The following is a 144,179-nucleotide window of genomic DNA, read 5'->3' on the forward strand; positions in this document are numbered from 1 at the left end:
TGCACCCCATTATTTCTATCTCTACTTTGCACATTCTTCCACTGCAAATCTACCATTCCAGTGTTTTACTTGCTATATTGTATTTACTTCGCCACCATGGCCTTCTTTTTGCATTTACCTCCCTTATCTCACCTCCTTTGCTCACATTGTATATATACTTATTATTCTACTGTATTATTGACTGTATGTTTGTTTTACTCCATGTGTACCTCTGTGTTGTTGTATGTGTCATACTGCTTTGCTTTATCTTGGCCAGGTCACAATTGTAAATGAGAACTTGTTCTCAACTTGCCTACCTGGTTAAATAAAGGTGAAATATATATATATTTTTTTTAAATCGATACAGGGACGTAATCCCCCATCCCTCATTCCAACAACAAAAAACCCGCTCCTGCAGGTGAAGTGGACGGCCAAATAAAACCAGCCGCCAGCTAATTTAACTGTTCATGGCTGCAGTCTCTGGACCTGAGAGAGAATACAGCCCTCCACTTGGAGGAGTGGTGCCGGGCAGAAGGTTGATGGCACAATCGTAGGACCTGTAAGGGGGCAGTTCGCTGGCCCTTCGTTTGCTGAAGACATGACCCAGATCCCAGTAATCCAGAGGTACGCGGGAAAGATCAGGCTTGTCATCCCCAGCCAGGGGAACAGGAGAATCGGAAGCCTCCTGACGAGCAGGGCCGGAAAGGTGTGGAGAGAGCTGCTGGCAGTTGGAGTGGCATGAAGGATTCCATCCGAGAACTCTTCCCAAGGGCCAATCCATTTCAGGATTATGGATAGAAAGCCACGGATGTCCAAGAACCAGGGGAAGCTCAGGAGAGTCCACCAAATGTTACTGGATAAACTCCACATGATAATCCAGAACTCGTAGCTGAATAGGCATGGTGAGTTGCTTCACCTTCCCAGACCCTAGGGGTTGACCATCCAGCGCAGTGACCAACAATAGAATGTCCATCTTAGTGAGAGGCAGCCCCTGTTGGCAAGCTAATATGCAATCCAGAAAACAGCCGCGGTATCCCCAGAGTCTATGAAAGTAGGAATGTCCAACTGCCCAAGTCAATGGTGTAATCAGCTACGCTCTGGCGGCCCTGCTGAAGCGCAATGAGTCTTTGAACAGCGTTCCTGCCACTGATGGAGTGATCAAAAACCCTATTCATCTCCTGGGTGAAGCTTTGCCAATTAAAACAAATGTCTGATTGTTGCTCCCATATGGCTGTGGCCCAGGCCAGAGCTTGTCCTGAGAGCAAGGAGATGACGTATGACACTATGCTTGGGGGGAAACGTTGATGCCTGCAGCTCAAAGGCCAGCGAGCATTGGAGCAGGAACCCACGGCACCTCCCAGGATACCTCTCATAGCTCTCCGGTGCCGTGAGATGAGGCTCCCGCAGGGAGGAAGACACTGAGCTGGTATGGAGTGGAGGATTAGGAACAGCCACAGGTGCAGCAGCCGTTGCTCCCACCTGTTCTGTCTGCAGAGTGGACACGAGTTCTTAAATCATCCGACAATGTCTGCAGCCACGCTTCATGGCGACCAATCACAGTTCCATGGTGGGTGACAGCCGACCGTAAATGTTGGAGTTTGGAATGTTCCTCGGACAACTGCGAAATCTCTGCTGGGTCCATTGTAAGCTTAGGTCTACTGTAACAATAATGCTAGTATGAACTCGAACCCAGGCGCCGAGAAACAGCAAGCAGAGTAAGGGTAAATCCAGAACTTTTACAACCTCACATGAGCATACTAATAATACATGAGACCTAAGCAAAGATACAGGCCAACCGAGGAATCTAAATAACAATGCAACCAGGTGAACAGAGAAGGTAATAAAACCCGGGTGAATCCAATAACTAAAATCAGGGTAACCTGGAAATTAGAAAACAGGGTAAGGGTGCCCTCCAGCGGTAACCTAAGGAAACAACCATCAAATAACACAGAAACTGTGACACATACAAGCCAGATAATTATATGTGTTACAGCTGGATGAGTCAACAGACGTGGTGGGCCTGGCACAGTTCCTGGTATATGTCCGTTACGTTTATGGGGGGTCAATTAAGGAAGACATCCTATTCTGCAAACCATTGGAAACCAAGACAACACAAGGGAATATTTTTTAAAGTACTGGATAGCTTGGTGACATCAAATGGACTTTGGGGGTCAAGATGTGTTGGTATGTATACTGATGGTGCAAAAGCCATGACAGGGAGACATAGTGGAGTGGTAACACATGTGCAAGCAGTGGCTCCCGGCACCACTTGGGTACACTGCAGCATCCACCGAGAGGCACTTGCTGCCAAAGGAATGCCTGACAGCTTGAACGATGTTTTGGACACTACAGTGAAAATGGTTAACTTTGTTCTAGCAAGGCCCCTGAACTCCCGTGTATTTTCTGCATTATGCAATGGTAAGGGTAGCGGCCATGTAAAGCTTTTACAACATACAGAAGTGCGTTTTTATCAAGGGGCAAAGTATTGACACATTTTTTTAAATTGAGAGACGAGCTTAAAGTTTTCTTTACTGACCATTATTTTCACTTGTCTGACCGCTTGCATGATGACGAGTTTCTATCTGGGTGATGGGTGATGTTATTTTTCTCCTGAACGATCTGAATCTAGGACTACAGGGAATCTCCACAACTATATTCAATGTGTGGGACAAAATTGAGGCTATGATTAAGAAGTTGGAGCTCCTCTCTGTCTGCATTAACAAGGACAACACACAGGTCTTTCCATCGTATGATTTTGTTGTGTGCAAACGAACTCAAGCTTACGGACAATGTCAAATATGATATTGCGAAGCACCTGAGTGAGCTGGGAGTGCAATTACGCAGATACATTCCCGAAATGGACGACACAAGCAACTGGATTCGTTATCCCTTTCATGCCCTGCCTCCACTCCACTTATCTGAACAAGAGAGCCTCATCGAAATTGCAACAAGCGTTTCTGTGAAAATTGAATTTAATTCAGAAGCCCCTGCCAGATTTCTGGATAGGGCTGCGCTCAGAGTTTCTTGACTTGGCAAATCGCGCTGTTAAGACACGGATACATTTTGCAACCACGTACCTATGTGAGAGTGGATTCTCAGCCCTCAACAGCATGAAAATTAAAAACAGGCAGAGACAATTCTCACTGAATTGAGACTCTCTCCAATACAACCGAACATTGCAGAGTTATGTACATCCTTTCAAGCACACCCTTCTCATTAACCCGGGGTGAATTATTCACCATTTTTTATGAACAAATAAGATTTTATATGTAAGATGGCTAAATAAAGAGCAAAATGATTGATTATTATTATATTATTACTTGTGCCTTGGTGCTATAAGAGCTCTTTGTCACTTCCCACGAGCCAGATGGTGACAAAAACTCACTCATTCTTATGTTTAATAAATGTATCGTATAGTGTGTTTGTGGCAGGCTTACAATGATGGCAAAAAAACAATATTTCAGAGTGTGCTGACACTGGTGCTAGAGGGGGTACGCAGCTGGAGGTTGAGTGTTTGAAGGGGTACGGGACGATAAACAGTTTGGGAACCACTGATTTAAAACATACAGTCAAAACAGGAAAACAATAGCAGTACTTTGGTTGTTTATTAGTTTATTAATCATGCAGTACTTTTTGCAGGTTCTTAAAAAAACAAGGAATAATGTCAAACAAAAAAAAAACTATGATTAGGTATATTGCTATTAAACAAATATTCATTTATATGAAATTCTATTGATAGAGGGGAACATTTTATTGATAAAAAATCCTTCATTTGATAGAAAATGATTCTACATCGTGGACCAGAGTACTATAACAGAGCAGAGACTAAGGGGGACAGTTAATACATGAGGAACCGCAGTAGGCTGCATCCCTTTAATAAACTCTGAGCAGATTTCCAGGCTATGTTGGGTTCACTCTTCTTCTCTGGTGCCATGGAGAACATGTCTGCCTGCTGTACTACACCCAACAGACAGAGACCTTCAAACTATTTAGGTATGTGTTAGAGGCACCCTTGTTGCTGTTTCATTTAGCTCGTGATTACCCCGTAATAAGTGTCCTCACACAGCATCAAAAGTTATGGTCATTGGTTATGGTAAGCATATAAACTCACTTGACGAACATTACATTTAGCTGACTGGTTTACGGGGTTTTCCAGACAATCCTTTTTAGTGGAGCCCACTGAAAATCTTGTGTGAACCATACAAATACTGTACACACACACACACACACACACATGCACACACACACATCTAATTCAGATCAAAACATCTAAATCAGATCATTGACGTCGTAAAATGTGTTTAAAACCTTCGTCACTGCTCCTCCTGCTGAACAGTGACTCCTTTGACATATCTGTCTCTGAGTTCTTAGAAAACCACATTCCCATGGTCTCAGCTGAGCGGGTGAACAAAAATCAACTCCCTTCAACTCAACCCCCCCAGCAAATTACTAAGCCAATCAGTGGAGAGGATTCTGGTGCAAAAGGGCCACTGCGCAGTGTGCATCACGCAGGTAGTTGTTACACAAAACCACCTGCGTTACATAAAGCCATTTGAGTTTGAGAAACAGTGCTCTGTACCTGTATATGCAAACCTTTGTCATATGGAGAAGCAGGGGATATGAAATGTTCCCCACACCCTGAACCATCAAAGGCAGTGACAGCGTCACCATCTGTGGGTAGAACAGAACCAGGTGACTGGAGTCATAAGAGAGTGTTGGTCACAGATCTGGGACATCTCAGGGCACGCCAGGCAGTGTGCATGGGACAGTGTGCACGAGACATCTGTGCTGGAATGAGCACAAACCAACTGAGTACAAACCAACTGATTTAACCCCTTTTCCCCAAAAAATATTACATCACAATCAATTTTTTTATTTGATTACATTTTTACAATGTAATGATCCGTCCCTATTTGAGAGGATGGACAGACAAGCAATTGGACAGAACTAGAAGCTATACACCAGCAGTATATGTCCCAGAGTAGGATGGAATCAGAAAGCCATAACAACGGTCCTATCTGTATGTATGTATGTATGTATGTGTGTGTGTGTGTGTGTGTGTGTGTGTGTGTGTGTGTGTGTGTGTGTGTGTGTGTGTGTGTGTGTGTGTGTGTGTGTGTGTGTGTGTGTCATGCTTAATGTGTAATTCTCCGGCCCCATGCGGACCACTGTGAAATTACACTGATATTGTATGAGTGGTCTGTACATTGCTTGTCATCTCCGGCATAAATTGGATCTTATGAAACGGCCTCACATGGAACATTGCTCCAATTAAGTGACGCACAGTGGAGGTTTGCTGAATTGTGTAACTCAGAGTTCGTGATTGTTTTTACGATTACATACTGAATATGTATTCATTTGTTATTTGATCAGCTTCAATGTTGCAGATAGATTTGGAGTTCTATCAAACTAATTTTTTTTGATCATTTTATTACATACAGTACCAGTCAGAAGTTTGGACACACCTACTCATTCAAGGGATTTTCTTCATTTTAACTATTTTCTACATTGCAGAATAATAGTGAAGACAGAACTACGAAATAACACATAACACATGGAATCATGTAGTAACCCAAAAAGTGTTAAACAAATCAAAATATATTTTCAATTTTAGATTCTTCAAAGTAGCCAGACTTTGCCTTGATGACAGCTTTGCACACTCTTGGCATTGTCTCAACCAGCTTCACCTGTAATGCATTTCCAACAGTCTTGAAGGAGCTCCCACATATGGTGAGCACTTGTTGGCTGCTTTTCCTTCCCTCTGCAGTCCAACTCATCCCAAACCATCTCAATTGGGATGAAGTCGGGTGATTGTGCAGCACCACATCATTGATGCAGCACCACATCACTCTCCTTCTTGGTCAAATAGGCCTTACACCGCCTGGAGGTGTGTTGGGTCATTGTCCTGTTGAAAAACAACCGATAGTCCAACTAAGCGCAAACCAGATGGGATGGCGTTTCGCTGCAGAATGCGGTGGTATCCACACTGTTTAAGTGTGCCTTGAATTCTAAATAAATCACAGACAGTGTCACCAGCAAAGCACCCCCACACCATCACACCTCCTCCTCCATGCTTCACGGTGGGAACCGCACATGTGGAGATCATCCGTTCACCTACTCTGCGTCTCACAAAGACACAACGGTTAGAACCAAAAATCCCAAATTTGGACTCATCAGTCCAAAGGAGATATTTCCACCAGTCTAATGTCCATTGCTCATGTTTCTTCGCCCAAGAAAGTCTCTTCTTATTATTGGTGTCCTTTAATATTGGTTTCTTTGCAGCAATTCGACCATGAAGGCCTGATTCACATAGTCTCCTCTGAACAGTTGATGTTGAGATGTGTCTGTTACTTGAACTCTGTGAAGCATTTATTTGGGCTGTAATTTCTGAGGCTGGTAACTCTAATGAACTTATCCTCTGCAGCAGAGGTAACTCTGGGTCTTCCTTTCCTGTGGAGGTCTTCATGTGAGCCTCATCATAGCTCGAGATGGTTTTGTGACTGCGCTTAAAGGAACTTTCAAAGTACTTGAAATGTTCCTGATTGACTGACCTTCATGTCTTAAAGTAATGATGGACTGTCGTTTCTCTTTGCTTATTTGAGCTGTTCTTAATATGGACTTGTTATTTTACCAAATATGGGTATCTTCCGTATACCTACCTTGTCACAACACAACTGATTGCATGAAATGTATGAAGAAGGAAAGAAATTCCACAAATAAACTTTTAATAAGACATACCTGTTAACTGAAATGCATTCCAGGTGACTACCTCATGAAGCTGGTTGAGAGAATGCCAAGAGTATGCAAAGCTGTCATGAAGGCAAAGGGTGGCTACTTTGATTTGTTTAACACTTTTTGGGGTTACTACATGATTCCATATGTGTTATTTCATAGTTTTGATGTCTTCACTGTTATTCTACAATGTAGAAAATAGTACAAATAAAGAAAAACCCTGGTATGAGTAGGTGTGTCCAAAATTTTGACTGGTATTGTACAGTGGTTGCTCAACTAACAGTTTTGAGATTATGCTGCGGGATTTAGAGGTAATTTGTGGTTTAATACGGTACCCTGCATCACTGCTTTATTGCTCCAGACCAGCCCAAGTGGGAGTTAGAGCACTGATTATGCTTTTAGGTCCAAAGGCACTAATGTGTCTCTAACTGACAATGAATGGGCAACATAAACCAAATAAAAACTGATAATTGTGCACAACTTCAAAATTGAATTTCAATGAACTGAATGATGAAGATGAAGAAGGTGATTGAATTTAGAACAATAGTGTAAGAATTGCTTTTCCTCTGTCCTGCACGTGCACACCCAGAAAAGACACTGATTTGTTTTGTTTCTACTCATCAGTATTACTTACTAAAACTGTTGATCCACTAAGGTTTTTAATTCTAAGAATTGACTGAACATAAGCAAATGATGCCTGCTAAATAATCAAGTTGATGGTGCAGTCATATAGCCTCGGCACCTACATAAAGCTGAGTGACTCACTCATTCATGGCTTTGAATGGCTTTGAATCAAAATAAATATGTACCAACATTCTTTCTGATAGCATGACAATAGACTCTTACCAAGAACAAACAGCCGTGATTGGGAGTCCCATAGGGCGGCGCACAATTGTCCCAACGTCGTCCGGGTTTGACCAGAATAGGCCGTTATATAATGGTGCTGTGCAACGTGACCGGTCAGGTAGCACCATAGAAAGAAGCTGGCTTGATGTCCATTTAGTCTGTTCTCTTTGGTTGCAACGTCATTTTTTTTTTAAACAGCCCGTTTTTGAATGGTAACTGTGTTAAGGGTGGAGTTTGGGGCGGGGTGAGGAGTACTGGAAAGGTGTGAATTTCAGGTTACAGTAGGACAGAAGTATACAGCAGATCGCCTGTAACGTGTGTGCTGGGAGTCGGGAAGCAAGTTCAGGGAGTGAATCATTTAATCCGTAATGGGTCAGCGGTCAAACGACCTCCACTCATCACTGTAAAACGCTCCCTGAAACACTTCAGCGAGCAGGCCTTTCTAATCGACCTGGCCGGGGTGTCCTGGAAGGATATTGATCTCATCCCATCAGTAGAGGATGCCTGGATATTTTTTTAAAATGCCTTCCTAACAATCTTAAATAAACATGCCCCATTCAAGAAAATTAGAACCAGGAACAGATATAGCCCTTGGTTCTCCCCAGACCTGACTGCCCTTAACCAACACAAAAACATCCTATGGCGTTCTGCATTAGCATCGAACAGCCCCCGTGATATGCAGCTGTTCAGGGAAGCTAGAAACCGTTATACACAGGCAGTTAGAAAAGCCAAGGCTAGCTTTTTCAAGCAGAAATTTGCTTCCTGCAACACTAACTCTAAAAAGTTCTGGGACACTGTAAAGTCCATGGAGAATAAGAACACCTCCTCCCAGCTGCCCACTGCACTGAAGATAGGAAACACTGTCGCCACTGATAAATCCACCATAATTGAGAATTTCAATAAGCATTTTTCTACGGCTGGCCATGCTTTCCACCTGGCAACTCCTACCCCGGTCAACAGCACTGCACCCCCAACAGCAACTCGCCCAAGCCTTCCCCATTTCTCCTTCTCCCAAATCCATTCAGCTGAAGTTCTGAAAGAGCTGAAAAATCTGGACCCCTACAAATCAGCCGGGCTAGACAATCTGGACCCTTTCTTTCTAAAATTATCTGCCGAAATTGTTGCCACCCCTATTACTAGCCTGTTCAACCTCTCTTTCATGTCATCTGAGATTCCCAAAGATTGGAAAGCAGCTGCGGTCATCCCCCTCTTCAAAGGGGGGGACACTCTTGACCCAAACTGCTACAGACCTATATCTATCCTACCATGCCTTTCTAAGGTCTTGAAAGCCAAGTCAACAAACAGATTACCGACCATTTCGAATCTCACCATACCTTCTCTGCTATGCAATCTGGTTTCAGAGCTGGTCATGGGTGCACCTCAGCCACGCTCAAGGTCCTAAACGATATCTTAACCGCCATCGATAAGAAACATTACTGTGCAGCCGTATTCATTGATCTGGCCAAGGCTTTCGACTCTGTCAACCACCGCATCCTCATCGGCAGACTCGACAGCCTTGGTTTCTCAAATGATTGCCTCGCCTGGTTCACCAACTACTTCTCTGATAGAGTTCAGTGTGTCAAATCGGAGGGTCTGCTGTCCGGACCTCTGGCAGTCTCTATGGGGGTGCCACAGGGTTCAATTCTTGGACCGACTCTTTTCTCTGTATACATCAATGAGGTCGCTCTTGCTGCTGGTGAGTCTCTGATCCACCTCTACGCAGACGACACCATTCTGTATACTTCCGGCCCTTCTTTGGACACTGTGTTAACAACCCTCCAGGCAAGCTTCAATGCCATACAACTCTCCTTCCGTGGCCTCCAATTGCTCTTAAATACAAGTAAAACTAAATGCATGCTCTTCAACCGATCGCTACCTGCACCTACCCGCCTGTCCAACATCACTACTCTGGACGGCTCTGACTTAGAATACGTGGACAACTACAAATACTTAGGTGTCTGGTTAGACTGTAAACTCTCCTTCCAGACCCATATCAAACATCTCCAATCCAAAGTTAAATCTAGAATTGGCTTCCTATTTCGCAACAAAGCATCCTTCACTCATGCTGCCAAACATACCCTTGTAAAATTGACCATCCTACCAATCCTCGACTTTGGCGATGTCATTTACAAAATAGCCTCCAATACCCTACTCAACAAATTGGATGCAGTCTATCACAGTGCAATCCGTTTTGTCACCAAAGCCCCATATACTACCCACCATTGCGACCTGTACGCTCTCGTTGGCTGGCCCTCGCTTCATACTCGTCGCCAAACCCACTGGCTCCATGTCATCTACAAGACCCTGCTAGGTAAAGTCCCCCTTATCTCAGCTCGCTGGTCACCATAGCATCTCCCACCTGTAGCACACGCTCCAGCAGGTATATCTCTCTAGTCACCCCCAAAACCAATTCTTTCTTTGGCCGCCTCTCCTTCCAGTTCTCTGCTGCCAATGACTGGAACGAACTACAAAAATCTCTTAAATTGGAAACACTTATCTCCCTCACTAGCTTTAAGCACCAACTGTCAGAGCATCTTACAGATTACTGCACCTGTACATAGCCCACCTATAATTTAGCCCAAACAACTACCTCTTTCCCAACTGTATTTAATTAATTTATTTATTTTGCTCCTTTGCACCCCATTATTTTTATTTCTACTTTGCACATTCTTCCATTGCAAAACTACCATTCCAGTGTTTTACTTGCTATATTGTATTTACTTTGCCACCATGGCCTTTTTTGCCTTTACCTCCCTTCTCACCTAATTTGCTCACATTGTATATAGACTTGTTTTTTTTTACTGTATTATTGACTGTATGTTTGTTTTACTCCATGTGTAACTCTGTGTCGTTGTATGTGTCGAACTGCTTTGCTTTATCTTGGCCAGGTCGCAATTGTAAATGAGAACTTGTTCTCAACTTGCTTACCTGGTTAAATAAAGGTGAAATAAATAAAAAATAAATGAACCAAACATAATACAAAACAAGCAACACAAACCACTCAGAGCCATGAAACTAAAACAGAAACAATAACGCCTGGGGAAGGAACCAAAGGGAGTGACATATATAAGGCAGGTAATCAGGGAGGTGATGGAGTCCAGGTGAGTGTCATTAGGCGCTGATGCGCGAGCCGATGGTGACAGGTGCGCAATAATAAGCAGCCTGGTGACCTAGAGGCCGGAGAGGGAGGCCGATAGTCCTCACTTTGATTATGCTGTAACAACATACTGTAGCACCATAACCAGGATCTCTATTTATTTAAGTGAGCAGATTAGGGCTTTCAGAAGGAACAGAAAATCTACTGGAAACATTTAAAAAATACTGGTAGACTTGGGGATTTTGGTCATGGACAGTGCTATTCGCAAACACTATAGTGGGGTGGCAGGTAGCCTAGTGGTTAGAGCGTTGGACTAGTAACCGAAAGGTTGCAAGATCGAATCCCAGAGCTGAGAAGGTGAACATCTGTTGTTCTGCCCCTGAACAAGGCAGTTAACCCACTGTTCCTAGGCTGTCATTGAAAATAGGAATTTGTTCTAAACTGACATGCCTAGTTAAATAAAGGATTTTTTTTGTGTTATGCGGAACACATTTTATTGTGTTACAAAGTGGGATTTAAATAAAACATGTATAACTAAAATGTAGTAATTGCATAAGGATTCAGAGCCTTTGTTTAGGCAAGCCTAAATTAGTTCAGGAGTAAAACATGGCTTATTAACAAATCACATAATTAGTTACATGGACCCACACGTATAACATCTGTAAGGGCCCTCAGTCAATTATTGAATTTCAAGCACAGATTCAACTACAAAGACCAGGGAGCTTTTCTAAAGCCTCATAAAGCAGGGCAGTGCTTGGTAGATGGGTAACAATAACGAATATATCTTTAAGCATGGTCAAGTTAATACTTATTCTGTGTACAAAACATTGACACCTGCTCTTTCCATTACATGACCAGGTGAATCCAGGTGAAAGCTATGATCTCTTATTAATGTCACTTGTTACATCCACGTCAATCCATGTAGATGAAGGGGAGGAGACAGGTTAAAGAAGGATTTTTAAGCTTAGAGACAATTGAGATATGGATTTTGTGCCATTGAGAGGGTGAATTGGCAAGACAAAGGATTTGAGTGCCTTTTGAACAGGGTATGAAAGTAGGTGCCAGATGGACCGGTTTGGGCGTGTCAAGAATTGCAACACTGCTGGGTATTTCATGCTCTACAGTTTCCCGTGTGTATCAAGAATGGTCCACCACCCAAAGGACATCCTTCCAACTTGACCCAACTGTGGGAAGCATTGGAGTCAACATGGGCCAACATCCCTGTGAAACGCTTAACACTTTGAAGAGTCCATGCCCCGCTGAATTGAAGATGTTCTGAGGGCAAAAGGGGGGTGCAACTCAATATTAAAATCAAATAAATGTATTTTTTCACATGCGCCGAATACAACAGGTACAGTGAAATGCTTACTTACAAGCACTTAACCAACAATGCAGTTTTGAGAAAAATACCACAGAATATATATATATAAGTAAGAAATAATTAAAGAGCAGCAGTAAAATAACAATAGCGAGGCTACATACAGGGGGTACCGGAACAGAGTCAATGTGCGGGGGCACCAGTTAGTCAAGGTAATTAAGGTAATATGTACATGTAGGTTGTGAAGAGTTATTAAAGTGACTATGCATAGATAATAACAGAGAGTAGCAGCAGCGTTGATCACGTTGAGGGAGCGTTTGTTGTCCTTGTCAGTGATCAGGCCTACCACTGTTGTGTCATCGGCAAACTTAATGATGGTGTTGGAGTTTTGCGTGGTCATGCAGTCATGAGTGAACAGGGAGTACAGGAGGGGACTTAGCACGCACCCCTGAGGGGCCCCTGTGTTGTGGTTCAGCGTGGCGGATGTGTTGTTACCTACCCTTACCACCTGCGGGCGGCCTGTCAAGAAGTCCACAATCCAGTTGCAGAGGGAGGTGTTTAGTACCAGCTTAGCTTAGTGATGAGCTTTGAGGGCACTATGGTGTTGAATACTGTAGTATGTAGCTGTAGTCAATGAATAGCATTATCAAATAGATGTTCCTTTTGTCCAGATGTGAAAGGGCAGTGTGGACTGCAATAGAGATTGTGTCATCTGTGGATATGTTGGGGCGGTATCCTTATTGGAGAGGGTCTGGGGTTTCTGGGATAATGGTGTTGACCAGCCATGACCAGCCTTTCAAAGCACTTCATGGCTACAGACGTGAGTGCTACCGGTCGGTAGTCATTTAGGCAGCTTACCTTAGTGTTCTTGGGCACAGGGACTATAGTGGTCTGCTTGAAACATGTTGGTATTACAGACTCAGACAAGGAGAGGTTATAAATGTCAGTGAAGACACTTGCCAGTTGGTCGGAGTAAACGTCCTGGTAGTCCGTCTGGCTCTGCGGCCTTGTGAATGTTGACCTGTTTAAAGGTCTTACTCATATCGGCTGCGGAGAGCGTGATCACACAGTCTTCCAGAACAGCTGATGCTCTCAAGCATGTTTCAGTTTTATTTGCATTTAAGTGAGCATAGAAGTAGGTTAGCTCGTCTGGTAGGCTTGTGTCACTGGGCAGCTTTCGGCTGTGCTTCCCTTTGAAGTCTGTAATAGTTTGCAAGCCCTGTCACATCCGACGAGCGTCGGAGCCGGTGTAGTACAATTCGATCTTAGTCCTGTATTGATGCTTTTCCTGCTTGATGGTTCGTCAGAGAGGATAGCGGGATTTCTTATAAGCTTCCGGGTTAGATTCCCGCTCCTTGAAAGCGGCAGCTCTACCCTTTAGCTCAGTGCGGATGTTGCCTGTAATCCATGGCTTCTGGTTGGGGTATGTACGCACAGTCATTGTGGGGATGACATTATCGATGCACTTATTGATGAAGCCAGTGACTGATGTAGTGTACTCCTCAATGCCTTCGGGAGAATCCCTGAACATATTCCAGTCTGTGCTTGCAAAACAGTCCTGTTTTGCTAGCACAGACTGGACAATCTTTTAGCATCTGCTTCATCTGACCACTTTTTTATTGGCCGAGTCAATGGTGCTTCCTGCTTTAATTTTTGCTTGTAAGCAGGAATCAAGAAGATATAATTATGTGTTATCTGAGCACTTTTTTATTGGCCAAGTCACTGGTGCTTCCTGCTTTAATTGTTGCTTATATCTGCTTCATCTGTTCCTAATGCTTTCTAAACTCAGTGCACTGTAATTTACGTGAAGCTCGCCTGTTCCCCTTTTGCTTGATTGTTTAGTTTGACCACATAGAGAGTACTATTAGAAACCAAAACCATCATGCCACCCCAGCATTGGGCAGCACAAGGAGCTCCATTACTGTGGGAAGCATTGGAGTCAACATGGGCTAGCATCTCTGTAGAATCCATGCCCCAACAAATTGAGGATGTTCTGAGGGCAAAAGGGGGTGCAACTCAATATTAGAAAGATGTTCCTAATATTTTGTACACTCGGTGTATTCCTATAAATACATATGGCTGCCGTATAAGTAAGTAACTGTCCAGTGTTCCCAGATTTCAATAAAATATGAACTATATTTAATTACAATGTGTGAGTATACAATATTACAATATTCACAATATTAATAGCAAGCATTTCTGAAACGCAGCTTGAGATACAATTTTGAGTTGGGGTTTTTAAAGTGTTTTTGTTTCTCCAATTTATGCTTTGGCTACAAACACCAGTACAGGATGAGTCAACAACGTTATTTGGGTATGAACTTTTAAAAGTGAGAATTTCACTGGTCAGTTATTTTAATATATGGCTTTGTATCTACCTGGTTGAATGCATGTTATGTATCAAAATGGTAACACGTATGTGCATGTTACAGAACAGGACAGAACATGAGTATACAAGGCATGTTCAGAACTTGTTGCTCATCCACTCTGCTTGTGGCACAAAGGTATGTACTATATGGCATTCAAAGTCATCAGTCAGAACCAGTACATACACACAACACACACGGCAGACAGACTGTGGAGGAGAGAGAGAGCAAGAGAGCGAGAGAGGAGCAGATTTCTGGTGGGATGACATTTCCCTCGATAATCTGTTGACCTTTTATGATAATATTTCATGTGATCAAACACTCCTCTCTCCTCCAGGGTGACTTAAAGATAGATGAAAGCCTGGGTGGAAGACACATGGACAGGAGAAGTAGCTATAAGTGTTGTTCCAGCCAGTCCCTCAGACTCTGTGTTCTGATTGGATACAGGAACTTATGCTGTTATGAAAGAGTAACACATCTTTAAGTGGATATCTATTCTCTAAACCAATCTGGTGAATATAGAATGGTGCGAACAATATGTCTAAGACAGTTATTGTAAGACACAAGTTGAAGTTTAGGTAATTACACACGTGATAATTAAACAACAGTCTAAAGTGGATGTAATCTAATAATAACCTATTAGAGAACTGTCAGGGGATGGTATGAATATTGCGATGGAGAGATGGAGAACAGAAGAAAAGAAGGAAGCGAAAAGAAGACGAGACGATGTCGTCAGTTTTTTTGGGTCATGTAGCATCCAATCACTCGTCAGGTCACCTCAGCTTAGAATCTGTATCCCGGATTGCCATGGCGACGCGGTTGCTATGAGATCAATCCATCTTTAGATCACACAGTGGCTTGCGGATGCCTCTCTTCTCCTCTCCTCTCAAAACGGATTCAGTTACATACAGTTAAAACTCGACCTCCTAGCTTTTACACTCTGACTTGTCACTGAAACAGAATTAAATCACTTATCACATGTACAGTATATATATATATATATATATTTCTAAAGGAAGAATAATCTATAGCCTTAATGGTAATGCTCATGCAGGAAAGAGAAAGAAGGAATGACTGATTGATTCTCCATAAGCATTTATCTTAATGAAGCATCATTTTAGAGTGTGTTAAATCTAACATGGACTGTTATAGATCTCCTAACCACTGTTTCTCCCCTCATCCTCTGGTTCATAATGAGTGAGGTCAGTGACTAACTGCAATATAGAATAGGGCCTACGCTCCACAGTTTCCAGGTAAAAACAATTGGTAGGACTTGACAACAGTATCAGTCATACCAAAATAAACAGTGTCAGACTGCGATGCGTAGCTAGTAATGATTAGCAGTCATCTACTACACAACCAAGACCTGTCTGTCTGGCCATCTGCAAGTGCCCATTGAGAATAGCATTCCACCCAACAGACTGTCCCCCTCCCCCGTTTCCTTCCCTCTTTTCCCCCTTCCCTGCGTATCCCAGGGATACTCCTGCGAATCATGGTGTCCCCGTATGATGCTTGGCCCAGTACCTTTGACGTGGGGTGGTGTAAGAGCCCTGGCTAGCTGTCAACATACAGTACACTCAACTACCTACAGTTGAAGTCTGAAGTTTACATACACCTTAGCCAAATACATTTAAACTCAATTTTTCACAATTTCTGACATTTACTCAGAGTAAAAATTCCCTGTCTTTGGTCAGTCAGTCACCACTTTATTTTAAGAATGTGAAATGTCAGAATAATAGTAGAGAGAATGATTTATTTCAGCTTTTATTTATTCCATCACATTCCCAGTAGGTCAGAAGTTTACATACACTCAATTGGTATTTGGTAGCATTTCCTTTAAATTGTTTAATTTGGGTCAAACATTTTGGGTAGTCTTCCGCAAGCTACCCACAATAAGTTGGGTGAATTTTGGCCCATTCCTCCTGACAGAGCTGGTGTAACTGAGTCAGGTTTGTAAGGCCTCCTTGCTCGCACACGCTTTTTCAGTTCTGCCCACAAATTTTCTATAGGATTGAGGTCAGGGCTTTGTGATGGCCACTCCAATAGCTTGACTTTGTTGTCCTTTGCCACAACTTTGGAAGTATGCTTGGGGTCATTGTTCATTTGGAAGACCCATTTGCGACCAAGCTTTAACTTCCTGACTGATGTCTTAAGATGTTGCTTCAATATATACACATAATTGTCCTCCTCATGATGCCATCCATTTTGTGAAGTGCACCAGTCCCTCCTGCAGCAACCCCCACAACATGATGCTGCCACCCCCTTGCTTCACGGTTGGGATGGTGTTCTTTGGCTTGCAAGCCTCCCCCTTTTCCTCCAAACATAATGATGGTCATTATGGCCAAACAGTTATATTTCTGTTTCATCAGACCAGAGGACATTTCTCCAAAAGGTACTAACTTTGTCCCCATGTGCAGTTGCAAACCGTAGTCTGGCTATTTTATGGCGGTATTTGAGCAGTGGCTTCTTCCTTGCTGAGCGGCCTTTCAGGTTATGTCGATATAGGACTCGTTATACTGTGGATATAGATACGTTTGTACCTGTTTCCTCCAGCATCTTCACAAGGTCCTTTGCTGTTGTTCTGGGATTGATTTGCACTTTTCGCACCAAAGTACGTTCATCTCTAGGAGACAGAACACGTCTCCTTCCTGAGCGGTATGACGGCTGCGTGGTCCCATGGTGTTTATACTTGCGTACTATTGTTTGTACAGATGAATGTGGTACTTTCAGGCGTTTGGAAATTGCTCCCAAGGATGAACCATACTGGTGGAGGTCTACAATTTTCTTTCTGAGGTCTTGGCTGATTTGTTTTGATTTTACCATGATGTCAAGCAAAGAGGCACTGAGTTTGAAGGTAGGCCTTGATAAACATCCACAGGTACACCTCCAATTGACTCAAATGTTGTCAATTAGCCTATCAGAACTTTCTAAAGCCATGACAATTTTTTGCAATATTCTAAGCTGTTTAAAGGCACAGTCAGAGAGAGAGAGTCCCCACAAGGTCAAATGCTATTTCTAGGTGGGGTATGCTCAAGGTTAGATTTAATGTTAGGGTTAGAATTTGGGTTAGGAACTAGGGTTACTTTTAGGGTTAGGAACTGGTGTTAGGTTTAGGGTTGAGGTTATGGGGTTAGGGTAAATAAGATTTTGAATGGGACTGAATTGTGTGTGTCCACAAGGCTAGTTCTAAAAAAGTGTGTGTGTGTGTGTGTGTGTGTGTGTGTGTGTGTGTGTGTGTGTGTGTGTGTGTGTGTGTGTGTGTGTGTGTGTGTGTGTGTGTGTGTGTGTGTGTGTGTGTGTGTGTGTGTGTGTGTGTGTGTGTGGGATGGAGGTGGGGTTGAGAGAGTTTGATTGTCAAGGCTTTGTGCTAAGCGTGGCCCTGGCCTCGAGATAGTCTCATGTTACATGAATGTTAGAGCCTCTGGCCTCATACGACCGACCCTATGTTGTACTAGGAGATATAAATCACAGCCACAGTTGTTGGCAGAGTCTACAATACAATACAATACAATTCAATATAAAGTTATTGTCCACTTGACACAATTGAAAATTGGTCTTCACACAACGGGAATTGGACACACAATGGGAATTTAACACACATACATGTTTAAGAAGACCTCAGGGTTAGGGTCATGGGTCAATGGTCAGGGTCAGACACAGAAAGTGCCTCTGGTCCTGGTTATAAACCAAACTCTGGAGGGAAATGGGGAGCACACAAACTGTTTTGACTTTTTCAGTAAAGTGACTGAAGTCTACGTAACATAATGCAGCCTGTACCATCACAGCTGAATCTGAAGAGGGTTGTTGTCAGAGGTTGGATAGTGAGTGGAATACGGAGGCATAGGATCCAGGTCTTCAAGACATTATGCAGGAACTCTGAGTCTCTGGTCGGCTTTTCCCTTTAGAGTTTAAGCCACAGGGAATTGATAAAGCGTCACAACAGAATCAATCTGTGGATATGACAAAATCAATCTGAAAGTTACAGTCTCTGTTCCAATAGCACACCATGGATCCTAAACTTCTCCTGTCTGGTGTTAATGACATTCAGTGCCTTCAAAAAGTATACATACCCCTTAATTTATTCCACATTTTGTTGTGTTACAGCTTGAACTAAAAAACAAAATCAATATTTTTTTCTCACCCCTCTACACACCCCTTCATTTTATTTTATTTATTTTATTTAACCTTTATTTAGCTAGGCAAATCAGTTCAGAACAAATTCTTATTTGCAATGATGACCTACCTAATGACAAAATGTTCTTAGAAATGTTAGCAAATCTATTGAAAATCAAATAAATAAATATCTCATATACATAAGTATTCACACCCCTTGTCAATACATGTTAGAATCCTGTTTGGCAGCGACTACAGCTGTGAGTCTTTCTGGGAAAGTCTCTAAGAATATAGCACACCCGGATTGTACAATATTTGTACATTATTCTTTTTAAATGTTTCACTGTGAGCCTGGCAAAATGTTAATTGATCCATTATTCCCCTTATACATCAAAGACATTCATTATGGAAGATCTGTCAAGTTCATTGTCTGCTCAAACAGCTTAACAATGAAGCAGGTGTTTCTGTTTATTTCAATGTTCTGATGGTATTTCATAAAACGTTTATTTTGTTGATTCGTCATTATAGTGCAGAATTTAATTTTAATTCAACTAAAAATTCAATTAATCTTACAATATGTTACAAATGTTTTTGATATGTTTATGCTGAAACTGAGATTTTAGAAAATTCTACCAATATTTCACATTCGTCATAAGGAGTAGACAAAGATGCAGCGTGGTATGTTTCCATCCTTTATTATGGAATAGAAAACTTCTAAGAAAAAAACAACAAAGATAACAAACGAAACGTGACGCTATAATAATGCTCACAGGCAACTATACAAGGACAAGATCCCACAAAGCACAATGGGGAAATGGCTACCTAAATATGATCCCCAGACAACGATAAACAGCTGACTCTGATTGGGAACCATACCAGGCCAACATAGATATACAATTCCCCTAGATAAACCACCCTTAATCACACCTCGACCTAACCAACATAGAGAATAAACAGATCTCTATGGTCAGGGCGTGACACAATAGTGTGATCATCTTGATCAATTGGATGGTAAAAACTGTGATAAAATGCCTTACTTACGTAATACGTAGGCTCATAGGGACCATAGGCAATCAATCAACTCCTCTCCATCGCTCCCTGTTCTGGGCTGTCTTCTCAATCTCGTTCCAACCCAATGCTGGATCTTTTGGTGTCTGAAATAAATTGTCATTGTATCAAATTGATAATTAGTTCATCACCATGCTGGAAATATCATGTATTTGTCAATGCACCTTAGAGATGTTGCACTTGGCATTTACAAATACTCATCAGTCTACGTGTAATTCTTCTTACTGAAATGTACAAATGCTCTATCCAAGCAGACACACACCGGATTCTTCGAATCAACTTATCATAGTCTTTAATCAAGGCTTTGAGTAATATATTCAGGTGTGTTACAGCTTGGTTGGAACAAAAGCCTGGACCCACACACACACACACACACTGGCAGAGTAAGATTGCCCACTCCTGTTTCTGCCAGTCAGAGTGTGGTCTTGGCTACCTGTGGTTTTCCAGTGTGGTCTGAATGTACCTTTGGCCCTTATACAGTACAGCTGCAGGGGCAGCAAGACACACACTTACCTGTCCCTCAGACTCTCACACAGAGAGGGTGTTGTTGTTGTTCCCATTTGACTCTGGTGGACAATAGCATAGTCCCTGGGTGTGGCTGTGGGTGTGTGTTATAAAAACATTATCTGAAGATGGCAATTCCTCACTACAGGAACAATAAGTACTGAGGAGAGAGCCTCATTCTGGTCCATGATCATTTTTTTGCAGTGTGTAAAATAATTAAAAATAATTATTGTAACAAGCAAACAAATTTTGGCAGGTAAAATGTATTGGAACTCACATTTCACAATCTGACATAAGGGTAGGCAACCTTTCATGCTTTACATTAGAAATGTGCTATTTTTCATGGTTTTTCATCCGTTTGGACCCCATTGAGCTTTTTTAGGAGCGAAATTAACGGCTCATTTTGGTGAGCGGAGCCAAACATACCTGGAATGCCCATCACCCATTAACCCAGTCAGCTCTGATAAGTAAACATTTTCGAGTAAACATTTTGTGTGTGTGTGTGTGTGCATGTGTGTTCTGCTACTGAGGGTGACAGCGGCAGAGTGTCCTGGTGTAACTCTGTCATATCCTGACAGACAGCGGTCCCAGCGTCCCTGTTGATTGGATTACGGCTGAGGATACCAACACAGCTTTATCCACTTCACAAACACACACACACAAAATGCACCTCCTGTCCTGCCTTATCAGTTCAACTCAGATCACTGCGTCTCCCCTCCTCTCACCTCGCCTCACCTCAGACGAACTCTCAGCACTCAAGTTTTAAACATACCCCCCACCCCCCTGGCTCCCACTCCAGCACAAAATATAGCTCTTGGAACAAATCTTTAAGACAGTTCCTGGGCAAGAGTTCAGCAAGAAAATATACACTATTCACAGAAGACCTCTCTGCTCCTAGAAGACACGAGTTCGTGGAAGTCACCTCTTCTCTTGTTAAGAAGCGAGAGATTTCCTAACAAAAAACAACATAGTCGCTAATAACTGTACTTGGTCAAAGTTGTATGCCTTATTACTTTGCAATTACAATGTACAAAGTCAACATCCAATGGGTATTACAGAGCAGTTTTAGACAACGAGCCTGTTCTAATACTATAGACATACTTCGCCCTTCCTTTCTTGGATAGTTAGAGAACACACTTAGATAGCCAAGATGCCACGACATCCATTACCCAGTCAGCTCTGATCAGTAAACATTTACAAGTAATCACTTACAAGACCGTGAGGAGGAAAAGACGCCTTCTATTATTTTCAAGAACTAGACTAGAACATTGTCGAGCTGTCTTTTTTTAAATTTTCAGAGCCAAGTATCACTCTTGGTCTGTAGGGAAAAGGGAGGTGTGAACTGAAAGTCTAGCCTGTCACCGGCCGATTTCTATTATTATGACTAGAGTGAACTCTGAGTGAGTTCAAACCAAGTTCATAGAGCACCATCGCAACACTTAACAGCAGATTCATAAACCAAAGAACTGTGCTTCGCCTCTCAGAGACCCCAACCCCATGGACCCCAACCCCATGGACTCTCTGCTTTCCATCTATTGTCCTTTCTCTGTGTGGCCTTCACAATGGCCTCATTCGCGGCGCATTAATAGCAATGTAACCCTCCCTTCAGGACAGAACAAAACATCCCCAAATATCTGTTCCTGGTAAAAAACCTGTCAGGAGTAACTACACCCACTTTAACATACTGAATTGATACCGTAGCTCACCAAAAATGTTTGTTTCTGTTTAACCATGCTGAAAAAAACCCATCATAGACCAGCATAGGCTTTCTCTGTTTTGGACACTAGTTTCTTTTGCTGGTGTCGTCACTGTGTTTTTGCAGGTGACCAGCCTTTACTGTGTTTTGGACACTGGTCACCAGCATACAAACATATGCTCGCCACCAGCAAAACAGGACAATACATTACATACAGCCTTACTTTAAAGGCCTAGTTTTTCGCTAATACGGTGGCCACATCTGGCCTGCAAGCCACATTAAAATAAGAAATCATTTAGAGTGCTTATGTTTGTCCAATTTTATGTACAAGTGTGTATTATACGCATGTGTGAATTGAAAATGTGTTTTTTTGCGCATCCCTTCTCTCCTTGAGGCACCCTCGGAGAGTGAGGTCACGGCCAGGGTCAGCCATTATCAACAGCGACCCAGGAGCAATTAGGGTTAAGTGCCTTGCTCAAGGGCACGTCAACAGATTTTTTTACCTTGTCGGCTCAGGGATTTCAGTTACTGGCCCAACACTCTAACTGCCAGGGTACCTTCCACTGGCTTGCAAAGTTATGTTTAATTCCTATAGGAATCCAGCCAGAGTGGGGATATCCAACAACTGGAACTTTTATTCACCCACATTCTGCATTCAGAATGACTGCCGGGGTCATAGACTTCCTAAACCATCTCAACTGTAACAACCATTTCAGTAACAGGTGTAATAAGTCCAACTAACAGATTGGATTAGTTTATCAAAATGTATGGTATTTATCTTTGTGCATGATAAGATTAATGAATCAATCAATGCACATGCAAAAACAAACAAAACAGACGTTGATACAAACAATTGTAAATCAAACAGCAATAGAGCATGCTGGGAAATATTATGGGTGTAGTTTTGCCAGACCATCTTGACAAGCTAGGTCTAGCATACCAAGCATCACCAGCATACCAGCATGAGCTAGTCACCAGCATCACTAGCTTGAACAGATGGTCGGCCAGCCTAACCAGCTAGACCAGCTTGAAATTTAGGTTGGTCTATACTGGGGGTTTCAGCAGGAAATGCATTTCTTTGTTAAAGGCATAGTTCATTGAAATAGGCTACTGAAGTCTCAGTCTGAATAACCCTTTGAAGCCTATTTCCGAATTTACAGCCTCTTTTATTCAATACGGAGACAAAGGAGACAGAAGCTATGATAAAGGTGTGACTGACTTTAGAGGCTTCAGCAGACATCTTGTGTAATGGTTATCTACATGTAGACTGGACCAAAAGCCAGTCTCGAGGTTGCTGTCCTGTTGTGGCCTCGGACAGGGTGAGAGAGGGACGTTGGCTCGGCTCGAATCCACCCACTCTGTTGAAGCTCATATTAAGTCGATGCTGCCGCTCACTCTCTCTCATTCACTCCACCTCGCTCCCTCTTTCTTTTCATTGTTTTCTTCCGGGTCAATTAAAAGTGTGTTTCATGAAGTGGAGGCTACAAATATAACCCCTCAGCTGAGAGACACACAGGACCTTGCTCCTGCACCAGTAAGGATGGTTATTATTAAAGCAAGAGCACCACAGGTAGCAAATCCTAAACTAGATATGCCCCTTAATTAAGCCACTCATTTACACTCTCCCTCTCCTTATATCTTTCTATTGCTCTACCACTCCACCTCCCACTTCCTCTCCGAGTAGATCCATTCACGCCCCTGTCAGTGTCATAACTGTTCCCCTCTCGAAGACGTGCATGTTGATTAAGGCAGCCCTCCACACCTCTCAGATTCAGAGGGGTTGGGTTAAATGTGGAAGACACATTTCAGTTGAATGTATTCAGTTGTTCAACTGACTAGGCGTACGCCTTTCCCTCACTTGATCTCCTTCTTATTCTTTCCTTTTCCATCCCTCTCTTCCTCCCCCCCTTTCCTTCCTTCTGTGTGCCCATCTCTCACCCTCCCTGCTCCATGCCACACCACTCCAGTCAGTGTGCTGACGACAGAGAGAGCTGCTTTGGTGGTGGATGACTTAGTGAATGGATCGCATGGTCCCATGATGACTGAGGGAACAGACAGGAAGTAAGTCAGGGAAAACAAACACATCGCTCTCTAAGAAGCAGCACAGCTGAAGACAGAGAATTAAACAAGAGGGAGTCATATCACAGCCGTTCCAGACCTTCAGGGCAGTGTGAGTCCGTTTCCTGATTCTCAGTAGCTCCTTCCTTGGTAGCTGGCCCCCTCCATCCCCCTTCCCTATCCCATTCATCCACAGGCTGCTGGAGAGGGGTGCTGAGTCATGGAGATGCGGGGGAGTAACACACACACACACACACCACACACACAGCAATTGCAACGAAAGTAATGCTCATTGTCGAATGCTCTTCCTAAAATACACTGCTCAAAAAAATAAAGGGAACACTAAAATAACACATCCTAGATCTGAATGAATGAAATATTCTTATTAAATACTTTTTTCTTTACATAGTTGAATGTGCTGACAACAAAATCACACAAAAATTATCAATGGAAATCAAATTTATCAACCCATGGAGGTCTGGATTTGGAGTCACACTCAAAATTAAAGTGGAAAACCACACTACAGGCTGATCCAACTTTGATGTAATGTCCTTAAAACAAGTCAAAATGAGGCTCAGTAGTGTGTGTGGCCTCCACATGCCTGTATGACCTCCCTACAACGCCTGGGCATGCTCCTGATGAGGTGGCGGATGGTCTCCTGAGGGATCTCCTCCCAGACCTGGACTAAAGCATCCGCCAACTCCTGGACAGTCTGTGGTTCAACGTGGCGTTGGTGGATGGAGCGAGACATGATGTCCCAGATGTGCTCAATTGGATTCAGGTCTGGGGAACGGGCGGGCTAGTCCATAGCATCAATGCCTTCCTCTTGCAGGAACTGCTGACACACTCCAGCCACATGAGGTCTAGCATTGTCTTGCATTAGGAGGAACCCAGGGCCAACCGCACCAGCATATGGTCTCACAAGGGGTCTGAGGATCTCATGTCGGTGCCTAATGGCAGTCAGGCTACCTCTGGCGAGCACATGGAGGGCTGTGCGCCTCCCCCAAAGAAATGCCACCCCACACCATGACTGACCCACCGCCAAACCGATCATGCTGGAGGATGTTGCAGGCAGCAGAACGTTCTCCACTGCGTCTCCAGACTGTCACATCTGTCACATGTGCCCAGTGTGAACCTGAATCTGTGAAGTGCACAGGGCGCCAGTGGCGAATTTGCCAATCTTGGTGTTCTCTGGCAAATGCCAAATGTCCTGCACAGTGTTGGGCTGTACGCACAACCCCCACCTGTGGACGTCGGGCCCTCATACCACTCTCATGGAGTCTGTTTCTGACCGTTTGAGCAGACACATGCACATTTGTGGCCTGCTGGAGGTCATATTGCAGGGCTCTGGCGGTGCTCCTCCTGCTCCTCCTTGCACAAAGGCGGAGGTAGCGGTCCTGTTGCTGGGTTGTTGCCCTCCTACGACCTCCTCCACGTCTCCTGATGTACTGGCCTGTCTCCTGATGTACTGGCCTGTCTCCTGGTAGCGCCTCCATGCTCTGGACACTAAGCTGACAGACACAGCAAACTTTCTTGCCACAGCTCGCACTGATGGTCCATCCTGGATGAGCTGCACTACCTAGCCACTTGTGTGGGTTGTAGACTCCGTCTCATGCTACCACTAGAGTGAAAGCACCGCCAGCATTCAAAAGTGACCAAAACATCAGCCAGGAAGCATAAGAACTGAGAAGTGGTCTGTGGTCCCCACCTGCAGAACCACTCCTTTATTGGGGGTGTCTTGCTAATTTCCTATAATTTCCACCTGTTGTCTATTCCATTTGCACAACAGCATGTGAAATTTATTGTCAATCAGTGTTGCTTCCTAAGTGGACAGTTTGATTTCACAGAAGTGTGATTGACTTGGAGTTACGTTGTGTTGTTTAAGTGTTCCCTTTATTCTTTTGAGCAGTGTATTATTGAACGCAATCACAATGGAGTCGACGCTTAAAAGTTCCAAGTCATGTTTCCATGGCAATAGGAGCTGACACCATCCCGTCGTGACAAAATGTCTTTATATACAGAGACCTGGGATAGCACCGCAGCCGTAAGATCTAACACAGGAGGTGGAGGGAGGTATACAGGAGGACAGGCACATAACTAGTACATGATCCTTTTTGAAAATCTCTGGTATCCTAAACAAAACGCTACAGCTGTCGGCAAAAACATTCAGCATCTTAAACGACCTCGTCTGAGAGACAGAGATGAAGAAAGATAGAGAGAGCGAGGGAGAAAGAGGGAGGGTACCTACAGGGGGAGAGAGCGAGAGAGGATAGAGGGAGGGTAACCACAGGGGGGAGAGAGAGAGAACCATTAGACAACCAGTTTATTTAGTTATTTTCAACATCTCAGATTCCCCAGAGAACATATGTTTTGGGATAAATGGGAAGCAATGTGTCGATGATAAAGCAAATGATTTGTTCATAATAAACACCTCCAATAAGGGTCAAAACGGGGACACTATTCACTTACGTAAATGAATGATTATGACACAGATGAATAGTTCTCAGAAGTTGACCACCGATTCCTTTTTCCCTGCTAACCTAAAATGATTTGTTCGCCTATGCCTAATGTTGTTCTTACTGGGAGTGATCCACACTGTCTATAGAGGACGGCTCTACGGACATACACGCACGAGTCATCACCTCCACAATACAGAGGCCAGAAAACAAAAATGACTGTGTCAATCACAACCATTATCATCCTGATAATAATCATGGGTTTGAGTGAGCATAATAATTATAGACATGATTCCCTGAGTGGCTGAGTGTGTTGGTCTGTTGGATGGCTGGATGGTGTGGGAGCAGAGCAGGGCTCAGCAGATGTGCTAGACACAGTGTGCGTAGGGGTAGCGTCCCCCACTCCACAGTCAGCCCCGTCTGCTCTCTAAGGGGCTGGGGAACTGCATGACCCTAGAACAACCAATTAAGTCCGGAGCTGGCACCGTGTAGCCAATTGTCTCACTGCACCACTACTGAGAGTGTACAGGGACAACACAGCACAGAAATAGCCTACACTTACCTCATCTATGAGGTTATATTGGTCGATAACAGCTAAGAGGTAGAGCTTTTGCCTCAAGGTTATGAATTGGTGCTCTGAGGTTCACTAGCCCAAAGGCTAAGGAGGCAGACCTGTAGGGATAAGGTCGCCGGTACAAATCCTGGGCTGGGTGACAAACGTCCATTGTTCACTGTGTATCAAATTCACAATAAGTGGTATGCTATGGACAATGGAAGGGAGCCTGTTTGACCACATCATACATAATCTGGTGAACAGAGACCTCTTACCCAATGTGAGTGAACTCTTTAATCTGGACTAATCTCAAAAGTATTTGATTGTACCCAGGTCTGATTCAGTTGTGTAGCCCCCAGACTTTGACTAAGCCCTCCAACAGTCAATAGGTCATCCCATTTACGCAACAGGCTAACTGAAATTAGTCTAGTATGTCAAAACAATAACAAGGCCTTCCCTGTCTGCTCCACTGAATCAGTTTTATGCAACTGGCCCCTTGTCTAGTACACCAAATGGCAGACTAGCAAATCGCTTCAGAATGTCACTGGTTCAGTGAGTTCCCTTTGATCGAAAGCTTAAGTATTTGTTTTCCGGAGCTCAGTATTAAAGTGACCGTTTTAAACCACAAGATGGTAGCAGAGTTACAGTAGGAATCTCTAGTCTAGCAGCTTGATCCTGGGCCCCGTTTCAAAACTAGGAAAATGCTTGCTTGCATCGGAAATTGCAGGTGGTGTAAGAAAGTGAGAATAATTGCCTACATTCCAATATCCTCCTACCAGTATAGAATACAAGCCTAAGCATTTGATTATAAGACACTAGGGGTGTCAAATACTAATAACTGTTGCTGCCATGCTATGTTGTCATTTTAGGTCTCTATGTAGTGTCGTCTCACTTGATGTTTTGTTATTTTAATTTTTTTTAAATACATTTTTAATCCCATCCAGTGCCCGCAAGAGGACTTTTGCCAGGCCATCATTGTATATAAGAATCTGTTCTCAACTGACTATGCCTACCTAAATAAAGGTTAAATGAAATGCCTCATACAACACATCATGACTGCAGGCTAAAATCGTACCCATGGGCTCATTCTAAATGGTAGGCTTGGTAGAGCCAATACAAACAGGTCTGGTGTTTGATTTGTAAATATTCTCTCAGGGTTGATGTGCTGTGGTGTAGAGATGTATTAAAAAGGTCATCTCCAGATTTTGAGTGATGGAGATTTGAGACTGAAACCTTGATAAGTGATCTGTGTCCACGGATACCGAACTAAATAAGAGGGATAGGAGATGCAATCCATCAAGGAGTAGTCTCCCGTGGCCATCCTTTCTGATCTCGTCTCATGGGGTTCCAAGGCTAGTCAAGGAGGAATGAGGCAAATCATGAATGCACTCAATAGCTGTTCTTGGATGAAAATATAAAAAACACATTCTTTATTTACCATATATGTTGATGTACACAGCTGTTTTTTTTATTTATAAAAACGCTCACAAAATGCTAATATGGGATCACTTCACATTTTTTAAATGCTGTAAAACAAATTGTTTAATTACAAAGCGATAAAAAAATATTATAATTCAAATTCTTAACTGCTCTAAATGCAAAATAGTCACATATTGTAGTCTGTGCCACATCCAAACTGTCTGCAGTAGCTAATAACCTTTGTTTCCTGTATGTACACAGGGGCATCTACCATTTAATAATATACAGATCAAATAAAAGTACATTATATGTACAATAGTAGATTAAGCCATTTAGTACAGGATGTCTACCAAAAGGACACTTGCAGTATTATTATTTAAAAAAAAAAAAAAGTGCTTTATGTAAAATATAAAGAGGGCTCCAACGAAACTATAATATTAAAGCCATTTGATATCACCAAAGTGAAGTCCTCGGTTCTCAGGACATTGGAACAGACAGGGTTGGGAACCATTCTACTTTGTCAATTCAGGAAGTCAACTGAAGAGCCAATTCTCTTCTTTGAGAAGCAATGAATTGGAATTTAAGTTTACTTCCTTAATTTATGAAATTGTAAGTGAATTGACCACAACCCTGGAGCCATCCAGTTGTTTGTGCCATCTATAAAGCACTCTAGACTTCCTTTTAGTAATTGTACAGCAAAATAGTTGGGAGTGGAAGGGGATGGCATATATGGGTGAATGTTATTTCTTAAAAAAAGAAACCACAAAACGTGATCATGGCAGTAAATCTACCATTTGCACATTCAATTTGAACAGGCAAATAATAGAATTCGCAGGCAAAGGAATAGACCCTGCAAGCATCCCGAAGCAGTCTCACACACACAAACATACACAGCAGCACCACCTGGATGGTGAGCTTCTCTACAGGGATACAGCCAGAGTTCTTGTCTGTCTGGGGGTGCAAACAATGGTACTGCAACAGACATCAATACTCTTGATAGAATCTCAAATAGCACACTATTTCCTATATAGTGCACTACTTTTGATCAAGGTCTATAGGGCTCTAGGGGAATAAGTTGCCATTTGGGATAGATCCTAAATGGAACGGGGAATTAGAGGTTAATTGGGAAGCATCCTTCTATACACGTTATTCATCGGGCACACAGAGGGACTGACAGAACCGAGCAGACCACACAGCATGACTGACTCATTTTGGATATTTTTATTGTTCATGTTTTAAAAATCAGGAAGTCCTTCCTTCCATGTTAAGTCATTGGGGCTACTCCACTCCTCTCTAGCTTGACCATCATCAGCTTTGTAGATTTAACAATACTCTGGGGCAGTGTGTTTCGACGTGTCTCTCTCTCTCTGGTCTGTTAGGAAGCTAATGATGAATTTAACATGGTTTGGCCTTCAAATAACGTTAGTCTTCTATTTTTTCCCAGTTAAGCCGATGTCCCCCATGTACAATAAAGGCACTATGAAAAGAAAGGCTTGTGTTCAAATTCGACTCGGTTTCTCCAGACAGAATGGTCTTTATGACTGAACTAGCCTACTACTTGCTAACACATAACAGCAACATCAGAAAGAAAGGAGTTTTGGTTATGAAGAGTAGAAAAACCAGCGATGAGTATTCCTCTGTGTGTAGCCCAGTTCAGTTCCTCTTGTCCCACTCTCACACACTAAAACTCAAAATGGGAGTCTGTAAACACTGAACTATAAAATTAGACCTTGGAGTTTTCACATCAATAACATGACAGGAGTTGGATAACATTGATCAATATTAATGAGGACTGAAAGACTGATGGGGATTGTGAAGTACACAGACGGAGTCTGTGTCTTTTGTTTTTACATGGACAGTAAACTCCAATGGATCCAGAAAACCATTGACCATTGTGTGAACAACCCAAACACACTGCAACGTGGGTCAACTTATTGCCTAAAATATCATTCAGATAAAAAAAAAAAAAGTGAAGTTGGCACCAAACTATGTTTGTACAGACCAGCAGATATCCAGTCGAGGACAGAAGAACCCCTTCCTGTCCCTCAGCCTCAACCTTCCTCAGGCCAGCACATTTAAATCCCCACAACTCCATTACAACGTCTGTTGACCAACAGACAGTCCGCCGTCTGTCCCCATTGCTTCTCCTCCTATCCAATCATAGCAGAACAAAGAAAAATGCACACAGAGAGAGAAGGGTAAAGCTCATGGCAAAAGCAGCTGTAATGGGGCTCTGAGGAAGAAGTACGGCGCTTTCCTTTCTATGCTCAAGTAGAGATAGATGGGAAGAAAATAAAAAGTGGTCTTCAACCAAGCTGCTTCTTCCTTCGCCCATTACGTACAGCATGTGCCTATAATACATGTCTATTCGCCAGTCGGATTTCCAAAGCACATGACATCATTAATGAGAGAAAAAGAACAGAAACAAACCAACAAATAAAAACAAGAAAAGAAAACCTGAGAGAAATTACCAGAAGGGGGCACCACTGCACCCTAGAGCGCTTTTACAAGACAGTGAGAGCAGAACAGAGGGATAGGGAGGTGGGGCGAGGGAAACGATGTCATGTTTGGTCATGCCATAACGTCCTGTGCCATTGACATCTGTTGCGCAGGGCTGGAGTGGACTGGGGATCAACTGTCATAGTTGGACTGGGCTAAGTAGAGTTGTGCTGATTTGATTTGAGCTCCAGATTTTTTCAGCCAGGTCATTCTGTTCTCTTCTCTTCTGTGCTGGTCCGTCTGTCGTGTCCTTCCGTCCGTATCGGACTGTCAGTGTGAATCGGACTGTACTGTGTGTGGTCTCTAGTGGCCGTCGTGTGGTGTTACCATGTCCTCGGCCCTCCGGTGTGTCTCCAGGGCATTGACGGTGGAAATGTCTTGAGGCAGCTCAGACTTCCTCCTGACCAGCGGACGCTCCTTACGCTCGTTCCTCTGGAGCTATCAGGGACAGGCAGGAACAGAGAGAGAACAGATAAGCATAGTCCAGTTACACCAAAAGCTCCAAAATAGTAAGAAATTGCCAAGCACTCTCATTTTTGGGTGCATTTTCCAAATAGCATGCACAACTTCACGTTGGCTGTTGGCCTATCCAGCACAGTGCCGAAGCTAGCTAACTAGACCCTCCCCCGATTGGTTATTGGTTGCTGCTAATTTGCATAAACATGGGACTCATAGTCGTCGACCGCTAAGTTGCTGAATGTATCCTCGTCTCCTCCCCCCATTGAAAAACAAATTATGTCCAGCAGTTTATCGTTAGAGATGGTGCCTGGTGTAATCAAAGCATTGGACTGGTCACACACCCATACTGGCTCCTCTGCACCAAGAGACAAAGGAACAGTTACACAGAGTGAGTTCACCCCCTCAAAACAAACGTTCTCTAGTCCTTAATACTCTTCAGTGCCGCCAAAATTCAAATAACAAGTTTCACTAGGTCCATCACGTCTTGACGAGATCTCAACTCAAAGTGACTCATACTGTATCGCTAACTCAGCCCAATCCATCAGTGATCACTAAACCCTCCTAGACATGTAGTAGTCTAGTAGGAAGTGTACACTATGCTGTGCATTGTAGGACAGCGGTTCTCAGCCTTTTCCAGGGACCACCAAATCACTGTCAAAAGCTCTCGAGGACAATCATTCGACGAGTCAAACATGTATATATTTTTTTACATAAAATATCTTGGCAGTCATATTTTGTAAATATTTGCGGTGAATGTAACAAATTAAAGGCTTATTATTATTATAATAAACAAATATGTGATATGTAAAAAAGCTTATAATACTATTAATACTCCAAACATGTTTTTGGGAAAAAAAAACTTTATTATTATTTTTTTATACAATCATTTGTATACCACTTGCAGTACCCCTGCGGACCACAGGTTGAAAACAACTGCTGTAGGGTGTACACTAGAGTACGGTGTTTAATTAATTCATGTAAGCTCTCCACTGCCTTTAAAATGTGAGCCTGCCTATATCTGATCCTGTCAATAAGTGCGGCACTCAGCCCTCTCCCTGAACCTGTTCTTCACCTACAACCTAGACTACATCCCAAATTGCACACTATTCCCCACGTAGTGAACTACTTTTGACCAGGGCCCATGCTACCCTGCTCCTGTTCAAACACACGTCTGTCTCTCCACATATTTAAAAACTGCAACAAGGTGCGAGAGGATCCACAAGATTAGTTCTACTAATGTCACACTGGTGCTACATTTCACACAGTGAAGAGGACACTGCTCTGGACGTTCACGTGAACACACGACAGCATGGAGGTGGTCAGCAGGAAAGGAACACACAGTCCCACACCCAAAGTACCTGTGTGGCCTCTTCCTCTATAGTCTTCTTCAGCATGTTGAAGTCCTCTATCATTGGTCCGTCTGTCTCCATGGGACTACCCAGGCCTGACTGGTCCACGTACACCAGGAACTAAACATGGGAGAGTGAAAGGGGGGAGGATTATAATGAGACACCAGGAAGTAAAACCAGCAAGAGAAAGAGGTGAAGGACTCCCAGAACCAAAGATAATAAATATACCTTTTTAGATAATTTGGTCAAAATATATGATGGCTGTGTGTCCAGTTCTGCTAAGTGGTTGTTGGGCTCTGAGCAATACACAGAGTACAGCCATAGCGTACATCCATTTATCTGTTGCTGCCTGGGCTGTTCTGTCCTGAGATGAGGGACTAGGCGCAGTACTACTGGGTTGAGAGGGGAAGAGACACCGGGGCTGGAGTAACATGCCCGCACAGAGACGAATAGTGACGATGCATGCTCACCTGAGGATTGGACTTGGCCAGATTCTCGATCTTCACCCACGCTTCTTCTCGCTCTTTCCACTTGGCCTTCTCTCTGCGCACACACACGACGACAGGGGAACAGTCATTTCAAAGTCATGGGCAACACGTGGGTGGATGTTGTAAGTTTAAGGCTTCTTACTTGTTCTTCTCTGCTCGGAACTGCTGTGTGCAGTCGTCGAATAGCTTCTGGTTCATCTCCATGAAGAGCTTCAGGGCGTTGTAGATCAGACCGTGGATCGTCCTGTACACACAGACATGCAGAGAGACACGCACACACAAATTCGTATGAACCCAGGAATGCATAACAATAAAACATACGGTTGTTAACTTCCTTATAATAGGGCGGAAAACCAATAGGCAAAAAGAGAGGCAAGCTCCATAGTGGTAGTTAGTTGTTAGCCGAGTGACTCACTTGTTCCAGTGGGTCTTGGAGTTGCGGTAAAGCGAGGGGAACATGATAGGGAGGATTCTGGCGGCATTGTCACTGATCAGACTCATGATGTACTCGTTGTTCCAGTAGTACAGCGCTCTCTCTGCCACCTGACACATGAGGAATCCTTGGTCAGGTAACGTCTTAGCACACATAACCACTAACACACGCACGCAACGCACAACACTTGAGCAAACAACATAACACACCTGGAAGTGTGGGCTGGACACACACTTGGCCAGCTGTCTGAAGAGGGGCTCCATGACCTTGACAAACTCAGAGGGTTCGATGACGTCCAACATCTCCTCCAGCTCGTTGAGGAACATCACCTCCTTTGGACTGTGGGTCTTTGGCCAGTACTTCAACAGAGCCATCACTGTCTGTAGGTGAGAAGAGTAGAGCCATACTTTAACACTGCACTAACTAGTCACACACAGAGCTGTTGGTCTTTGGCCAGTACTTTAACAGAGCCATCACTGCCTATGGAGATGATTTACACATGATAACTGAACCAGCATTGGAGCAATGTACTAATCTCAAACAGTGTACTGGGACTGGTGATTCTTGCCCAGCGAACTGGAAGAGGTCTTACCGGTTCCGTGAGGGTGCTGTCCTTCTCTAGAAACTGCACCACACAGTACGCCAGCTAGAAAGAGACAGACACAAAAGAGCATATTAACTACAACTATCATGTTAACAACGCTGACTAGAACTGGAATGAACATGTATTCCAACCTATAACACCGTAGGCCTATATCAAAAGGTTTTGTTCTAAAGTAGGCCTAAGGCTTCTTTAACAGTAATGGCTCTAGATGCTATACCTGCGGGTGATAGACACTAAGGGACTTGACTTTGTGTAAAGGCAGCAACACCTTCAACAGGAATATCTTGTGCTCCTCTTTCAATGGTAAGGCAAACCCATTGATTATGCTGCAAACAGAAAGACAAAAGGGTTGTGATCAGCTAATCTAATACGGGGAGATTGGCAAAACAACGTAGGCACAAAAACTATTTGAAATAATTACAAATTGACATACCTTCCTAATATTTCCAATAACTCTGCTATTCCATTATGATGTTCCGTTTCATAAATGAAGCTGCAAAGAAATGACAGTTCTATCAATTAAAATTACCAAAGACCCAAGCGAAACAGACTAGTGAAATTAATGATCATTTAAAAACATTGCCAACATATAACTAATCTCACAGTGCTGTATTAGGGCTATTTACTCACCTATAAAATATGTTATTTATCTGTTTCCTGATGTACGCTCTCAGGCCCAGGAACTTGCCATAGATGCGATGCAGAGTGGTCTTTAGAAAGTCCCTTTCCCTGGGGTCTTCACTGTCAAACAGGTCCAATAGCTGTGGCGACAACACAGTGACCTTACAACACCTGTTCACAACACACACAGACAACATCACATCCCATGTTGCTTTACTTCCAGTGAGAAAGGACCCGTGCTTACCTGCATTACAAATTTCTGGTCGATATACTTCTTGGCTACATTTGGTTGAAAGTCTGGAGACTCTAGAAACCGGAGGAAGAACTCGTAGACGAGCTGGAGAAAGAGGAGCAGAGGTGTACACATCACTGGTGTGAAACAGTGTGTGTTTATTCACGTGCGTGTGTGTGTGTGTGTGTGTGTACCTGTAGGTGTGGCCACGCTGCCTCTAGCGTGGGCTCATCCTCCTCCGGGTCAAACTCCGCCCCTGTGGGGTTGGACGATGGAGGCAACGTCCTGAACATGTTCACTGCAAACTGAAGGACAGAGACAGACAAGTCACTACACAAAACGCCACACATTAGAGCTATTGAAAAAAATTATCATGAGAGGGGTCAAAGATTAGCGCCGGCACACAAACGTGAAAACGGACATTTTGATTAATGTGTATCAAACTAAATAGAAGATAACGGTACAGACTTTCATCGGACCTCTTCACCCATCAGCCTGTTCATTTATGTGCTCATTTTTAGATTTCAAAACATTTTCTGTCAACGCAGCCAAAAGATGAAGCACAAACCACTACTGCTGCAGACTAGACAGAGGAGGAAGAAATGACACGACCGTCAAGATGACATTTACCTGGCCTCTCGCTCTCCAGCTCGTCAAAAAAAAACAAGTAGCCTAGATAGTTGCTTTCTTTTCACCAGTCTCTCAATCTCCCATAACGAATAAGCAGCAGACATCCCTCATCACTCCGTCTGTCAGAGTAGACGCAGGCTTCTCTTTATCTCACAGCCTTTTCCCACCCCTCAGAGAACACTATATCCCGCCACACCCCTTGCAGGCCTGAGCTTAGCGTGCACTCACTTGTCAATGTTTACGTTCTGAGAACCCATTTTATTTTCCGAGTGTGTCACTGTCAGTCTAATGGACCACCAAGGCACATGAACAGGGAGTGCTTTACCAATCTGAAGCGGATACGTCTAACAATAGCGCACTTATCAAAGAGCTGTCCATTGTGGCCTATTATAACCATAAAGAACACCTTTTACAGTGCACTTCGTCCATCTCTCTCCATACTTTGATGTTAAAAGCAGTGAACACTTCAAAGTGAAGGGGCAAGAAGGGGAGAACTAAAGTAAACCAAGAACATTGTTATGCCGATTTGGCAGCAGCCTTGCATTTTCTGCTGCACTGATCAAATAGAGACAGGATCAGGAAAATTTGCACCTCGATCATCCTCGGTTTCCTGCGTAGCATTGAGGCCTGCTTTGATAAACATCAAAGGCTTTAATTCAGACCTGGCTGGCTGACAGGCACACAGGCAGCACTTAACATCTGCAGCCATGTCCACACTGGACTCATTTACATTTAGACTACCCCACAGACTCAGTATTTCATTCACTCAGCTACAGGTAGTAGGCGGCCTGGCCTGCTAACCAGGGCTGAACTGAAGGGACAACGAGGAAGCTATATCTGTTAGAGGTAGGTGAACCCATGATGACAAACACCAATTAACACCAAACAGATTCAGGCCACAGTAGTAGCCCTTGGCTGATAACAGCTAGCAAGTTAATACTGGTAGATAAGAGGCCTAGAGCTAACCGATAAGATTTAAGTCCAGTGAGTGTAAAGGCTTCAGTATGCTTCAATTCAGCTGGCGGCTAGCCGAAGTTGGCTAGGCAAACCGAACGAGTGTGCTCACATACTCCCTTAAAAAGACCTTGGCTTGAGAAACTAGAAAAAAAGCAGCAAGTACTGTTTGTCCTTTCTGAGAGACCGAAGCCAGTGTACACTTCATTAAAATAGTCATTATTAATCTATGACAACTCAAGAAATCTGTCAATCATTGACGTTTTTGCCATTTAGATCTTAAAATCACACATTTTTACATCTGACTAATGTTACATGGTGCAGTATTTCTCAATGAAAAAATGTGCATGAGAACGAGGTCGTCTCTCGTTGAATGACAAAGACTGAAGAATCCCTACTGTTGACCAATCACCGACGAAAGGGAGTAGGATGTCAGCACCAAACTTCACCGAAGTCCAAAACGTCACCATAATATATGAACGCACTCTTCTGAACTGTTTGGGCTGGGAAGCATGCAGATGCCTTAAAGCAATTGTATTTTGTCATACCCTGGGTTCACATAGTTCATCTGATAGGCACGTCCCATTCCCTACGCCTCAGGAACCAAAATACAAGATCTAAATAGAACTGAAATAACCTGCAACAGGCAACCTCAACCATTTATTTTTATAATAGCTTCTGACAGTTGAATTGATTGAAATGGTTTATAGCTTTTGTGATTGAGGTTATGACGTCAATAAAGCCAGAGACAGAACCATGAACAAAATATTTGTTTGTATGAGGGGCTTATTAGGTCTACCTACACCTGACCCAGGACAAGACCTCTAGGGGAACACTGGGTTGTCTCTGGTGGCCATTAATAGCAAGTTTATGAGGACAGAATCAATGTCGTTGTGACTAGTCCTATGTTCACCACACAATCAGCATGGAAGGGAAACGGCAAGATAGGCATTTGTAAGTGCATGAGACAAGGCCTTGTCCACTGTGTGTCTACTGACCACGTGCACCACCTCTGGGTAGATGGGCTCTGTGATGACGTTCCTGTTGTGGGTGATGTACTCCACCATCTCGCTGAGCGCAGCCCGCTTCACCTCCTTCCATTTCAGGTCACTCAGAGGATCCGACAAAAAGTCAAAGAGGACACAGCACTGACGCAGCTTCTGGACAAACAGCTTTTCCTGCTCCGCCGCAGGGACATCTAGGAGGGGGAGAGAGAGTCAGATTCATACGTTGTCGCCTCACGAGGGAAATTCCTTTTCACTGCTTGACAAAATACGCAGAACAAACAAATTTGCAGCACAGGCTATAGGCAAAATAATGAAATGGAGGCTGGGGTTCCAACTTTTCCTGGACCCTTCTTCCCAATATAGTGATTTCATGTTTTTTCAGGAGGCAAGCTAAAAGCAGCATATCAAACACAAAGACAGACAGGTAGTCGAAGCAGCAATGTTATTTTTTCATTGCAAACATGGTCAAAGCAGGGGGGCAGACAAGCAGTCAAAGTAAGTGTTATTTTCCAGCAATTAAGGTTACGATATGGCAGCATAACTGTACATCTTTTAATTGCTTTGAGGATCAGCAGAAGTGATTCCTGGAACCCAAAGAATTGCTGGTGTGTAAACAGTCTAGTTGTTTTCAAGGTCAAACTGTGCAATTGACCATATTATTCACAGGTGGGATCGTCCTTACGACCGGGAAGGAATCTATTTTTCAAAATTAAAAAGTTAAGATTTCCCAAAGAATGGCAGCGGGATGCAGTGCCTGCACGGATAGTAACGTTAGCCGCAGGAGGTGGCGGCGCCAGGATGACGTGTAGCAAGCACACGGTAAGTTTTTCTAAATGTTTTATTATTATTATTTAAAACATACTTGCAGTGAAAGCGCTCAACAACTACACCACATTAGTCATCTAACAGACTCACATCAGAGCGACACACAGAAGCAACCAGGGTCAACGCCCTGCTCAAGGGCACGTAGACAGATCTCCCACAAGGTCAAAAACAAGGACCCGAACCATCAGCCACCGGCCAAAGCTCCCAACCGCCAGGCAAATATCCTCCCCACAGTTCCCAAGAGCTGCCTCCTTTTTCTTGTAAATAAATACAAATAAATAATTCCCCCATCAATCTAAAAAATACCCCACAATGACAAAGCAAAAAATGGTTTAGAAATTTTTGCAATTTAAATAAACTGAAATATCACATTTGCATAAGTATTCAGCCCCTTTACTCAGTACTTGTTGAAGCACTTTGGGCAGCGATTAGTCTGGCGTATTCTTGGGTATGACGCTACAAGCTTGGCACACCTGTAATTGGGGACTTCCTCCCATTCTTCTCTGCAGATCCTCAGATTAGATAGGGAGTGTTGCTGCACAGCTATTTCCAGGTCTCTCCAGAGATGTTTGATCGGGTTCAAGTCCGGGCTCTGGCTGGGCCACTGAAGAACATTCAGAGACTTGTCCCGAAGCCACTTCTGTGTGGTCTTGGATGGGTGCTTAGAATCATTGTCCTGTTGGAAGGTGAACCTTGGCCCCAGTCTAAGGTCCTGAGCGCTCTGGAGCAGGTTTATCAAGGATCTCTCCCTATTTGCTCCGCTCATCTTTCCCTTGATTCTGACTAGTCTCCCAGTCCCTGCCCTGAAAAACATTCCCACTGTGTTCTTGGGGACCTTCAATGCTGCAGAAATGTCCCGGTACCCTTCCCCAGATCCGTCTCGACACAATCCTGTCTCAGTGCTCTACGGACAATTCCTTTGATCTCACGGCTTGGTTTTTGCTCTGACATCCACTGTGGGGACCTTATGTAGACAGGTGTGCCTTCCCAAATTATATGTCCAATAAATTGAATTGACCACAGGTGGACGCCAAGTTGTAGAAACATCAAGGATGATCAATGGAAACAGGAAGCACCCGAGCTCAATTTCTAGGGTCTAAATACTTACGTAAATAAAGGTGTTTATTATTTGTAATACATTTGCTAAACATTACAAAAACCTGTTTTCGCTTTGTCATTATGGGGTAGTGTGTGTAGATAGATGAGGAAATCGCTTTATTTAATTAACTTCAGAAGAATAAGACAAACCTAACAAAATGTGGAAAAATTCAAGTGGCCGAACACTGTAGGTGGTGGTCTTTGCATGATATGAAAGTGTTCATTCTTTGACTTCAGTATAGTGAATTTTATGGTAATTTAACTGATGGGATTAGTATTGACCTTGTGGGCATGTGCAATGCATGTGGCTTGTCATTTCTATACTGAAACAGGACTAATAAACTCATACATTTCTCAACTAAATGTAAACAGTTCTCCATTTTAAAATGATATTAGACATAGTAAAAGCACTCACATCTAAGGTAAAGTGTGTAGGAATCATTTGATGGTAACTTAATTAAAAAAAGAAAAAGGCTGATATTGGAAAGATGAGTGTGTGGGTTTTTCGTTTTATGAGGCTAACTGTGTGGAAGAATAACCGATTTGACTTCGCCAGCTACTGTACATGCAGTCATGAAATGTATTTGTGCAAGCCCTACCCTAGCTACAGATGTTAAATCCAGATAATGTGATTTAACCCCAAAATGTTGGTATCCATTATACTGGGAGTTACAGGTTTGCCTACACAAAACGTCAGATGTTTCAACTAACCTGGTATTGGCGATATTATCTTTGTTCTCAATTCACGGAAACAGGAGTCTCAATGTCCATGTCCAGTTGCAGGGGGCCCATTTTAACTTAGAAAATGCTCGGTTACTAAAATAAATACATATTTGTCCCATGAAGTAATCAAACAACGTGTACGCCACCATCTTGTCTATTTCAAATATTCTCTCATTGTAAGAGCTAGGCGAGTGTCATGAAATGTGGCACTTTAGGGTGGACCCACCGGTCTCAATCAATGAGACCGCGTATACATTGTTGGATTACTCCATGGAGCAAAAACAAATTTAATTACTGGGGCATTTTCTAATTTAAAAACGGAACCCCTGCAACTGGACACTGACATTGAGAATCCCGTTTTGGTTAAATCACATTATTTGGTGTGAAATCTGTAGCTAGCCTTACCCTCGTAATGAAAGTAGGCCTTAAGGGGTGACACACAGGAGACATTATTAGCAAATACCACAATCGTGAGGGTGTGTAGAGAGGAATATTTTAAGGTTAATTTGATTTAATTGCAAAATACAAAAAATAAATAAATAAATAAATAAATAAAAAAAATCGCCAAATGCTGCTTGAAATATAGTTAATATTATGTACCATCCTTGTGTGCAGTTCAAAATTAACACCACAAGGTGTCAGTGCTAGCATCTGTATAGTCTAGCTTTACTGTAAACAAACCACTGTCTAGGTCTCGTAAGGTGGTCGATAATACATGACTAGAGCAAGCTAGCGGTTCATTATCCCAGAGAGGTTATGAGGGACGGTAGCGTCCCACCTCGCCAACAGCTAGTGAAAGTGCAGGGCGCCAAATTCAAAACAACAAAAATCTCAATTAAAATTCCTCAAGCATCCAAGTATTTTACACCATTTTAAAAGATAAAATTCTCGTTATTCCAGCCACAGTGTGATTTCAAAAAGGCTTTACAGCGAAAGCTCCACAAACGATTATGTTAGGTCACCACCAAGTCACAGAAAAACCCAGTCATTTTTCCAGCCGAAGAGAGGAGTCACAAAAAGCACAAAGAGATAAAATGAATCACTAACCTTTGATGATCATCAGATGACACGCATAAGACTTCATGTATGTTTTGTTCGCTAAAGTGCATATTTATACCAAAAATCTCCTTTTACATTGGCGCGTTAGGTTCAGTAGTTCTAAAACATGCGGTGATTGTGCAGAGAGCCACATCAATTTACAGAAATACTTTACATGGAATTCGAGATATACTTCTCCTTAATGCAACCGCTGTTGCAACCGCTCAAAAACACGTTACGGAAAAAGCAACAAAAACAAAAAGATAAAGCAGCCAAAAAGATATCCGCCATTTTGTGTAGTCAACATTAGTCAGAAATAGCATTATAAATATTCACTTACCTTTGATGATCTTCATTAGAATGCACTCCCAGGAATCGCAGTTCCGCAATAAATTTTGTTTTGTTCGATAATATCCATCATTTATGTCCGAATAGCTTCTTTTGTTAGGGCGTTTGGTAAACAAATCCAAACACGCGTTCAGGTCCAGCCGAACGTTGGACAAAAAGTTATTACATGTCACAGAAACTTGTCAAACTAAGTATAGAATCAATCTTTAGGCTGTTTTTAAATCATACATTTTCAATAATCTTTTAATCATAAATCTTCAATCATCTTCCAACCGGAGAATTCCATTGTCTGTAGAAAAGCAATGGAACGAGAGCTACCGCTCATGTGAATGCGCGCCACTGAGATCGAGGCTGCTGCCAGACACCTGGCTCAATCCCCTCTCATTCGCCCCCACTTCACTGTAGAAGCCTCAAACAAAGTTCTAAAGACTGTTGACATCTAATGGAAGCCTTAGGAAGTGCAATATGACCCCATTTACACTGTATATTGGAATGGCAAAGAGTTGAAAAACTACAAATCTCAGATTTCCCACTTCCTGGTGTGATTTTTCTCAGGTTTTCGCCTGCCATATGAGTTCTGTTATACCTCACAGACATCATTCAAACAGTTTTAGAAACTTCCGAGTGTTTTCTATCCAATACTAATAATAATATGCATATATTAGCATCAGGGACAGAGTAGCAGGCAGTTTACTCTGGGCACCTTATTCAGCCAAGCTACTCAATACTTCCCCCTGTCACCAAGAAGTTAAAACTACAGTACGTTTTTATTTTAACACTATGAAGGCCAAAGGGCTCATTTTGACCCAATATTAATTTAACATTTAAAATGTATTTATGTCCCCACCATCCTTGACTTTTCACTAAGTCTATTTAACACACGCATGTTAGAATTTCAAGCAGTTAAGAGGACATGTCAATCGAAACATCACATGCAGGTAAAACGGTTACATTTATATATAGTATCAGAAAGAGCATATTCTGAGATTTCCAAAACACTTACCATTGCCAAGTAACTCAACATGTTCCATGCGCTCCACAAGTGAGCACACGGCAACAAACAGCGTACAGTAACAAACTGATGAAAATGGTAGTTTAGATTGATTTTTTCCTTATGTTACCCAAGACCTTCATAAACACAAGCAAAATATTATTCTCCCCGTAGCATACATGAAATGTATTTATTACTATTAGAATGTTGAGTAAAAGTGACTACTCATTGGCCTCAACGGGGGTACAAAGAGACCAGACTTTTGTTGATAGCGAGCAGCAGTAAATACCCCACTAACTTTTGATGTAAACAATGTGGCCGTCGCACTAGCTCTGTGGTGTTATTTGCTGTGCTAATCACATAAAAACCACCATCGCAACACATCACACCCAAGTATCATGATAATATCGTTTCGTGAGGTCCCTGGCATTTCCCAGCCCTAAAGTACAACACTAGTGCTTAAAACAGATTGCTTTGTGGCAAAACAATATGTAGACTAAGGATATTATGCTACTGCAATATCCTTAGTTACAACAGAGAAGGTTGTAGCCTAAATCCCCCTACAAAACATATTTATTTTTGGATTGTCAATTCAAATAGCCACTGGGTTTTTATTTCTGTTCAGAAATTTGAGGCAGAAACATAGGCTACATCATGTTGATCAAATTGGTTGAAGGTTCAGAAGACAGTGAGTAAAGAGAGAAACGTGAAGGGGGAGGTTGAGCAGCAGATACATAAGAAATGTGATGAGGGGGAGGGTGGGCAGCAGCTTCCTAAAAAAGTGTAAAATAACATGCACAGAATGGGAATGAGCAAATTATTGATACTCTAATAGTAGGCAGTCTCAGACCCTGAGGCACTCCTGACAACAGTGCTTGCTGAATGAATACAAAATGTAAAACACTTTCAAACATGCTCCAGGAGAACAGAGCGTGACAGCCACCACAGAACCATTAACTCACAAATAGCCACTCGTTATGTCTCATTTTGCAGGATGAACGCTCACCTCATGTAGATAGCTAGCTATTGCACATTCATCATTGCCGAGCAGCAGCCTTCTGTGCACGTGATGACCGACCACAAAAACAGCCGGACAGAAATCAAGGTTTAGAACAAAGCAGCCTCGTACACTACACAGCCATGCCAATCTGCAGAGGACACAGATGCATTCTGGTAAACCACTCAGAATGTTGCTTTTATCCTGTTCAAGTAGACAAATGTTTCTTTATGAAACGTCTGCCGTTCATTTTTTTCCAACTTGTCAGCGTAGGTTAGTGCTTTACTGACCCACCTGTATCTGACTACTTCCATCTATGCATCACCATCACCACTGAGACAGGCAAGAGACCAGGAGCACTGCTCTAGGATGAGTTGTACCTTTTAGATCACAAATGTATGGACAGTGGGCCCCGATGATAGATCAGCACTTGATACATATGGCCGCAGATGACAATTCTAATCCCACAGATAGCAATACCCAGGGAAGTTGTTGTTTTTGGCTAAACTACACTCGCATGATGGGTAGCCTAACCATGCCTGGCTAGCTTAGACTTGAAGATGCAGTTATCCAAAATGGAACCCTGTTCTGACACACAAGTTAATGGAGATCAAGGCATCTACACTACCTATGTATTTGGACAGTGACACTAATATTTAAATATGGCTCTAAACTCCTGAATTTTCAGACATCAGTGCTTTACTGTTTAGAAACAAAAGCACTTTATACATCTAGTCCCCCATTTGAAAATGTATGAAAGTATTTATTAAAGAAGTAAAAAGTGTATTATTTGGTCCCATATTCCTTACACACAATGACTATCAAGCTTGTGACTCTACAAACTTGTTTGGTACATTTAAAGCTTGTTTTGGTTGCGTTTCAGATTATGTTTTGTCCAATAGGAAGTGAACGATAAATAATGGTGTCATTTTAGTCATTTTTATTGTATGTAAGCATGAATGTGTTTCCTACCATGAATACGGATAACAATGACAATTGTGAATGGTGATGAGTGAGAAAGTTAGAGGGACCCTGGCGGCAGGTAGCCTAGCAGTGAAGAGCATTGGGCCAGTAACCTAAAGGTCAGTACTTATTGCGCAAAACATGCCCCAAAACAGAATTAAAACAAACTGCGAATGTATCCAACGAGTTTGTGGAGTCACAAGCTTGATGTAGTCATTGCGTGCTGGGAATATGGTACACTAACATGCTGAACAGACCGTGCGCCATTGCGCACATTTTGATTTTGCATACCCCCAACAGACGCGATCAGGACACGCAGGTTGAAATAACAAAACAAATTATGAACCAACTATATTAATTTGGGGACAGGTCGAAACACATTTATGGCAATTTAGCTAGCTAGCTTGCTATTGCTAGCTAATTTGTCCTGGGATATAAACATTGGGTTGTTATTTTACCTGAAATGCACTAGGTCCTCTACTCCGACAATTAATCCACAGATAAAACAGTAAACAGTTAGTTTTTAGTAATCTCTCTTCCTTCAGGCTTCTTGTTTTTTGGACTTTATATGGCAGTTGGTAACCAACTTTCAGGTGCATTACCACTACCAACTAGACTGGAGTGTGGACCTCCGTTCATCTTTCAATCACCCACATGGGTATATACTCCTAAAAACCAATGAGGAGATGGGACTTTCAGCGCAACAAGCTTCACATATAGAACCAAGTTATATTTTAGCGCCTGGCTACGCAGACGGATGTGAGCAGTGTGGGTGCAATGATTGACATGTACAACATGTACAGTACCAGTCAAAAGGTTTGGAAAAGCATTCGAGGTGAAGCTGGTTGAGAGAATGACTACTTTGAATTCTCAAATATATTTTGATTTGATTAACACTTTTTTGGTTACTACATGATTCCATCGTTTTGATGTCTTCACTATTTTAATTTATTTTATTTCACCTTTATTTAACCAGGTAGGCTAGTTGAGAACAAGTTCTCATTTGCAACTGCGACCTGACCAAGATAAAGCATAGCAGTGTGAGCAGACAACAGAGTTACACATGGAGTAAACAATTAACAAGTCAATAACACAGTAGAAAAAAAGGGGAGTCTATATACATTGTGTGCAAAAGGCATGAGGTAGGCGAATAATTACAATTTTGCAGATTAACACTGGAGTGATAAATGATCAGATGGTCATGTACAGGTAGAGATATTGGTGTGCAAAAGAGCAGAAAAGTAAATAAATACAGTATGGGGATGAGGTAGGTAAAAATGGGTGGGCTATTTGCCGATAGACTATGTACAGCTGCAGCGATCGGTTAGCTGCTCAGATAGCGGATGTTTGAAGTTGGTGAGGGAGATAAAAGTCTCCAACTTCAGCGATTTTTGCAATTCGTTCCAGTCACAGGCAGCAGAGAACTGGAACGAAAGGCGGCCAAATTAGGTGTTGGCTTTAGGGATGATCAGTGAGATACACCTGCTGGAGCGCGTGCTACGGATGGGTGTTGCCATCGTGACCAGTGAACTGAGATAAGGCAGAGCTTTACCTAGCATGGACTTGTAGATGACCTGGAGCCAGTGGGTCTGGCGACAAATATGTAGCGAGGGCCAGCCGACTAGAGCGTACAAGTCGCAGTGGTGGGTGGTATAAGGTGCTTTAGTGACAAAACGGATGGCACTGTGATAAACTGCATCCAGTTTGCTGAGTAGAGTGTTGGAAGCAATTTTGTAGATGACATCGCCGAAGTCGAGGATTGGTAGGATAGTCAGTTTTACTAGGGTAAGTTTGGCGGCGTGAGTGAAGGAGGCTTTGTTGCGGAATAGAAAGCAGACTCTTGATTTGATTTTCGATTGGAGATGTTTGATATGAGTCTGGAAGGAGAGTTTACAGTCTAGCCAGACACCTAGGTACTTATAGATGTCCACATATTCAAGGTTGGAATCATCCAGGGTGGTGATGCTGGGCAGGCGTGCGGGTGCAGGCAGCGATCGGTTGAAAAGCATGCATTTGGTTTTACTAGCGTTTAAGAGCAGTTGGAGGCCATGGAAGGAGTGTTGTATGGCATTGAAGCTTGTTTGGAGGTTAGATAGCACAGTGTCCAAGGACGGGCCGGAAGTATATAGAATGGTGTCGTCTGCGTAGAGGTGGATCAGGGAATCGCCCGCAGCAAGAGCAACATCATTGATATATACAAAAAAAAAAAAAGAGTCGGCCCGAGGATTGAACCCTGTGGCACCCCCATAGAGACTTCGAGGACCGGACAGCATGCCCTCAGATTTGACACACTGAACTCTGTCTGCAAAGTAATTGGTGAACCAGGCAAGGCAGTCATCCGAAAAACCGAGGCTACTGAGTCTGCCGATAAGAATACGGTGATTGACCGAGTCGAAAGCCTTGGCAAGGTCGATGAAGACGGCTGCACAGTACTGTCTTTTATCGATGGCGGTTATGATATCGTTTAGTACCTTGAGCGTGGCTGAGGTGCACCCGTGACCGGCTCGGAAACCAGATTGCACAGCGGAGAAGGTACGGTGGGATTCGAGATGGTCAGTGACCTGTTTGTTGACTTGGCTTTCGAAGACCTTAGATAGGCAGGGCAGGATGGATATAGGTCTATAGCAGTTTGGGTCCAGGGTGTCTCCCCCTTTGAAGAGGGGGATGACTGCAGCAGCTTTCCAGTCCTTGGGGATCTCAGACGATATGAAAGAGAGGTTGAACAGGCTGGTAATAGGGGTTGCGACAATGGCGACAGATAGTTTCAGAAATAGAGGGTCCAGATTGTCAAGCCCAGCTGATTTGTACGGGTCCAGGTTTTGCAGCTCTTTCAGAACATCTGCTATCTGGATTTGGGTAAAGGAGAACCTGGAGAGGCTTGGGCGAGTAGCTGCGGGGGGGCGGAGCTGTTGGCCGAGGTTGGAGTAGCCAGGCGGAAGGCATGGCCAGCCGTTGAGAAATGCTTGAAGTTTTCGATAATCATGGATTTATCGGTGGTGACCGTGTTACCTAGCCTCAGTGCAGTGGGCAGCTATTATTCTACAATGTAGAATATAGTAAAGATATATTAAAAACCCTGAAATGAGTAGGTGTCCAAACTTTTGACTTGAGTACATTTATTTTGCAACACTCGCGGTGTGGTCAGCATTTATGTGAAATTTGTCCAAACACATATGACTTCTTTAAAATGGGGGACTAGATATATAAATTATTATATGAAATGCATGCCCAAATTCAACTGCCTGCTACTCATCCCCAGAAGATAAGATATACATATTATTAGTAGATTTGGATAGAAAACACTGAAGTTTCTAAAACTGTTTGAATCATGTCTGAGTATAACAGAACTTATTTAGCAGGTGAAACCGAGGACAAACCATTCATATATATATATATATATATATATTATTATTTTCTTTCTTTTTGAGGTCACTCTTTTCAATGCGTTTTCATTGGGAATCCAGATTTCTAAGGGACCTTCTTGCAAGTCCTATCACTTCCACTGGAAGTCAGTCTTTGGAAATTGGTTGAGGTTATTCCATTGTGTAATGAAGAAGTACAGCCATCTTGAACAAGGGTCATTTGAAGTGTACTGTTAGATAGAGGCGCGAGACCAGAAAGCATGCTACAGTTTGTTTTCTTCCTGTATTGAACACAGATCATCCAGTCTTTAATTTTATAGATTATTTACATTAATTTACAAAAGTAGTTTGAAATGTTTTGGCAAAGTTTACAGGTAACTTTTGAGATATTTTGTAGTCACGTTGAGCAAGTTGGAACCAGTGTTTTTCTGGATCAAAGGCGCCAAATAAATGGACATTTCGGATATATATATATTATACATACATACATACATACACACACACACACAGCTCAAAAAAAGGGAACACTAAAATAACACATCCTAGATCTGAATGAATTAAATATTCTTATTAAATACTTTTTTCTTTACATAGTTGAATGTGCTGACAACAAAAATCACGCTAAAATTATCAATGGAAATCATATTTATCAACCCATGGAGGTCTACAGGCTGATCCAACTTTGATGTAATGTCCTTAAAACAAGTCAAAATGAGGCTCAGTAGTGTGTGTGGCCTCCACGTGCCTGTATGACCTCCCTACCACGCCTGGGCATGCTCCTGATGAGATGGCGGATGGTCTCCTGAGGGATCTCCTCCCAGAACTGGACTAAAGCATCCGCCAACTCCTGGACAGTCTGTGGTGCAATGTGGCGTTGGTGGATGGAGCGAGACATAATGTCCCAGATGTGCTCAATTGGATTCAGGTCTGGGGAACGGGCGGGTTGGGCTATAAGCACAACCCCCGCCTGTGGACGTCAGGCCCTCATAGAGTCTGTTTCTGACCGTTTGAGCAGACACATGCACATTTGTGGCCTACTGGAGGTCATTTTGCAGGGCTCTGGCAGTGCTCCTCCTTGCACAAAGGCGGAGGTAGCGGTCCTGCTGCTGGGTTGTTATCTTCCTACGGCGTCCTCCACATCTCCTGATGTACTGGCCTGTCTCCTGGTAGCGCCTCCATGCTCTAGACACTACGCTGACAGATACAGCAAACCTTCTTGCCACAGCTCGCATTTATGTGCCATCCTGGATGAGCTGCACTACCTGAGCCACTTGTGTGGGTTGTAGACTCCGTCTCATGCTACCACTAGAGTGAAAGCACCGTCAGCATTCAAAAGTGACCAAAACATCAGCCAGGAAGCATAGGAACTGAGAAGTGGTCTGTGGTCACCACCTGCAGAACCACTCCTTTATTGGGGGTGTCTTGCTAATTGCCTATAATTTCCACCTGTTGTCCATTCCATTTGCACAACAGCATGTGACATTTATTGTCAATCAGTGTTGCTTCCTAAGTGGACAGTTTGATTTCACAGAAGTGTGATTGACTTGGAGTTACATTGTGTTGTTTAAGTGGTCCCTTTATTTTTTTGAGCAGTGTATATATAGACGGAATTAATCGAACAAAATTACCATTTGTGATAGTTAGCCTCGTTTGCTTTCGCCGAAAAGCCTTTTTGAAATCTGACATGTTGGCTGGATTCACAACGAGTGTAGCTTTAATTTGCTATCTTGCATGTGATTTAATGAAAGTTTGATTTTTATAGTAATTTATTTGAATTTGGCGCTCTGCATTTTCCCTGGCATATCCCAGAGAGGTTAAATAAAAAGGTGACAATCTGTACAGTCACCTCATGAAACATTTGATGTCAATTCCTAAAAGTTGGAAGAGAGAATAGCATCACTGTCCAAACACATATGTAGGGGAGTGTATACAGATATGCTGGATATAGGCTAAGCCCCAACACAAAAACACATGAGATACTGGAGGAGGGAGACTGAACATCCAACAATAACATCACACCAAGCACAAAACCTTATCACAGAGAAAAAAAAAAAAAACTGCCTGGCAATGTCAGATTTTCCCAGTTCCCACAGCATGACCAAGAGGCTGTGTCCGAAATGGTACCCGTTTCCCTATGGAACGGGATACTTTTTTTTACTAGAACCCATTTTTCTGACGCAACCCCATAGAAAATCCTGAAGAAAAGGTTGAGCAAACTGGGACGGGGGCTGTTGATCATAGAACACAGCAAATCTAGCATTTCACTCAAAATGTAATACATTTGCGTATGAAATATGAGTAGTGCACCAACCCTAATGATTGGCCAAACTGGAAAATTTCATAACATAACTAAGCCTAAACCTATGTTTTTCACAAAGTAAAAACACACTACCTGACAGCCCTGTTCTAACATGTCCCTGTCAATCTCCTGTTTCCCAACACTGCTCCTGCTACGGTAAATGCCGGTGTCCGGTGTGTTGAGGCACATGTTGCGCTAACACGGTTGTCCTATGATCCTCCATGCCTACCGTACCCCTGCTCTCCTTACAACAGCATTAGGGTTTCTCAACACGCCTAAAACATTCAAGGGATGCGCTGTGGCGCCACACACAGCTAACAGACAGACACGGGCACATGGCCTTTATGCCCCCACAGGCATTTACAGTTTAAGAGAAAGCATCTGAACATTTGACGGATGTAAAAGGCAAGAGATCAAGGATCCGCTTCATCAGAACTCCCAGTGAACACAAGCACATCTGAAGGGTGGTTGTTGCACAGACCCAGATTCAGCCAAGGCACTTGCAGTGGAAAGTCTGTTGAAAAAACGTTTAACTCCAGTAACAAGCTTAAACTGAGTCTCTGCAACAGGCCCGTAGTGTGGCTAGAAGTGCCTACTCTCAATACTTTAGGCCAAGATGAAAGTGTGAAGTGCCCTCCCTAAACAAACTGCTTTGAATGTTTGCACCATTTAGATGACAAATAATGGCATACATGCATTTCTCATGACTAGGTATAGTAACAAGTCCCCACCTCGAAGCCAAAATGGCAGTGTCACTGCTGCAGTGTCTCACTAAACTATTCGCAACAGTGCCAGTAGCCATTAGCTTCTATGAATATTTGAACGAGTGCTGATGCTTAATGCATTAACCCCACAAAAAATGTAATGACATTGAGGTCGCAGGTGTCTTAGCATAATTTACAGTACTAGTCAAAAGTCTGGACACCTACTCATTCAAGGGTTTTTATTTTTTTAATATATTCTACATTGTAGAATAGTGAAGACATCAAAACTATGAAATAACATATGGAATCATGTTGCAACCAAAAACAGGTTAAACAAATCAAAATAATGTTCAATTTTAGATTCTCGAAGTAGCCACCTGTTGCCTTGATAACAGTTTGCACTCTTGGCATTCTCTCAAGCAGCTTCACCTGGAATGCTTTTCCAACATTCTTGAAGGAGCTCCCACATATGTTGAGCACTTGATGGTTGCTTTTTCTTCACTCTGCGGTCCAACTCAACCCAAACCCTCTCAATTAGGTTGAGGTCGCGTGATTGTGCCAGCCAGGTCATCTGCTGCAGCACTACATCACTCTTCTTCTTGGTCAAATAGCCCTTACACAGCCTGGAGATGTGTTGGTCATTGTCCCGTTGAAAAACAAATGATAGTGGGACTAAGCGCAAACCAGATGGCATGGCGTATCGCTGCAGAATGCTGTGGTAGCCATGGTGGTTAAGTGTACCTTGAATTCTAAATAAATTGCAGACAGTACCACCAGCAAAGCACGCTCACACCTCCATGCTGCACCGTTGTAACCACACATGCCGAGAATATCCGTTCACCTACTCTGAGTCTCACAAAGACACAGCGGTTGGAACCAAAAATCACAAATTTGCACTCATCAGACCAAAAGAGATTTCCAGTCTAATGTCCATTGCTTGTGATTCTTGGCCCAAGCAAGTCTTCTTATTGGTCTCCTTTAGTAGTGGTTTCTTTGCAGCAATTCGACCACAAAGGCCTGATTCACGCAATCTCCTCTAAACAGTTGATGTTGAGATGTGTCTGTTACTTGAAGTCTGAAGCATTTATTTGGGCTGCAATTCCTCAGGCTGGCAAATATAATGAACTAAATCCTCTGCAGCAGAGGAAACTCTGGGTCTTCCTTTCATGTGGCGGTTCTCATGAGACCAGTTTCCATCAGAGCGCTTGATCGTTTTTGCGAACGCACTTGAAGAAACTTAGTCTGACATTTTCCAGATTGACTGACCAGGTCTTAAAGTAATGGACTGACATTTCTCTTTGCTTATTTGAGCTGTTCTTGACATAATATGGACTTGGTATTTTACCAAATAGGGACATCTTCTGTATTCCACCCCTGAAAGAAATTTCACAAGTTTAACAAGGCACACATGTTAATTGAAATGCATTCCTGGAGACAACCTCATGGATGAGAAAATGTCAAGTGTGCAAAGCTGTTATTAAAGCAAAGGGTGGCTATTTGAAGAATCTCATATTTTTATTTGTTTTAACACTTTGGTTACAGGGTAGCCTAGTGGTTAGAGCATTGGACTAGTAACCGAAAGGTTGCAAGTTCAAATCCCCGAGCTGACAAGGTAAGGTACAAAATCTGTCGTTCTGCCCCTGAACAGGAAGTTAACCCACTGTTCCTAGGCCGTCACTGAAAATAAGAATTTGTTCTTAACTGACTTGCCTAGTAAAATAAAGGTAAAATAAAAATAGTTTGATGGTCTTTGCTATTATTCTACAATGTAGAAAACAGTAAAAGTAAAGAAGAAACCTTGAATGAGTAGGTATCCAAACTTTTGACTGGTACTGTATGTGCATAATCAAACGAGATAAGTGTAGTGTCCCCATCAGCACATAGTATGGTATCTATAAACATTTACTCATATTGCAACAAGGAAACCAAACAGGATTATTACAGGAGGCAATGACAGTAGACACACACTGACTTGAAGTGTTCATCTCCGCTTATGTGGGGCCTACATTTAACAGGGGACAATTTATGTTGATATCTACGGTGTTCTGATACAGTCAACCCAGAAGCAAAATCAATTTATTCATCTCAAAAGTCACGCACACGATAGTCTGCGTCTGCTACTGTTGTACTAATTTTCCCCTTCAAAAGCTAGTGTAACACCGAGGGGACGTATGAAAAAGAAACCATTTCCACTGCGAAGGGAGGACTGCAAGACAGAACATAGCCAAAGGGCACTGCCGCTTTAGGGTAACACTAAACACATGCAAACGGCTGTGACCTCACTTCCTTTGACGTCAGCAGTCTTGGTGGGGGATGGGAGAGGCAGAAGGCAGTAAAACTAGCCCCCCTCCCATCGCTGTCTCTCACTAAGCGATCCTAGTAATTTTCATAGGACAAACACGCACAACCTTTTCCTGCTCAAAATACACCCCAGTTACGTAGACAAAGATAAAAGACACCCTTCCCTGTCTCCTAAAGCAGGCTTTACTTTCAAAACTGTTTATCTCCAAAGTACACTAAAAAGCTACAGATGGTAAATCACAACATTCTTGTCCACCTCCCCCCCCACACACACACACACACACACACACACACACACACACACACACACACACACAAAAAGCCAGCCAGCTAGCGTTGCTCACCTCTAAAATGCATGAGGGCCACAGGCTGGAAAGGCCCATTTGAGTTGGGTGAATCCAGAACCATCGCACTGGCAGCTCTAGTACATGTCAACATCTAGGGGCTGGGGTAGAAGAGATAGCGATAGCCCAGGCTAAGTCGAGGAGCCAGCCTCCATTTTAGCATCAAACACTCAGAGCAGAAAATAAAGCTCTGCCCTGCTGCTGGAGGGAACAGACTAGTTAGTGATGTCATCCATCTAGGAAGGAGCCCGATTGGCCAACCTGGGTCACATGGGGAAGGCTGTCAGAATGCATAACCATGAGGCAGGGGATTGGCTAGTGGGCTGAGGCAGGGGATTGGCTGGTGGGCTGGGGCAGGACCTTTGCTGTGATTGGAGCAGAGGCTAATGGTCTGGCTAACTGAGGCACAGCTAACCTTTCCCCTCATTTATTTTTTATTTCCCTCAGGCTCACACGTCTACCCTACAATAAATTACATTCCCAACAAGCAGAGTTTTTGGCTTATCCTAATACATATCACCTCCCTTATCTTCACTCCAGGAAAAGCATAGAGTCCATTGATACATCATAGAAAGGTCAGGTCTATTCACACACTGACATTTTTAGGCTCTATCTGGCCTTTCTGGAGCCACAACACCTGGATTTCCCCTCAAACATCACACAATGAGAGTGAACAATTAGAGATGTGAAAAATAACCAACACTTGAAGGGAAGCATTGATTATCATTCAGTAAAAGGCTGTTATTAAACACAGAATTCACTGCTGACGTGTGTGTGTGTGTGTGTGTGGACAGATGGCCCAGGTGTGAGAAACAGGAAGCCAAGATTATACAAAAAACAGGAAGCCAGTGAACGAGTGTGCTCTGCCTCAGCTGCTCTCCCAGAGTGAGTAGTTACAGTGCTTAACACCAACGCAATGTCCCCATCTGCACCACATAGTGCACACACAGCAATGGCTCACATCCGTCTATTGTTCTTAAGTTGTGAATCAGACTTTTCTGCTTTATAAGACTTTGACACGAGTGTAGACTGACTAACCACGTTCATTGTAAGAGCCAAGTTTCATGTTTTTAATGTCACATGCACAATTACAGCAAATTGCCTTTCTTGCTCGTGCTTTCCCAACAATGCAGTAATCAATCTGTAGTACTATAAAAAAATGAATACATACATAAAGTAGAACAAAAACACAAGAGATAGAAATAAAAGCCTGAGAAAGTAAGCTACAGTGTATACAAGTTCAGTTCCAATACCATATTTACAACGTGCAGGGACACTGGAGTGATAGAGGTTGATACTGTATGCATGCATGCATAGGGGTAAGGTGACTACGCATCAGGATATGATAAAAAGAGTAGCATCAGTATATGATAAAAAGAGTAGCATCAGTGTATTTGATGACTGTATGCGAGTGTGAGCAAATTTAGCGAGTGTGTTGGAGTGTCAGTGTGACTGTGCGAGTGAGTGTGTAGTGTGCGCGTATGGAGTGAGAGTGCATAGAGAAAATAAAATAGAAGAGTCGATGTATTCCTCCTACTGTGGTTGATGACCTAAGTCCTTAGGTGAAGTTAGTCATAATGCATCCAGTGAAGAGAAAACACCCCAACTCTAAGCGGGACTTCTTGGCTTTGTTTGTAACAGGTAAAACATAACTTGACCCATCAGGTTATTAGCTGCTGAATGTTTTCAGTCTGAACTTTGTAGGTCCTGGGCTGGGTGGCTACAGGAAGGTGTGAGGAAGCATTGATGTTGCTATTGACTCATTTCTCAAGTTATTGATAGAGACCTGCAGCCTTGTCCTTTGTTAACTACATTTGGAGCTCCATCTGTTCTGCTCAGTCTCACCAAACATAAAGCAGATGTTGTAGCACTCTCATGCCGTGGACAGATTTGACTCAATTGGAAATCCTCCAAACGAGTCCACTCACTATCATCCCACTGTCTAGTCATGGGGCATTCTCTGAAGAGCTGTTGTTCTTCTGATACAGACCAAATAAGCGCACCCCTGCGTGAACGAACACACTTTCTCTCCAGCGGTCTGCAGTTATCCTCTAAACTCTACTTTGGCACACGTAACCAGGCTCCAGTTATTTATAAACTCAGCCTCTACATCTGTGCAGAACGACGGGGTTGATCTTGTGACTGACTCTGGCTATTAACGTTAACAAAGTCTGTTTTGTAGCGATTTCAAAGAGGAGTCAACGACAGGAATTGAAGACTGAGACCGCTGACCCTCGAGGTTCTACTGACCTCGATTACTGAACTTGAAGCTATTTATCATCCAGCCAAGTCAGTGAACTTTATTCACTATGAGACCACAGTTCCCATTCCCCCCAACAGAGGGAGACGGAGCGTGAGAAACTATTCCTCCCAGGACAGTTCCTCTTTCCACACTATCACCAGCTGTTTGTTCGTTCACTACCTTTTGGCAAACACTTACAGCTGGAGAGTTGAGGTGAATTTTTAAATAATTTTTTAAAGGCACCCGTCTGAAACGCTGTGGTGTTGCTGTCCCCCAAAACAGCATGTTTGTCATGCTTATCAATTATCCTGCGACTGTGGAACAGCTCTTTTCAAGCATTAATCACCAAATGAACACGATGCATACTGCATCTTCCACTCAGCAATAATGTGAGGTGGCATCAGGCATCTTTTCCTGCCTATAGACTGCTGTCCAAAAGAGGCACTTACTAGAAGAACTAACTTTCCAAAAGCAGCCCTCTACTACTTCATGTAGCCCAAGTCTCCAGAGTGAGCACTTTGGTAAAGCTCTGAAAACAAGCCTTTCCTGACTGCCTGTCAGGACAGGACCACTGACAACATCCATGGCCCATGGGACAATACTTGGAGAAGCCCTCGTTGCTGGGCCGCTGGACGTGCCCAGCTGTTATCACGAATCAAAGCTTATGGAATGTGTTGTAAAGACCATAGTAAAACCAAGATAAAAGGTCCTCCATGATCAGAGAAAACAGTCCTTTGTGTCTGACAATGTAGGCTGTCCAGTGTTTCCCAAGTATTAAAATTTAGCAGCGGTGGCTCTAAAGAGACAAGCTTTTAAATGGATAGTCGTTAGCTCAAATGACTTGAAGTCTATAAGAACAGCTAGCATATCAATGCGCTAACAAGCAATTCACTAACCCTAGCAGCCATGCACCCCCCAAACCATTGCCACCGTTGCTGAAATAAATCCCAGAGGGAAGCACTGCGGTCTGACAGAAGACATAGGGAAGAATGAGAGGTGAATACAGGTCATGACACCATATCACTACTGAGGTAGCTGGCTTGGTTGGCAACTGTAACAAGGCAACTGTGGTGTGTGTGTGTGTGTGTTCGGCTGGATTGTTGCCAAAGCTCCAGTCTAGACTGAGTTGAAGCCAGATAGCGGCTCTCTACTTTGCCCTAGAGAGGTTTGGTGGTTCAGGTTATGGTAGATTAGCATGGAGAGGATCCACACAGTGGTCCAAACACAGCTACATTAAAACTCTAGAAGCTCCTAAACACTCTGCAAGACTGCATCATCTCTCCTGTAAAATCCACTGGATTTGCACACTGTGCACTTTCCACATCTTTAAAAGTTTGGCCATGGAGAGGCAACTTAGTGCCAGTCACTCAAAGTAGTAACATGATAGCATAGCATTGGACATTCATCTGCCAGTGCTGACATTTTCCATGAGAGGAGCAGGGGATGAGAGGTGGGTTGCAGTTGTACACTGTAGCTCCCTGCCAGCCACCCGCTTATCTAGGCACTGGCAGCATCCTGAAACACAAGGACCCACAGCATTAAAGCCTTATCTCTGGATTTTCCCTAAATATAGACACTTGGGTTAAATCAAGCAGTCAGTCACTTACATTTAATGTTACCATGGCTTGCGCAACACCGTGGCGGTGCGTTTTATAGCAGGGCAGTGTGGATTTTCAGACACACACACAGAGAGAGAAGAGAGGGATAGACATGGTGTGATTTACATCAGATAAGAATGCAAGCAGACTGAGATGGCAGGCAGCTATGTTAAGGCTGAACTTAAAGGCTAAGCCAAGGCCAGGGGACAGGCATCAGTAAGGTGGGCTGGGAAACCAAACCGTACCAAGCCTATACATGGTTCTGTCCTGAGAGACAGGACTAGTTGACTAGTCAATCAAAAGTGGTTCAAAAGGGTTGGGAAATCTTCTGTTAGTATCGGATATTGAAGATGGCGACGACATCGTGATGTGACAGACGATGTATAGCCCATTTCAACTTGACCAGCACCACGCAGTAAGGAGCTGACCGGGCAGCGCACAGCAGGGCCATGCCAAGTGGCCTATTTCTTTGCTATAGACTGCATAATCTATTATTTCAAGATGTTAAACAATTTACAGAATGCAAGAGAACAATGTAGACAGATGTAAGATTTACACCAAGCCATGCAAAATGTCCAGTCAAACCTCCCCCCACTCCCTCTCTGAATGTTGGAAGATCTGGGTCATATAGCCAGAGACAAATTTGGTATTTTCTCTCCATTAGACATGAATATGACTTCGGTTTTTTATGCATGCTGGCTTTGTCCCGCCACGCTACCTCATGATCAAACAATGAATTATCTAACAGAGTTCTAGGCTATAAGAAAGTTAAGTTGTTTATGAATAACATAAAAACATGATTGGCCTAAGGTAATAATGAGAGCGGTAGAACAAACAAGAGCAAGATTGAAAAATCTAAAGATAGTTTGAACAAACCTTACAGTTGAAAGCCTAGTCTATTATACAATAAATTATTCATGCACCCCTCATTGCTGTTGTGAACAAAATGGCCAAAAGCCTAATCCTACTAAAAAAACAGCCTATCAAAAGCATTAAGTTAGTTATGAAAAGTAATTCTCAAATAAGCTATTCTAATAAAGTGTTTAATGTCCTAAAGTTGCAGCTTTCAAAATGGGAACAATTGTAAAAGTCAGAGTCTACAGGTGATTCTCTCTCACAGCTTTATTTTGAATGACAAATATTACAGGCAACAAGAAGTGAAATTGAGCAAACAAGATCAACATGGAAAAAGCTAATGAGAAGTCAAAAGATACAGCTGAGTAAAGCTTATGAAAAGACACATGTAGAGTAGGCCTATTTCCATTGCCTATTGTTAGCAATGTACCTATTGTTAGCAATGTAGGCTACAATATATAGAAGCCCAGGCCTAATAAGAATGTAAAATTAGTCAGCGATGGGAATTATTTAATAGTTATCCAGTTCTGGGGACAGCAGAGTTGCGTGCTCTGCAGATGGGAACCTTGATGATTTTAGCTGCCTTTCCCCCTCCCGCTCTAATTTAAATTATATATATATATATATATATATACTGCTCAAAAAAATAAAGGGAACACTAAAATAACATCCTAGATCTGAATGAATGAAATATTCTTATTAAATATTTTTTTCTTTACATTGTTGAATGTGCTGACAACAAAATCACACAAAAATTATCAATGGAAATCAAATTGATCAACCCACGGAGGTCTGGATTTGGAGTCACACTCAAAATTAAAGTGCAAAACCACACTACAGGCTGATCCAACTTTGATGTAATGTCCTTAAAACAAGTCAAAATGAGGCTCAGTAGTGTGTGAACTCTACGTGCCCGTATAACTTTCCTACAACGCCTGGGCATGCTCCTGATGAGATGGCAGATGGTCTCCTGAGGGATCTCCTCCCAGACCTGGACTAAAGCATCCGCCAACTCCTGGACAGTCTGTGGTGCAACGTGGCGTTGGTGGATGGAGCGAGACATGATGTCCCAGATCTGATCAATTGGATTCAGGTCTGGGGAACGGGCGGGCCCAGTCCATAGCATCAATGCCTTCCTTTTGCAGGAACTGCTGACACACTCCAGCCACAGGAGGTCTAGCATTGTCTTGCATTAGGAGGATCCCAGGACCAACCGCACCAGCATATGGTCTCACAAGGGGTCTGAGGATCTCATCTCGGTACCTAATGGCAGTCAGGCTACCTCTGGCGAGCACATGGAGGGCTGTGCGGCCCCCAAAGAAATGCCACCCCACACCATGACTGACCCACCGCCAAACCGGTCATGCTGGAGGATGTTGCAGGCAGCAGAATGTTCTCATTTACATTACATTTAAGTCATTTAGCAGACGCTCTTATCCAGAGCGACTTACAAATTGGTGCGTTCACCTTATGACATCCAGTGGAACTGCCACTTTACAATAGTGCATCTAAATCTTTTAAAGGGGGGGGGGGGGGGGGGAGGATTACTTTATCCTATCCTAGGTATTCCTTAAAGAGGTGGGGTTTCAGGTGTCTCCGGAAGGTTCTCCACTGTGAACCTGCTTTCGTCTGTGAAGAGCACAGGGCGCCAGTGGCGAATTTGCCAAACTTGGTGTTCTCTGGCAAATGCCAAACGTCCTGCAAGGTGTTGGGCTGTAAGCACAACCCCCACCTGTGGACGTCGGGCCCTCATACCACCCTCATGGAGTCTATTTCTGACCGTTTGAGCAGACACATGCACATTTGTGGCCTGCTGGAGGTAATTTTGCAGGGCTCTGGCAGTGCTCCTCCTGCTCCTCCTTGCACAAAGGCGGAGGTAGCGGTCCTGCTGCTGGGTTGTTACCTTCCTACGGCGTCCTCCACATCTCCTGATGTACTGGCCTGTCTCCTGGTAGCGCCTCCATGCTCTAGACACTACGCTGACAGACACAGCAAACCTTCTTGCCACAGCTCGCATTGATGTGCCATCCTGGATGAGCTGCACTACCTGAGCCACTTGTGTGGGTTGTAGACTCCGTCTCATGCTACCACTAGAGTGAAAGCACCGCCAGCATTCAAAAGTGACCAAAACATCAGCCAGGAAGCATAGGAACTGAGAAGTGGTCACCACCTGCAGAACCACTCCTTTATTGGGGGTGTCTTGCTAATTGCCTATAATTTCCACCTGTTGTCTATTCCATTTGCACAACAGCATGTGACATTTATTGTCAATCAGTGTTGCTTCCTAAGTGGACAGTTTGATTTCACAGAAGTGTGATTGACTTGGAGTTACATTGTGTTGTTTAAGTGGTCCCTTTATTTTTTTGAGCAGTGTACACACACACACACACATTAAACAGATTTTAGTGAGTTACAATTCATAAAAGGACATTCATTAGGTCCTAATCTATGGATGTCACAAGACTAGGAACACAGATATGCATCGGTTGGTCACCAAAAAAAAACAAAGTAGGTGGGTGGATCAGAAACCAGTCAGTATCTGGTGTCCACCATTTGCCTCATGCAGCATGAAACATCTCCTTCACAGAGGTGATCAAAGCTGTTGATTTTGGCCTGTGGAATGTTGTCCCACTCCTCTTCAAAAAGGTTGTGCGAAGTTGCTGGATATCGGCAGGAACTGGAACACACTGTCGTACACGTCAATCCAGAGCATCCCAAACATGCTCAATGTGTGAAATGTCTGGTGAGTGTGCAGGCCATGGAAGAACAGGGACATTTTCAGCTTACAGGAATTGTGTACAGATCCTTATGACATGGGGCTGTGCATTATCATGCTGAAACATGCAATGCCGGTGGTTGAATGGGCCCTCAGGATCTCATCACAGTATCTCTGTGCATTCAAACTGCCATCGATAAAACGGAATTGTGTTTGTTGTTCGTAGCTTATGCCTGCCCATAACCCCACCATGGGCACTCTGTTCACAATAGCAAACCGCTTGCCCACAACACCATACAAGTGGTCTGCGGTTGAGAAGCCGGTTGGACGTACTGCCAAATTCTCTAAAACGACGTTGGAGGCGGCATATGGTAGAGGAATGAACATACCAGTCTCTGGCAACAGCTCTGGTGGACATTCCTGCAGTCAGCATACCAATTGCATGCTCGCTCAAAACTTGAGATATCTGTGGCATTGTGTTGTGTGTCAAAACAGCACATTTTAGAATGGCCTTTCATTGTCCTCATCACAAGGTGCACCTGTGTAATGATAATTCTGTTTAATCAGCTATGCCACAACTGTCAGGTGGACGGATTATCTTGGCAAAGGAGAAATGCTCACGAACAGGGAAGCAAACAAATTTGTGCACAAAACTTGAGAAATAAGCTTATAGTTTGTAACATTTCAGCAAACATGTATTTCAGCTCATAAAACATGGGATCAACACTTTACATGTTGTGTTTATATTTTTGTTCAGTCCAGATAATCTGCTTTTACCTAACAGAGTGACACAAAATAGGTCTTAGAATAAACTGTTTAGAGCTAGGCGATATGGCCTAAAAATAATCTCGATTTTAAAAAAACTTCCAGACGATTCACAATATCTTGACTTTAATGTTCTCCAAATAAGCTTTGCTGTACAATTAAAATGTCAAATACACTGCATTTCAAACAGTCAGCAATAATCTAAATTATTTCAGGGCCTGTGAAATACTACCCAAGCTAAATATAAGCCTTCCACAAACATAATACCTTTCAATAATTTAATCAAAATAGTTTAACCCGTCTTTTTTGCAATAGTCACTGATCTGGCTTTCAAGTTAGTCTACGAAAATGCCCTTACTTACAAATTTAACCAAAACTATGCATAACGCACATTCACTAATAATGACTAACTTCTTGTTGCAGGTGTTTTAGAAAACTAACACAGGTCTCAAACAATCTCAAGCTCGTGTGCTAGTGAGTAGCCAGCTAATCTTTATATGTCAAGTTTAGCCAATCATTTTTATCCATTTGCTAGCTAACAAGGCAGAGCAGTTGAATTGTTATGAACACACTTCAGTGTCTCCCTAACTGTTTAAACAGCATATTAGCCTGTCCACTTTGTTCAGATGTTGAAATTAAGGGGCCTAGCTTATTTCTAAGAATGAGTTGCCAATTCCTTATATAAAATTGTGTTCTGTGTTTATTGCACATTTATTAAAACAGAATAGACAGCTAGTATAACAGTCATTGGCTAAAATGCAGCTACTGGTACCACAACACTGCACGTAACAAACCTCGCATTCATTTTCCAGAAGCAATGTTCATTGATGCTCCCATTTGAGTAGTTTCTGCTCTGAGTGCAATTTGAGTAGTTGAAAATAAAAGGGTCTCGTTAGAGAGGTTCACTTCTCTAACACAGTAAAATAATGTCTCCATTTGTTTCGGTGTCTATATGACCAATTATGTTGGACCAAACCTGATAGACCTGAGAGTTCAGTGTGTCAAATCAGAGGGCCTGTTGTCCGGGCCTCTGGCAGTCTCTATGGGGGTGCCACAGGGTTCAATTATTGGGCCGACTCTCTTCTCCGTATACATCAATGATGTCGCTCTTGCTGCTGGTGAGTCTCTGATCCACCTCTACGCAGACGACACCATTCTGTATACTTCTGGCCCTTCTTTGGACACTGTGTTTTACAACCCTCCAGACGAGCTTCAATGCCATACAACTCTCCTTCCGTGGCCTCCAATTGCTCTTAAATACAGGTAAAACCAAATGCATGCAACCGATCGCTAACTGGACCTGCCTGTCCAGCATCACTACTCTGGACGGTTCTGACATAGAAAATGTGGACAAATACAAATACCTAGGTGTCTGGTTAGACTGGAAACTCTCCTTCCAGACTCACATTAAGCATCTCCAATCCAAAGTGAAATCTAGATTTGGCTTCCTATTTGGCAAACAAAGCGTCCTTCACTCATGCTACCAAACATACCCTCATAAAACTGACCATCCTACCGATCCTCGACTTCGGCGATGTCATTTACAAAATATCCTCCAATACCCTACTTAATAAATTGGATGCAGTCTATCACAGTGCCATCCGTTTTGTCACCAAAGCCCCATATACTACCCACCACTGCGACCTGTACGCACTCGTTGGCTGGCCCTCGCTTCATACTAGTCGCCAAACCCACTGGCTCCAGGTCATCTACAAGACCCTGCTAGGTAAAGTCCCCCCTTATCTCAACTCGCTGGTCACCATAGCAGCACCCACCTGTAGCACGCACTCCAGCAAGTATATCTCTCTGGTCACCCCCAAAACCAATTCTTCCTTTGGCCGCCTCTCCTTCCAGTTCTCTGCTGCCAATGGCTGGAACAAACTACAAAAATCTCTGAAACTGGAAACGCTTACCTCCCTCACTAGCTTTAAGCACCAGCTGTCAGAGCAGCTCACAGATTACTGCACCTGTACATAGCCCATCTATAATTTAGCCCAAACAACTACCTCTTCCCCTACTGTATTAATTTATTTAGCTCCTTTGCACCCCATTATTTCAATTTCTACTTTGCACATTCTTCCACTGCAAATCTACCATTCTAGTGTTTTACTTGCTATATTGCATTTACTTCCCCACCCTGGCCTTTTTTTTGCCTTCGTATATAGACTTATTTTTCTACTGTATTATTGACTGTATGCTTGTTTTACTCCATGTGTAACTCTGTTGTTGTAGGTGTCGACCTGCTTTGCTTTATCTTGGCCAGGTCGCAATTGTAAATGAGAACTTGTTCTCAACTTGCCTACCTGGTTAAATAATAAAGGTTAAAAAAAAAAGAGTAAAAACTCAAAATGCAAATAGCGAGTTGAAACCGCTTGTCAGAGGAAGAAGTGATCTCCCATCTTTGTTGCTGTGAGTGGCAGGTTAGAGGCTTGGTGTGTGTGTGTAAACAAAGAGGAAGAGGTGAAGCGAGAGGTTTCAATCTCACAAAAATCTGCACAACAATAAGCCCAATGCATTTCTATGGGCTTCTTCTGGACCTAAGCTTGCAGCCACCCTTCCCGCCTTTGGGACAACGACTTCCATTGTTAGGGTGGAGACATGCGCATCTCATCATTATATACAGATCTCTGACGTAAATGGGAAGGTGCACACCTCAGAAGGAGCGAAGGAGGCGAGACCAAAAACATGTGAACAAGTGGCTCATAAATAAAAAATTAAATTAAAAAATGATTCTTGCAATACAGGCATTTGACATATCGTCAAAAACGCATTTATTTAACTCGATATATCCCCCAGCCCCAACTAGCCTAGGCTAGTAGTGGCGTACTACGCAGTCATACTTTTGAAGGCAAAAGAATGGGCTGCATTACAGCAAGGCAAGGAATAGACTAGATTAGGTCCAGTCATACCTTTGAAGGCGGGCAGCTTTTGCAGCTCTCTGTTGTTGCTGAGGCTGAAGCGGGATGAGCTCTGCCTCTTGTCCTTCTTGACAGGCATCTGGGAACCCAGCTGCTTGCCCTTCAGCAGCTGAGTGGTAGGAGGGACACTGTTACTGCCTTTTCTGTTGGAGCCCTGCTGTATGAAGGGAGGGAAAGAGTAGAGGTGGATCAGAGCATGCACCTGGGTTTGTTCATGAGACACCAAACGAAAAAAAAAAAAAAAGACAAACGGGGAGGGAATATTCATTTCAAAAGGTTTTAGCACAACCCAGTGTTGTCCCCAATCTCCCCTAGGTTAGATATGTAATCTGGTGAATGTGGGCAGTTTCTCCTGTCTTGTCCCATCTGCCTGCTGGGATCCATTCGTCACCACACACACACACACACACACAACAACAAGGGGGGTGGGAATTGTCAAATGAACTTAGAACCTCAACTAATTTTGCCCTTCACACTACAAGACAGGGGTTTAGGGTTTTAGGCCTTCTTAGTGAGCCGCCGGCTGGCTGACTGTCTGGGAGACTAAAGCTGCTGAACCCCGTGATGGGCCTGGATTACTGACGCATGTGACCCAACCAAAGGTCTTTTCTCCCGCTGATTCATTTACCCAATGTGTGCCAGTTTCTTACTGTGCCAGCTTCTTTTTACCTTCAAATAACAGCGTTCGCTTCATAAAATGTGTGGGCTTAATATCTTCATATACTGTATTCGCTTCATACTGCGGCTCGTCAGGCCCTTGGGTTAGAGATTGAATAAGAGGAGTGGTTCATACATCCAAAACACACAAGATGGATAGAAAATAGGTTTAGCTATATCAACCAGAGGCAGAAATGTCTGTTCAGAAACCAGCAGAATACATATTAACAGACCTCTTTGCTTACATTTAGTGCCCTTTTTAACCTTGCTCAAACAATGAGAAGATAATGCCAGCTCACAGACCATTGGCGCTTAAAACAAAGGAAATTACCAAGCCTGAATATGACTCCCATGTTTTTGTCGTTGTCCCATTGACGTCGAAAGCTTAGAGCCCTAGTGCCCACAAGCATCCGTGAGGAGAGTGGAGCCTGGCTGTACGCAGGGAAGGGGTGGGGGAGTAATACAGCAACAGCTTGTTGTCCATCGATTTAAATTTGACAAGGTTGGCACATTAGCAGATCTGCCTCATGGCTGATGACACACAGTAGAAACATAATCCAGGGTCATAGCCCCAGAGAGAAGAGCAGACTACACAAAATAAAGAAATGCATTACTGGGTGTTAACAAGGGACATCTTCCATTCTATGAGCTTTTTTCATTACCGATTGGTTTGTGTGTTTCTTCGTTTTGGTCTTCAGTAGATTTTCTGATTTGAACGGACATAGCTAATCATCTCAAGTGGTCTCAACACACAATGGTAGTAGCTAATGTTTTGCAAACATTATTTTTACCATCCATTCTGAAGGGATAGTGTCTACCTAGTCTGATTAAATCAGGCTGTAATACAGTCTGAAACTGCCTGCAAAAATAATGTAAATGTTCATTACAAGCCAGAATGTTATATAAAATTACATTTAACCCTACTCTACCGGTTGTCTGTGCGGTATGTCTTTCAGCTATGAAAGCGAGCTTTGGTGATTTAATTTCACTTCCTTCTGTTTTAAATACAATTTACCAAGACAAATATGACTATTCATGTTCTGAATCGTTCAATGGAGTCTAACATTATATAAAAAAATATTTCACTGCGATATGCTTGTTTTTGTGAGAAATCATCAATTTTTGGGGGGGGGGTTTCAAATGAATATGAAAAGTGTATACTAAAAATAGACTTGTTGGTTGTTTAACAACAGAAACGTGCGCAATTATGAGGCAAAACAGACAGTTGGCTTAGACAGTTGAAAACATGCAAACCTTATTTTGTTTCCAAATATTTATTGAAAACAAATACATTTGCACAATGAGCACTTGTCTCTCAAATACAGTTGTTGGTTAGTTAACAAATAATTGCCATATTAGCATGGGGAAAAAATACATGTTTTTTATCAAATAAAAAAAGATTAGTTATTGAGTCTTTAACTTTAGGTTTTGTACACCAGCTTCAAATAACTGAAAACAATATTTTTGGTTATGGAAAATATATTTCAGAGGTTTAGAAGGTACTTTGATTCCCTACACTATACTTCCTTGTTTTGTCACAAACTGAAATTAGGCAAACTATTAGAATTTTTGCAACCACGAAATGGCAAAGAAATGTCTGCATAATCCATCTTTAATTCTTGCACAGAACCCAGCCTAGCTGACACGACACAATTTTCCTGATTTTGTAGCACTTTCTCTGGCCTTCATTAGTCACCATAATAATGGCCATCATACAAGAGTAATAACACGCATAACGTTTGAACAAATTATGTTAGAGACATGAAGTTTGGACCATTGGTGTTCTTATGGGAGTATCTACACAATAAACATTTTACCTATTGGACAAAATAGATGCATTTATGATTGGCCACCCTAAAATGTGAGACAAAATATCCACAGTAAAGTATTGTAGTGGCTACCATGTTTTTGAAACTGACTTCAACACTAACAACTAGTGTCGTCTCCATGTGATTCAGGTTGAAAACAGCTACTTGGATAAACCAAATGGCATCCAAATGGAAACACTTTTATTCAAAACCAAAGTTAATTCATATTTAGTTGGTTATATAACGTTAGCTAACATGCTGCAAATAAATGTACACATACATGTTATTCAATCATTGCGTGCGCCAACGAGTGTCTGCATAGCCAGGCGCTAAAATAAAACTTGGTTATATTTGTGATGCGCTGCAAGTCCCGCCTCTCCCATCTCCTCATTGGTTTTTAGGAGGATATACCCACATGGGTGATTAAAAGATGAACGGAGGTCCACACTCCAGTTGGTGGTGGTAATGCAGCTTAAAGTTGTCTGCCAACCACTATAATGTCCAAAGAACAAGCCTGAAGGAAGAGAGATTACTAAAAACGAACTGTTTACCCTTTTATCTGTGGATTAATTGTCTGAGTAGAGGACCTTGTGCATTTCAGGTAAAATAACAACCAATGTTTATATCCAAGGACAAATTTGCCAGTAATAGCAAGCTCACTAGCTACATTTCCATAAATGTTTAATGCTTTTTGACCTGTCCCCAAATTAATATAGTTGGTTCAGTTTGTATCACAGATCCAGCTGTGATTGAGAGTCCAACAGGGCAGCGCACAATTGGCCAAACGACGTTTGGGATTGGCCGGTGTAGGCCATTGTAAATAATACATTTGTTCTTACCTGATTTGCCTAATTAAAAAGGTTAAATTAAACGTTTAATTTTTAAGTAGAGTCTGTTGCTGGTGGACAAAATCAACACGTTGGCGCACGCAAGCGGTGTGGTCAGCATGCACGTGTTATAAAGTTACCTCAATGTCCGAGTTCTCTTGTCCTCCAGTTTTGCCAACTTTTCCATATTTAGGAGAGTCCTGTAAAAAAAAATGGAGATGCATTATTCACCAGTCAGCTAATGTGAAGGGACAGAGGCAAGTTTAGACTAACGTTAATTTAGCTAGTACTTTAACTTTTCCGCTAACTAAACTGTTTGACAGTTGTGGTTAAACAAGTTGACTTTAAACAGTGAATTTTGTAGCAAACGTTAGCTAGCGTTTTCATGTACCACAAAACGTACATACGGTAACGTTAGATATTAACGTTACTCAAACTATAGCTAGCTTCACTACAACACTCTGGTAGGTAGCAAGCCTAGTTAGCTAGCTGATGATGCGTTGATGGGACATTACAAATATCGCGTCGATGGGTGTCTGTTCGTAGTTTTAAAACATAAAAACTAGGTAGTTTTGTTAGTACTCTGCACTAGTATCAACTGTTTTGCAAGCAAACTCCTAACTCACCTTCTCTTTTTTCGCTTTTTCGGCATTGCACAAAAATAACCGCCGTCGTTCCCGGTTTGACACACCGAAGCTAAATCCTGACAACTCTCCACTGCACTAGCCGTTCGCCTATCCTCTCGGATATGATAGGCTGATATCTGTCAGGTGACTCAACGTGCTCTTAGAGTACATCGGAGGGAGTTCTTTATACCTTCGTGATGGAAGCACCCTGCCAGCGAGACAAATTACAGCAGAAGTAAAGTATAGTCATTGGGTGGGTCTTGTTCCCTCTCCAACGTGGCAGGTAGCAGTTTCTTTTAATGTGTGGGGCTAACTTTTTTATTAATCTGCTGGAGACCATTCAGAATTGTCAGTAATCTATAAATTTGTATTTGTGTCAGATGCTCTGACATCTATTTCACAAATAAATAACGATGCACATTAGCAAATATGTGTATGTAGCTATTACTAGTAGCTACTGTAGTTAGTGCCTTAAACATCATGTTCAATATGCCGACCTCTTTCAGTCACTGTGTGGGGTAGTCATGGACGCAGATGCCATCTGGTGGCCAAACTGTCTGACGCAAGACTAGGTTTCGCTGACTGCTGTGCATATTTATTCAGATTATGGAGTTCTTTTCCATTCGTGGTGTGCATGCACAGGATATGCAACTAAATATGTACTGTGCAATTGGTCTAGACTAAATTATTGTAATACAAAGTATTTCTCAGCACAGTAAGTGACCAAATAAGCTCGCATCACCTCAAACTTGAGTATTTGTACAGTATCTAACTAAACCTCTAAAAGAGCTCATTTCATTCAACAACATAAATAGCGAAAATGAAGCAATGGAATTGGTTAACATGGTTAACTTTATTTTGGGATCCCACCATTTCAAGTTACAGTATCAATTTCAGAAAATATTTACAGTCAAGTCAACACACAAAAGAAAGTTGGAATGTCAATAAAAAAAATCATTGATACAACTCAAGATACAAAAAAAGTGTCAACAGGCTCTTGTTTTGTAAACACTAACACTTATGGGAATGAATCTAAACTGCATATGATCAATGCAGGTCAAGGAATTTTGGATCGAGAAGGAGGGCAAGGGGGGAAATTCCAGGTTCATGAACAAACATCAAAGTCATCCTGTCTTAATTTACAACACTACTAGTGTCAAAGCAAACTGGTGTAGTTACAGTAACACTGCAGCTGAGTCAGTTGGTCTAGTCAACCTCCTCCATCCTGGATGTGTCCTCGTCTCCCTCCAGGGGAGGCATGTCCTCCACAGGGGCTGAGGTTGACTCCTCAGGGGTCACGTCATCCTCGTCAATACCTGGACAGGGGAAGGGAGGGAATAGAGTCTCAGTCAGTTACTGAAGCTTAAACAATGTTCTCTCATATCTAGACCACTTAATGCTGAGAAAATGAAGGAGGGCTAGATGGAGCCATTATTATACCAACATGGGTCCTTCAGATCAGCAAACACAAAAGGAATACAGACAAGGGGCTAGCATTGATCATATATTGACAGCAAACATGGTTCTTGTTTAGACAAACTAACTCACCCAGTCCTAGCTTGATCATTCTGTAGATGCGGTTGGAGTGTGTCTGAGGGTCATCCAAGGTGAACCCAGAGGACAACAGAGCCGTCTCAAACAGCAGAAGGACTAGGTCCTTCACTGATTTATCATTCTTATCAGCCTCTGCCTTCTGCCTCAGGGTCTCCACAATGGGGTGGTCTGGGTTGATCTCCAGGTGCTTCTTGGCAGCCATGTAGCCCATGGTGGAGTTGTCCCTCAGGGCCTGGGCCTTCATGATCCTCTCCATGTTGGCCGTCCAGCCATAGGTGCTGGTCACGATGCAGCAGGGGGAGGAGACCAGGCGGTTGGACACGGTCACCTATAAAGGGGGGGAGAAGATAGGAGAGGTTGGTTATTAGGGAGATGATCAGAACAACATTGAATCAGGCAATCGTTGTACTGGCAGTGAGCATGTAAATACAGTGGCAAATATTGGTGGCATTTTTAAGGTAATGTCAAGCCTCCTGACATTTGTCTTAACATAAAGGACCCCTTCAGCAACATGATATATGTAAGCAATGTGATTAAGCGTTCTTACCTTCTCCACTTTCTTCTCCAAGATGTCCTTCATGATCTTGCAGAGGTTCTCAAACTGAGACTTCTGTTCTTCATGCCTCTTCTTCATGTCCTCGTCTTCAGGCAGCTCCAGACCCTCCTTAGTCACAGAGACAAGGGTCTTGCCATCATACTCCTTCAGCTGCTGGACACAGTACTCATCAATCGGCTCAATCATGTAGATTACTTCCAGGCCGGCCTTTCGAAGGCGTTCCACGAATGCAGAGTTAGCCACCTGGTCTCTGGTCTCGCCTGAAACATGCAGTAGATAAAGCAACTTGAGAAATCAGGTTCTTATCATGTGACAACCTATGAACTGGGCTGTACAGAGAGGAGTGTGTTTCCTCACCAGTGATGTAGTAGATATGTTTCTGGGTTTCCTTCATGCGTGTGACGTAGTCTTTGAGGGATACCATCTCGTCCCCTGAGGCTGAGGAGTGGTAGCGCAGCATGTCTGACAGCCTCTTACGGTTCTGAGAGTCCTCATGGATCCCCAGCTGGGAGAGAGAAAACGCAGGATAGGTTATGTGGCCCTTTCCTGCAGTCAATGACAAAAACCACCCTCTTTGGCCTCATGGGTGGAATTTTATTAATATTCTTCATAATAAAGATTATGAAACTATGAAAATCTGGTGTTTCTATGTCAAACAGTATTTCAGTCTTCTGTGATGTATAAAAGTGTAATATTGGGAAGATTTAACATGTACGCTAGGAGTCTGGAAGCAAGTACAGGTGAATATTTAATATATAAACAAACATGGACCAATACAAACAACACGAGTAGCGTAGACATGGAACACAGAGTCAATAACGTCTGGGGAAAGAACCAAAGGAAGTGACAGATAAAGGGAAGGTAATCAGGAAGGTGATGGAGTCCAGTTGAGTCTCATGAAGCGCAGGTGCGTGTAACGATGGTGGCAGGTGTGCGTACTAATGAATAAACTGTCAACAACGAGAGCCAGAGGGGGAGTGGATGTGACAGTACCCCCTCCCTGACGCGTGGCTCCATCCACAGCACGTCGACGAGAGGGACGATCCCAGGGACCAGAAGCGGGCCGGTCGCCTCTGCTGAGGCGCGGGAACCCGTAGAACCAGCTTACAAGTTTACAAGACTTGGAGGATGCCTCAGCTAGCTCGTCAGGCTCCCGTGCCTCAGCTGGCTTGACAGGTTCCCGAGCCTCAGCAGAAGCGACCGGCTCGCTTCTGGTCCCTGGGACCGTCCCTCTGGTCGGTGTCCTGTGGCTTAGGCCGCGCGTCAGGGAGGGTGTACTCTCACGTATACTCCCTCTCAAGCACTCGAGGTCGCCAGTCTGCTTATTACGCACACCTGTCACATCGTTACTCGCACCAGCATCTCAGACTCAGATTAGACTACTTTCCGGCTACCTAGGTAAAGCACTAAATAAACTTCAGTTAGTGCTAAACACAGCTGCTAGAATCTTGATTAGAACCAAAACATTTGATCACATTTCGCCAGTGCTAGCCTCTCTATACTGGCTTCCTGTTAAGGCTAAGGCTGATTTTCAAGGTTTTACAGCTAACCTACAAAACATTACATGGGCTTGCTCCTACCTATCTCTCCGATTTGATCCTGCCGTACATACCTACACATACGCTATGGTCACAAGACGTAGGCCTCCTTATTGTTCTTAGAATTTCTAAGCAAACAGCTGGAGGCAGGGCTTTCTCCTATAGAGCTTCATTTTTATGGAATGGTCTGCCTATCCATGTGAAAGACGCAGACTCGGTCTCAACCTTTAAGTCTTTATTGAAGACTCATCTCTTCAGTAGGTCCTATGATTGTAGTCTGGCCCAGGGTTGTGAAGGTGAACGGAAAGGCAATGGAGTGACTGGCCGGTTCCCCTCTCCACTGGTATTCTCTGCATCCAACGCTATTACAGGGGGTGAGTCACTGGCGCTCTTCCATGCCGTTCCTAGGAGGGGTGCGTCACTTGAGTGAGTTGAGTCACTGACGTGATCTTCCTGTCCGGGTTGGCGCCCCCCTTGAGTTTGTGCAGTGGGGGAGATCTTCATGGGCTATACTCAGCCTAGTCTCAGGGTAGTAAGTTGGTGGTTTGAAGATATCTCTCTAGTGGTGTGGGGACTGTGCTTTGGTAAAGTGGGTGAAGGTTATATTCTGCCTGGTTGGTCCTGTCCGGGGATATCGTCAGGAGGGGCCACAGTGTCTCCCGACCCCTCCTGTCTCAGCCTCCAGTATATATGCTGCAATAGTTTGTGTTTTATATCGGAAGTATTTTTCCTGTCTTATCCAGTGTGAATTTAAGTATGCTCCCTCTTATTCTTCCTTTTGGAGTACCTGAGTCCTTGGACCATGCCTCAGGACTATCTGGCCTGATGACTCCTTGCTGTCCCCAGACACCTGGTCGTGCTGCTGCTCCAGTTTCAACTGGCCTGCGGCTATGGAACCCTGACCTGTTCACCGGACGTGCACTCTCTCTCACCTGCTGTCTCTAACTCTGAATGCTTGGCTATGAAAAGCCAACTGACATTTACTCATGTCGCACAGTCTACAACTGTGATTATTATTATTTGAACCTGCTGGTCATCTATGAACGTTTGAACATCTTGGCCATGTACTGTTATAATCTCCACCCAGCACAGCCAGAAGATGACTGGCCACCCCTCAGAGCCTGGTTCCTCTCTAGGTTTCTTCCTAGGTTCCAGCCTTTCTAGGGAGTTTTTCCTAGCCACTGTGCTTCTCTACATCTGCATTGCTTGAAGTTTGGGGTTTTAGGCTGGGTTTCTGTATAGCACTTTGTGACATCGGCTGATGTAAAAAGGGCTTTATAAATACATTTGATTGATTGACCTGGATTGATTCACCTTCCGGATTACCTTCCCTATATCTGTCACACCCTTTGGTTCTTTCCCTAGGCGTTACTGACTGTGTTCCATACCTGTACTCTACTTGTGTTTCTTGTTTTGATCTATGTTAATTTATTTATTAAATACACTCCATATACTTGCTTCCTGACTCCCAGCGTACACGTTACAGATGCAAACTCAAAATTTAATACATGTCAACTCTAAATCTGACATGGTACAGACGTCTTCTTTTTTTTAAGCCCATAACCATGTGTGTGATGTTTATACTCTTGTTTCAAAGTAGATTTGTTTAAGACTACCAATAATCAATCTGTATGACCATGATTTATCCCATTGCAGTAAAAGGTTAAATAACAACTGTCCCCCAAAAATATCTTGATGTGTTACAAGACTGACATTTTCCAGGAAGTAACCTAAGTTCAGTAAATATGATACCAACAAGGGGCGTGTTGTTGACTTGTCAGTAAGGTTTTTCTGACTATGTAATTAGTGTACTTATGCAAAAATATATATAAAGGGGTAAACGTCCCCTTTAAGATTAAAACCAGATAGATTTCACATAATTTCAGCAGACATGACAAAGGTGCACCCCCTGCAGATTATTTCCACATGGAATCCAAGGTTTACCTTAAGACATACGCCATAGAGTCTGTCTAGTCATTTAAACACACTACAGAAACCCAGAGGATGGTGGTAAGGAGCTCTGTGAAGGACTGGGCCCTAAGCCGCTTATATCAGGTTTAGAGGAGACAAGATGGCGAGGGGATCAAACGGGCGGTGACCAGTTAAAGGTTAGTGGAACATTCAACAGCTACACCATTCAGAATGTTCCCCAAGGATTTTTAAAAGAACAGGTGGTGATAAGGGTCATTGTAGTATCCACCTAGATCATGTCTAACACTAAATACAATGCATCCTAAGTTCAGTTTAGGTTGACCTTTAAGGCAATGTTACATAATGATGAAAGCTGACTCATGGTGAACCTGCTAGCACAAAATGGCTGCCATGTGGTGGGTGCTGCTGCAACATCAATTGTCAGAAAGAACTAGTGAGAATATCTGTATAAATAATGCAATCCATTATTACTATGTTCTATACTGTCACGTTAAAAACCATGAAACTGACCTTGATGTTCTTGGAGAACTGCTCGTAGTACTTCTTGTAGTTTTCTTTGTCCTCTGACAGCTCAGTGAAGAGCTCTATACACTTCTTGACCAGGTTCTTGCGGATCACCTTGAGGATCTTGCTCTGCTGCAGCATCTCTCTGGAGATGTTTAGGGGGAGATCCTCAGAGTCCACCACACCCTTGATGAAGTCTGGAGAAAATGACAGACAATTGGTCAGACACCTTCTCAATTAGATTATAGCTCATTCCCAGATCTACGTGAGCATCTGCTTCAGTTCTGTCTGACTCACTGAGGTACTCAGGGATAAGATCATCACAGTTGTCCATGATGAAGACCCTCCTGACGTACAGCTTGATATTGTTCTTCTTCTTCTTGTTTTCAAAGAGGTCAAAGGGTGCACGGCGAGGTACAAAGAGCAGGGCACGGAACTCCAGCTGGCCCTCCACTGAGAAGTGCTGTGTAAGTAAATAAACAGAATGCCAACTGCTGAAACCTTAATGTACATGTATATTTGTCATTATGAAATTACCTCACCCATTATCATCTGACTAATACTGGTACTATCTATGACTTCACACATCAGCGAGGGAAACTTAGTAAATAAACAGTGTGGGAACTTATTCTGTTGGCCAATATGAATAGAATATCCTCACCTTGACAGCCAGATGTTCCTCCCAGTCGTTGGTCAGACTCTTGTAGAACTCTCCATACTCCTCGTTGGTGATGTCATCGGGGTTACGGGTCCACAGGGGCTTGGTCTTGTTCAGCTCCTCCTGGTCAATGTATTTCTCCTTGATCTTCTTCTTCTTCTTCTTCTTGTCACCGCATGCGCTGTCGTGGTCATGGTCATGGTGATCCTCCTCGTCTGAGCCTACGTCCTCGATCTCGGGTTTGTCAACTTCTCTCTTCTCTCCTTCTTCCCCATCCTTCTTCTCCTCTTCCTCCTCTGCCTCATCGTCACTCACTTCCTTGTCACGCTCCTTCTCCACCTGAACAGAGAGGATCATGAGAATGTTAGGGGACACATTCATTGTGTTGATGTACTGTAGCTGACTTTAAGTGGGTAGTTGTCTGAAATATTTCATTCACTGTGCCTGTTTTTCATTCAATATAAAAATGCTAAAAGTGAAAGATATCCGCATCAATTTATCATCCAGTCATTTACTTGTCCAATCTGAAATCAACTCCTAGCCCCTCCCTTGACACCTCTTTTATGTAAACCTGAAAGGAAGTTTCAGATGTAGTACAACAATTTGGTAATCACTCAGTGGAGTTTCCACTATCTCATGCCTGCTAGCTCTTACAAAGAGTGTGATGGGGTATCCGATGAACTGGGAGTGCTTCTTCACGATCTCTTTGACCCGTTTCTCCTCACAGTATTCTGTCTGGTCATCCTTCAGGTACAGAATCACCTTGGTCCCACGACCAATAGACTCAGCTATAGTAGAGTGACATGGGAGTTTAGTGGGTGTTAAGAACAGACCACACCAGGAAAACAATAGTCTGTAACTGTAGGCCTCTTCAGTTCACACAATTTGTATGAAATATATAATAATATAATAACAAGCTATGGTTAAGTTACGTGTAAAACTATAAGCTGTCCTTACCTGACGGGTCGACTTTGACGGTGAAGGATCCGCCAGCGGATGATTCCCAGATGTACTGCTCATCATCGTTGTGCTTGGTGATGACGGTCACCCTCTCAGCCACCAGGTAGGCAGAGTAGAAACCCACACCGAACTGCCCAATCATGGAGATGTCAGCCCCAGCCTGCAGGGCCTCCATGAAGGCCTTGGTGCCAGACTTTGCAATGGTTCCCAGGTTGTTGATCAGGTCAGCCTTGGTCATGCCGATGCCGGTGTCAACCAGGGTCAGGGTGCGCTCCTCCTTGTTGGGAATGACCTCGATCTTCAGGTCCTTGCCAGAGTCCATCTTGGATGGGTCTGTGAGGCTTTCATAGCGGATTTTGTCTAGAGCCTAGTTGAATGAAAATAAATAGGTCTAAATAATTATGTTTTTTGATGTCACTAGATTAACAAAACTCTTAATTATATGTAATTGTATTCTGCAGGCTACGTCAATATTTTATGTAATAAAATATGAATACCTCCTAATAAACTATCTATAGATATGTAATAAAATATGAATAGTGGTGTAATAAACAACTATTTAAAGTAATATGCCTGTGTGTGTAGTTTGTAAATCATCAAATAATACTAAACTTTCAAGTAGTCTAAACGCCTGTGGTGCCTGAAGTACTCACATCTGAGGAGTTGGAGATGAGCTCCCTAAGGAAAATCTCTTTGTTGGAGTAGAAAGTGTTGATGATCAGGGACATCAGCTGGGCGATCTCAGCCTGGAAGGCAAAGGTCTCTGCCTCTTCCTCCATCGGGGCGTCATGGGCTTCCGGCATCTGTGGAGACAACACACATACTGAATGAATATACTGTAAACACACTGTGGTGACAAGGGGGCCCAAGGTGGCTTACAGCCAGTCCCAGTCTTAGGTTCTCAGCTGATGGTATGGAGGACAGCTTAGTGAACTACAATCCCAACGCTTAGTTTTAACATTTAGAAATGAATAATCCTTGCTTGTGGTACAGTTTTGGAAACATGTGTAACTTAACTTTCATAACAGCAGTAAATAATCTTTCAAAAACAAATGCACTTACTGTACGCAGTTCAGCAAAGTTGCATCCTGGTTACACCCTGCAGAATTGTTTAAAACACAGCCCCAAGCCGAGATACGAAACCTCCTCCCCAGATATGCTCCATAGGAGAAGTTTGAAGCAAGAAAATGGAGGGGAGGAAGTGTATTCTCGGTTGTAGGCAGTGTTCTTGAAAATACAGCCAGGTGCAACTTTCCTAAACTGCGTACAGTAAGTGTATCTTTTGTATTTTTAAAATGATTTCTCACTTAATGAAAGTTAAGTTCCAAATGTATCGCGTGCAAGGCACTGGAGCAGCGTCGGAGCATCTCTCACAAGGCTAACAGATCGTTTTAACTAGTACTTATATTCCGCCTCGCCACACTAGCAAAGAGAGTACAGCATGAATATTGGCAAAAACTGCATCTCCAATCGAAATCCCAGATCATACTTGTAGGCATTGTCATGGTGACGTTGGCTCGCAAAGCTCATGCGCAAAATATGTAATCAGGTCCTCAAATCAAAGGTACTCCTTCAATATAAAGTTGTTTCTGACAAATTAGACGTGTCAGTTTGTCACTTTCACAGATTGCTTGGAGTAAAAACATGTTCAACTACTTAAGACATTGGTTCGAAACCTATGTTGTGCCTTTTGTTTTAGAGATAATTAACAACTGAAGAAGAATTTTACGCTTCTCTCATTGATTTCCCAAACCTCGGCCTAGTCTGTTTGATCTGTTTCGCAAGCGTTCCTGGAAGTCTTGCGATGTTGCGCCTCTGGGTTAAGAAACGAGCGTGCCACAAAGTCGTGGAGTATTTGCATAAAGTTCAGCTCTCCCCAACTTTGGTGCCACTCAGTTAACGTCCCTCGCCCATGCTCCCATCGCCCCAAAGGTCCTCCACCCAATTTGCTTCTCTTCCATTGGAAATGAATGGCTTTCCGTAGTTTTATCGCCCACATCGTCTTCAGAGACACTGTAAAGGGGGCGTCCATTAGGTTAATGTAATACAATGGAATTGGAGTCATGAATAAGGGTTAAGCGTAAGCACATACTGAGAAGGAGGCACAACACTACAAAACGCCCTGGCACTGCATTGTCTTCTGACAGCTTGCATCACTCCTTTGGCTGTTAGCACAGCCACTTAAAGCATGGTTTGGTTGCCCCTTGCAACCATCAAAAATTCCATCCCCAAATAAAGACTGTTTATCAGCATGTTAGTCACAGTATGGTTATGACAGTCCACAAGCCTACTTCAGGTCAACGGGAATCAGTGGGACTCACTACACTCTTAGAAAAAAAGGGTTCCAAAAGGATCCTTCTGCTGTCCCCATAAGAGAACCCTTGTTGGTTCCAGGTGACACCGTTTTGGTTCCATGTAGAACCCTTTCCACAGAGGAAAAGGGTTTTAGGAAAATTCTCAAATAAACGGAATTAAGTTCCTTGTAAGGAAATTGATAGGCACATCATAAATTGATAATTTTGTACTCTGGACAGGCACACTAGAATATAATAAAATGGAATCAAATATTCTACATTCCACATTGCTGGTAGATCATTCCATATCCCAGTGTAAACTGACCAAGCGCAAAGGCAAAACATACTCCACCTGCCGGTTCGCGCGGCTAATAACATGATTCTAGAAACTACCAGAACGATCGATCAAACGTTTCCATCCTTTCTCAATCTCGCGACCGGGTACCATAACGAGTTTGAATGTGAATCTTGATGAATTTCCTATTTGAATAAATATTAGCCAAATCGTGATGGATAGTTGTCATGTCGACAGTGAAGTGACGTGAATGAAAATACTTTTCTGAAAATGATTGTCAAAGCATGTGTGGCAGTCAAGACCCAAATTTGGATGTATTGGCCTAGGTTTTATAGGTCAACTTTAATAGAGAATGTGGTAGCCTAGCCTATTCTGAAATAGCGGACGAAGTTCATTCTGAAATAACGTCTGACCTACAAATTAGGAAATGTACAATGCAATTCATTGCAACAAAATTTAAAATAATGTTTCGAGTGGATTATTCTGATAGTAAAAACGATATTTGATGATATTATGTTGATATTCTAAACTTCCATTGACTATATTAATTGGATAATGACACTCGCATCATCATGTTGGAACATAAATGTTATTTCATGTCTTACCTTGCTGTGGAAATATCCCTGAATTCTTCTTCAGAAGTTGGTCGCCAACGAAACGAAACCTAGCCAGCTATCGGAGAAGATGGGGAGATGATAACTGGCTAGGTTTTATAGACGCTGAGAGTGTACGAGAAATCAGCTTCCAGAACGGTCTGGAATCTTCCTGACGCTTCTACTGTGTGTAAGGATGAGCGTGTACACTGAGAGGAGCGATGGAATATCAATCAAACCCTACTGTTTCTCTGTCCACGCCCCTCCTTCATTTAACTCTATCGTGAAGGCGGGTCTATGGGCGTGGCGATATCAAATATGTACAGTGGGTACATAGTGTACCTGGGATATTCATCATCATTCATGACCCTCACAAGATTTCATAATTAAAAAGATAAACTTTTTACCTAAAAGTTTACTCTAAAAAGATCTGAAATACAGGGAGTTATTATGGGGGTAAGGTGATTGCAAAAGTATGAATGAAGATGCAAAATAGATAGTCCAGTATTGAATTATAAACATGCCATCACAATAATCCAGACTATTTGATAAAGAGAAAACATGTCAAATATGTTTCAAAATATTTTTTTATTATAAACCTTGTCGTTTTTCATAGAAAATAACTTACAGAAATAGATAAAGACACAAGTCAAATCCTTGTTGACTTTTACAGTTGAATAGGGTTGAAAGCAGTAGATATACTATATAATTATGGTATTCATGAATTATGATGAATTAATTACAACACTTTCCCCACGACTCAACAGTCATGAAAATGTAAAGTCTATTTGGGACACAATGAAGTAACTTAAAAAATTAAATGTTAAAAAGGGAAAAAATGATGTACTTCTGATATATCTTTAGTCAACTTCCTCCATTCTTGATGTGTCATCATCTCCCTCCAAGACAGGCATGTCATCCTCACTGGGCTGGAGGATTTCCTCCACAGCTGAGTCATCGCCATCGATGCCTGTAGAGGGGAAGAAATAGCCGACATTAGAAAAACATATTCATATTCATCGTGTACAATCTGCTATTCAGACAGCCAAAGTATGGGAAAAAACAAAAGCCTTATTCCTAACCATTGTACTACCATGATAGTCCTGTAAGTTACTTGGTGTTTGCAGACCTGTACTGTAAATTGCTCTAGGAGGAGCCTTTAAACCCCATCAACCAAGAGAAGAGTTGAGGGCAAATAATGCATTAAGGCAAAGCAACTCACCCAGGCCAAGCTTAATCATTCTGTAAATGCGGTTTGCATGGGTCTGAGGGTCGTCCAGCGTGAACCCAGATGACAATAGAGCAGTCTCGAACAGCAAGATGACCAAGTCCTTTACGGCTTTGTCGTTCTTGTCAGCCTCAGCTTTCTCTCTCAAAGTCTCGACAATAGGGTGGGTTGGGTTGATCTCCAGATGCTTCTTGGCTGTCATATAGCCCATGGTGGAGTTGTCTCTGAGAGCTTGAGATTTCATGATTCTCTCCATGTTGGCCGTCCAGCCGTATGTACTGGTGACGATGCAGCAGGGGGAGGAGACCAGGCGGTTGGAAACTGAAACCTGTAGACATATTGACAGTTGTGTATGAAGTGGTATGTTATTAAAAGGCGTAGACACATTGCAGAGGGATTGGGTTCAAGTGAGTTGTGCTTGTACCTTCTCAATCTTCTTGTCCAGGATGTCCTTCATGGTCTTGCAGAGGTTCTCGAATTTAGTGTTCAGCTCCTCCTGCTTCTTCTTCTCATCCTCATCCTCAGGCAGCTCCAGACCCTCCTTGGTCACAGAGACCAGGTTCTTGCCATCATACTCCTTCAGCTGCTGGACACAGTACTCATCAATGGGTTCAATCATGTAGATTACTTCCAAGCCGGCCTTGCGGAGGCGCTCTACAAAGGAAGAGTTGGCGACCTGTTCCTTGGTCTCACCTAGAAGAGAATACACAGTTATTAACAGTTAGATTACCCTGGTTTAAATTATGTATTTTTATGTCACATGGATTTAACAAAGGAGGAATAATGGAGAGTGAAAATAGATAGCAGCTCACCAGTTATGTAGTAGATGTGTTTCTGGGTGTCCTTCATGCGAGAAACATACTCCTTCAGGGAGACCATTTCGTCAGCGTTGGAGTTGGAGGTGTAGTAGCGCAGCATGTCTGACAGCTTCTTGCGGTTCTGAGCGTCTTCATGGATTCCCAGCTAATGGAAAGATGGAAAATGTTCAAGCTGAAGGTCCCTCAAAAAGAGAAGGAGAAGTTCTGGTTGAATAGTTTCAGGAACTTGGAAAATCCATTACCTTGATGTTCTTGGAGAACTGCTCATAGAACTTCTTGTAGTTGTCCTTGTCTTCTGAGAGCTCAACGAAAAGATCCATACACTTTTTGACCAGGTTCTTGCGGATCACCTTGAGGATCTTGCTCTGCTGCAGCATCTCTCTGGATATGTTCAGGGGGAGATCCTCAGAGTCCACCACACCCTTAATGAAGTCTGGAGATAAGAGAATGGCAACTGGTCAGACATCTTACTTACAGCTTTACTCAATGTCATGCTTGAGTGTGGTGCTGAAGAGGTATCCATGAAAGGCTAAAGGTTCAAGGTACAGTACTTACTGAGATACTCTGGCATCAGCTCGTCACAGTTGTCCATGATGAACACCCTGCGCACGTACAGCTTGATGTTGTTCTTCTTCTTCTTGTTCTCAAAGAGGTCGAAGGAAGCCCTCCTGGGCACAAAAAGCAGAGCGCGGAACTCCAGCTGGCCCTCCACTGAGAAGTGCTGTGGGAATAATGAGATAAACGTTGACTCATACAGTCATACTAATATATTAATTCATAGGTTGGATCAAGACAAACCCATAAGGCTTGAGTTTTGATTTTCAGTTTGCCATCATAGGGACTCACCTTGATAGCCAGGTGGTCCTCCCAGTCGTTGGTCAGACTCTTGTAGAACTCTCCGTACTCCTCATTGGTGATGTCATCAGGGTTACGGGTCCAGATAGGCTTGGTCTTATTCAGCTCCTCTGCGTCAATGTACTTCTCCTTGACCTTCTTCTTCCTCTTGTTCTTGGAATCCTTGGTGTCCTCATCCTCATCAGAACCGACATCTTCGATCTTGGGCTTGTCTTGGTCCTCAGCTGCAGAATCTTTATCAGCCTCCTCATCCTTTTCTCCCTCCTCAAGGTCCACCTCTTTCTCTCTAGACTTCTCCACCTGGACGAAAATGTTTGTTATTAAAAAGTTGTAGGATTTGTCCAGTATGGGGAGCAATGTTTGGATCCACTTTTTTTAACAGGTTACTTTCCTAGTTCATACAGCAGATTTCCGTCAATCTCCGCAATATGTTGTTACATTGTTACAACCAAAGAAATATAAAGTTCTATTTGAACTTACAAAGAGTGTGATGGGATAGCCAATGAACTGAGAGTGCTTCTTCACAACCTCCTTGACGCGCTTCTCCTCACAGTATTCAAACTGGTCCTCCTTCATGTGCAGTATCACTCTGGTGCCACGGCCAATGGACTCACCTTCAGATCAGAAAAATCAGACTTAGTCATTGGATCTAAGCTTACTTCCTTTTGAATGACATTGTTGAAAAATAAGATTCAACTGATCCAGGATGTAGGTTGATGGTGTTGTATTGGAGAAAAGTAATTGCAGCAGCATATTAATCAATACTGTTGAAGATGCTTACCAGTGTCAACTTTGACAGTGAAAGAGCCACCAGCTGCAGACTCCCAGATGTACTGCTCATCATCATTGTGCTTGGTGATGACAGTCACCCTCTCAGCCACCAGGTAGGCAGAGTAGAAACCCACACCGAACTGCCCGATCATGGAGATGTCAGCTCCAGCCTGCAGGGCCTCCATGAAGGCCTTGGTGCCAGACTTTGCAATGGTTCCCAGGTTGTTGATCAGGTCGGCCTTGGTCATGCCGATGCCGGTGTCAACCAGGGTCAGGGTACGAGTGCGCAGGTCAGGGGTGACCTCGATCTTCAGCTCCTTGCAAGAATCCAATTTGGTTGGGTCTGTCAAGCTCTCGTATCTGATCTTGTCCAAAGCCTGTCAGATCATGGCAAAAAGAGGTCACAAGGGTAAAAGAAAAGTGTCATGGTTGATACCTTGAGCGAATTTAACAAAGTGTTTAGCAGGTTAACTCTGGGATATAGCTTGTTTTACTATATTGGCTCAGAGAGCAGTGTATAAGTGGCTGCTTATTAAGGTAAAATGTTACATTGGTCAATTCAGCATTATGATTAATCTACTCACATCTGAAGAGTTGGAGATGAGCTCCCTAAGGAAGATCTCTTTGTTGGAATAGAAGGTGTTGATGATCAGAGACATCAGCTGGGCGATCTCAGCCTGGAAGGCAAAGGTCTCCACTTCCTCGTCCATGGTGTGGCCGGCTTTCTCTGGCATCTGGAAGGAGAAACAAAATAGCAGAGTTTGTACTTCAGACTGATGGAGACTTTGATGCCTCAACACTTAGATTTGAATTGTTCTTCAATTATCCTAACAATGGATGAATATTGTATTAATAAGGCTATTCAGAAGACATGTTTTTGAAAAGCACATAAGGCTTTTTTCTGCATTTAGCAATAAGACTTGCTTCAGCTAAATAAAAAAATAATACAACTTATAGTAGCTTGCAAATGATCATTGTCTGAAATGTGGACTTTTATATTTTACAGCTTTTAAAGCCAGAAACACCTGCTTTTTTGTATACAGCCTCTAGTCTAGTCAGACCACATGACAATGAGGCAATAAGGGATTGAAGTATTGAGGAATAGAGGCACCTGTTACAGCCCTCCGTCAGAGGCTCCTATTGCACAGGCCACATCTGTCAATCAAGGCCTCTGCCATTTGAAAAACTATCGTAGTTTCCAGACCTTTTCACACCCCCTTGCCAACAGCTGCAGTCATGCCATGTGATACCCTTTCTTTGAAATGGAGTATTAAGATGAAGCAAGACTTGGCTTGAATAGAGTAATGTAGAGTTGTATTAATAGAGCTTCTTCACACTACACTACTTAAATGACACAAACTAGGTCCAGGAGATATACTTGTCTAGTGTAAAGAGACGGATCTATATTAAAATCTCTCTTTTTAAGAGATTTCTCCCACGCTACCTCTGCAGGTAGTGTGCAAGACATCTACACAACATATCCTCTTCTGAGTTGTACAGTGTAAAGACAATGGCTCTCCCACACCACATATCCCTGCAAAAATGACCTTAACACCAGTAGAGAGCATTTTTGCTCTGTTAGCCAAATAGAAAATGAAAGGCTTTTAAAATATCTGCACATTTGTGAATCATTGCATGAATAAAGTGTGCAATATGTACACTGTGCAATATGGTTTAGATGAGAAGTGCCTGTATAGTTTGAATTGCTACCCTTATTTTGTTTGTCTATATACTATGGTTTTTACGGTATGTTAATTAATAGCTGCAGTCACACTTTAAGCAAGAATGTGGATTTGGCCACACCACATCCAAGGCTAGTGTAAACAGAACATTTGCAAATCTGGTGTTGAAGAGAGATAGATCTCACTAGACATATTTTACTAATGTAAATCCACCCATAGGGTGTCTTCAACATTGCATTTTTCTCTCAAGTATAGGGTTTTATATGTTATTAACTTTCAGCAAAAATATTAGTTGCTCTTAAAAGTTATGATTGTTTAACAGCACTGATATACTGAGAAGTATTCATCAAATGCCATTAACACTCTTTCCCATGAAAGATACCTTTTCCTAAAGTAGCTGCTTATCAATAAAAAACATCAAAGGCATTTTTCCAGTTCAATGAATGAATAAATGAATCCTTCCTGGTCCTTGGCTTCAAATTCACTACATGAACCAGTAGAATTCTGGTCTGAGACACTTTCAGGTCTGATAAATGCATTATTTAATAACTTGGTATAGATAACTTGATTGTAATAATTATTTGTGCTGACTGCCAGGCCTCTCTTCTTTCTCTTCAACTGCCATGTCCCTTGCTCCTTCTAACCAGGGTCATATTCCATGCCATGTGCTCCTCTCTTGCCATGCACCCACAAAAGGGTTTTTACCAGATCCAGGGTAACTGTCTATCAAAGTCTCCTCACTGATTTAATGCCATTTCAGATTAATACAGTGCAATTCATCCCCATGATATATTATTCAATTTAGAGTACCAATATATACTGTAGGCTGCTTACTTCCTGATGGTGTTTCACCTTTATAATATCAATGCATAATGTATTTCCAGAATATTGTCTATTGATCTTCCTTGTGCCCCTGAATTGCAAGTAGCTACATATTTGGTTTACCTTTCTCCCTGATACCCTCTCTCTCTTACCTTGAATAGATAAGAATGAGCTCCTGTGCTTCACTTCTCGTTTGCTGATCGCTGTAGATTGAATCTCTGAGCGTCACTTCTGTTCCTCTGCAGATTAATGTAGTCTTTAAATCTCTGTATTTCACTGCTCCTAAATCCTCTATGGCTTCAGGTGAATGTCTTCTCACTTTCTGTATCTGAGTACCCCTGGGCCATTCTTTTTATACAAGGGGCAGCTTTCTCGAAGCCCCCATTCAGAAGCTTCCAGAAGGAATGCCCAGTCCCACTACAGTACAGGCTAAGAGAGAAATGACCAGTAGGGTGGGGGTGACAGTGAAAGCTGTGAGGGGTCCGCGCCATAAACCACATGTGTCCTTATAGGGCAGCAGTCATAAGGGGTGCCTGCCACTCGGGGGCCTGAGGCGTCATGATAGTGTGTCAGGCCTGGCCCACTAGGCCCCACCATACACCCCTATGGCGTGTCAGCAATGTCACAGCTGTGCGCAGCCTTTCAAACCACCTGCTCCCATTGAACCATCCGAACAGACAGACGCAGGGCAGAAGGACTCTGGAAAGATAACAGGCTGGCCACAAGTATTTTTGTGTTCAAGTAATGGTTCAGTTCTAGGCCACAGAAACTGTGCTGACAAATTGGATAAAGAGTTTACTTCTACATTCTTTAATCCCGCCAACCAATAAAACACTTGTAGGCCTATAGAAACACACTCTTTTGTGTGGTTTTATCCCAATCAGAAGGCATGTTTTGTGTCCTAATGGTGACACTACTGCTCATTTAGTTATAATGATGATATTAACATGACTTGCAATATGTTGATTTTGTGTGAGGAGTTTAACATGAGTAGGCTAACACATATACAATACACATCTTGATTATAAACAAGAAATTAGAAAATCTTTCATGTCAAATCATAGAAAATACCAGAATTCTCAGGCATGGGTATACTGCACAGTGCTTGACCGCAGACTGACCAGACGATGGCACTATTAGCAACAGACGAGTTATTAAAACATATCTAGTTGTTTCGAGAAGTTACTGTATCTCCCCTAGTGGATGTAAACATCGAGAGGAGACAGAATAATTAGATTTAGACTATGGTCACACTACAGAGAACATCTGGACAGAACAAATAATGAACAAGAAGGAATACATTGAATTGCTTGCAACTATGATGATTGGACTGGATGACTAGAGTTTGCAATTTCAATGTCATACATTTATGTAACTAATCAATCAAATATTCATCACATATTCATATTCACAACATTAATATAAATGTCGGGGGATTGTATTCAAATTGAAAGAATACTTTTTTTCTTTACGACATTCTCGAGCGTGTTCAGGAGGATATTATATTCCAAAGGTCCACCATGATTCAAGGACCCACAGACCGCATTCTCCACAATAAGAAATTACTCATCCATGCAATTCCACAAGAGCATTTAAACTAGATTAAACTATGAAATGTATTTTTGTCGAGGGTTTAGAAGTGAATTTCGTCTTATCAAATACCTCACTGCTTTCGCTAAACTAGAGCGTCACTTCTAACGTTCATTGATGCTTTTAGCGCATGGGTTCTAGAATCAATTGCCGAGCGCATGCTCTGTGGGTAAGATCCGGGTTTTGGACAGGATGAACGCCAATTTCCAAGATGGCGGCGGAGGGAGGAGGGAAGGAGATGAACGAAATTAAAACTCAATTCACCACTCGGGAAGGTGTCTATAAACTCCTCACTCACTCCGAATATAGCCGCCCTAACAGGGTGCCTTTCAATTCACAGGGCTCGAATCCGGTGAAAGTCTCCTTCGTGAACGTCAACGACCAGTCCGGCAACGGCGACAGAATCTGTTTCAATGTGGGCCGGGAACTGTATTTTTATATCTACAAAGGCGTAAGAAAGGTACATAGCACTCAGGTGACAATGCCTGTATTATCAAGAAGTGAATGTGTGTGTTCAGACGCATAGTAATTTGCTGCCCAGTATGGTATTTTCACTGACGTGCGCAGATAGCCAGACTAGGCCACTTAGCTATGGTGGCTAGCTAGCTAGCATCGCCACAGTTTGTTTTGCCCGCACCTTGTGGAGATATGCTGGTTTACATGTCACCCACCTACTTAGCTATCTAGCTGGCCAGTTCAATTCAAGCGAAGGGCCCTCCTTCTGTTATGATGGACTGTTTACGCATAGGCATGAGATTACTATTGTGTGATGCCTATTTGCTCTATATGAATATGTACGATTTAACCTTGGAGTGTGGGCAAAGGCTCGTGCCCGTCTTCAGTTCTGACATGTTGATTGACATCTGCAGTTTCAGAGAATGTTAAATAAGACACGTTTCCTCGTTGACATAGTGTATTTTGACGTTAGTGATAATTAACTGGTTGTGTTTTTAGTGCTCTTGTTTAATTGATTCTGCACAGGTTCTTTGCAATCATAGAATAGTTGACCATTGCATAGCAAGCTAGTTATGTGTGATATGCTGCTGGTACTTCAAGGCCCCAAAGCCAGCGCTGTACAGTATTGTGCATGTGTGTTAGGTTGGAAGTAAAATGTGTTTGTTGATGATTCGGGATGATGATGTCATGCAAGTGATCTGTCTGGTTCTGACAGTGGTGGTGATGCAACATTTGGGGATGTCACTGCATCGAGCTGTAGGCTTGTCTACGGTATCTAGTGACGATGATGGTGATCACATGTCTGATCCACACATTTCTAAACATGTTCAAATCATAAAACAAGTTAAACTTAGACCATTATCAGACACCAGTAAATAATCATTTGGCTGCTAGGGGCTTTCTAGTGTTATGATTAGGAAGATGTTTTACCACTTCCATTACTTACTGTGTTGGCCTAGTTGGTTTTAAAGGTCCATTGCAGCTGTTTTTATCACAATATCAAATCATTTCTGGCTAACGATTAATTATCTTACTGTGATGGTTTTCAATTAAAATTGTCAAAAAGAAACATGTAGCTTTTTGATAAGCTATTTCGCATGCAAGAATTTTGCACGAGTAGTCTTCAGTGAGGTACCTAATTGGAGGAGCTTAATGGGAGGGATATGTAACTAGGAAAAAGGAAACCACACACTGCTCTTGATAGTATCACCGATCTTTAATAAGCTTACGTATCGGCCACACGGCCTTCGTCAGGGCTTTTGGGATTTTTTGAAAGTTGCACCATTATGTGGACCTGGCCCCACCCACATCCGTTCTACACATCGAAGGGGGTTGGAGGCAAAGGAAAAATAAATAAGTGCTACCAAATATAACAATATGCATTTCATAAATATTACAAAAGTGTATGAATAAGGCGTATTAAACACGTCTGTAAAATCTCAATGAGGCAAGTTTTCATTAGTCATAGGGTACATCATACGAAAAACGTCAGAATAATCTACAAGAGACACATATTTCATGTTCAAATTCACAACATAACATACATAGGCATTTCATCATTAAGTCCTTTAGGAAATAATGTCTGGAGGGTGAAAATCCCAAAACATTCTCTTTTACTCAGAGTATTATTAATATCTCCTCCCCTGTCTGATATGTAACTAGAAAATGAGCTGTTATTGGGAACTCTTTGTTATTGGTCTATTAGCTTTAACGAGGCAGAACAAAACAATAATAAATTCCTCCTCCCTCGAGCGTCCCATTGGTTCCTGCATGAACGCCCCCCTTTCGAGCACGGCATCTTCATGCTTGTGTGACACTAATGGTATTCTGTATTTTCCCTGATTGTCCTTGCTACTAAAAATGTGGCTTAAAAGGAAAATAAAAGTATCTGCTGTGTACCAGAGTCTTCCTAGCTAGCAAAGTGTCTGTCCTTTGCTCCAGCCTGTTGAACACCTGCCCCTTGCCGTCATTAACAGAACTGCAGGAAAGCAGTGCCTGACAGGTGGGGCAAAGGACACTGTCTCCCATTGTCCTAGCTAGCTTCTTCTGTGGGGTTTATTGGCTGTTGGCATCCAACGTTATAGTACATTACCGCCACCTACTGTACTGGATGTACCCCCCAAGTATTATTCCAACCTCTTAGTGTGCAAATATACACTGAACAAAAATATAAATGCATTATGTAAAGTGTTGGTTTCATGAGATTAAATAAAAGATAACAGAATTTACTGGCCCAACGCTCTAACCACTAGGCTACCTGCCGCCCCATGGAGAAGCTGATTAAACGGCCTGATCCATTACACAGGTGTACATTATTCTGGGGACAATAAAGACCACTCTAAAATGTGCTGTTTTGTCAAGTTTTGAGGGAGTGTGAAAATTACATGCTGACTGCAGGAATGTCCACCAGAGCTGTTGCCAGATGATTGAATGTTCATTTCATTACCATAAGCCGCCTCCAACGTTGTTTTAGAGAATTTGGCAGTACGTCCAACCGGCCTTACCACTGCAGACCATGTGTATGGCTTCGTGTGGGAAAGTGGTTTGCTGATGTCAACATTGTGATCAAAGTGCCCCATGGTGGCAGTGGGATTATGGTATGGGCAGACAGAAACTACGGACAACGAACACAATTGCCTCAGAGATCCTGAGGCCCATTGTCGTGCCATTCCACCGCCATTACCTCATGTTTAATCCCCATATAGCAAGGATTTCTACACAATTCCTGAAAGCTGAAAATGTCCCAGTTCTTCCATGGCTTCCATACGCAAATGTGTCACCCACTGAGCATGTTTGGTATGCTCTGGATCGACGTGTAAGCCAGCGTGTTCCAGTTCCCGCCAATATCCAGCAAGTTCGCACAGCCATTGAAGATGAGTGGGACAACATTCTACAGGCCACAATCAATAGCCTGACCAACTCGATGCAAATGAGGTGTTTTATGCAGCATGAAGCAGATACTGACTGGTTTTCTGATCCATGCCTCTACTTAATTTTTTTTTTTTTAAGGTATCTGTGACCAACAAATGCATATTCCTATTCCCAGTTATGTGAAATCCATAGATAAGGGCCTAATGAATTTTCTACATTTGTAAAAACTATGAAATAACACATGGAATCATGTAGTAACCAAAAAACTGTTAAACTAATTAAAATATGTTATTTTAGATTCTTCAAAGTAGCCACCCTTTGCCTTTGACCGCTTTGTACACTCTTGCCGTTCTCTCAACCAACTTCACCTGGAACTTCCCAAATATGTTGAGCACTTGTTGGCTGCTTTTTCTTCACTCTGCAGTCCAACTCATCCCAAACCCTCTCAATTAGGTTGATGTCAGGTGATTGTGGAGGCCAGGTCATCTGATGCATCACTACATCACTCTCCTTCTTGGTCAAGGAGGTGTGGTGGGTATTTCTTTTTAAATTAACTAGGCAAGTCCGTTAACAATTTCTTATTTCCGATGACGGCCTAGGAACAGTGGGTTAACTGCCTTGTTCAGAGGCAGAACGACAGATTGTTACCTCGTCAACTCAGGGATTTGATCTGGCAACCTTTAGGTTACTGACCCACCGCTCTAACCACTAGGCTACCTGCCACCCCTCATATTCCTTTTGAATAACAGAATGCTGTGGTAGCCATGCTGGTTAAGTGTGCCTTGAATTCTAAATAAATCGCAGACAGTGTCACCAGCAAAGCACCATCACACCTCCGCCATTCTTCACGTTGGGAACCACACATGCTGAGATCATCCATTCACCTACTCTGCGTCTCACAAAGACACTGCGGTTGGAATCGAAAATCTCACATTTGGACTCATCAGACCAAAGGACAGGTTTCCATTGGTCTTATGTCCATCGCTTGTGTTTCTTGGCCCAAGCAAGTCTCTTCTTATTATTGGTGTCCTTTTAGTAGTGGTTTCTTTATAGCAATTGCACCATGAAGGCCTAATTTCACGCAGTCTCCTCTGAACAGTTGATGTAGAGATGTCTGTTACTTGAACTCTGAAGCATTTATTTGGGCTGCAATTTCTGAGTCTGGGAACTCTAATGAACTTATCCTCTGCAGCAGATGGGTCTTCCTTTCCTGTGGCTGTCCTCATGAGCGCTTGATGGCTTTTGGACATTTTATTTTGATTTATTTAACTAGGCAAGTCAGTTAAGATCAAATTCTTATTTACAATGACGGCCTACCAAATGGCAAAAGGCCTTCTGCGGGGCTGGGATTAAAAATAAATAAAATATAGGACAAAACGCATCACGACATAAGGAGAGACCTAAGACGACAACATAGCATGTCAGCAACACATGACAACTGCATGGTAGTAACACAACATGGCAGCTCACAACATGTTAGCAGTACAAAACAGGGTAAAAACATTGTTGGGCACAGACAACAGCACAAAGAGCAAGAAGGTAGAGACAATACATCACGCAAAGCAGCCACAACTGTCAGTAAGTGTACATGATTGAGTCTTTGAATTAAGAGATTGAGATAAACTGTCCAGTTTGAGTGTTTGTTGCAGCTAGCTGCAGGTAACTGAAAAGCCGAGCGACCCAGGGATGTGTGTGCTTTGGGGACCTTTAACAGAATGTGACTGGCAGAACGGGTGTTGTATGTGGAGGATTAGGGCTGCAGTAGATATCTCAGATAGGGGGGAGTGAGGCCTAAGAGGGTTTCATAAATAAGCAACAACCAGTGGCAGGGCTCTACGCTGAGATTTTTGACGAGGAGCACATGTGCACCTCAGTTGAAACATGTAGGAGCACATGAAAAAATCTTCTGAAGAGGCTATCCCTTTTAATTTATTTTTGTTGCACTAAATGTTATCCAAGTACTGTAGGGGCACTGGCGCTTCCAAATAAAAATGTCAGGTAGCACAGCAAAATATTTAGGAGCCAATGTGACCAAAATGGTAGCACCATAGAGCCCTGAGTAGGTCTTGCGACGGGTATACAGAGATGACTAGTTTACAGAAGAGTATAGGCTTTTGCGAATGCTTTTGAATACATTTTCAAAGTTGTTGAAATTTTCCTCATTGACTGACCTTGACGTCTTAAAGTAATGATGGACTGTCATTTCTCTTTGCTTATTTGAGCTGTTCTTGCAATAATATGGACTTGGTGTTCGCCCTATTTGGTATATCTTCGGTATGCCACATCTACCTTGTCACAGAACAAATTATTGGCTCAAATTCAGTAAGAAAGAGATTCCACAAATTCACTTAACAAGGCACACCTGTTAACTGAAATGGATTCCAGGGGACTACATCATGAAGCTGGTTGAGAGAATGCCGTGAGTGTACAAAGCTCTCATCAAGGTAAAGGGTGGCTACTTTAAAGAATCTCAAATATAACATTTTGATTCAACAGTTTTTTTTGTCTGGTTACTACATGATTCCGTATGTGTTATTTCATAGTTTTGATGTCTTCACTATTATTCTACAATGAGGACAAGGAGATATATCAAAACTTGACTGGTACTGTAAGTATTCAGACTCTTTGCTATGAGACTCGAAGTTGAACTCAGGTGCATCCTGTTTCCATTGATGATCCTTGAGATGTTTCAACAACGTGATTGGAGTCCACCTGTGGTAAATTCAATTGATTGGACATGATTTTGAAAAGCACACACCTGTCTATATAAGGTCCCACAGTTGACAGTGCATGTCAGAGCAAAAACCAAGCCATGAGGTCGAAGGAATTGTCCATAGAGAGCCAAGACAGGATTGTGTGAGGTCACTGAACTTGGGAAGGGTACGAAAAATTTGCTGTACCATTGAACGTCCACAAGAACACAGTGGCCGCCATCATTCTTAAATGGAAGAAGTTTGGAATGACTAACTCTTCCTAGAGCTGGCCGCCAGGCCAAACTGAGCAATCGGGGGAGAAGGGCCTTGGTCAGGGAGGTAACCAAGAACCGGATGGTCACTCTTGACAGAACTCCAGAGTTCCTCTGTGGAGATGGGAAAACCTTCCTGAAGGACAAACATCTCTGCAGCACTCCACCAATCAAGCCTGTTTGGTATAGTGGCCAGATGGAAGCCACTCTTCAGTAAAAGGCACATGACCGCCAGCTTGGAGTTTGCCAAAAGGCACCTAAAGGACTCTCAGACCGTGAGAAACAAGATTCTCTGGTCTGATGAAACCAAGATTAAACTCTTTGGCCTGAATGCCAAGCGTCACGTCTGGAAGAAACCTGGCACCATCCCTACGGTGAAGCATGGTGGTTGCAGCATCATTCTGTGTGGAGGTTTTTCAGCTGTAGGGACTGGGAGACTAGTCAGGATCGAGGGAAAGATGAACTGAGCAAAGTACAGAGATCCTTGAAGAAAACCTGCTCCAGAGCACTCAGGACATCAGACTGGGGCGAAGGTTCACCTTCCAACAGGACAACGTTCCCACACAGCCAATACAACGCAGGACTGGCTTCGGGACAAGTCTCTGAATGTCCTTGAGTGGTCCAGCCAGAGACCGGAAATCTCTGGAGAGAACTGAAAATAGCTGTGCAGCAACGCTCCCCATTCAACCGGACAGAGCTTGAGTGAATCTGCAGAGAAGAATGGGAGATACTCCCATACATGTGTTCCAAGCATGTAGCTTCATATCCAAGAATAATCAAGGCTGTAATCACTGCCAAAGGTGTTTCAACAAAGTACAGAGTAAAGGTTCTGAATACGTATGTAAATGTGATCAGTTTAAAAAATATATATATATAAATTAGCAACACATTTTTTTTGCCTGCTTTTGCTTTGTCATTATGGGGTATTGTGTGTGTAAATTGGAGGGGGAAAACTGTCATCAATTTTAGAATAAGGCTGTAACCTTAGAAAATGTGGAAAAAGTCAGGGTGTCTGAGTACTTTCCAAAGTCACTGTTAAACACAGGAAAGTCATGTTTTTGACTGCACTGTCCATTTAACATGGGGGACTTGTGGGCCACTTGGATGGAGTAGATCTGTGTGGGAGATTAAGATATTTTAACACTTGTCATCAAGTTTTGCAAGTGTTCCTGACATGGTCTACTGACCGTGACACAATTGGAACAAAATATTTTGTATAAGAGGGCCTGGATGTTGCTTTGGAGGCCTCTGTGCCCTGTCTGGAAAATAATTTAAGGGACAGACTGGTTTAATGCATCATAAAAGCCTACTTCTTCACTGAGTTCACTCCTGTCACATTGTCATTTCCTGTAAACAGTGCTCTCTTAGCACAGGTCGGTAAGATTGGCAAACCTGCCCTCCCCAGGACTGGACTCAGCAGGTCTCTATGTAGTCCTTCCTGTAGTCAGTGAAGCATGCCAGAAGGGTATACCACAAGCCAGCTAACTTGCCTAAATCGGAGTACTTCCGGCGCCGACTGAGATGGCCGCTTCGCGTTCCTAGGAAACTATGCAGTTTTTTGTTTTTTTACGTGTTATTTCTTACATTAGTACCCCAGGTCATCTTAGGTTTCATTACATACAGTCGAGAAGAACTACTGAATATAAGATCAGCGCCAACTCACCATCAGTACGACCAAGAATATGTTTTCCGCGACACGGATCCGGTGTTCTGCCTTACAAACAGGACAACGGAATGGATCGCATGCAGCAACCCAAGGAAACGACTCCGAAAAAGAGGGAAACGAGGCGGTGTTCTGGTCAGACTCCGAAAAAGGGCACATCGCGCACCACTCCCCAGCATTCTTCTTGCCAATGTCCAGTCTCTTGACAACAAGGTTGACGAAATCCGAGCAAGGGTAGCATTCCAGAGGGACATCAGAGACTGCAACGTTCTCTGCTTCACAGAAACATGGCTTACTGGGAAGACGCTATCCGATGCGGTGCAGCCAACGGGTTTCTCCACGCATCGCGCCGACAGAAACAAACATCTTTCTGGTAAGAAGAGTGGCGGGGGCGTATGCCTCATGACTAACGAGACATGGTGTAATGAAGGAAACATACAGGAACTCAAATCCTTCTGTTCACCTGATTTAGAATTCCTCACAATCAAATGTAGACCGCATTATCTTCCAAGAGAATTCTCCTCGATTATAATCACAGCCGTATATATCCCCCCCAAGCAGACACATCGATGGCTCTGAACGAACTTTATTTAACTCTTTGCAAACTGGAAACCATTTATCCGGAGGCTGCATTCATTGTAGCTGGGGATTTTAACAAAGCTAATCTGAAAACAAGACTCCCTAAATTTTACCAGCATATCGATTGCGCAACCAGGGGTGGTAAAACCTTGGATCATTGTTACTCTAACTTCCGCGACGCATATAAGGCCCTGCCCCGCCCCCTTTCGGAAAAGCTGACCACGACTCCATTTTGCTGATCCCTGCCTACAGGCAGAAACTAAAACAAGAGGCTCCCACGCTGAGGTCTGTCCAACGCTGGTCAGACCAAGCTGACTCCACACTCCAAGACTGCTTCCATCACGTGGACTGGGACATGTTTCAGATTGCGTCAGATGGAAATATTGACGAATACGCTGATTCGGTGTGCGAGTTCATTAGAACGTGCGTCGACGATGTCGTTCCCATAGCAACGATAAAAACATTCCCAAACCAGAAACCGTGGATTGATGGCAGCATTCGCGTGAAACTGAAAGCGCGAACCACTGCTTTTAATCAGGGCAAGGTGTCTGGTAATATGTCCGAATATAAACAATGCAGCTATTCCCTCCGCAAGGCTATTAAACAAGCTAAGCGTCAGTACAGAGACAAAGTGGAATCTCAATTCAATGGCTCAGACACAAGAGGCATGTGGCAGGGTCTACAGTCAATCACGGACTACAAGAAGAAACCCAGCCCAGTCACGGACCAGGATGTCTTGCTCCCAGGCAGACTAAATAACTTTTTGCCCGCTTTGAGGACAATACAGTGCCACTGACACGGCCTGCAACGAAAACATGCGGTCTCTCCTTCACTGCAGCCGAGGTGAGTAAGACATTTAAACGTGTTAACCTCGCAAGGCTGCAGGCCCAGACGGCATCCCCAGCCGCGCCCTCAGAGCATGCGCAGACCAGCTGGCCGGTGTGTTTACGGACATATTCAATCAATCCCTATACCAGTCTGCTGTTCCCACATGCTTCAAGAGGGCCACCATTGTTCCTGTTCCCAAGAAAGCTAAGGTAACTGAGCTAAACGACTACCGCCCCGTAGCACTCACTTCCGTCATCATGAAGTGCTTTGAGAGACTAGTCAAGGACCATATCACCTCCACCCTACCTGACACCCTAGACCCACTCCAATTTGCTTACCGCCCAAATAGGTCCACAGACGATGCAATCTCAACCACACTGCACACTGCCCTAACCCACCTGGACAAGAGGAATACCTATGTGAGAATGCTGTTCATCGACTACAGCTCGGCATTCAACACCATAGTACCCTCCAAGCTCGTCATCAAGCTCGAGACCCTGGGTCTCGACCCCCCCTGTGCAACTGGGTACTGGACTTCCTGACGGGCCGCCCCCAGGTGGTGAGGGTAGGCAACAACATCTCCCCGCTGATCCTCAACACGGGGCCCCACAAGGGTGCGTTCTGAGCCCTCTCCTGTACTCCCTGTTCACCCACGACTGCGTGGCCACGCACGCTCCAACTCAATCATCAAGTTTGCGGACGACACAACAGTGGTAGGCTTGATTACCAACAACGACGAGACGGCCTACAGGGAGGAGGTGAGGGCCCTCGGAGTGTGGTGTCAGGAAAATAACCTCACACTCAACGTCAACAAAACTAAGGAGATGATTGTGGACTTCAGGAAACAGCAGAGGGAACACCCCCTATCCACATCGATGGATCAGTAGTGGAGAGGGTAGCAAGTTTTAAGTTCCTCGGCATACACATCACAGACAAACTGAATTGGTCCACTCACACTGACAGCGTCGTGAAGAAGGCGCAGCAGCGCCTCTTCAACCTCAGGAGGCTGAAGAAATTCAGCTTGTCACCAAAAGCACTCACAAACTTCTACAGATGCACAATCGAGAGCATCCTGGCGGGCTGTATCACCGCCTGGTACGGCAACTGCTCCGCCCTCAACCGTAAGGCTCTCCAGAGGGTAGTGAGGTCTGCACAACGCATCACCGGGGCAAACTACCTGCCCTCCAGGACACCTACACCACCCAATGTTACAGGAAGGCCATAAAGATCATCAAGGACATCAACCACCCGAACCACTGCCTGTTCACCCCGCTATCATCCAGAAGGCGAGGTCAGTACAGGTGCATCAAAGCTGGGACCGAGAGACTGAAAAACAGCTTCTATCTCAAGGCCATCAGACTGTTAAACAGCCACCACTAACATTGAGTGGCTGCTGCCAACACACTGTCATTGACACTGACCCAACTCCAGCCACTTTAATAATGGGAATTGATGGGAAATGATGTAAATATATCACTAGCCACTTTAAACAATGCTACCTTATATAATGTTACTTACCCTACATTATTCATCTCATATGCATATGTATATACTGTACTCTAGATCATCGACTGCATTCTTATGTCACTAGCCACTTTAACTATGCCACTTTGTTTACTTTGTCTACATACTCATCTCATATGTATATACTGTACTCGATACCATCTACTGTATGCTGCTCTGTACCATCACTCATTCATATATCCTTATGTACATATTCCTTATCCCCTTACACTGTTTATAAGACAGTAGTTTTGGAATTGTTAGTTAGATTACTTGTTGGTTATCACTGCATTGTCGGAACTAGAAGCACAAGCATTTCGCTACACTCGCATTAACATCTGCTAACCATGTGTATGTGACAAATAAAATTTGATTTGATTTGATTTAAATCTTCTGATATAACTTTTTTTTGAGAGAGAGAAGCTTGACATGCGTGTGGTCTAATTGATTAAACAAACTATAACACATCTAAGTTTAGCTTTTTTTTTATTAACCATAAAATCAATGGTTATTTCTGCAGTTTTATTAGAGGTAGGTGGCTAACTCATTGATCTTGTTTTGTAGAACACCTCTAGGTAAATAGGGCTACAGAGCTAATGCCTGTTGATTAGTTTTGAGGGTGCTGTTTGGTTTCATTGGGTTGGTTTTAAAGCAGGAGATACATTTGTTTCCCTGTGATAAGTCATTTTATAGCAGGGAGTAGGACTACAGTCCCTCGCTCATTACCAGAGAGTTAGGACAGTGTGTTAATCTCGAAATGAGTTTAATAGTGGCATTGGATTATATTTTAGCAGTGTCTGTGTGGACATTTCTCAGTTAAAGACAAGGAGGCAGAAGGCTAAGCACCCTCCAGTCTAATTGGCTAAACTGATTTTTTTGTTGTCACTAGATAGTTATCCTTCCATTTGGAGACAGATTTACATGTGAATATTCTAAAATCATAAAAACAATATCTCCATTTTCCCACCAGAGATGTTTCCATGCAATTGACTTGTTATGGATAAAATGCATGATCACGTAGTGTATAGAAAAATAACTTTTGTTAAATGGATTTTCAACTCTGCTGATGGTTTTATCACAAATTGTTCGTTTTATTTATTTTATATATATATATATATAGTGAATGTTCCCATTCGGGTCTTGCCATGTGCGCTCTAGACAACCGCTCACAGACAGTGCGGTATAGCCTAGGCCTACATGATCAGATTATTATGGACAAAAGAGCGAGATTCTTTGTATTTGTCAAACGCCAGCCAAGCATTGATTATCATGTCACCAGAATAAGACCCTTGATATTTATTGGAAAGGAGCATGAAGCTCATCACCGTGCATTTTTACCACCCTGTGGTAATTTATTTCAGCTGTAGCGTAATAAACTGCATCAATTCCCAAATCGTAGTGGGAGGACCACGCAACACATCGTGTGACTCTAAGTTGACTTCGATATGATGGTTATTATATCAATATTTGCCCATAAAGGCATTTCTACCACCATTTATCACATTATTCATTTTTACAAAGATCCCATCTTGTCTAGTGTGTTTTTTGTTTTGTCGACGTTTGAAAAGTTTACTGACAAATTATCTGTTTCCGTCAGGCCTGTCGTGACTTTTATTTTATTTTATCCAACATGTACTTTTACTTTAATTGCATAAAAAGGTTGGATGGAAACTAGGGATATGACAAATATTTTTTTTCTTAACGTTTAAGCAGCAATTTTTTTTTGCCTTTCATTAACAATAACATTTTCTAAAATTCACACTAATTAACAATGCAGCTTGCGCTGCTGCCAACAACGGGTTGGGTCTCTCGGTGCGTCCCTTTTCAAATGCAACTGTCCCTTTTAAAATGCAACTGTACTACCATCACTGTACCTCCGTTCCATCTCGCAAAGTTAACATTTCCTTCTCATTTAACTTCTGAAAGCCATACAGGAATTCGCTGCTGTCGCTCGCCTTTCTCTGCCATTTGTCCAACTGTTAACGACGGTGGCGTAGTGGTAGAAAGTCGACTCCAAAATAATTTATTCCTTTAATCATTGCACGTCTACTCCCATTTCTGAGTGTCAGGACTCGATTCAGCTATGAACCGACTCTTAAGGTTAAGTCTTTTTGGAAAGGAGGAAACTGATTAGTTGCTGTACTTCCGAGAACACAAATACTCACAACTTTCATAGCGAGCAATGAGGAACTGACATTCTGACCACACCGCTTGCGTCGCAAAATAAATATACACGTTATTCAATCATTGCACCCACACTGCTCGCACGCGCCAACAAGCGTCTGCGTTGCCAAACAGTAGTCAGTTCTATTTGTTGACGCTGAACATGGTGCAAGTCCTGCCTCTCCATCTCCTCATTGGTTCATAGAAGCATATACCCACGTGCCATCTCATTAGTTATACCCACATGGATGATTGAAAAATGAACTGAGGTCAGTCGGTCGGTTTTGGTAATACACCTATTATGAAAGTTAGATGCCAATCGCCATATAAAGTCCAAAGAAGGAAAAGGCCTGGAAGGAGGAGAGATGACTAGAAACAAATCGGTTGACTGTTTTATTTGTGGATTAATTGTCGGGAGTAGAGGACCTTGTGCATTTTCAGGTAAAATAACTCAACGTTTATATCCCAGGAAAAATTAGCTAGCAACTGCAAGCTAACTAGCTAAATTGCCATAAATGTTTAATGCTTTCGACCTGTCCCCAAGATGATTGGTTCAGAGTTTGTTTTGATATTTCAATCTGCGTGCTGTGGTCGCATTTGGTGTGGGGGGGGACAAAATCGATTTGCGCACGATGGCGGACACGTTTGGGCATGGTGTGAGAGTAAGGGGAGGAGCACAACATAGGCAGGTCTGCCACCAGGCAGGCAGACAGACAGGCCTAGTGTGCGGTTCTATCTGACAACAACCAAAGCTGTATCTCGCAATGGAATGATGTATCTCACAATTTCTTGGCTTGCAATTTCAGTAAAGCAGGGCCTATCAATGAATAGGCTACGATATTCTACACGCAACAGACCGAAGACTGAACACACTTGTATCATTAGCGAAGAGAAAGAGGCAGGGGTGTAATTTAGTCCAATCCAGTGGTCACCAATCAGTCCATCACCAAACATTTCTATAAAAAATCAAATAAAAAACAGATTAAGTATTATTAGTTTTGCGGTAGGTGTACTGGATTCAGCTGCCCTGCATGCTAGGTAGTAAAAGTGTTCCCATTTTGAGCTATTTAATCTGTCTGAATGTAAAAACTACTACCCGGAAGGCCGGGAGAGCAAATCAAGTGCCCTTATAGGCCTACTGCTGGCTAATCAGATCACCATGTCTGCAGCTTCCACTTGCCCATAGCGAAGTTGATACTGACATTTCTAAACCTTTAAAACCATGACTAGAGACTCAACTAATACCGCAAAGAACGGCTGTTTTTCTGAGTGAGTGAATGTTTGTATTTTTTTTCAGCACTGTGTCAACACTTATATAAGCCAGAAAATGTGCTTCTCCCTATCCACTCCCGCTACAAAGTATCGATTGGCTTATGTTATTAGCGGCTTGCCTTTTTTAATATTGAGGAATATTTCATGTTCTCTGGTGATAGGAGTAAGAACATGTATTCATGTATGAGGCAGAAATAATTAAATGTGGTGCAAGACGGTGGCCCCTTTTTGGTCAGTCTCAGCGGAGGAAACGAGAGCTGAGGAACTGTGAGAGGCTGGCCATCAGATGCAGGCACAATCAGTCCAGTAAAATTAAAAGGAATTATTTAATTTTTGTTCACTCAGCTGTGCCTCACAAGTAATACAACAAATGATATATTACCAGTGTATTCATATGCCTCAAGTTCTGAAATATCATTTTTAAATGGTCTGAGAATAACAACACTGGCAGGGCAATTCAAGCATAGCCAAAATGCAGTGATAATGTATTGAGCCTATAGCCTGCACAAACCTCATTGCTACAGAACGTTTTTTAATAGGTTATTAAAGGTGCAAAATTGCTCTACCATTTCCTGGTTGCTCAAATTCTAACAGTTTACCCAATTTCGGTTTGTGACAAAACAAGCAGTGTGTAGTGTAGAGAATGATTGTACCATCTAAACCCATGTGAAATATAAAAAATAAAAAAAACTTAAGAACCTGAAGCATAGAAAGTGCACATAGAACATATTTACCGCTCTTTAGACTTGCTATTAATGAGTGACAGATCTATAGCTCACATTTCTGTGTGAATTTGGTTGGGTCGGCCAAAAAGTTACATATTGAGCGGTAGATCTCGGCTCAAAACATTTTGCAACTAAAACAAGATTTCTATTGTATAAATGCTGGTAGGTTGCTCCCTGTTTGCTTCCGTTTAAGAAATGGTTTGAAACAGAATCGGCATAATGAATACGACCTAGGGGAGCCGGTGCAAGGAAGGGGCAGGCAGAAAAAGCTGTGATGTGAATGTCTTGATAATCTGTTTAGCATGCCTTGCATATATTTACCAAAGTAGCCTAAAGTTCTATTTAAATTACACAATTTTCCCCAGGCCTTATAGCCTATCGTCTAGTTAGGCTATAACACGGAAAATCATGTTTTGTGAATACTGCACTATTTACATTTTTCTTCAATGTTAAAGATCACACTTTTATTTCAAAGTTTTTAACTTTAAAATGTTCACACCCCTAATAGAAACCTGGTTATTGACATTCATTTTCAATCACTCACTGTCATCACTCATGCTGGAGCTCGGAGTTAGCAGGTCTGACAGAGCATTTATACCCTGTTGTGGCTCTTGGTGTGTGTGATTGAATTTGTCATGGTGTCTTTCATCTGAGGGTCCACAGATCAGCAAGATCTGATCCTGAGTGGAACTCTACATTATTCTCTCAGACATAGGCTTGGCCTAATCAATTGCCTGTCTTTTGTGTGTTTTGAATGAGTTTCACATGACATGAGTTAAAAAAAAGTGAGTTAAAACAAAGTTTAAAGTGCCATGGATAGAAAAGGCCTATTGTCATTGGTTTGTCGAGGGCTTTGGAGCAGCATGGATTCTTGGCATATCAAAGTGTGCTGGCTGTGCTCTGACAGATCTGTCAGCAGTCTTATGACAGCCATATAATCTCCCTCGCTGCCTCCGATGATCCTCCACTCATTTGCATCACCAGGGTCTCAGACTGACTCCTACAGTATCATCCCTTCTGAATTTCCTCAGAAAAGCTTTAGGTAAAACTATGGCCAGGTGTTTTTCCTGGTCAGTTCACATGAACAGGAAAAACTCTTGGCCTAATCGTCAACAATATAGCTACTTATCTTACAAGTGATAACCTAGCCTATACCTTCGGGGGGCCTCAAATCCAGCTGCAGTGACCTACTGTACCACTCACTGCCTAGTACCGACCAGCTGTCCACAAACCCTTACTCTTAAATGTTTTACATCCATGAATTTGACAACCGCTGTTAAATTACCGACATTACAAATGACCCCTCTTATAGTGTTTATACGGCAGCATCTCTCTGATTTAGAGTCAAGTTGTCACCCCAGAGGTGCGTCTCTGCCCTAGCCACCTGTTGGTAGACATGGGCACTGCAGCTCTCTTTGGCTCTTTCTGTCTCTCTATTTCTGCCTCTCTCTCTCTCTCTGGGCTAATGATTGGTCGGGCATCAGGAAGGCAGTAGGACCAGCGTCTTGTGCCTCTGGAGATTTACAGACATGTGATACCTCTAATGCCTGTGATATGATTGTCCTTGGGCAAGTTTGACAATGTTGCTACTTGCTAGGTTATGTTTTTTTTAACTGTGTGAGAGACGGTGGATCTGACTATGCAGCCAAATAACAGTATGTATTGTACAAATACCGTCTATAATGATATGTGATAGTGCTAAAGAAATGAAAAATTGGAATACTTAAAAAAAAAAAAAAACAGCTTATCACGCTATACCATAATAAATGTAAGTTCAAATGCTGAGACCATTGATTACTTTTGACCAAGCACCCTACACACTAAAGCAAGGCTGTTGAAAACTTAGGCTGGTTAAGGAAGTCATTTTATCATTCCATACCCTAGGGTTTTGCCGAAATGACGCTGCTGGCTATACCACAAAGATTTTTTGAAAAATCAAACAGCTAGATTGTTTACCTTTTCAAAATATCCTCTCTGGAACTTCCTGAATAATCGGTCATTCCATTCTCAATCTTCTTGTAAGATCCCCCTCAAATGACAGTTTTAGTTTTCCTTGGGTGTAGCATGCTTCTTCTGTGCTGACTGAACACATTTGTCAAAGTGGAAAAGGAGTTCTCACATGAAGCTGTGGATGCCCCAAAAGTCAATCCATGTGCAGTAAGCACTGTCGGCATAGCGGAGAGAGGCCCAGAGATTCGTTTGCAGGATATCAAGTGGGTTCATTTGTCCTCATTGGTGCAAAAACTGGCAAGTGACACTAAACTCAGCTTCCACCAAATCTGTTTTGCTTAGATCCAGCAGTGGTTTCATGTTTTCACATCTGGAAAGTCATGGCTCTCAGGGCCTCCACAGGGCCTCCACCAGTTGGCTGTTGCGTTCGCTGAATCATTCTGACATTTCACCAATGAACGCGTCCAAGAACAGTCTTTTTACACTCCGTCTTTTCTCTGTCCTCATAGGCCTACTGTACTGTCCACCATGTATTGCTGGAGATATGTACTTACATAACGTTGTCGTTTGCTTGGAGCTGGTGGTGAGTCAGTGCCACTGGCACGGAACTGTGCCCAAATGGTTTCGAACTCGCTGTCACACCTCAGCTTCTCAACACACTCCAACGCACTGCGGACCACTTTGACTCTAGTGTAAAGATCTGTTGCTTTTGCATGGAGTAATTTGTTTGGAGGATCGAGAAGACTGATTCTGTAACCATGGTGGCTGTAAATCTAAAGCCAGGATCTGTCACTGCCTTCAGCAGCCCTGTAGCCTCGAGGCTTACTTCTGTGTTGTACAAACATGGTCATTCGATGTCACAGAGGAACTTCACAATGCTGTCAACTTTTAACAACCACTGACACAGTTGCCATGTGTCCCCTTCTCCTTTGGCTTTGTTTGAGTACTTTAGCGAAGCCAATTTCTGATGTCCATCGTGGCAGATTAGCTGGTTCGAGCTAGCTAAATAGGCTAAGGCTAAGACTTTTAATTTAAAATTAAAAAATATACAGCAAGCTAAGAAGCTAACTAAACTTTGTAGTGGTGGGGCATGAGGCAGAGTTGAGAGAAGCAGCTTCAAGGCGTGTCATGTTATTCACTTAGCTTACCAGATAAGAAGCACCCCCCGCTTTTTATGGAAACCCAAAGGAGTCATACCTAACCCACCCCAGTGGCTTTCCATAGTCCCCCTATACACACAGCGGCGTGCGCTGTCTATGGTGCTGATGCAGCGGCTTCTTTTAATATATTGGCATATAAAACTTCACTGAGGGGGCTAGCCCTCAATAGAGCAGCTGCTGAAAAATGAGCTCCTGTATATATTGAGATTTAAATGGTTTTTTAGAGTGAAGTACATCGAAAAAATCAAGAGAACTGCAAGACTCAATAGAAGACAAAACAAGGAACAAACCAAAAAGACAGGCTTTTGAAGAAGTAACTATTTTTCATAAAATTGTACAGTTATCTTAGCTAGCTGAATTGCTAGCTGAATTGTTTACTTGTTGCTAAGCAGTTGCTAGGGACTCTCCTGGAAGAAGCTAGCTAGCTTACAAAGAATAACAACAAAAAATATCTAGTTAACAGAAGAAAGGAAGACAAAATAAGGACAGAAGAAAAAGGAAAAGAAAAAGGACAACAAAGTGAAACCTCTAAAGAAACAAGAGACCATAATACAAGAAACAGCACTATAGAGAGATCGAACAACAACAACGCAGCCACTGCCAGCTAGCCTACTTCAGCAGTACTGTATCATTTGAATTATTTTAGTCAATAAGATTCCTGCTACGTAAAGCTTAACTTTCTGAACATTCGAGACGTGTAGTCCATTTGTCATTCAATCTCCTTTGCATTAGCGTAGCCTCTTCTGTAGCCTGTCAACTATGTGTCTGTCTATCCCTGTTCTCTCCTCTCTGCACAGACCATACAAACGCTCCACCGCGTGGCCGCGGCCACTCTAATCTGGTGGTCCCAGCGCGCACGACCCACGTGGAGTTCCAGGTCTCCGGTAGCCTCTGGAACTGCCGATCTGCGGCCAACAAGGCAGAGTTCATCTCAGCCTATGCCTCCCTCCAGTCCCTCGACTTCTTGGCACTGACGGAAACATGGATCACCACAGATAACACTGCTACTCCTACTGCTCTCTCTTCGTCCGCCCACGTGTTCTCGCACACCCCGAGAGCTTCTGGTCAGCGGGGTGGTGGCACCGGGATCCTCATCTCTCCCAAGTGGTCATTCTCTCTTTCTCCCCTTACCCATCTGTCTATCGCTCCTTTGAATTCCATGCTATCACAGTTACCAGCCCTTTCAAGCTTAACATCCTTATCATTTATCGCCCTCCAGGTTCCCTCGGAGAGTTCATCAATGAGCTTGATGCCTTGATAAGCTCCTTTCCTGAGGATGGCTCACCTCTCACAGTTCTGGGCGACTTTAACCTCCCCACGTCTACCTTTGACTCATTCCTCTCTGCCTCCTTCTTTCCACTCCTCTCCTCTTTTGACCTCACCCTCTCACCTTCCCCTCTACTCACAAGGCAGGCAATACGCTCGACCTCATCTTTACTAGATGCTGTTCTTCCACTAACCTCACTGCAACTCCCCTCCAAGTCTCCGACCACTACCTTGTATCCTTTTCCCTCTTGCTCTCATCCAACACTTCCCACACTGCCCCTACTCGGATGGTATCGCGCCGTCCCAATCTTCGCTCTCTCTCCCCGCTACTCTCTCCTCTTCCATCCTATCATCTCTTCCCTCTGCTCAAACCTTCTCCAACCTATCTCCTGATTCTGCCTCCTCAACCCTCCTCTCCTCCCTTTCTGCATCCCTTGATTCTCTATGTCCCCTATCCTCCAGGCCGGCTCGGTCCTCCCCTCCTGCTCCGTGGCTCGACGACTCATTGCGAGCTCACAGAACAGGGCTCCGGGCAGCCGAGCGGAAATGGAGGAAAACTCGCCTCCCTGCGGACCTGGCATCCTTTCACTCCCTCCTCTCTACATTTTCCTCTTCTGTCTCTGCTGCTAAAGCCACTTTCTACCACTCTAAAGTCCAAGCATCTGCCTCTAACCCTAGGAAGCTCTTTGCCACCTTCTCCTCCCTCCTGAATCCTCCTCCCCCCTCCTCCCTCTCTGCAGATGACTTCGTCAACCATTTTGAAAAGAAGGTCGACGACATCCGATCCTCGTTTGCTAAGTCAAACGACACCGCTGGTTCTGCTCACACTGCCCTACCCTGTGCTCTGACCTCTTTCTCCCCTCTCTCTCCAGATGAAATCTCGCGTCTTGTGACGGCCGGCCGCCCAACAACCTGCCCGCTTGACCCTATTCCCTCCTCTCTTCTCCAGACCATTTCCGGAGACCTTCTCCCTTACCTCACCTCGCTCATCAACTCATCCCTGACCGCTGGCTACGTCCCTTCTGTCTTCAAGAGAGCGAGAGTTGCACCCCTTCTGAAAAAACCTACACTCGATCCCTCCGATGTCAACAACTACAGACCAGTATCCCTTCTTTCTTTTCTCTCCAAAACTCTTGAACGTGCCGTCCTTGGCCAGCTCTCCCGCTATCTCTCTCAGAATGACCTTCTTGATCCAAATCAGTCAGGTTTCAAGACTAGTCATTCAACTGAGACTGCTCTTCTCTGTATCACGGAGGCCCTCCGCACTGCTAAAGCTAACTCTCTCTCCTCTGCTCTCATCCTTCTAGACCTATCGGCTGCCTTCGATACTGTGAACCATCAGATCCTCCTCTCCACCCTCTCCGAGTTGGGCATCTCCGGCGCGGCCCACGCTTGGATTGCGTCCTACCTGACAGGTCGCTCCTACCAGGTGGCGTGGCGAGAATCTGTCTCCTCACCACGCGCTCTCACCACTGGCGTCCCCCAGGGCTCTGTTCTAGGCCCTCTCCTATTCTCGCTATACACCAAGTCACTTGGCTCTGTCATAACCTCACATGGTCTCTCCTATCATTGCTATGCAGACGACACACAATTAATCTTCTCCTTTCCCCCTTCTGATGACCAGGTGGCGAATCGCATCTCTGCATGTCTGGCAGACATATCAGTGTGGATGACGGATCACCACCTCAAGCTGAACCTCAGCAAGACGGAGCTGCTCTTCCTCCTGGGGAAGGACTGCCCGTTCCATGATCTCGCCATCACGGTTGACAACTCAATTGTGTCCTCCTCCCAGAGCGCTAAGAACCTTGGCGTGATCCTGGACAACACCCTGTCGTTCTCAACTAACATCAAGGCGGTGGCCCGTTCTTGTAGGTTCATGCTCTACAACATCCGCAGAGTACGACCCTGCCTCACACAGGAAGCAGCGCAGGTCCTAATCCAGGCACTTGTCATCTCCCGTCTGGATTACTGCAACTCGCTGTTGGCTGGGCTCCCTGCCTGTGCCATTAAACCCCTACAACTCATCCAGAACGCCGCAGCCCATCTGGTGTTCAACCTTCCCAAGTTCTCTCACGTCACCCCGCTCCTCCGCTCTCTCCACTGGCTTCCAGTTGAAGCTCGCATCCGCTACAAGACCATGGTGCTTGCCTACGGAGCTGTGAGGGGAACGGCACCTCAGTACCTCCAGGCTCTGATCAGGCCCTACACCCAAACAAGGGCACTGCGTTCATCCACCTCTGGCCTGCTCGCCTCCCTACCACTGAGGAAGTACAGTTCCCGCGCAGCCCAGTCAAAACTGTTCGCTGCTCTGGCCCCCCAATGGTGGAACAAACTCCCTCACGACGCCAGGACAGCGGAGTCAATCACCACCTTCCGGAGACACCTGAAACCCCACCTCTTTCAGGAATACCTAGGATAGGATAAAGTAATCCTTCTCACCCCCCTTAAAAGATTTAGATGCACTATTGTAAAGTGGCTGTTCCACTGGATGTCTTAAGGTGAACGCACCAATTTGTAAGTCGCTCTGGATAAGAGCGTCTGCTAAATGACTTAAATGTAAATGTAGCCCCTGTTTGCCCCCTTGTGAATCCGCGCTAGCATATATACCGATTGTTTCAAGAAAAACTACCAAACCTATTGGTGATGGAAAATCTGAGCAATCAAATGAAATCTCATGTCAGCCCTGATCAGCATGTAGCCTACATATAGTCAGATGAGTTGTCACCGGGGGTAGCTTAGGCTATTTTTATTTCCTGTAAAACACAATTTAACACACATGATAAAAAATAACCTATCAAATGACATTGGGTTGTCATTCAACTAATAAAGCCTTATGTTCCCCAAGCCATTTTACAAACATTTTAATGCTGAAGGTGACGCGCAGATGTGCCAGATCAGGAATAGGCCTACCTCCTCATTGGTCAGCTCTCGACGCAGTGTATTTTGACTAGGCTACTGATATTGCCTGGCGTTGTTCGATATGAAAAATGATTTGTAGATCAATGACTGTCAACATAATGACATACTTAGCTCGACACTGAAAGAGCGGACGCAGGCCGATGCAGTTGTATCTTAAACATTTGAACTGGGGACGTTGCTTATTGGTGGTGAATCGTTACATCTCTACTAATATTGTTGCTATAGGGCAATTCCACGATATGGGAATTGTGCTGAGACTCTGATTTGTCACTTAAAATGTATGCCTAACAAAAAACATTGATTTCAAAGTTTACCAATCCATACAACTATGCACAAGGAAGGCTTTTAACAATGTCTGGACTGCACCAACCAATCACTGCATCTGTTTCACAAGTTTGGACATCAAAGTACAGCACAGTAGAGTACAGTACATTATAGTATACTCAACTCTAGTGTGTGCTGTGTACTTTAGTGAGCTGTACTCTACTTTTCTTTGCTGTGCTGTACTGTCCAAACTTGTGAACTCTACTGTGGTTTGTGACTACTATGATTTACCGTTGTAGCCAATTCAATTGCAGACAGTCTGTTACCGATTTTTGTTTAGGGAATTACATTACTGATTTTGTAACGGATTTTAGTTTTAATCGCTTAACAATTAATGAACACATTTGCTATCAGTAAAAAGGTCTACCTTGTTACTTCTGTGAACTTTATTTATTCTCCCTCAAGAGGGAGTGCGATTTGAAAATATCTTAGATATGTGGGTTTTTGATAACGGAGTTAAGGCACAAGGCAATGTTTATTAAATGCTGGATTTTTTTTAATTTCTAATACCTTTAAGACTTATTTTTCTGGTAGATGTTTTCGAAGACCCGTTTTCTATCTGTTTGACCAGAATTCAAAGCCTTTGATTATTCCAAGTTTTTAGGATGGAAAATTGTTGAACAATTTACATGTCCCTTAATTCCTCAACATTATAGACTCAATTTGACACTCAATTTGACATTCTCCTATGAACTTCACATGTTGGTGATCATGGGTCCTTTTACATGGAAATGATACTGTTTCTCATTAGGTCAATGATGATCTGCAAGTGTTATATAGACAGGAGGAATGGCTTTGTAAAATAACTGAGGTGTATGTTCAAGATAATTGCTCTACCTGTGAGTCAGACGTTGTGTCCTGTGTTTCTCCACGTTTCTAGGCGGCTGACCTGAGCAAGCCCATAGACAAGAGGATCTACAAAGGAACGCAGCCCACGTGTCATGACTTCAACCCCCTCACAGCCACAGCGGAGAGCGTCTCCCTGCTCGTGGGTTTCTCGGCCGGCCAGGTGCAGCTCATTGACCCAATCAAGAAGGAGACCAGCAAGCTCTTCAATGAGGAGGTAGGTTTAACAGAGTTTACTTTAGCCAAGCTGGCTAAGATGGGTGTCCTGTGGTTGAATATCAATGTATGATGTTGACTGCCTACTGGGAGGAAACTGTTTTCTAATGCAAAATGAGAGTAAAGGTTCTGTTCCAATATCCAATGTATTAGGCATGCATTTAAGTATAACGCTAGTGTTGATATCTTGTTTGAATGCATGTTTGACACTTGAGTTATTTGTCTCTCGCTGACAATCATTGTCTCCCCCTCTCTCCCTCAGAGACTGATAGACAAGTCTCGTGTGACATGTGTACGGTGGGTTCCTGGCTCAGAGAGCCTCTTCCTAGTGGCCCACTCCAGCGGCAGCCTGTACCTGTACAACGTAGAGCACACCTGTGGCACCACGCCACCCCACTACCAGCTTCTCAAACAGGGCGACGGCTACGCCGTGCACACCTGCAAGAGCAAGTCGGCCCGCAACCCCCTACTGCGCTGGACAGTAGGCGAGGGGGCGCTGAACGAGTTTGCATTCTCCCCCGATGGGAAGTTCCTTGCGTGCGCCAGCCAGGACGGCTTCCTGCGCGTGTTTGGCTTCGACGCAGCCGAGCTGCACGGCACAATGAAGAGCTACTTCGGCGGGTTGTTGTGCGTGTGCTGGAGCCCGGACGGACGATATATAGTGGCCGGGGGGGAGGACGACCTAGTGACCGTCTGGTCCTTCTCAGACTGCAGGGTGATCGCCAGGGGCCACGGCCACAAGTCGTGGGTGAGTGTGGTGGCGTTTGATCACTGTACTACCAGCGTGGAGGACAGCGACCCACCCGCCGAATTCAGCGGGAGTGACGAGGAGTTCCACGAGCAGATCCACTTTGGAGGGGGGCGGGACCGGGCTAATAGCTCCCAATCACATCTTTCCAAGAGGAACTCTACAGACGGCAGGCCAGTCAGCGTGACCTATCGCTTCGGCTCGGTGGGCCAGGACACCCAGCTGTGTCTGTGGGACCTGACTGAGGACATCCTGTTTCCCCACCTGCCCCTGTCACGTACCAGAACTCACACTAACGTCATGAGTGCCACCAGCCCCCCGGCTACTGGGGCGGCCACTACTAATGCTACTACTACTACTGCTGCTGCTGCTACTACCACTACTACTACTACTACTGCTACTACTCCTACTACTAACCCACCTGGTACCAATGGCAACAACACAGTGAGCAATAGTAGTGGTAACAGTGGCGCCCCAGCTAACTCGCTCCCCGCCCCCCTGCCGCGCTCCAACAGCCTGCCACACTCCTCCGGCCCCGCAGGGGGCAGCACCACGCCTAACTGCCACACGAGCAGCAGCAAAGGAAGCAGCATCATCGACAGCACCTTCATCGCCACGGGCGTCAGCAAGTTCGCTACACTGTCGCTGCACGACACACGCAAGGAGCGCCACGAGAAGGACCACAAACGCAACCACAGCATGGGCCACATCAGCAGCAAGAGCAGCGACAAGCTCAACCAACTGAGCTCTGCGGCGCGGACGGCCAAGGCGGACGCCGCTAAGACTCTGGGCACGCTGCTGTGCCCGCGCATGGAGGAGGTTCCTCTGCTGGAGCCGCTGGTGTGTAAGAAGATTGCTCACGAAAGACTCACTGTGTTAATCTTCCTGGAGGACTGTCTGGTCACAGCCTGCCAGGAGGGCTTCATTTGCACATGGGCCAGGCCCGGTAAAGTGGTGAGTCTGTTACAACCCCTAACCCCTAGACATATGGGCCAGGCCTTGGAAAGTGGTGAGTCTTAACCCCAAGCCACTTTCAACCCCAGACACTTCAGTTTGACATCTAACACCTAGACTAGACACATCATAAATCTCTGAAAATGATTGAGTGAGTTGGGGTTTGCGACGCAGGATCCTCTTTTGTCCACTGATTTGCTTACAAGGGTGATTATCAATCCAGGATCTTAATTTGATTTTCTTTATGATGATGAAAACGTACCGTTTCCCCTCAATTACCTAAGTTTGAATTCAAATTGTTTTACCGTTCTGAGTGTCCAAAAACCATCTCTTCTCCTCTAACTCATTCCCCTCTGCTCTCTTCCTCCACAGGGCTTACTATCATCTCAGAACCCGGCCAACTCTCCTAGTGGGACTGTTGTATAGCCCTGGTGCTAGTGCTGCTAAACTAAACCGAGCTCCACCAGACATGACGGGACAGGATGACCTGGCCACACCTCGCCACAGCCCTGCAGCGCTGTTCTCTCTCTCTCACACACCTTCATCACAATCACCACTACTGAAGCTATTTTTGTTCTGTTAATCTTTAGATAGAAAGATGGATAGCTAATGTGGGCCATTGAGGGTAGATGGGTTGGCCCACATTCTGAAAAGAGTGTAAAGGATTGTGTGAAAGGTGCAGAATGCTTGAAATCATCCAGGAGGATTTAAAGTGTTGTTCAGAGAGGGAGACTGGCTGCGATGTGTTTACTTTGTTTTCACCTCCCTTCCTCTCTCAACATTCTCTTTCCCGGTCCAAAAACAACCCCTGTAAAAGCTACAGCTTGTTTTTAGACTGGGCTTGTATAGAGTGGCCTCCTCCAGAAACCATCCCTAGCCACTACTACCCCCTAGGCTCTTCATGTAGATCGGAAAGACCTTGGATAGGTTTAATCATTATGGTAGTAGGCACATTTCTCCACTATTCAGTTCTCTCAGATCTAGCCTAGGTATTAGGGGCTAGGTGTTGTCTTGGGACAGGTGCTATCGCTTTTAGCTTGATCCTCATCCATGACTAACCCTGGTGGAGTTGGATCACATGTTCATAGCAAAGGGAGACCGGAGCAGTTAGCTTCCTATAACTACAATAAAAAAATATTTTTGAATTTAAATCAGAATATCACAGCTTGAGTACGTTGCACTGATTTTATTGTTTATGTAAATTTTTATTCATAATTATGACAAAAACAAGATGGTTGAAGATAGCCTTTGGATGCACTTGGGTTGTGGCGAGTAATCTCTGTCTGGATGCTAAAATCATAGTTGTTTTTTTTAAAGAAAAAGAGAATTGTTTGCACTTAATAGTTTGTTAGAAGAGAATGGCTTTACAATTTTGGAGTGTGCAAGGACTCCCCCGACAAGGTTGTTAAAAATATAAATAGAATTAAAAACATTTATCTATTGAACATTTATTTTAATATTGTTTCAGATTTAAAAAATGGGCTCTGTATTATATGTAAATATTGTACTTCAATGATTTGGTGAAATTATCATTGTTACACTAGTTTGAAGTTCTTCATTTCAGAAAATAGTGATATTTCTAATTCAGAAAAATATACATAATAATATTAAAAATGAATCTTGAATATGCAGGTTCATGTTTTTTCCTTTCTGTTGTACATAAAGAGAATTCAGGTGTATTTTTCATAATGAAATGTTTGTTATAGGAGATGTCTCTATGGAATCTTTATCTCTTTATCTAGTAGGTAGTGCTGAAAGCTAGCCTGTCGCTGCAGGCTCCTCTATGTAGAAAAGTTTTCCCAGTCCCAAACTCGCTCCTGCACCCTATGCACTTGTGAAGTCCTGAGAGCATGGCCGCAGGAAGTTTTGGGTTGGGGGTGCTGTCGACGGGGTTCTGAGTAATATTTTTCTCTGTGCTATGCTGAGAGGATTGTATAGGAAATGTGGAAATTGAAAGACTAGATATATACTTTACCATATTGCTCATATACCTATCCAATCTTCTTAGATCGCCACAAGTGTCACAGGGCTTAGGTGCTAGTGGTTGTTTTGGGACTGGGCCGTAGGCTAAGGTAGGAGCCGTCTAATTCAGCCATCACTCAGAGCTCAGGTAAACCACGAAAGACTAACGCTAACATAATTATCTTACCCATTATTAGGCCCCAGTACATAAAATATCTGTGAATTCACCTACCTAGTATACAAATATGACTAAACCGGTGTTATAGGTGTGTGTGGACTATGGCCGCTACATGAGTAATGACAATGGGACTGTGTGTCAACCAGAAATGTGTGTCAACCACATTTCTGGTCAACTGACACTGTTGATAAATGTCACTACTTGATGGTGGTATGAGTGCTGGGCCTTGTTTACGGGGGTGCAACATTATGAAACGTTCACATAGAAATGTATTGTCTAGATAAGATATGGGAATATCTGTCGTGTAGATGGGGACTAGAGTTAGCTCTATATTCATGACATTTCTAGGTGCTCATTTCAGCTGAGCGTTTTCCGAAAGCTTCATGGCACTGAGATCATCTTACAACCATTGCCTACAATGGATGTCTATAATGATTATTTTAGCGCTGTGAAGCATCCGGAAAACTCGCACCCGAGTGTTTCACCTCCCTGAACCCACCCCAGGAGATGAGGGAGTTTTGTGAAGCACTCAGGTAGGCAGTGTGAGGATTCTCCAAGGTCTAACAGTGGGAGTATTATATTTTTTTTCCTCCATGTGACACCTATTAAACAACTTTGACAGACCTCGTTGTCTCCGACCTCCAGTCTTTACTAGTAGGCCTACGGGCTGAATGAGTATGAATGGACAGTCAGTCAAAAGTTCCCTCTCAATTCTGTTCTATTCACACTTGAATTAAACAATTATGATTGTAGCTGTAACACTCTGTTTTGGTAGTATTGAGTGGACAAATGACACTTCAATTTAATTTGAACAGACGACTGTCTCAAATCACTCAACATAATGTTTTGTTTGACCTACTGTTCAATAGCATTATGACTAAAAAAGCGGAAATGGTTTCTTGGAACAGATTAAACCACAACATTGTGTCTCCACCTACCCCACCCTAAACATTATGGGCCTAGGAGTAGTGAAGCTATTAGTGTTTTGGGTCTTTGTGGACCCCTCCACATGTGGAGCCCAGGGGGGCGATGGGACTCCTCTCTGGGCTAGAGGGACAAGTAGACAGAGCCTATAATCATCTTTATCGGAGTAGTGTAGAATATAACTTGTTCGTACAGAGATGGAAATGTACTCTGTTTGTCATGGCATTCTTAGTGCCACCATGATGGATGCAATGGAGTTCTCTGCTAAACTCAATAGATCTTTGTCTGAGGGAGTCTGTCTCACCTTGATCAGAATGTTCTCTGGTTTCACATCCCGGTGGAAGAGCCCACGACTGTGAGGAGAGAATCTACACGTCACAGAAATCAACTGAAATTACCCTTGACACAGTATCAGAAGTGAGCCTGCTCTCCTATGCTCATCTGTGCTTACATGTGCTCCAGAGACTTGCAGAGCTGGTACATGAAGTTGTGGGGCCTGCTCTCTGGCATGGAGTACTGTCGGGCTAACTCAGAGGTCAGGGGTTATGGTAGTAATGAAGCATAGTTTTTACACCTCACCCCTGATAAAAATCATCTGTTTACTGCTGAAAGCATTTTAAATTCCAACAAAGGCAAAGACTTCGTTTCATTCCCGGCAGTTGTGAACATTCCTTCCCTTTTGCCCTCTTTCACTCTGATGGGGTTGGATATGTAGAAGAAATATGGCGGGAAACTAGATGGAAAAACTGATTATGACCACCAGTCTGAGATCTATGAAGAGAAATGAAGAAGGAAGGGAACAATGTTTTGAAATTAAATGCAGCCATATACTAAGTGTAGACTAAGACTACATAAACCTTCATTGACCTTTAATCAGCTCACAGACAGTTGAAGTCGGAAGTTTACATACACTTAGGTTGGAGTCATTAAAACTCGTTTTTCAACCACTCCACAAATTTCTTGTTAACAAACTATAGTTTTGGCAAGTCAGTTAGGACATCTACTTTGTGCATGACACAAGTAATTTTTCCAACAATTGTTTACAAACAGATTATTTCACTTATAATTCACTGTATCACAATTCCAGTGGGTCAGAAGTTTACATACACTAAGTTGACTGTGCCTTTAAACAGCTTGGAAAATTTCAAAAAATTATGTCATGGCTTTAGAAGCTTCTGATAGGCTAATTGACATAATTTGAGTCAATTGGAGGTGTAACTGTGGATGTTTATCAAGGCCTACCTTCAAACTCAGTGCCTCTTTGCTTGACATCATGGTAAAATCCAAAGAAATCAGCCAAGACCTCCGAAAAAAAATCTTAGACCTCCACAAGTCTGGTTCATCCTTGGGAGCAATTTCCAAACACCTGAAGGTACCACGTTCATCTGTACAAACAATAGTATGCAAGTATAAACACCATGGGACCACACAGCCGTCATACCGCTCAGGAAGGAGACGCGTTCTGCCTCCTAGAGATGAATGAACTTTGGTGCGAAACGTGCAAATCAATCCCAAAACAACAGCAAAGGACCGTGTGAAGATGCTGGAGGAAACAGGTACAAAAGTATCTATATCCACAGTAAAACAAGTCCTATATCGGCATAACCTGAAAGGCCGCTCAGCAAGGAAGAAGCCACTGCTCCAAAACTGCCATAAAAATGCCAGACAGTTATTTTTGGAGAAATGTCCTCTGGTCTGATGAAACAAAAATAGAACTATTTGGCCATAATGACTATCGTTATGTTTGGAGGAAAAAGGGGGATGCTTGCAAGCCGAAGAACACCATCCCAACTGTGAAGCACGGGGGTGGCAGCATCATGTTGTGGGGGTGCTTTGCTGCAGGAGGGAATGGTGCACTTCACAAAATGAGCAAGGAAAGTTATTTGAATATATTGAAACAACATCTCAAGACATCAGTCAGGAAGTTAAAGCTTGGTTGCAAATGGGTCTTCCAAATGGACAATGACCCCAAGCATACCTCCAAAGTTGTGGCAAAATGGCTTAAGGACAACAAAGTCAAGGTATTGGAGTGGCCATCACAAAGCCCTGACCTCAATCCTATAGAAAATTTATGGGCAGAACTGAAAAGGCGTGTGCGAGCAAGGAGGCCTTATAAACCTGACTCCGTTACACCAGCTCTTTCAGGAGGAATGTGCCAAAATTCAAATTCAAAATGCTATTTCAGCCACACCTGTTGCTGACAGGTGAATAAAATCGAACACACAGCCATGCAATTTCCATAGACAAAAATTGGCAGTACAATGGCCTTGCTGAAGACCTCAGTGACTTTCAACGTGGCACCGTCATAGGATGCCACCTTTCCAACAAGTCCATTCGTCACATTTTTGCCCTGCTAGAGCTGCCCCGCTCATCTGTAAGTGCTGTTACTGTGAAGTGGAAACGTCTAGGAGCAACAACAGCTCAGCCGCGAAGTGGAAGGTCTCACAGAACGGAATGGCCAAGTGCTGAAGCGTGTAGCGTTTAAAAATTGTCTGTCCTCATTTGCAACACTCACTATCAAGTTACAAACTGCTTCTGAAAGCAACGTTTCCATGGCTGAGCAGCCGCACACAAGCCTAAGATCACCATGCGCAATGCCAAGCGTCGGCTGGAGTGGTGTAAAGCTCCCCGCCATTGGACTCTGGAGCAGTGGAAATGCGTTCTCTGGAGTGATGAATCACGCTTCACCATCTGGCAGTCCGATGGATGAATCTGGGTTTGGCGGATTCCAGGAGAACTCTACCTGCCCCAATGCATAGTGCCAACTGTAAAGTTTGGTGGAGGAGGAATAATGGTCTGGGGTTGTTTTTTAAGGTTTGGGCTAGGCCCGTAGTTCCAATGAAGAGAAATCTTAACACTATAGCATACAATGAATTCTAGACAATTCTGCACTTCCAACTTTGTGGCAAAACTTTGGGGAAGGCCCTTTCCTGTTTCAACATGACAATGTCCCTATGCACAAAAGCGAGGTCCATACAGAAATGGTTTGTTGAGATCTGTGTGGAAGAACATGACTGGCCTGCACAGAGCTCTGACCTCAACCCTATCGAACACCTTTGGGATGAATTGGAACGACGACTGCGAGCCAGGCCTAATCGCCCAAAATCAGTGTCCGACCTCACTAATGCTCTTGTGGCTGAATGTAAGCAAGTCCCAGCAGCAATATTTCCAACATCTAGTAGAAAACCTTCCCAGAAGAGTGGAGGCTGTTATAGCAGCAAAGGGGAGACCAAGTCCATATTAATGCCCATGATTTTGGAATTAGATGTTTGACGAACAGCTTTTAATCACTTTTAACTTTTAATCACAATGTCAAATAATGCTGTGTGTGAGAGAGTGTGTATAAATATCTGTATTACAAGGTGCACATCTCTGCTGGTCTGTGAGCTGAATTACCTTTCTAAAGGCTGCTTTATTGTCTTACAGGCAGAGTAGTCCTACTTTCCATCCATTAGACATTTGGTCTTTACAACATCTGCAAATGTCCCTTTTCCAATTTTCTTGATGATCCTGTATTTTACAAGAAAAAAGCAGAAGACAAGAAAAATGCAAGACATGAAACTCAACGTTTGTTGACAAATGATTGTTGAATAAAAATAAAAAAAATAGTGTGAAAAAAAAATGTGATTATAAATTTAAAAGTCAAAAAAGTTATATCCCATCCATATATAAGATTTCAGAAATAGTCATCTAGATTAGAATATGAACCACAAAACCTTACTATCCATCCTCCTCCTGCATCATAAAGTCTGAATAACTATTTCATCATCGTGAGTGTGTTGCTGTGTCTATGGGATGTGAAGAATGGTAGCAGACAATAGCCTAAACAAACTATGGCTTGGAAATCGGGGATTCAGTACCACGGACAGCTGTGATAGCAGTCCCTACGATCTGACGTCCAGTATGGGGTCAATGTCACACCATATGTGTTGAATTCAAAATAAAATACATTGTGAACATGATCAATAAAGTTGAGAATGTAAACATATTTTCGAGGGCGGGTGAAATAATGCATGTTGAAATCGAGCTCGTATCTCAGGGGAGGATTGGTGCACTCTCCCGTGATCTTACTCACCAAGTCAACCGCGTCATTTCTGACAGCAACTTGACCCCTCTGCTGGTTATTATACTATCAGAAAGAGTCATGTCTTCTCCCCTTATGGTAATTTATTTAATGTCCAGTGGGTGTCACCAAAGCACCAGCAAATGTTGATATGCAGCAACTCCCTCAGTATTGATTTCATCAGGCCCTTATCTTATGCCACATGTTAAATTGTTCAGATGATACTATTCGATTTTTATTCGCTGATGACATTTGGCACCCGGAACATTTTAAATAACAAAATACGGCTTGCTAGCTGCTAGCCATGTTGAAAACAAATCTCTCATCTTCAATGGGAATTTATGGAAATTGATGTAAAATATATCACTAGCCACTTTAAACAATGCTACTTAATATAATGTTTACATACCCTACATTACTCATCTCATATGTATATACTGTACTCGATACCATCTACTGCATCTTGCCTATGCCGTTCTGTACCATCACTCATTCATATATCTTTATGTACATATTCTTTATCCCTTTACACTTGTGTGTATAAGGTAGTAGTTTTGGAATTGTTAGGTTAGATTACTCGTTGGTTATTACTGCATTGTCGGAACTAGAAGCACAAGCATTTCGCTCCACTCGCAATAACATCTGCTAACCATGTGTATGTGACAAATACATTTGATTTGATTTGATGTTCAGTGCCACCTTGATTTTGAATTTGCAGTGAGAGGTGAGGCGGGTCGTCTTGCTCTGAACTAATAATATCAATCTCCTGCAAAATCATTTTAAGCCCAGTGGTAATCTTAGCATGTAAATCTTGGTGGGGCAAAAAAAAGTGGGATGCATTCCAGCAAAGCTGCTACACAACACTAAACAATACATTAATTTCACTATAACACTGACAAACAGTGCCCACAAACTGTTATACTGCCTACATAAAGCTGTCCCAACTGCAGTCCAAACAGCTTACCATTGCTACACCTGGCTATCAGCAGAGTCTTGTCTGGCAGCGAAACAGTTTATTCAGCCTAATTTACTGCCTTATTTACTACCTTTAAAAAAACAGCTGATATGGCTGACTTGCTTAAACAAATGTGGTTTCTAATGACATTTTAGATGTACAAACTAGGGCATAAGGGGACAACAAGCGATTAAGAGGCAATCCGTTATTTCGATGAATACATTAATGAGCGAGCTAGGACGGACGTAAGTCAGTATAACTATTTGTTTAGCACTATTGAAATGTACAGCAGCCGTTCTTAAAGTGTTCTTCCTGTACACTAAGCCAGAAATGTAGGATAAATAAAGGGGGCATATAAGCAGACAATGAAAGCTCTTACGATATTCAATAATTACATTTCTCTAAAACAATTTATAGGCTACATGTGCACCACCAAGTCAGAACAGTAGGCGAAATTAAGAGGGGTAAATAGACCAAATTATTAGGGTGAGGCCCATGGGCTACTAACGTCTTACTATACAAAATACACGTAATATTAATTACTTAGCTACAGTATATATATCTCCCTGGCATATTACATAATTTATGCAGCAGTATACAGTACATTTTTGGACTCACCTCGTTGTACTGTGCTCACTTGAACAGGAAGGTGGCGTGGCGGTGCTTCGGCAAATTTTGTCATCAAAGTCTGGTATTCTCTGGATTTATGGTGCTTTAAAAACAACTGAGAACTCTGAAAAAAAACAAGCTTGAATCATGATGATGCTATTGATCTTCACGTTGTAGCTCTAGAAAGAGGCCGGATTTACAATTCCGAGTTGGATGACTGTTCAAAACGCGTTGTCCCAGTCGGAGTTCATTTATTCCCGACAAACCAGTTGTCTTGAAGTCAAGTTTTCGCAGTTCCGAGTTAACAGTTGTTTTGAGCGCGGCACAAATCATGCTTCATTGACAGCATGACCAATGTTGAATGTTTATAATTTTAAACTTGTAAAAGGGACACTTAATCGCAGATTTGGGACCACACAGCCACTCCACTGAATAGTAGGCTAGTGATTGCTTTGCAATGCTAGTAGTTAGCCACTGTCACTGATTCCTTCCAAACCACTCATTGTTGAATTTGCAATTTCCAACTTGTTGTGTAATGTTTATGTCCAAAGGCTGATGAGCAGCATTACCTTTTAGCTATTATTTCTCTTCATTATTTCTCTTCATATGAGAAGGATTAAAAAGGATTTGCCAGTAGATTGTTGACTTGATTCATGATGATGACCGCTAGCTAAGATTTTGAAAGTATGATGTTGACATGATCAGTCCAATCAAAACTACTGTACATATAATACATTTGATTTAACTAGTCAAGTCAGTTAAGAATAAATTCTTATAGACAATGACTGCCTATCCCGGCCAAACCCTAACCTAGACATCACTGGGCCAATTGCGTGCCACCCTTTGGGACTCCCAATCACATCCGGTTGTAATACAGCCTGGAAATGACCAGGGTCTGTAGTGACTCCTCTAGTACTGAGATGCAATGCCTTAGAAAGCTGCGCCACTCAGGAGCCAGAGTGATTTGAAGTCATTTTATCTCTGGCTAATGACCTTGAGCCTTCTTGGATGGGCACTACTTTTTTGTAGCTCTACTCTTAGACTTGGCGGTGACGTAGTGACCTCATGAGTGACAGAGCACTGAGCCAATAATGGCGCAACGCTCCGTATTTTCTGATGCTTGCCCCACCATCACAGAAAGCACTGAGCTAGGCTGAAACACCTGCATTTTAGAGCTGCCTTACTCAAGAAAACAAAAAAGAGACCATGTTTGTATGCGGCTTTATTAACTCAATGATCTATATATATATATATTTTAACATTATTTGTAAACTTATATGTGACACGTATTAATGCCAAAATAAACATGCAGAACAGGCAAGCGCCCCCCCCCCCCCCCCCCCAAAAAAAAATGTGGGGCTCAAAACAGGTGGGGCAGAATGATGGGTCACCACTGTGAAATCCCATTGGCCAATCAGAATTGACATACCTTGGGAACTACATTTCGGAAACCAATACATGCAATTTACATTTTTGCACCAGTTCATATTTTTTTTAAACTGGCAAAAATAAGTTAGATAATAAACATCAAGCCAACACTGTAAGAGTTTTCTGTCATTTAAATACCTTAAATGTGTTTTACAGCATTGATGCTGTAGATTGCACTGCATTCTGGGTAAAATGCTGAAAAATACTGTTAATAACTGTAACAGTAATACCCGAAAAGCCAAACGGACTGTGGGGTGTGAGTGTGTGAGAGAGAGAGAGAGAGAGAGAGAGAGAGAGAGAGAGAGAGAGAGAGAGAGAGAGAGAGGGAGAGCTGTATTGCTTAGTTGAAACCAAAACTGTTCTCAGGGCAGGTCTGCTGGTTTTGACTAGCAGAAGTGACTTTTCGTAGCAGGTTACGAGAATTAACGCAGCATGCTAGGGTAATTAACGTGGCAGGTTATGATAATTAAGTAAAGGTTAGGGAAAGCTAAAATGCAAAAATGGTTCCCGACGCGACTTGAACCTATCAAGAAACAGTCTTGATTTCCACTAATGCGATGCTTTGCGACAAACGTCTGTGAGGGAAGACGCATGAGAAAATAAAAATAAGCTTTATGTTCTGCTCGAGCTATTGGATCTTTTCCTTTGGGGAAAAGTCGCCTAAATATTTTTGAGCAGCTGCTAGGTATGTACTAGAGGTCGACTGATTAATCGGAATGGCCGATTTTTACACCTTTATTTAATCTTTATTTAACTAGGCAAGTCAGTTAAGAACACATTGTTATTTTCAATGACGGCCTAGAAACGGTGGGTTAACTGCCTCGTTCAGGGGCAGAAAGAGATTTTCACCTTGTCAGCTCGGGGGATCCAATCTTGCAACTTTACAGTTAACTAGTCCAACGCAATAACGACCTGCCTCTCTCTTGTTGCACTCCACAAGGAGACTGCCTGTTACGCAAATGCAGTAAGCCAAGGTAAGTTGCTAGCTAGCATTAAACTTATCTTATAAAAAACAATCAATCATAATCACTAGTTAACTACACATGGTTGATGATATTACTAGATATTATCTAGCGTGTCCTGCATTGCATATAATCTGACTGAGCATACAAGTATTTAAGTATCTGACTGAGCGGTGGTAGGCAGAAGCACGCATGTAAACATACATTCAAACAGCACTCTCATGCTGTTTTGCCAGCAGCTCTTCGTTGTGCGTCAAGCATTGCACTGTTTATGACTTCAAGCCTATCAACTCCTGAGATGAGGCTGGTGTAACCGAACGGAGTGGGAGGAGTGAGGAGAGGGATGGAAGCTATACTGTTACACTGGCAATACTAAAGTGACTATAAGAACATCCAATAATCAACGGTTAATTAAATACAAATGGTATAGAGGGAAATAGTCCTATAATTCCTAAAATAACTACAACCTAAAACTTCTTACCTGGGAATATTGAAGACTCATGTTAAAAGGAACCACCAGCTTTCATATGTTCTCATGTTCTGAGCAAGGATGGTTAACGTTAGCTTTCTTACATAGCACATATTGCACTTTTAATTTCTTCTCCACACTTTGTTTTTGCATTATTTAAACCAAATTGAACATGTTTCATTATTTACTTGAGGCTAAATAGATTTTATTGATGTATTATATTAAGTTAAAATAAGTGTTCATTCAGTATTGTTGTAATTGTCATTATTACAAATACATTTAAAAATAAAAATTGTCCGATTAATCGGCTATCGGCTTTTTTGGTCCTCCAATAATCGGTATCGGTATCGGCGTTGAAAAATCATAATCGGTCGACCTCTAGTATGTACTAATTCCATATACAAAATATGCAAGCTACGTTAGTTAGCTAGCTTTCTTGGATTGTGTTAGCAAGCCAAGTTGACATGTCGGTCTGTTGCGTTGATCTTTTCTGCTGGTAGAATGATCAGGGATATTGTAGCTATAGAGCAAATCATTTTAATATTAACCACATGCAGAAATCCTAATGTGTGTTTCATTGGATAGGCTACTTAGCCGGAGGGTGCATGACACAGGTGGCATGGTGTGAATGTTGGTATTGTCAGAGACTCCAGTCACCTACTGTCATAGACTGTATTTCACTGCTCCCGCATGATAAGCGGTACCAAAGCGCCAAATCTAGGACCAAAAGGCTCCTTAATTAACAGCTTCTACTCCCAAGCCATAAATAAGACTGCTGAACAAATAATCAAATGGCCACCGGATTATTTACATTGACCCCCCCCCCCATTTGTTTTTACACTGCTGCTATTCGCTGTTTATTATCTACGCATAGTCACTTCACCCCTACCTACATGTACAAATGACCTGTACCCCCGCACATTAACTCCGGTACCCCCTGTATATTGTCTCGTTATTGTTATTTTATTGTGTTACTTTACTTTTTAATATTTTTTTACTTTAGTTAATTTGGTTTAAAAAAATTTCCTCTTTCTTGAACTGTGCTGTTGGTTAAGGGCTTGTAAGTAAGCATTTCACAATATGGTCTACACCTGGTGAATTTGTCGCATGTGACAAATAAAGTTTTGATTAGATATTACTGGCATAAAGTGGTCGTACTAGGCTACACAAACAGACTATCCCGCTAGGGAGGGAGCGAGAGTTTAGCTAGGTCGAATGCACCTTTAGTTTGTCAGCAGGCACAGACTGACATTTTGCCTTTGGGATGTATAGTTTTTTGGGGATTCTGTAGTTGGAATGATAGGCATCTCAGATGAAAGGGGAACAGTGCTTGCTAATGTTAGCTATAGCTCAGAGATGGGAATTCCACTGGACATCTTTCTTTAAATATCTCTGGTTACTGTACCTATATTCAGTCTGGGGGTGCTTGTGACAGTAGAAGTGTAGTGGAATATTCCCCCTGCATGTGTTATCCTTCTTAATCCATTACACTAATAAATTCAGCACAGCAAAGACTGGTATTTTGCCCATGCAGGATATGAAAGTCATCTTTTATTTTCATTTTCTTCAAAATGTGTGGTTAACTAGCAGCATTATTCAAGTCCATGGTCGTGGCATTTTTCCACAGGAGTAGAATTTTCCCTCTTGCTTTTGCTAATCTTTCAGAAATGTTTTTTGAGATTGTATGGTTGGCATGAGTTGCATGGTAACTGTAGCTTGATAGCTCTTCAGGTGTGTGCATGCAATGCAATTTGATGGGTGGGGTAGTGTAATTTTAATATTGCAGGCTGGCTGGTAGCTGGAAGTAGCTTTATTGGTAATGTACAGGTGTAAATCCTGAAATTCCTGTTGCCTAAATATTAAAGCATTCAATACTCATGCAAAAAAACTAAGTTTTGCTTGTGAGGTAGAGGAGTGCCCTTGCATTTTTAAGAACTTCTCTGATTTTTAATCCCATGCATATAGGCGTTATAAAAAGACAAAACCTCAGAATGAGGTGACTCAACAAGGGGAATTTCCACGGACCTGCCAGGTCCAGGGATGCTCATTTCAGAACCCTATTTTTTTTCAGTTTTGTGTGCTCATTTGAGATGGCATATCAGAGATGGGAAAAAGTATTGTCCCATAGAGGCTGCTTTAGATATTTCCATGTCAGGTTAACTTTAACTGCCATCTGAGCAGAAGACATAAGGAGCCGGTGTCAGATCAGTCATGTCAGACAAAATGCAGTAAACACAGTAGAGGATGAGAATGTAACACTCGCAGATGCACATGTCGATAAAGACGATGAAGTTGACCAAGGGGCATTCTTGAGTAACTTAGCCTTTTTTTACTTAAAAATGCAAGCCAAAAATGCTGTTGCGTGGCAACCGAATGCAGTCCATAAGAGAGGAGTTCCAGGAGGTCCACAACTGAGGAATGAAAAGTGTCCTTTAAAAACTCCAAGAGAAGTTGTCTATGCTTAACTTGCAGGACAGTGAGGTAAAGCAAATCATTGTTGAAGTATCACAAGAAGATCTGCTTACAGTACACAATGAAGGATTCTTAAGGTCGGGCAAAACACAAAAGGTTTACCTTGGTTCTGATGCTAGTGGCAAGGAACGTTTCTGTCAATATATCCCTATCAAAGAGACACTGAAATCTCTCCTGGGACAGTCAACTATGAAAGACCAATACACACAGGCAAAAATGCATGTCTCTGTTGCCAATGTTTTAGAGCAGCTATTACCCAGATTGGGGTACGCGCAATGCCGTAGGGGGTACGCCAAATAAAAATGTGATTCACATGAAACATTTTCAAACAGTCCATTTAGATTTTCCAACGGGGCTATACATTTGGGTGAGGTTTCTTTCTCGCCTGTGTAACCTCGTTTCACTGCCAAAACTAAAATGAAACCATACAGTATTAAGCATAATAACAACACAATGTCAAATACAGGTAGCCTAGTTAAATAATTAACATCCAATCAAATTAACCGTTACTCTCTTGCGGGAATTCCACTAAGCTGCTGCTCATTCCGTTTGCTCAAAAATGGATTCATGGTTAAGAAAAGTAAGGCCCTCGTCCATAGAGTCACATACCAGCTCTACTGGTAGTACTGCTACTGTTGACGACACAAGTTGTTCTGCTTCCATGAGCACATCCAATGCTAGCATCAGTAATTCTACATCTGTTGTTAGCCCAGCTAGCATGGACACTGACAGTTGTGAATCTGATGCAGCCGAAGAGCTACTGCCCCCTTACCCGGGAAAGCACTGAACAATAGACAGGGACGTTGGACCATCGAAGAGGCGAAAATATGATGAGAACTACATTGATTTGGTTCACTTATATTGGGAGTAGTGCCTTTCCTCAGTCACAGTGTATTATATGTGCAAAGTACTATCTCACAGCTCGATGAAACCTTCACTCTTGCGCAGACATTTAGAAACAAAACATGCCAATTAGAAAAATAAGCCACGGGAGTTTTTTGAGCGAGAATTAAGATGACGAATTAAGATAACTTTCGAGTATTAAGACATGTATAAAAGCAACAGACACCATTAATAAGAATGGACTAGAAGTGTCTTATATGGTGAGCTACAAAGTGGCTAGGACAGGTAAGCCCATACTATTGTGGAGGACTTAATTATTTCTGCTGCCGTGGATTTGGCTGGGACAATGCTGGGGGAAAAGGCCAAAAGAACTATACAGACAATGCCTTCATCAAACAACACTGTTTCACGGCGCATTGGTGACATGGCAGGAGATGTTTTGAAACAATTGCTGCTTCGCATACAAGCCAGTGAATTCTATGCGTTACAGCTGGATGAGTCAACAGACAGAGCGGGCCTGGCACAGCTCCTGGTATATGTCCGTTATGTTTATGGGGGGTCAATTAAGGAAGACATCCTCTTCTGCAAACCACTGGAAACAGGAGAGGATATTTTTAAGGTACTGGACAGCTTTGTGACATTAAATGGACTTTGGTGGTCAAAATGTGTTGGTATCTGTACTGATGGCACAAAAGCCATGACAGGGAGACATAGTGGAGTGGTAAGCGCGTGCAAGCAGTTGCTCCTGACGCTACTTGGGTACACTGCAGCATCCACCAAGAGGCTCTTGCTGCCAAGGGAATGCTTGACAGCTTGAAAGACGTTTTGGACACTACAGCGAAAATGGTTAACTTTGTTAAAGCAAGGCCCTTTCCATGGGAATTAATGGGAATATATGGGAATTAACAGAAACATATGCAAATTAATATTAATACCATTTAAATGTAGATTTTTTTTGCGTTGGATATATTTACCATATCATATGGAGACAGAAACATAAGCATTTTACCTTATCATAAGTAGACATAATTGCAAATGATTCAATCCTTCCAATAGAAAAAAAAGTAGTTACGAATTTAACTTTAATAATGAGTTGACTCTTCACAAGGGGTGATTTCACTAAACAACAAAAGTAAGGGAATATTGAATGATCCCCAATGATTCATCGCATCTCCCAAAAACCTTTTCAACATACATCTGTAAAATGATAGTCTGGAAATTAAAGCTTTGGTTGTCTTCCTCTCAGGCTTCTATGTCTTCTCCCTGGACCTCCTCAATGTCCACCTCTTGAACATCAGACTCTGAGGCCTCATCTTCACTGTCACTTTCCAACTTTGCTGAGGATGGGGCGTTGTCAGGCTCAAAAAGCCTCAAATTTGCCGGGTGGCCACCAATTTTTCAACCCTTGTATTGGTCAGCCTGTTGGGTGCTTTGGTGTGTATGTTCCCAAAGAAGTACCAGTTGCGCTTTGAGGCGGCTGATGTTGGTGGGATTTGGAGGATGATGGCGGCAACAGGGGAAAGAGCCTCAGATCCACGAAGTCCCTTCCACCAGGTGACTGATGAGATATGTTGGCACAACTGCCATATTGCATCTCCATCCCAAAGCCCTTGCTTGGAAGTGTACTTCGCCAGACTGCCAAGAACCTTGCCCTCATCCAGATGGCGAGACACAGTAGTGATGACACCATAGGCCTTGTTGAACTCTGCACCAGACAGGATTCTCTTGCCAGCATACTTGGGGTCCAACATGTACGTAGCGGCGTGTACAGGCTTCAGGCAGAAGTCCTCACGCTTTTTGATGTATTTCAGAACTGCAGATTCCTCAGCTTCGAGCAACAGGGAAGTGGGCAGGGCAGTACAATTTTTTTCTCTCTTACATCTGCAAGCAGAGTCTGAACATCAGACAGGATGGCATTGTCTCCCTCAATTCGTGCAATGGCTACTGCTGTAGGTTTCAGGCTGCTTACCACTCTCCCAAAATACATCATCCAGGAGGATCCTCTTGATGGGGCTGTCCATATCGACAGACTGTGATATGGCCATTTCTTGGAGAGACTCCTTCCCCTCCAAGAGACTGTCAAACACGATGACAACACCACCCCAACGGGTGTTGCTAGGCAGCTTCAATGTGGTGCTCTTATTCTTCTCACTTTGCTTGGTGAGGTAGATTGCTGCTATAACATGATGACCCTTCACATACCTAGCCGTTTCCTTGGCTCTCTTGTAGAGTGTCATGATGTCCTTGAGGAGCAGATTCAATGCATGGGCAGCACAGCCAATGGTTCACTGTTATAAGCCAAAAGGTTCCCTGTTATAAGCTAACTTTTTTGATGAATTTAAGCTAAATTCAGCAAATGTATTGTACAATGCATACAGTACAATACATTTAATACATGTATTTTACAGTGTGTGTGTGGCAGGCTTACAAAGATGGCAAAAAACAATATATGAGAGTGCGCTGACCCTGGTGCTGACCCCTGTATGCAGATGGAGGTTGAACGTTTGAAGGGGTATGGGGACTATAAAAAGTTTGGGAACCACTGCTCTAAGTAGTCAAACGTGTAACCTACTCTTTCAGAATGAACCACACAAATCAAATCACATACGCACATTTCAATGACTTTGTATTCCAGGACATTTCTTGACAGAGGGGCCATGTCATTCTATGTGATGTACATTGTGTTCCTTTGGTTCACAATGCTCAAGGACATCCACTGAGAGAAGGACCAGTTACAGACTGCAGTCATAGACTTAAGTCATTGGTGGAAGTTACATTCACCTCTTTAACAATTGAACAATTTTCATTACAGACACGCCATTATCAACTTGCTGACAAGAAGAGTCTTGTTTTTCAAAGTTTTAAAGGTAACATGTACTAGTATCATCCACATGAACGTACATCCACCCCTAACTGCCAAAAACGGTCTTCTTTTGAAGGTGTGAAATGAAGAGCCATGTCCTTTTAGAGTGAGGTCTGACGCTGTGGTAAAATTAAATGACAACCCATGACCATGACAGCTTTCTCTCGCTCTCTGCTCAAACTCAGGAAAATGGCAGTGTTCCCATTTTAAGGACAACCACTGAGAAAAGGACTAGTTGCAGTCACAGACATACCTATTTCTTCTTATTTTTATATTCATCTATCCTCATTTTAGTGACAAATATAGTTAAATGTGCTGCTTCTATCAGCTAGTGCGTACACTGTCATTGGATGGCCAGTTGGGCCCTTGATAGGTTTAGGTTGATTTGAAGATATTGGTACATATGCAGAAACACACATGAAATGTGATGTCATGCAAAAACAGGTAAAAATATATAATCTGCCTAAATGTCTAAGGAGGGTTCACCCCTCCTTAGACAACCTGGTGGTCCCGGGCTCCCCCAGGAACACCATATCGATACCGAACTTAGCGTGGACACCCGTTCGACATAGTGTGCTGCAGCCCAGAGCTCCACAGCTCACTTGATCCACCAACCTCAGCCTCCCAGTGACTTGGAATACAGGCACATGCCACCGCACCCAGCGAGATATTCAGCTGCAGGTAAAGGTGATAGAGGTAGGAGTCTGTGACATAATTACGAAGGATGGTTGTAGGCTAAAGGCCTTTGCATGGGAAAAACTAAGAAATGCTGCTTCTATAAAGCTAGTGCATACAATGTCATTGGATGTCCAGTTGGGCCCTTGGTAGGTTTATTGTGGCTCATTTCACACAGGTAAATGAACCTATCCTAACTGTCTGTCTGTCGATGGTGATGGGAGAGCTGGCCTCAGTTTCATGCTAAGCATCGCGCTAGCACTTACTACTCCCTCAACGGTCCGTGCTGCATTTTGTTACCGGTATTCACACATTTCGTCAGTAGTAGTCAGTATAATTCTCGATTATCAGAAGGTATAACGGTAATTGTTTTTGGAAAGCTGCAAAAAAGTGTTGACTTTTCATGGTCTGATAAACATTTAGAAGTGACAATTCGTGTAGCAGATAAAAATAGGTTTTTAAAAAATGAAAAGATTAGGTCTCGATGTTTTGCCAAGGCTGCACTGCAGCATCTACTCACAGGTATTATCCCACTACTGGACAGCACGGGGGATTTGACCTGCTTCGTTTCCGACCTGGGCCGGTTCACCCCTCCTTAGACAACCTGGTGGTCCCGGGCTCCCCCAGGAACACCATATCGATACCGAACTTAGCGTGGACACCCGTTCGACATAGTGTGCTGCAACCCAGAGCTCCTCAGCTCACTTGATCCACCAACCTCAGCCTCCCAGTGACTTGGATTACAGGCACATGCCACCGCACCCGGCAAGATAGTCAGCTGCAGGTAAAGGTGATAGAGGTAGGAGTCTGTGACGTAATTACGAAGGATGGTTGTAGGCTAAAGGCCTTTGCATGGGAAAAACTAAGAAGTGCTGCTTCTATAAAGCTAGTGCATACAATGTCATTGGATGTTCAGTTGGGCCCTTGGTAGGTTTAGGTTGATTTGAAGATATTGGTACATATGCAGAAACACACATGAAATGTGATGTCATGCAAAAACAGGTAAAAATATATAATCTGCCTAAATATATCATCAAAGGTGTATCATCAAAAGTTGTACACAACAAATAGGCAAAACACCAAATCAATAGATATGCATATCAAATGCCTTTAGTGATGGAGAATGTAATTTGCCTAGTTTGATAGCTATTTGCCCAATGCAATTATGCAGTCTAAAATATCCACAGTGTGATTTCAAATGTTTTCTGATTATTGTCAAATATATTAATTATTATATTTTAAATTATGTAACAACATTCCAACCTTGTATAACTTAATCTAGTACAAACATATGACATGATTCCACTTTTTGTATTCGTTTGCATCACCTTCAATAAGGGACTTAATTTGAAGGTGAATCTCAAATTCCAATGATTTGACTAATCATTATTGTGGCTCATTTCACACAGGTAAATGAACCTATCCGAACTGTCTGTCTGTCGATGGTGATGGGAGAGCTGGCCTCAGTTTCATGCTAAGCATCGCGCTAGCACTTACTACTCCCTCAACGGTCCGTGCTGCATTTTGTTACCGGTATTCACACATTTCGTCAGTAGTAGTCAGTATAATTCTCGATTATCAGAAGGTATAACGGTAATTGTTTTTGGAAAGCTGCAAAAAAGTGTCGACTTTTCATGGTCTGATAAACATTTAGAAGTGACAATTCGTGTAGCAGATAAAAATAGGTTTTTAAAAAATGAAAAGATTAGGTCTCAATGTTTTGCCAAGGCTGCACTGCAGCATCTACTCACAGGTATTATCCCACTACTGGACAGCACGGGGGATTTGACCTGCTTCGTTTCCGACCTGGGCCGGTTCACCCCTCCTTAGACAACCTGGTGGTCCCGGGCTCCCCAGGAACACCATATCGATACCGAACTTAGCGTGGACACCCCGTTCGACATAGTGTGCTGCAGCCCAGAGCTCCTCAGCTCACTTGATCCACCAACCTCAGCCTCCCAGTGACTTGGATTACAGGCACATGCCACCGCACCCGGCGAGATATTCAGCTGCAGGTAAAGGTGATAGAGGTAGGAGTCTGTGACGTAATTACGAAGGATGGTTGTAGGCTAAAGGCCTTTGCATGGGAAAAACTAAGAAGTGCTGCTTCTATAAAGCTAGTGCATACAATGTCATTGGATGTTCAGTTGGGCCCTTGGTAGGTTTAGGTTGATTTGAAGATATTGGTACATATGCAGAAACACACATGAAATGTGATGTCATGCAAAAACAGGTAAAAATATATAATCTGCCTAAATATATCATCAAAGGTGTATCATCAAAAGTTGTACACAACAAATAGGCAAAACACCAAATCAATAGATATGCATATCAAATGCCTTTAGTGATGGAGAATGTAATTTGCCTAGTTTGATAGCTATTTGCCCAATGCAATTATGCAGTCTAAAATATCCACAGTGTGATTTCAAATGTTTTCTGATTATTGTCAAATATATTAATTATTATATTTTAAATTATGTAACAACATTCCAACCTTGTATAACTTAATCTAGTACAAACATATGACATGATTCCACTTTTTGTATTCGTTTGCATCACCTTCAATAAGGGACTTAATTTGAAGGTGAATCTCAAATTCCAATGATTTGACTAATCATTATTGTGGCTCATTTCACACAGGTAAATGAACCTATCCGAACTGTCTGTCTGTCGATGGTGATGGGAGAGCTGGCCTCAGTTTCATGCTAAGCATCGCGCTAGCACTTACTACTCCCTCAACGGTCCGTGCTGCATTTTGTTACCGGTATTCACACATTTCGTCAGTAGTAGTCAGTATAATTCTCGATTATCAGAAGGTATAACGGAAATTGTTTTTGGAAAGCTGCAAAAAAGTGTCGACTTTTCATGGTCTGATAAACATTTAGAAGTGACAATTCGTGTAGCAGATAAAAAATAAGTTTTAAAAAATGAAAAGATAAGGTCTCAATGTTTTTCCAAGGCTGAACTGCAGCATCTACTCACAGGTATTATCCCACTACTGGACAGCACGGGGGATTTGACCTGCTTCGTTTCCGACCTGGGCCGGTTCACCCCTCCTTAGACAACCTGGTGGTCCCGGGCTCCCCCAGGAACACCATATCGATACCGAACTTAGCGTGGACACCCGTTCGACATAGTGTGCTGCAGCCCAGAGCTCCTCAGCTCACTTGATCCACCAACCTCAGCCTCCCAGTGACTTGGATTACAGGCACATGCCACCGCACCCGGCAAGATAGTCAGCTGCAGGTAAAGGTGATAGAGGTAGGAGTCTGTGACGTAATTACGAAGGATGGTTGTAGGCTAAAGGCCTTTGCATGGGAAAAACTAAGAAGTGCTGCTTCTATAAAGCTAGTGCATACAATGTCATTGGATGTTCAGTTGGGCCCTTGGTAGGTTTAGGTTGATTTGAAGATATTGGTACATATGCAGAAACACACATGAAATGTGATGTCATGCAAAAACAGGTAAAAATATATAATCTGCCTAAATATATCATCAAAGGTGTATCATCAAAAGTTGTACACAACAAATAGGCAAAACACCAAATCAATAGATATGCATATCAAATGCCTTTAGTGATGGAGAATGTAATTTGCCTAGTTTGATAGCTATTTGCCCAATGCAATTATGCAGTCTAAAATATCCACAGTGTGATTTCAAATGTTTTCTGATTATTGTCAAATATATTAATTATTATATTTTAAATTATGTAACAACATTCCAACCTTGTATAACTTAATCTAGTACAAACATATGACATGATTCCACTTTTTGTATTCGTTTGCATCACCTTCAATAAGGGACTTAATTTGAAGGTGAATCTCAAATTCCAATGATTTGACTAATCATTATTGTGGCTCATTTCACACAGGTAAATGAACCTATCCGAACTGTCTGTCTGTCGATGGTGATGGGAGAGCTGGCCTCAGTTTCATGCTAAGCATCGCGCTAGCACTTACTACTCCCTCAACGGTCCGTGCTGCATTTTGTTACCGGTATTCACACATTTCGTCAGTAGTAGTCAGTATAATTCTCGATTATCAGAAGGTATAACGGTAATTGTTTTTGAAAGCTGCAAAAAGTGTCGACTTTTCATGGTCTGATAAACATTTAGAAGTGACAATTCGTGTAGCAGATAAAAATAGGTTTTTAAAAAATGAAAAGATTAGGTCTCGATGTTTTGCCAAGGCTGCACTGCAGCATCTACTCACAGGTATTATCCCACTACTGGACAGCACGGGGGATTTGACCTGCTTCGTTTCCGACCTGGGCCGGTTCACCCCTCCTTAGACAACCTGGTGGTCCCGGGCTCCCCAGGAACACCATATCGATACCGAACTTAGCGTGGACACCCGTTCGACATAGTGTGCTGCAGCCCAGAGCTCCTCAGCTCACTTGATGCACCAACCTCAGCCTCCCAGTGACTTGGATTACAGGCACATGCCACCGCACCCGGCGAGATATTCAGCTGCAGGTAAAGGTGATAGAGGTAGGAGTCTGTGACGTAATTACGAAGGATGGTTGTAGGCTAAAGGCCTTTGCATGGGAAAAACTAAGAAGTGCTGCTTCTATAAAGCTAGTGCATACAATGTCATTGGATGTTCAGTTGGGCCCTTGGTAGATTTAGGTTGATTTGAAGATATTGGTACATATGCAGAAACACACATGAAATGTGATGTCATGCAAAAACAGGTAAAAATATATAACCTGCCTAAATATATCATCAAAGGTGTATCATCAAAAGTTGTACACAACAAATAGGCAAAACACCAAATCAATAGATATGCATATCAAATGCCTTTAGTGATGGAGAATGTAATTTGCCTAGTTTGATAGCTATTTGCCCAATGCAATTATGCAGTCTAAAATATCCACAGTGTGATTTCAAATGTTTTCTGATTATTGTCAAATATATTAATTATTATATTTTAAATTATGTAACAACATTCCAACCTTGTATAACTTAATCTAGTACAAACATATGACATGATTCCACTTTTTGTATTCGTTTGCATCACCTTCAATAAGGGACTTAATTTGAAGGTGAATCTCAAATTCCAATGATTTGACTAATCATTATTGTGGCTCATTTCACACAGGTAAATGAACCTATCCGAACTGTCTGTCTGTCGATGGTGATGGGAGAGCTGGCCTCAGTTTCATGCTAAGCATCGCGCTAGCACTTACTACTCCCTCAACGGTCCGTGCTGCATTTTGTTACCGGTATTCACACATTTCGTCAGTAGTAGTCAGTATAATTCTCGATTATCAGAAGGTATAACGGTAATTGTTTTTGAAAGCTGCAAAAAGTGTCGACTTTTCATGGTCTGATAAACATTTAGAAGTGACAATTCGTGTAGCAGATAAAAATAGGTTTTTAAAAAATGAAAAGATTAGGTCTCGATGTTTTGCCAAGGCTGCACTGCAGCATCTACTCACAGGTATTATCCCACTACTGGACAGCACGGGGATTTGACCTGCTTCGTTTCCGACCTGGGCCGGTTCACCCCTCCTTAGACAACCTGGTGGTCCAGGGCTCCCCAGGAACACCATATCGATACCGAACTTAGCGTGGAAACCCATTCGACATAGTGTGCTGCAGCCCAGAGCTCCTCAGCTCACTTGATCCACCAACCTCAGCCTCCCAGTGACTTGGATTACAGGCACATGCCACCGCACCCGGCGAGATATTCAGCTGCAGGTAAAGGTGATAGAGGTAGGAGTCTGTGACGTAATTACGAAGGATGGTTGTAGGCTAAAGGCCTTTGCATGGGAAAAACTAAGAAGTGCTGCTTCTATAAAGCTAGTGCATACAATGTCATTGGATGTTCAGTTGGGCCCTTGGTAGGTTTAGGTTGATTTGAAGATATTGGTACATATGCAGAAACACACATGAAATGTGATGTCATGCAAAAACAGGTAAAAATATATAATCTGCCTAAATATATCATCAAAGGTGTATCATCAAAAGTTGTACACAACAAATAGGCAAAACACCAAATCAATAGATATGCATATCAAATGCCTTTAGTGATGGAGAATGTAATTTGCCTAGTTTGATAGCTATTTGCCCAATGCAATTATGCAGTCTAAAATATCCACAGTGTGATTTCAAATGTTTTCTGATTATTGTCAAATATATTAATTATTATATTTTAAATTATGTAACAACATTCCAACCTTGTATAACTTAATCTAGTACAAACATATGACATGATTCCACTTTTTGTATTCGTTTGCATCACCTTCAATAAGGGACTTAATTTGAAGGTGAATCTCAAATTCCAATGATTTGACTAATCATTATTGTGGCTCATTTCACACAGGTAAATGAACCTATCCGAACTGTCTGTCTGTCGATGGTGATGGGAGAGCTGGCCTCAGTTTCATGCTAAGCATCGCGCTAGCACTTACTACTCCCTCAACGGTCCGTGCTGCATTTTGTTACCGGTATTCACACATTTCGTCAGTAGTAGTCAGTATAATTCTCGATTATCAGAAGGTATAACGGTAATTGTTTTTGGAAAGCTGCAAAAAAGTGTCGACTTTTCATGGTCTGATAAACATTTAGAAGTGACAATTCGTGTAGCAGATAAAAATAGGTTTTTAAAAAATGAAAAGATTAGGTCTCGATGTTTTGCCAAGGCTGCACTGCAGCATCTACTCACAGGTATTATCCCACTACTGGACAGCACGGGGGATTTGACCTGCTTCGTTTCCGACCTGGGCCGGTTCACCCCTCCTTAGACAACCTGGTGGTCCCGGGCTCCCCCAGGAACACCATATCGATACCGAACTTAGCGTGGACACCCGTTCGACATAGTGTGCTGCAGCCCAGAGCTCCTCAGCTCACTTGATCCACCAACCTCAGCCTCCCAGTGACTTGGATTACAGGCACATGCCACCGCACCCGGCAAGATATTCAGCTGCAGGTAAAGGTGATAGAGGTAGGAGTCTGTGACGTAATTACGAAGGATGGTTGTAGGCTAAAGGCCTTTGCATGGGAAAAACTAAGAAGTGCTGCTTCTATAAAGCTAGTGCATACAATGTCATTGGATGTTCAGTTGGGCCCTTGGTAGGTTTAGGTTGATTTGAAGATATTGGTACATATGCAGAAACACACATGAAATGTGATGTCATGCAAAAACAGGTAAAAATATATAATCTGCCTAAATATATCATCAAAGGTGTATCATCAAAAGTTGTACACAACAAATAGGCAAAACACCAAATCAATAGATATGCATATCAAATGCCTTTAGTGATGGAGAATGTAATTTGCCTAGTTTGATAGCTATTTGCCCAATGCAATTATGCAGTCTAAAATATCCACAGTGTGATTTCAAATGTTTTCTGATTATTGTCAAATATATTAATTATTATATTTTAAATTATGTAACAACATTCCAACCTTGTATAACTTAATCTAGTACAAACATATGACATGATTCCACTTTTTGTATTCGTTTGCATCACCTTCAATAAGGGACTTAATTTGAAGGTGAATCTCAAATTCCAATGATTTGACTAATCATTATTGTGGCTCATTCACACAGGTAAATGAACCTATCCGAACTGTCTGTCTGTCGATGGTGATGGGAGAGCTGGCCTCAGTTTCATGCTAAGCATCGCGCTAGCACTTACTACTCCCTCAACGGTCCGTGCTGCATTTTGTTACCGGTATTCACACATTTCGTCAGTAGTAGTCAGTATAATTCTCGATTATCAGAAGGTATAACGGTAATTGTTTTTGGAAAGCTGCAAAAAGTGTCGACTTTTCATGGTCTGATAAACATTTAGAAGTGACAATTCGTGTAGCAGATAAAAATAGGTTTTTAAAAAATGAAAAGATTAGGTCTCGATGTTTTGCCAAGGCTGCACTGCAGCATCTACTCACAGGTATTATCCCACTACTGGACAGCACGGGGGATTTGACCTGCTTCGTTTCCGACCTGGGCCGGTTCACCCCTCCTTAGACAACCTGGTGGTCCCGGGCTCCCCAGGAACACCATATCGATACCGAACTTAGCGTGGACACCCGTTCGACATAGTGTGCTGCAGCCCAGAGCTCCTCAGCTCACTTGATCCACCAACCTCAGCCTCCCAGTGACTTGGATTACAGGCACATGCCACCGCACCCGGCGAGATATTCAGCTGCAGGTAAAGGTGATAGAGGTAGGAGTCTGTGACGTAATTACGAAGGATGGTTGTAGGCTAAAGGCCTTTGCATGGGAAAAACTAAGAAGTGCTGCTTCTATAAAGCTAGTGCATACAATGTCATTGGATGTTCAGTTGGGCCCTTGGTAGATTTAGGTTGATTTGAAGATATTGGTACATATGCAGAAACACACATGAAATGTGATGTCATGCAAAAACAGGTAAAAATATATAATCTGCCTAAATATATCATCAAAGGTGTATCATCAAAAGTTGTACACAACAAATAGGCAAAACACCAAATCAATAGATATGCATATCAAATGCCTTTAGTGATGGAGAATGTAATTTGCCTAGTTTGATAGCTATTTGCCCAATGCAATTATGCAGTCTAAAATATCCACAGTGTGATTTCAAATGTTTTCTGATTATTGTCAAATATATTAATTATTATATTTTAAATTATGTAACAACATTCCAACCTTGTATAACTTAATCTAGTACAAACATATGACATGATTCCACTTTTTGTATTCGTTTGCATCACCTTCAATAAGGGACTTAATTTGAAGGTGAATCTCAAATTCCAATGATTTGACTAATCATTATTGTGGCTCATTTCACACAGGTAAATGAACCTATCCGAACTGTCTGTCTGTCGATGGTGATGGGAGAGCTGGCCTCAGTTTCATGCTAAGCATCGCGCTAGCACTTACTACTCCCTCAACGGTCCGTGCTGCATTTTGTTACCGGTATTCACACATTTCGTCAGTAGTAGTCAGTATAATTCTCGATTATCAGAAGGTATAACGGTAATTGTTTTGGAAAGCTGCAAAAAGTGTCGACTTTTCATGGTCTGATAAACATTTAGAAGTGACAATTCGTGTAGCAGATAAAAATAGGTTTTTAAAAAATGAAAAGATTAGGTCTCAATGTTTTGCCAAGGCTGCACTGCAGCATCTACTCACAGGTATTATCCCACTACTGGACAGCACGGGGGATTTGACCTGCTTCGTTTCCGACCTGGGCCGGTTCACCCCTCCTTAGACAACCTGGTGGTCCCGGGCTCCCCCAGGAACACCATATCGATACCGAACTTAGCGTGGACACCCATTCGACATAGTGTGCTGCAGCCCAGAGCTCCTCAGCTCACTTGATCCACCAACCTCAGCCTCCCAGTGACTTGGATTACAGGCACATGCCACCGCACCCGGCAAGATAGTCAGCTGCAGGTAAAGGTGATAGAGGTAGGAGTCTGTGACGTAATTACGAAGGATGGTTGTAGGCTAAAGGCCTTTGCATGGGAAAAACTAAGAAGTGCTGCTTCTATAAAGCTAGTGCATACAATGTCATTGGATGTTCAGTTGGGCCCTTGGTAGGTTTAGGTTGATTTGAAGATATTGGTACATATGCAGAAACACACATGAAATGTGATGTCATGCAAAAACAGGTAAAAATATATAATCTGCCTAAATATATCATCAAAGGTGTATCATCAAAAGTTGTACACAACAAATAGGCAAAACACCAAATCAATAGATATGCATATCAAATGCCTTTAGTGATGGAGAATGTAATTTGCCTAGTTTGATAGCTATTTGCCCAATGCAATTATGCAGTCTAAAATATCCACAGTGTGATTTCAAATGTTTTCTGATTATTGTCAAATATATTAATTATTATATTTTAAATTATGTAACAACATTCCAACCTTGTATAACTTAATCTAGTACAAACATATGACATGATTCCACTTTTTGTATTCGTTTGCATCACCTTCAATAAGGGACTTAATTTGAAGGTGAATCTCAAATTCCAATGATTTGACGAATCATTATTGTGGCTCATTTCACACAGGTAAATGAACCTATCCGAACTGTCTGTCTGTCGATGGTGATGGGAGAGCTGGCCTCAGTTTCATGCTAAGCATCGCGCTAGCACTTACTACTCCCTCAACGGTCCGTGCTGCATTTTGTTACCGGTATTCACACATTTCGTCAGTAGTAGTCAGTATAATTCTCGATTATCAGAAGGTATAACGGTAATTGTTTTTGGAAAGCTGCAAAAAAGTGTCGACTTTTCATGGTCTGATAAACATTTAGAAGTGACAATTCGTGTAGCAGATAAAAATAGGTTTTTAAAAAATGAAAAGATTAGGTCTCGATGTTTTGCCAAGGCTGCACTGCAGCATCTACTCACAGGTATTATCCCACTACTGGACAGCACGGGGGATTTGACCTGCTTCGTTTCCGACCTGGGCCGGTTCACCCCTCCTTAGACAACCTGGTGGTCCCGGGCTCCCCCAGGAACACCATATCGATACCGAACTTAGCGTGGACACCCGTTCGACATAGTGTGCTGCAGCCCAGAGCTCCTCAGCTCACTTGATGCACCAACCTCAGCCTCCCAGTGACTTGGATTACAGGCACATGCCACCGCACCCGGCGAGATATTCAGCTGCAGGTAAAGGTGATAGAGGTAGGAGTCTGTGACGTAATTACGAAGGATGGTTGTAGGCTAAAGGCCTTTGCATGGGAAAAACTAAGAAGTGCTGCTTCTATAAAGCTAGTGCATACAATGTCATTGGATGTTCAGTTGGGCCCTTGGTAGATTTAGGTTGATTTGAAGATATTGGTACATATGCAGAAACACACATGAAATGTGATGTCATGCAAAAACAGGTAAAAATATATAACCTGCCTAAATATATCATCAAAGGTGTATCATCAAAAGTTGTACACAACAAATAGGCAAAACACCAAATCAATAGATATGCATATCAAATGCCTTTAGTGATGGAGAATGTAATTTGCCTAGTTTGATAGCTATTTGCCCAATGCAATTATGCAGTCTAAAATATCCACAGTGTGATTTCAAATGTTTTCTGATTATTGTCAAATATATTAATTATTATATTTTAAATTATGTAACAACATTCCAACCTTGTATAACTTAATCTAGTACAAACATATGACATGATTCCACTTTTTGTATTCGTTTGCATCACCTTCAATAAGGGACTTAATTTGAAGGTGAATCTCAAATTCCAATGATTTGACTAATCATTATTGTGGCTCATTTCACACAGGTAAATGAACCTATCCGAACTGTCTGTCTGTCGATGGTGATGGGAGAGATGGCCTCAGTTTCATGCTAAGCATCGCGCTAGCACTTACTACTCCCTCAACGGTCCGTGCTGCATTTTGTTACCGGTATTCACACATTTCGTCAGTAGTAGTCAGTATAATTCTCGATTATCAGAAGGTATAACGGTAATTGTTTTTGAAAGCTGCAAAAAAGTGTCGACTTTTCATGGTCTGATAAACATTTAGAAGTGACAATTCGTGTAGCAGATAAAAATAGGTTTTAAAAAATGAAAAGATTAGGTCTCGATGTTTTGCCAAGGCTGCACTGCAGCATCTACTCACAGGTATTATCCCACTACTGGACAGCACGGGGATTTGACCTGCTTCGTTTCCGACCTGGGCCGGTTCACCCCTCCTTAGACAACCTGGTGGTCCCGGGCTCCCCAGGAACACCATATCGATACCGAACTTAGCGTGGACACCCGTTCGACATAGTGTGCTGCAGCCCAGAGCTCCTCAGCTCACTTGATGCACCAACCTCAGCCTCCCAGTGACTTGGATTACAGGCACATGCCACCGCACCCGGCGAGATATTCAGCTGCAGGTAAAGGTGATAGAGGTAGGAGTCTGTGACGTAATTACGAAGGATGGTTGTAGGCTAAAGGCCTTTGCATGGGAAAAACTAAGAAGTGCTGCTTCTATAAAGCTAGTGCATACAATGTCATTGGATGTTCAGTTGGGCCCTTGGTAGATTTAGGTTGATTTGAAGATATTGGTACATATGCAGAAACACACATGAAATGTGATGTCATGCAAAAACAGGTAAAAATATATAACCTGCCTAAATATATCATCAAAGGTGTATCATCAAAAGTTGTACACAACAAATAGGCAAAACACCAAATCAATAGATATGCATATCAAATGCCTTTAGTGATGGAGAATGTAATTTGCCTAGTTTGATAGCTATTTGCCCAATGCAATTATGCAGTCTAAAATATCCACAGTGTGATTTCAAATGTTTTCTGATTATTGTCAAATATATTAATTATTATATTTTAAATTATGTAACAACATTCCAACCTTGTATAACTTAATCTAGTACAAACATATGACATGATTCCACTTTTTGTATTCGTTTGCATCACCTTCAATAAGGGACTTAATTTGAAGGTGAATCTCAAATTCCAATGATTTGACTAATCATTATTGTGGCTCATTTCACACAGGTAAATGAACCTATCCGAACTGTCTGTCTGTCGATGGTGATGGGAGAGATGGCCTCAGTTTCATGCTAAGCATCGCGCTAGCACTTACTACTCCCTCAACGGTCCGTGCTGCATTTTGTTACCGGTATTCACACATTTCGTCAGTAGTAGTCAGTATAATTCTCGATTATCAGAAGGTATAACGGTAATTGTTTTTGGAAAGCTGCAAAAAGTGTCGACTTTTCATGGTCTGATAAACATTTAGAAGTGACAATTGTTGTAGCAGATAAAAATAGGTTTTTAAAAAATGAAAAGATTAGGTCTCAATGTTTTGCCAAGGCTGCACTGCAGCATCTACTCACAGGTATTATCCCACTACTGGACAGCACGGGGGATTTGACCTGCTTCGTTTCCGACCTGGGCCGGTTCACCCCTCCTTAGACAACCTGGTGGTCCCGGGCTCCCCCAGGAACACCATATCGATACCGAACTTAGCGTGGACACCCGTTCGACATAGTGTGCTGCAGCCCAGAGCTCCTCAGCTCACTTGATCCACCAACCTCAGCCTCCCAGTGACTTGGATTACAGGCACATGCCACCGCACCCGGCGAGATATTCAGCTGCAGGTAAAGGTGATAGAGGTAGGAGTCTGTGACGTAATTACGAAGGATGGTTGTAGGCTAAAGGCCTTTGCATGGGAAAAACTAAGAAGTGCTCCTTCTATAAAGCTAGTGCATACAATGTCATTGGATGTTCAGTTGGGCCCTTGGTAGATTTAGGT

General features: G+C 42.8%; 4 protein-coding genes across 7 annotated transcripts; 1 reads left to right on the top strand and 3 right to left on the bottom strand.

Annotated features, from left to right (window-relative positions):
• Positions 1 to 28,228: 28,228 nt before the first annotated feature.
• Positions 28,229 to 68,582, bottom strand: LOC115107967 (serine/threonine-protein phosphatase 2A 56 kDa regulatory subunit gamma isoform-like). 4 transcript variants are annotated; one of them, XM_029631796.2, is made up of 16 exons: positions 68,487 to 68,582; positions 68,001 to 68,060; positions 64,560 to 64,722; positions 37,473 to 37,672; positions 35,085 to 35,195; positions 34,903 to 34,995; positions 34,668 to 34,798; positions 34,471 to 34,530; positions 34,255 to 34,363; positions 34,026 to 34,079; positions 33,643 to 33,813; positions 33,416 to 33,543; positions 33,143 to 33,244; positions 32,983 to 33,055; positions 32,522 to 32,632; positions 28,229 to 31,142 (listed from the first exon to the last, which is right to left on the bottom strand). In XM_029631796.2, the coding sequence occupies exons 3-16, from the start codon at positions 64,645 to 64,647 to the stop codon at positions 31,008 to 31,010; spliced, it is 1,566 nt and encodes a 521-aa protein (XP_029487656.2). In that variant the 5' UTR covers positions 64,648 to 64,722; positions 68,001 to 68,060; positions 68,487 to 68,582; the 3' UTR covers positions 28,229 to 31,007. The 4 variants fall into 4 exon arrangements, with proteins under 4 accessions (XP_029487656.2, XP_064864961.1, XP_029487658.1 ...); XM_065008889.1 differs by lacking the exon at positions 68,487 to 68,582 and having other exon boundaries at positions 64,560 to 64,725; positions 68,001 to 68,054; XM_029631798.2 differs by lacking the exons at positions 64,560 to 64,722; positions 68,001 to 68,060; positions 68,487 to 68,582 and adding an exon at positions 53,475 to 53,677.
• A 738-nt stretch (positions 68,583 to 69,320) lies between these two features.
• Positions 69,321 to 79,516, bottom strand: LOC115107965 (heat shock protein HSP 90-alpha). The gene is made up of 11 exons (XM_029631791.2): positions 79,383 to 79,516; positions 76,842 to 76,991; positions 76,186 to 76,555; positions 75,883 to 76,016; positions 75,232 to 75,567; positions 74,868 to 75,033; positions 74,577 to 74,767; positions 70,954 to 71,101; positions 70,588 to 70,856; positions 70,035 to 70,368; positions 69,321 to 69,802 (listed from the first exon to the last, which is right to left on the bottom strand). The coding sequence occupies exons 2-11, from the start codon at positions 76,989 to 76,991 to the stop codon at positions 69,693 to 69,695; spliced, it is 2,208 nt and encodes a 735-aa protein (XP_029487651.1). The 5' UTR covers positions 79,383 to 79,516; the 3' UTR covers positions 69,321 to 69,692.
• A 423-nt stretch (positions 79,517 to 79,939) lies between these two features.
• LOC115107966 (heat shock protein HSP 90-alpha 1-like) lies at positions 79,940 to 85,967 on the bottom strand. Its single transcript, XM_029631792.2, has 11 exons — positions 85,699 to 85,967; positions 83,627 to 83,776; positions 83,053 to 83,419; positions 82,752 to 82,885; positions 82,263 to 82,571; positions 81,972 to 82,137; positions 81,659 to 81,849; positions 81,411 to 81,561; positions 81,023 to 81,291; positions 80,593 to 80,926; positions 79,940 to 80,340 (listed from the first exon to the last, which is right to left on the bottom strand). The coding sequence occupies exons 2-11, from the start codon at positions 83,774 to 83,776 to the stop codon at positions 80,231 to 80,233; spliced, it is 2,181 nt and encodes a 726-aa protein (XP_029487652.1). The 5' UTR covers positions 85,699 to 85,967; the 3' UTR covers positions 79,940 to 80,230.
• Positions 85,968 to 87,291: 1,324 nt separating this feature from the next.
• On the top strand, positions 87,292 to 115,308 carry LOC115107969 (WD repeat-containing protein 20-like). The gene is made up of 4 exons (XM_029631799.2): positions 87,292 to 87,596; positions 110,661 to 110,843; positions 111,105 to 112,544; positions 112,917 to 115,308. The coding sequence occupies exons 1-4, from the start codon at positions 87,348 to 87,350 to the stop codon at positions 112,968 to 112,970; spliced, it is 1,926 nt and encodes a 641-aa protein (XP_029487659.1). The 5' UTR covers positions 87,292 to 87,347; the 3' UTR covers positions 112,971 to 115,308.
• The last annotated feature ends 28,871 nt before the right edge of the window (positions 115,309 to 144,179 follow it).

Source organism: Oncorhynchus nerka, linkage group LG24 (assembly GCF_034236695.1).
Source record: "Oncorhynchus nerka isolate Pitt River linkage group LG24, Oner_Uvic_2.0, whole genome shotgun sequence".
NCBI lineage: Eukaryota > Metazoa > Chordata > Actinopteri > Salmoniformes > Salmonidae > Oncorhynchus > Oncorhynchus nerka.

Coding starts and splice junctions, on each gene's coding strand:
- LOC115107967 (XM_029631797.1), bottom strand. CDS start 53,568: ATGTTGACATGTACTAGAGCTGCCAGTGCGATGGTTCTGGATTCACCC. Junction 34,364..34,470: donor TTATTGGAAATATTAGGAAG/GTATGTCAATTT, acceptor TTCTGTTTGCAG/CATAATCAATGGGTTTGCCT. Junction 33,814..34,025: donor ACAGCACCCTCACGGAACCG/GTAAGACCTCTT, acceptor TCTCACCTACAG/ACAGTGATGGCTCTGTTGAA.
- LOC115107965 (XM_029631791.2), bottom strand. CDS start 76,991: ATGCCGGAAGCCCATGACGCCCCGATGGAGGAAGAGGCAGAGACCTTT. Junction 75,034..75,231: donor AGGAACATCTGGCTGTCAAG/GTGAGGATATTC, acceptor TTACTTACACAG/CACTTCTCAGTGGAGGGCCA. Junction 71,102..74,576: donor AGTTCTCCAAGAACATCAAG/GTCAGTTTCATG, acceptor TCTCTCTCCCAG/CTGGGGATCCATGAGGACTC.
- LOC115107966 (XM_029631792.2), bottom strand. CDS start 83,776: ATGCCAGAGAAAGCCGGCCACACCATGGACGAGGAAGTGGAGACCTTT. Junction 83,420..83,626: donor TCATCTCCAACTCTTCAGAT/GTGAGTAGATTA, acceptor ATGATCTGACAG/GCTTTGGACAAGATCAGATA. Junction 81,292..81,410: donor ACACATCTACTACATAACTG/GTGAGCTGCTAT, acceptor ATTCTCTTCTAG/GTGAGACCAAGGAACAGGTC.
- LOC115107969 (XM_029631799.2), top strand. CDS start 87,348: ATGGCGGCGGAGGGAGGAGGGAAGGAGATGAACGAAATTAAAACTCAA. Junction 87,597..110,660: donor TCTACAAAGGCGTAAGAAAG/GTACATAGCACT, acceptor CCACGTTTCTAG/GCGGCTGACCTGAGCAAGCC. Junction 112,545..112,916: donor GGGCCAGGCCCGGTAAAGTG/GTGAGTCTGTTA, acceptor CTTCCTCCACAG/GGCTTACTATCATCTCAGAA.